The sequence below is a fragment of the Zingiber officinale genome, chromosome 4B, assembly GCF_018446385.1.
Source record: "Zingiber officinale cultivar Zhangliang chromosome 4B, Zo_v1.1, whole genome shotgun sequence".
Taxonomy (NCBI): domain Eukaryota; kingdom Viridiplantae; phylum Streptophyta; class Magnoliopsida; order Zingiberales; family Zingiberaceae; genus Zingiber; species Zingiber officinale.
In genome coordinates, this window is record NC_055993.1 from 127,589,321 (window position 1) to 127,730,624 (window position 141,304).

General features: G+C 37.1%; 13 protein-coding genes across 17 annotated transcripts in view; 7 read left to right on the forward strand and 6 right to left on the reverse strand.

The window, feature by feature from the left end:
- Nucleotides 1-658, forward strand: part of LOC121976591 — a 9,552-nt gene extending 8,894 nt beyond the window's left edge. Inside the window, exons 6-8 of the mRNA XM_042528818.1 lie at nucleotides 5-130; nucleotides 205-264; nucleotides 375-658. Coding sequence (XP_042384752.1) covers nucleotides 5-130; nucleotides 205-264; nucleotides 375-497 — 309 coding nt within the window. The 3' untranslated portion in view covers nucleotides 498-658. The remainder of the gene's footprint in view (nucleotides 1-4; nucleotides 131-204; nucleotides 265-374) is intronic.
- A 41,031-nt stretch (nucleotides 659-41,689) lies between these two features.
- On the forward strand, nucleotides 41,690-50,334 carry LOC121976593. 2 transcript variants are annotated; one of them, XM_042528820.1, is made up of 7 exons: nucleotides 41,690-42,186; nucleotides 42,272-42,340; nucleotides 44,791-44,914; nucleotides 45,128-45,181; nucleotides 45,602-45,705; nucleotides 48,189-48,227; nucleotides 50,048-50,334. In XM_042528820.1, exons 3-7 carry the CDS (start codon nucleotides 44,839-44,841, stop codon nucleotides 50,186-50,188), a joined length of 414 nt encoding a protein of 137 aa, XP_042384754.1. In that variant the 5' UTR covers nucleotides 41,690-42,186; nucleotides 42,272-42,340; nucleotides 44,791-44,838; the 3' UTR covers nucleotides 50,189-50,334. The 2 variants fall into 2 exon arrangements, with proteins under 2 accessions (XP_042384754.1, XP_042384755.1); XM_042528821.1 differs by having other exon boundaries at nucleotides 42,277-42,340.
- Nucleotides 50,335-50,908: 574 nt separating this feature from the next.
- On the forward strand, nucleotides 50,909-55,191 carry LOC121976592 (GPN-loop GTPase 3-like). The gene is made up of 10 exons (XM_042528819.1): nucleotides 50,909-51,068; nucleotides 51,197-51,260; nucleotides 51,339-51,447; nucleotides 51,543-51,624; nucleotides 52,172-52,257; nucleotides 52,960-53,063; nucleotides 53,144-53,274; nucleotides 53,356-53,449; nucleotides 54,092-54,147; nucleotides 54,877-55,191. The coding sequence occupies exons 2-10, from the start codon at nucleotides 51,216-51,218 to the stop codon at nucleotides 54,971-54,973; spliced, it is 804 nt and encodes a 267-aa protein (XP_042384753.1). The 5' UTR covers nucleotides 50,909-51,068; nucleotides 51,197-51,215; the 3' UTR covers nucleotides 54,974-55,191.
- A 690-nt stretch (nucleotides 55,192-55,881) lies between these two features.
- On the forward strand, nucleotides 55,882-60,589 carry LOC121976596 (putative serine/threonine-protein kinase). Of its 3 annotated transcripts, XM_042528825.1 has the most exons (8): nucleotides 55,882-56,201; nucleotides 56,274-56,373; nucleotides 56,963-57,104; nucleotides 57,871-57,986; nucleotides 58,473-58,683; nucleotides 58,759-58,996; nucleotides 59,648-59,795; nucleotides 60,004-60,589. In XM_042528825.1, exons 3-8 carry the CDS (start codon nucleotides 57,032-57,034, stop codon nucleotides 60,352-60,354), a joined length of 1,137 nt encoding a protein of 378 aa, XP_042384759.1. In that variant the 5' UTR covers nucleotides 55,882-56,201; nucleotides 56,274-56,373; nucleotides 56,963-57,031; the 3' UTR covers nucleotides 60,355-60,589. The 3 variants fall into 3 exon arrangements, with proteins under 3 accessions (XP_042384759.1, XP_042384758.1, XP_042384760.1); XM_042528824.1 differs by having other exon boundaries at nucleotides 55,882-56,373; XM_042528826.1 differs by having other exon boundaries at nucleotides 55,883-56,373; nucleotides 56,963-57,025.
- Nucleotides 60,590-60,609: 20 nt separating this feature from the next.
- LOC121976598 (clathrin light chain 2-like) lies at nucleotides 60,610-63,150 on the reverse strand. Its single transcript, XM_042528827.1, has 3 exons — nucleotides 62,516-63,150; nucleotides 61,184-61,337; nucleotides 60,610-61,094 (listed from the first exon to the last, which is right to left on the reverse strand). Exons 1-3 carry the CDS (start codon nucleotides 63,133-63,135, stop codon nucleotides 60,741-60,743), a joined length of 1,128 nt encoding a protein of 375 aa, XP_042384761.1. The 5' UTR covers nucleotides 63,136-63,150; the 3' UTR covers nucleotides 60,610-60,740.
- A 1,940-nt stretch (nucleotides 63,151-65,090) lies between these two features.
- On the reverse strand, nucleotides 65,091-68,095 carry LOC121976595 (probable polyol transporter 4). Its single transcript, XM_042528823.1, has 2 exons — nucleotides 67,671-68,095; nucleotides 65,091-66,793 (listed from the first exon to the last, which is right to left on the reverse strand). The coding sequence occupies exons 1-2, from the start codon at nucleotides 67,876-67,878 to the stop codon at nucleotides 65,391-65,393; spliced, it is 1,611 nt and encodes a 536-aa protein (XP_042384757.1). The 5' UTR covers nucleotides 67,879-68,095; the 3' UTR covers nucleotides 65,091-65,390.
- Nucleotides 68,096-68,558: 463 nt separating this feature from the next.
- On the forward strand, nucleotides 68,559-77,046 carry LOC121976594 (splicing factor 3B subunit 2-like). Its single transcript, XM_042528822.1, has 18 exons — nucleotides 68,559-68,896; nucleotides 69,179-69,295; nucleotides 69,394-69,516; nucleotides 69,592-69,654; nucleotides 70,891-70,998; nucleotides 71,543-71,620; nucleotides 71,837-71,929; nucleotides 72,088-72,174; nucleotides 74,682-74,783; nucleotides 74,879-74,998; nucleotides 75,531-75,593; nucleotides 75,672-75,808; nucleotides 75,883-75,964; nucleotides 76,070-76,128; nucleotides 76,235-76,274; nucleotides 76,371-76,462; nucleotides 76,544-76,613; nucleotides 76,713-77,046. Exons 1-18 carry the CDS (start codon nucleotides 68,642-68,644, stop codon nucleotides 76,779-76,781), a joined length of 1,758 nt encoding a protein of 585 aa, XP_042384756.1. The 5' UTR covers nucleotides 68,559-68,641; the 3' UTR covers nucleotides 76,782-77,046.
- Nucleotides 77,047-79,042: 1,996 nt separating this feature from the next.
- Nucleotides 79,043-80,303, reverse strand: LOC121976599 (dof zinc finger protein DOF5.8-like). Its single transcript, XM_042528828.1, has 2 exons — nucleotides 79,856-80,303; nucleotides 79,043-79,756 (listed from the first exon to the last, which is right to left on the reverse strand). Exons 1-2 carry the CDS (start codon nucleotides 79,871-79,873, stop codon nucleotides 79,175-79,177), a joined length of 600 nt encoding a protein of 199 aa, XP_042384762.1. The 5' UTR covers nucleotides 79,874-80,303; the 3' UTR covers nucleotides 79,043-79,174.
- A 1,206-nt stretch (nucleotides 80,304-81,509) lies between these two features.
- LOC121976600 (WD repeat-containing protein 44-like) lies at nucleotides 81,510-89,982 on the reverse strand. The gene is made up of 7 exons (XM_042528830.1): nucleotides 88,278-89,982; nucleotides 84,934-85,024; nucleotides 84,661-84,818; nucleotides 84,503-84,554; nucleotides 84,312-84,394; nucleotides 84,061-84,154; nucleotides 81,510-82,345 (listed from the first exon to the last, which is right to left on the reverse strand). Exons 1-7 carry the CDS (start codon nucleotides 89,790-89,792, stop codon nucleotides 81,786-81,788), a joined length of 2,553 nt encoding a protein of 850 aa, XP_042384764.1. The 5' UTR covers nucleotides 89,793-89,982; the 3' UTR covers nucleotides 81,510-81,785.
- Nucleotides 89,983-94,560: 4,578 nt separating this feature from the next.
- On the reverse strand, nucleotides 94,561-97,094 carry LOC121976602 (60S acidic ribosomal protein P0-like). Its single transcript, XM_042528833.1, has 5 exons — nucleotides 96,617-97,094; nucleotides 96,376-96,444; nucleotides 95,468-95,566; nucleotides 94,998-95,390; nucleotides 94,561-94,908 (listed from the first exon to the last, which is right to left on the reverse strand). Exons 1-5 carry the CDS (start codon nucleotides 96,872-96,874, stop codon nucleotides 94,765-94,767), a joined length of 963 nt encoding a protein of 320 aa, XP_042384767.1. The 5' UTR covers nucleotides 96,875-97,094; the 3' UTR covers nucleotides 94,561-94,764.
- Nucleotides 97,095-97,546: 452 nt separating this feature from the next.
- On the forward strand, nucleotides 97,547-99,110 carry LOC121976603 (putative pectate lyase 17). Its single transcript, XM_042528834.1, has 3 exons — nucleotides 97,547-97,933; nucleotides 98,014-98,369; nucleotides 98,435-99,110. The coding sequence occupies exons 1-3, from the start codon at nucleotides 97,658-97,660 to the stop codon at nucleotides 98,793-98,795; spliced, it is 993 nt and encodes a 330-aa protein (XP_042384768.1). The 5' UTR covers nucleotides 97,547-97,657; the 3' UTR covers nucleotides 98,796-99,110.
- A 61-nt stretch (nucleotides 99,111-99,171) lies between these two features.
- Nucleotides 99,172-118,932, reverse strand: LOC121976601 (DNA-binding protein RHL1-like). 2 transcript variants are annotated; one of them, XM_042528832.1, is made up of 12 exons: nucleotides 118,554-118,931; nucleotides 118,343-118,453; nucleotides 117,300-117,386; nucleotides 116,970-117,202; nucleotides 109,987-110,056; nucleotides 109,641-109,832; nucleotides 101,839-101,878; nucleotides 101,667-101,722; nucleotides 101,509-101,557; nucleotides 101,226-101,248; nucleotides 100,149-100,187; nucleotides 99,172-99,523 (listed from the first exon to the last, which is right to left on the reverse strand). In XM_042528832.1, the coding sequence occupies exons 1-12, from the start codon at nucleotides 118,872-118,874 to the stop codon at nucleotides 99,494-99,496; spliced, it is 1,251 nt and encodes a 416-aa protein (XP_042384766.1). In that variant the 5' UTR covers nucleotides 118,875-118,931; the 3' UTR covers nucleotides 99,172-99,493. The 2 variants fall into 2 exon arrangements, with proteins under 2 accessions (XP_042384766.1, XP_042384765.1); XM_042528831.1 differs by lacking the exon at nucleotides 99,172-99,523 and having other exon boundaries at nucleotides 99,530-100,187; nucleotides 118,554-118,932.
- An 884-nt stretch (nucleotides 118,933-119,816) lies between these two features.
- On the forward strand, nucleotides 119,817-120,861 carry LOC121977940 (MYB-like transcription factor EOBI). The gene is made up of 3 exons (XM_042530339.1): nucleotides 119,817-120,026; nucleotides 120,096-120,225; nucleotides 120,311-120,861. Exons 1-3 carry the CDS (start codon nucleotides 119,891-119,893, stop codon nucleotides 120,825-120,827), a joined length of 783 nt encoding a protein of 260 aa, XP_042386273.1. The 5' UTR covers nucleotides 119,817-119,890; the 3' UTR covers nucleotides 120,828-120,861.
- Nucleotides 120,862-141,304: the final 20,443 nt, after the last annotated feature.

Here is a 141,304-nt window from a genome sequence, read left to right on the forward strand (position 1 = left end):
ACAGTTTAAAAATTTCAAAGAACTGAAAGGGTGCATGGATGTCCTGAGAAATAATTCTTCTGATGTGCCAGTAAAATCAATGAAAAACCAAACAATCAAGGAACAAATTATAGAGGACGTGAACCAATTGGTATAGTTTATAAACTATTTGATTGAATTATTTTGCAAAATCATTTTGATGCACAATGAATATACTTTTATTAGTTTCTAAAATTGGAAGAACTTGAAGAGCGGTTCCAAGCTCTCCAGCTTAGCAAAGTTTCTGTAAGTCTCGCTTTCCTAGCTCTTTAAAAAAAATTCTTCTATTTGGTTAAGTGCATATTGGTAGGATTTTCAAGCCTAACTTATTTCTTGAATTGTTCATGATATGTCAGGACAAAAAATCAGATGCAAATGCTGCAAGCGGCAGCCAACCAGCATCAACCGACTTGAAAGAAAAAGGAAAGTCAAAGGAAGTAAGGAAAAAGGGCAAAAAGAACCTCCCTAGGAAAAGTTGATATGTGAATATTCTGGACACTATGATTTCTTGTGGCAAATTATACTATTGTGTTTTCAACTTCTGTCATTGATATGGTTTGGTGGGATGATTACTGTTACTGAACAAACAGAAATGGAGGAAATAAAAGATGATAGAGGACAAAGTATACTAAAGGACCTATGTTACTGGATCTTTGTTTCATGATGAAAAACAAAATTCATGGTTTCTGTTTTCTTCTATTTCTTTGTACTGTTACTGGACCTATTGTGTTTTCAGCTTCTGTCATTGATATGTGACTTTTTTGGGTTTGCTCAATATGTCACTTGCATTTTCACTGTACTGCTTAACCTTTGTTCTTTGTCAGTTATGATAGTCTAAGATCATTTTGCTTCAAGTAGTCATACTTGGACCTGCATTTATGGAAAAATAGTTAAAATAATGGCTTTAACAACATGTCTATTGTCGTGCATTGCTAGCATTCTATTTAGAGTTGAAGTTTGTTGCTATCATTTAAATGACCCCCATGTTTCCATGCTGTCTAGACCAGAAAAAGTGATCAGTTGAGAAGGGAGAAAATATGGTGAGTTTAGACCGGTGAAAGTGGAATTCTGCTTGTTTGTCTATAATCAAGAGAGAAACTGAAAATAAAACATTAAAAACAAAGAACATGGACAGAGAACGCCCTGAGTGTTATTACTGAACAAACAGAAATGGATGAAGTAAAAGATGATAGAGGACAAAGTATACTAGAGGGCATATGTTACTAGATCTTTGTTTCATGATAAAAACAAAACTCTCTGTTTTCTTTGTACTGTTATTGGACCTATTGTGTTTTCAACTTCTGTCATTGATATGGTTTGGTGGGATCATAGCCCTAGGTAGGAGCTGCATATGAAATTATGTCGTGTTGACAATTTCAAACATGCAATCTGATAAGGATGCAGATCGTATATTCAAAGAGAGATGATTTTATACTTTTGATTGACCTACCTACGTATTGAGTCAATAGAATCCACTTTGGGATCATGACAACAGATCAAACTTTAATATAGTGATAGAAGCTTTGGTTATCAAGTGGAATGTAATTTTCTTTAGTGTGACCATGATCTCACACTTTTTAATAGTGTTTGACTCGTGACTATGGTGTTGAATTATAGATATCAATCAAGAGATCATAAATAAGGTGATGTCAAGAGTTGTTGGACACTGAGTTGAGTTCGAGGTATGAGGTGTTTAGCAATATTTGAGGCTGAGAGTAGGTTGAGCATCCTAGGGCTAATTTGTTAGAGACGTTAGGTCCTGTGTTGATTAAATCTTTGTGAGAATGTGATGGATAGACTTTGGTTGAAATCCTAACTTGGTAGAAACCCTTGTTTGAAATCCTAACTTGTGAGAATGTGAGAATGTGATGGATAAGTCTTGTCTCTATGTTTTGATACAAATATTATAGCATAACTTGCTTAAAGTTTGCTAGTAACTATTTTTTATATATTATTATCAGAAACACGTGTACCAACATAAGTATCTGTTGCATGGTTTGATAGCATATATACTTATCACATGATATTAGTTAGGGCATGCCGCATGCCTAGGAACTTCATATTCAGATATTGGGACACAAACAAGTATATGTTACTTGGGTTTTGTCATACCTGGTCGTGGATCACATGAAGTTTTGTGGCGATTCCTGATTGTTGGTTCTTGACTGGGGGCACAGGGTTTTACAATTCCATCCTAACAGTCGTAGTGATTCCTTAGGCTGAGGGAGATATTTGGGTCTGACGTCTAAACCGCCGCGCCCTTGGGATGAGAGAGACATTCCTGCCTAATAGCTGTATCGACCCCCTTAGGCGTTTCGCCTTTTGCCACTAGCTTGTATCGACCCCCTCAGGTGGTGATAGATATTTCAGCCTAATGGTCAAAAAGACCTCTTTCAGTAAAGAGAGATATTCAGTAAAGAAGATATTCCAGCCGAGTACCTGGAAGTAGCGGTCTTTTTTGCCGGAACCACCTTTTTTTATCGTCTCCAGTGAATAGACCGTTGCCTTTCACGGCATTGAGGCCGCTAAGGTAGGTACACTCAAACCATCTCTTTTTCTTGTTGCTTTACCTAGAAATCTAGCTAATTGTTCAATAATCTTCCAATTTGTTGTGCAAGAGACCAACAGCTATAGTTATTTCACTGAGAAAGAAATTGAAGAGTTGTGCAAATCTTGCATCCTTGTTAATTACTCAAGCACAATAAGCCGAGCTTTTATCATGTTTTCCGCACACAAATCGTAAAGCAATGGTAGTGCCCTGATTCAGCCAAACAACAACAGCAGCAAATTTTATGTTGCATTTAGCATTAGAACCATATATATGACGCAGCCTATAATCTATATAAAGCCACATACATGTTATAACACCAAGAGATATACTATTCATCCATTTCATACTTGTAATTATGCAAGAATAGTTTTTCATGACTTGGAACCGTGTTTGTATAATTCATCTGTATTATCTTTTTTTCTTTCTGGGAATTGGCTTCCTTGGGCATGTGCTAATTGGAAATGATCTGTAACATTAATTGCCACACTTTTTTAACACTGATGTGGTGGAATTTGTAGCCCCTAAATTTTTCATAGGGTTAAAAATCATACCGATCAGCCAGTCGAACTCATGATGAGGTAGAGGTTGATTTAACCTATAGAGAGTTATGGCATCTTCAATAAGTTAAAGTTCTCTGTAAACTTTTTTTTATAGTTTCTAATGTCACATTAATATCATATCAAAAATAAAAAAACATGCTATTCTCTCTATAATTAAAAACTCTTCTACAATTTTTCTTATGGGTCTAAGTTATAAATCACATATCTTTATTTATTATTTTTTCATTTAATATCTCTATATAATTTTTACTTAATATTTTAATTAATTCTCATCTTTAATTTAATTTTTTTGTAATTTTTTATTAATAAATTAATAAACTTATAATTTTTAATTTAATTTGATTTATAATTTTTATTTAATATTTAATTAACTTATGAATTTTAATTTAATTATAGTCATTTGTATTTTTTTAACTTATCAAATATATTTATTTTTAAAAGAAAGGTGTATAATTTAATTATTAAATAAAATATTTAATGGTTTTAAAAAGTCAAACATGCAATATTATTTTTTTAATGATTAATAGCTCCATCTTCAAAGAAAAAAAATAGGTTTACTCTTAAACTAAAAACCTCAAATCATATCTCTATACTCATTAGAATTTTTTGGTTGAACTTTTTTAACTTTACAAACCTTTTAAAAAGCTTGCATGGGAGATGTTCTTAGACTCATCAGGTCTAGTTGAACTCGCTCAGCATATTCATCTCAAAGGTTCAAAGTTTAATAAGTATGGATTCCGATACCTCCCAAGTCTCAGCCACCAATTCCATTTCAGTCGTGAAGTATGGATTCCAATACCTCCCAAGTCTCAACCACCAAATCTATTTTAGTCTCGATCTTAGTCGTCAACATTCCCTTCGGCTCAGTCTCAAATCTCAGCCTCAGGCTCTAGATCTCGGCACCATCATCCAAATCTCGACCTAAGTTGCTGACACCTACCGTACCTCAATTTCAGATCTCGACACCATCATCCAGATCTCGGCCTTAGGCAGTCGACACCTCCCTTGCCAGTGTCAAATCCCAGCACCATTATTTAGGTTTCATCTTAGGCTGCTAGCACCTCCCCTACCTCAATCTCAAATCCTGACACTATCATCCAGATCTTGGTCCAAAAAACCACCCCTACCTCAGGGTCACATCCCGGCACCATCATCCATATCTTGGCCCCCGATCGCAAACACCTCTTCTGCTAGTCAAAGATCCTAGTACCATTATCTAGGTTTCGACCTAGACTGTTGGCATGTCCCCTGCCAGTCTTAGATCTAGATATCGTCATCCAAGTCTCGGCCTAGGCTCCTGACACCTCCCCTACCTCAATCTCAGATCTCTACATCACCTATGTCTCGCCCTCTATCGCTGATATCCTCTTCGTCTCGGCCTAGGTCGCCAACACCATCTACTCACAAGGTCATTCGACATCAACAATATTTCATCATTCGCCTTGGTATCAAACCTCCCCTCTGCGAGTCTCAAATATTCCATGACACGTGACACCAGATAAATAGAGAGGCGATTATGAGGTTGTCAAATCTTATCCTCTAGATGTTCTCCTACAAATATGTGACACTTAATGAATGGAGAGACAAATAATGACTGTCAGATATGGTCCGCTCAGGAGCATATATAATGATGATGGAAAGGCGTGTGACCTTTGGAGCATCTTACGTGGAGATTCTCTTTTGGCAATTATATAAATCCTAGATAAGGTAAGTGCAAAGAATTCGAACTCTCAACGACTCCATCAGGTTCTCTCCTTCTTCTCCATCTTTCTTTTTTCAGCATATTACCATAAACAAACCCTAACTTAAGCGTTGAAGTGGTATGTCGGGATCTTCCGATGCCAGCCTAATCCTCTTTTGGAGTGTCTTTTAGGACTCTTCATCTCCTTCACCGATTCATTGACTAGTAGCTTGACTATCCACGGTATTTGACTGGAACAAATACCATGTTTTCTATGCAATACTTGACTTAAAAAATATGTATCATGCTCACCTCTAACGTTATTATTTAAAAAATATTTCACTTGTTCTGGCCAAATAATGTGGATAGTCAAGCCCCTAGTCAACTAACTTGCTGACATATGCATGCTCTGAAGATCATCGGTGATAGAGGAGAAGAGACTTGAGAGGCACTCAAAGAGAGGGTTATACTGGCTGAGGGATGGATCCTGGCCTCCTGGGGTCATTTTGATGCTCAAGTTAGGGTTTGCTTATGGTGGTATATAAAAAAGGAGATGGAGAAGAAGAGTAGAACCTCCAGAGTTGAAGAGAATTTTGATCTTTATCATTATCTTGTGAGTGTCTATATAGTTTTCTAGAGAGCATCTCCACACTGACCGGAAGATCATCATTGTGGGAGCTGATGCAGGAACTAGATCCGATAGCCATTAGTTGCCTCCCCATTCATCTAACGTCACGTATTAGTAGGGGGAATATAGGAAACTAGGAAACCAAATCTGACCACCTTAAAATTGTTCCTTCATTCTCAATATGTCATGTGATCCTGTTTGAAAGCTGTGGAGATAGCGTGTTGGCTCCAGTAGATGATTTGTTCACTGGTAGCAGACTTTTGGATCTAAGATAAAGCTCCTCCATGATCCTGCGCACACTCCGACAATCCAACAAAGTGTTAATGACTTAAGACCGAGGTGGGGATCCCTGACTAGGCCCTCCGACGCTCAAGTCAGTACCATTTCAGGAAGGTGGATGAAGAACATCAAGAAAAGTGTGTTGATGCAATATCCCCAGATCAAGGTTGACCAAGTTGACTAATCTTGAGTTGGCTCAAGTTTGAGTCTTGATGTTTGGGTTTCGATGTTTGACAATATGTAGAGATTGCAGGTGCAATCGTCCGATTGGGGAGATTGTTGGTGCAATTCTCCTCTAATCAAGGTTTGACTAATTTGATATAAAAAAGAGTCAAGTAGGTCGAGATTGACCAGATACTTGACTGAGAAGTCCTAACTGGAGGTTAGGCTGTTGAAAATCCTAGTGAGTGAAGCTAGGTGAAAGTCCTAGTGAGTGAAGTCAGGTGAAAATCCTAATGAGTGAAGCTAGGTAAAAATCCTAGTGAGTGAAGCCAGACAAGTGAAAGTCTTGGTGAGTGAAGCCGGACAGTGGAAAAATCTTAGTGAATGAAGGCAAGTGAAAATCATAGTGAGTGAAGCTAGGTGAAAATCCTGGTGAGTAAAGCCAGACAGATGGAAAGTCCTAGTGAGTGAAGCTAGATAGATGGAAAGACCTAGTGAGTGAAACTAGGCACGTGAAAATCCAGGTGGGTCAAGGTTGACCATACACCTGGTGTTGGGAAGTCCAAGTAGGTCAAAGGAGTGACTGGATACTTGGCACAAGGAAATCCAGATGGGTAAAGGGTGACTGGATATCTGTTGGAAGAAAGTCCAAGTGGATCATGGAGGACCGGACACTTGGCACAAGATGGTAAGTCCAAGTGGGTCAAGATTGACCAGACACTTGGCACGAGGAGAAAAGTCCAAGTGGGTCAAAAGATTGACCGGACACTTGATGAAGAAGTCCCAGCAGGTCAAGGTTGACCGAATGCTAGGCATGAGGAGTTTCAACAGGTCACGATTGACCGGATATTGGATTTAGGGACCCTTGAGTTTGAGTTAAGCAAGTCAAAGGTGGTCAATCGATCAGCCGATCAATTGGACCGAAGCCCAATCGATCAACCAATCGATTGGGAAAGTGCTACGATAAACAATAACCCAATCGATCGATTGATCAATTAGGAGCCTGAATCGCGAGTACAGAATGCAGCTCAATCGATCGACCGATCGATTGGGAGTTGAAAATCGCGCTCGACGCGAGAAAGGCTGAATCTATCGGGCGATCGATTCAAGCCTTTTCCAACAGAGCACGGAGATACTCTGAATCGATCAGCCGATCGATTCAAGCCTCCCCAATCGATTGACCAATCGATTGGGATATGACCGTTGTACAGCTAGTGAGCGATGGACGGCTGCGATTACGTAGATGTGACATGACAATCAATTAGGAGTAAGCCCAATCAATTGGGGGCCCTAGAAGCGTCGAGTATAAAGTCGTGGCAAGCTTTCTTCTCCATAGAGTTCCTACTCGAGCCTTCTCCTAGCGCACGATCTTCTCCAACACTCTCCGCCAGTTCTTGAAAGCTCTTGGGGACAAGTACTGGTGCATTTCCAAGGTTCAAGAGGCGATCTACATCAACAAGGTCAAGCAAGAAGAGGGTTTTACTTTATATTCTTGTATTTCTTCTTGCGTGTGTTGTATCTTGTTGTGTGAATTTGTACAAGGCTTCTCCGTCTATGGTAGTTATTGAGAATGAGTATTTTTCATAGTGGAGAGTAGACCCGACCTCGGGCCGGGTCTAGCCCGGACCTGGCCCGGGTCTAGCCCGGACCTGGCCCGGGCCAGGGCCCGGCAAGTTGCCGGGCCGGTTCCGGTTCATTGGTTGTAAAACCGGCGAACCGGCGGTTCAGCCGCAAAAATTTTTTTTTCTTTAAAAACGGTTTGAACCGCCGGTTAACTGCCAACATCTCGAGCTCAGAAGGGAAAGCAAATAATGAATCCGCGGGAGGAGGATCCCAACATTCAATCCACTGATGATGAGATCGAGCATCTTTCGAATCCGACACCCGAAACACAAGGAAGTACCGATGCAATTACTTCTAAGGTTCGGGAACTTCCTCCTCTAAAGTCTTCTATTTTCACTAAACATTTTGAGAAGGTCACTCTTCCGTCGGGAGAAATGCGTGCAAAATGTAAGCACTGCAATGCTTCCTACAAATTCCAAGCCGGTGACGGCTATGGGACTTTGAAACGACATGTAGAAATGAAGCACCCGACGGAATATGGACTCGACCGTTCTCAAACACAATTATCAAGATTTTCTTCAACTAGCGGTAGTACCGATTCCGATTTATTTTTATATTCGGATAATAAATTAAGAGAATCATTAGCTAAATTTGTTTCCGTACATCTTTCTTTTAGTTTTGGATCTAAATGCACATTTGAAGATTTTTGTAAAGAATCTCTTAATCCATGTGCTAAACGTGTTCCTAGGACTACACTTACTCGTACAATTAAAAAATTAGTAAAACAAGGAAAAAAGAATTTAATTGATGAATTTAGTAAATTAGATAATAAAGTTTCTTTATGTTCTGATATTTGGAGTGATCATTGGCAAACACATTCGTATATGGGTGTGACTTGCCATTGGATCGATAACTCTTGGAACCTCCAAAAAAGATTATTAGCTTATAGAGTTTTTGATGAATCACATAATGCTCATAATATCGCACAATTATTATGTTTAATTTTAGAAGAATATGGTTTAACTCATAAAATATTTTCAATATCATTAGATAATGCTAGTTCTAATACCGCTTGTATAGATGATCTAAAATTTGTTTGTCAACCTATTATTGGAGGTTTATTTTTTTATATTCGTTGTGTATGACATGTTTTAAATTTATGTGTTCAAGATGGTTTAAAAATTTTAGAAAGTTATATTAAACCAATTAGAATTGTAATTTCTTATTTATGGTCTCATCCATCTATAATGAAACAATGGGGTAGGTTTTGTAAAATTAATGGAATGAGACCTAAAAAATTTCCACGTGATGTACCAACAAGTTGGAATTCAACATACCAATTATTACAAGATTCATTTCAATATAAAGAATTATTATGTTCATTTTTTGCATAAAACACTAATACTAATATATATTTATTTTCACAACAATAGAATATTTGTAGTAGTATTTGTGAAATTTTAAAAGTATTTAATGATGCAACCGAACAACTTTCCGGTGTTTATTATCCCACTGCTCAATTAGTTTTAGAAATTTTTTCTAATATAGTATTAGTTTTAAATGAACATATTAATAATGAATCTTTATCTCCTTGCATCTTAGCTATGAAAACTAAATGGGAAAAATATTTTTATTTAATTCCTGAAATTTATTTAATTGCATTTGCTTTAGATCCTAGATTTAAATTAGAAGTTTTACAAGAAATGTTAACTTTATATTATGACGTTTTAATTCCAATTAAAGATTCTTCTTTCCCTGATCCAGTTAATATTATATATAATGTTAGAATTTATTTATATGATATTTATAATCAATATTATGCAATATATGGAACACAAATTAATATTTCTGAAATTCAACAAACTACTAGTAGTAATTTAAAACTTACAAAAGCACAACTCTTATTAAAAGAACGGGCAAAACATCCACGAGGATCTCAAGTTCGACACAGGAACTTGAGAATTATTTTACGACTTCTTTTGATTTTAATGAAGCAGATAGCGAAAACTTCGATATCTTAAAGTGGTGGTCACAGAAGGCTCAAAGCTTTCCCGTTCTCTCCGTGATCGCAAAAGAAATTTTAGCTTGTCCAGTGTCAATTGTTGCTGTGGAGCAAACGTTCAGTGCCGGCGGCAACATATTAGATGAACGACGATAAACTTTGTCTCCCGACTCATTGGAAGCCCAAGCATTACTGGACGATTGGACCAGAGCGGAGAAAAGAATCCAAGGAATGCAACTTTCAGATGACGAAGTTGAAGATTTTGATACTGAAGGAACAAATACGACAGGAACAGGAAATGGAAGTGAATGAAAATGTAAAAGGATAAAAATGTAAAAGAACTATGTGGGCTTTGATTCCCCTAAAGGGATACATAGGCAACTTAAATAAGTGCAAGCACTTTTTCCAATAAATTTTAATTTCTAATTTTTAATGTTTAATGTTTAATTTTTAATTTTTAATTTTTTTTTAACATATTAATCTTGAACCGTGGCGAACCGTGACGAACCGTGAACCGGCGGTTCTGAACCGTGAACCATAACCGTCTTGGATGGTTAAGGTTAAAGGTCGACCTGCCTGGAACCGTCGAACCGTCGGTTCCGAACCGTGGTCAGGTCTAGTGGAGAGCATGTCGTGTGTGGATCTTTGGATTAGTCACATCTTCTTGAGGTGGATACCAAGTAAATCTTTGTGTTAGCCTTGTAAGTGTTGTTTCAAGTTCTATCCGCTGCATATCATCATCACCAAGCAATCCCATGAAGCGTGATGAGTTATTTACCCTCCCCCCTTCTAGCTACAAATCGACCCTAACAAGTGGTATCAGAGCGAGGTCGCTCTTTACTAGAATCATCGCCGGAAAGGGCAACAAGCTAGAAGGAGAGAAGTTGAAGCAAGTTCAACAAAGTCAAAGACTTCATCAAAGGCTCAACTTCAAATGGAATTCCAAGATGAACTTAGATACGACACAAGGGTACCTCCACCATTCACAATGACAAGCTTCGATTCTTAGAAATCAAGAATCAAAATTTCTTCATGATGGAGATAGAGCAATGGTTTGCTCTCATGGAAGGTTTTGAAGCTCCAACGGATTCGAAAGGCAAAATCCTCAAGAAAATCAAATGGAGCAAGAAAAAAATTCAAAGGTGCGAGGCAAATAATAAGGTAATCAAATTATTGGTTAGTCTATTGCCAAGCACAATCATTTGCAAAATTGGATAATACAACGATGCAAATGAACTATGGAGCAAATTGACCAAGCTTCATGAAGAACCCTCGACTGCACCAAACCAAGAGAAATCCAAAGAGAGTGACTCATTGGAGCAAGACCAAAAGGAAGAGAACTCCGAAGTTGAGAGACGCTCAACTTTCGAAGTAGAAGTCTAAGAAGATTCATCCTCTAGAGAGCACGAATAAATGATACTGAGAGCTTTTTATCATTTCTTAAAGGAAGTGCATCAATAAACGATACCTTCTTATTTATGAGGCTTTTTATCATTTCTTAAAGGAAGTGCATCAATAAATGATACTTTGGGTTTGCTCTAATTAAGAACTCCCCCTTGAATTAAGTTTCTTTCTTGGCTCTTGATTGGGCTCCTCCCCCTTGGACATTAATTCCGGTAGTGGCATTTTTGATTGCAAGAGAAGCATCTAATATGCTCCTTGCCTTTACATACCAAGGCTTGTGTCTTCTTTGACTTTTCCTTTGCCTTGGATATTACTTGAGCCTTCTTCTTGGCCAATTTAGGACACCTACTTTTGTAATGTCCTCTTTTCCTACACTCAAAGTAAATAATATGATCATTATTCTTATAAATTGAAATTATTATACCTTTGCTTGTAGGAGTAACACAAGATCCTCCATTTGATCCTTTTTGACTTGTGGAGGTGGCACCATCTTCCTCCTTATCATTTCCAAAGGTTGGGTCTTCTTTTTGATCTGGTATCAATGAATTGAGCTCTCCTTCGATCCTCAAGGTGGATGCCTCTTGACTTTCTTCATCCTTGGATGTTGAGCATCTCTCAACCTCTAAATCCTTATGCATATAAAACAAAGAGTTTCCCTCTTTACATTTATCGTTGCACTCCATTAAGGATGGATCTTTATGGAGATTCACCAATTTGCTCCATAGCTCCTTGGCATCTTCATAATCTACAATTTAACTCAAAATATTGACTGACAATAAATTGACCAATAATTTGATCACTTTGTCATTGTCCTCGCATCTCTTGATTTGTTCCTTGCTCCATTTGCTCTTCTTGATGAGCTTGTATTGGGTGTCCGTTGAACTTGAAACCCTTCCATTAGAGCAAATCATTGCTCTATCTCCATCATTAAAAATTTTCAATCCTTGATTTCTAAAGCTTGAAGCTTATCGATATAAATGGTCGAGGCGCTCTAGTATCATATCTGAATCCATCTCAGAAAATCCATCTTGAAGTTGAGCTTCCTTGATGATAATCTTTGACTTGTTGACTTTAGGGTTTCAACTTCTTCTTCCTCTAGCTCATTATCCTTTTTAGCAATAAGTATGGTGAAGAATAGCCTCACTCTAATACCACTTGTTGGGACCAAGGGGAGCTAGAGGTGGTGGAGGAGAGGGGTGAATAGCTCGCTCGCTTCAATGAGAATGATCTTGTAGCGAATTAATACTTGAAGCAAACAACTCTCTAATGCTAACACAAGGATTTATTTGGTATCCACTGGTGTCGGCCTTTTTGCATGTCACAAGGCGCTCCAAATTAATAAAGATTGGAACCCATTTAAAATTAAAACAAGTATTGTAGTAACGAGTCCCGAGTCGTATTTTTCCAAGGTTAACTAGTTAATGTGTGTGTATCCTACAATTAGTTCCAATCAAATTCCTACATCAACAAGATCAATTTAACTTTTCATTTAATTAACACTTCAAACTGAATCCTTACACAATCACAAATAGATCAAAGAATGTCCATTCTCACCTCAACATGATTAAACTTCTCCTCATCAAATTAACAACAATTAAACTCAAATTCTTAAGTATCAGCTCATCAAATAAATCAATTGAATTCCCTTCCATTCAAGTTCACAGAAATAGAGCCTTCAAGTATTTAACATTGACACTCTTAGTAGCCATAACTCAACTCAAATTCTCATCAAAGTTACAAGAACCGAAAATAACAATCCATTCTCTATCACAATCAAATTCAACACTTACTTGATCACCAAATCTTGAATTCACTCCACAATCAACAAGGTTAACAGAATTTATAATGAAACTAAACTCAAGAATTGAAACTAAACTCTAACTTGTTGAAACCAAAACATGACTTAAAAACTAGAAATAAGTTGCAAACTAAGTTAGTAACTGAACAAGATTTGGATTGCCAAAAAATCTCAAGGAATTAGAATTCGAATCAGAAATAAGAACTGGGTTTTTGCAACAAAGAAAATCAAAACAGAATTGCATAAGAAAAACTCAAACAAATTAAAATAGCAAAGTAATGGATCAGATCTGAGGATCTGAACATGAACATCAACAATTCAAAGACAAAACAAATAAATCTAAACCCTAAGCATTCCTCAATCCGGATCCCGTAGCAAAAACTCCTCCAATCTGCTGTAAAACCAACAGAAATGCTCTCGGAACCCCTATAAACATTCAACAACAATCAAACAAACTTCCAGCTATTTCCATAGGGCACTCACAGCTCACGGAAACCTCCGTTCAAGCTCCATCCATCTGGAAACCTCATCGGCCGAAGAAACAGAGCCCAGGTCCTGTGAAGTTGCAAACCAGATCGAATGGCCAATTCAACACAGTTTGGCTGCGGAATGGAGATCGGAAAAGATCCAGTAGCATCTGAGAAACCTCCCTTCAGCTCTGGTGGATGCGAAGATCGCCGATTGGGAGACCTCCACAATCGGAATCGCGGCGATGAAACAGAACCCAAATCGCCATTCGGGAAACCTCCCTCAAACTCTCTGATCACCGGAAGATGAACGCCGGCAGCTGATGATCTTCGTCGTCGAAGAAACCAAGCTCTCGGATCTGGAACGTGGAATGGGAAGCTGCGGCGTTGCGGCGGAGGAGAAGCTGCTACAGTGGAAGAAATCGCGAACGCCGAGCTCCAGGGTACTGTAGCTTCTCAACAGATTTTATATCCCTTTCAAATTAAATCGGACGGTTGAGACTGTTCTGAGCTTGATCAACGGTGAAAGTCATCCAAAATATGATCTGAAGGCACTGATGTTGATCTAGGGTCTGGATCTACTCTCCTGTAGGTCGGATCGATCAGATCATCACTGGATGGTCCAGATCCGCCCAGTCTTCAATGAACGGTCCAGATTAATCTGGCTGGATCAATGGCTGGATGAACTCAGATCTGGATCAAAACTTCTAGATCTTCATAAATAGCTCAGATCTGCTCCCCATTAAGTTGGATCGGCCAGATCTTCAACGGATGGCTCAGATCTGCTCAATCTTGGATGAACGTCCTATAATGCTTCGAAGCTTGATCGACTTGATTAGCCCTTGATTTGAGCCCAAATGCAGCCTGATCTGATCGGGTCCATGACCCTTTTGATGCCTATAAAATAAGAATCAAATATTAGCATCAAATTAAGCCATAATAACATAATTTGCAATTTAGTCCAAAATTGATACAATGTATAAAAATGTAATGTAAATATGGGTTCTATATATGAAAACTACATCAAACCATGATTATATGAATGAGAATAGTATAATAAAATCATGGTTATCAAATTCCCCCACACTTACTCTTGAACGTCCCGTGAAAGTAAAGAAAACTAAAAATCATCTCCATAGAAAATTCTCTAGCAATATCTAAAAGATAGTAAAAAGAGTTTAACTAAGATCATCTTAAAGATCACAAACAATCATGAATACAATCCAAACAATAATCAGTAGGTATGGTAGTTTCAATCCAATTGAAAAATTAAGCAAGATGCAATCTCACAAGGGATTTACCTAATCTATCTCTCACACTCAAGCATGTGTATAAGTGGAGCTCACTCAATGCAACTCACAACATTTCACTACCATAAGCTTGCTTATATTCTACTTCTCCACCACTATAAAACATAGCATACATGAATCAAAAGGATTTATCAATAAGAATTGAAATGGAAGCAAGAAGAACAATGAAAGTGGATGAAATGGCAAAAGAAAAGAATTCAATGAAGAAAATGAGAGATAAGAGTATTGGAGGAATATACTTGATGAGTTGACCAATTTTGATGTATAAAATGATGAATACCATTTGTTATTACCACTTCAAAGTATCAAGCTAACCTCTCCTTCAATTTGATGGCAAACAAAGAATCTTGATACTCTATCTCCAACTTTGATACTCTCTTGAATGTGCCATTTTTTTCCTTCACTGTTTTTAACTGTCTTTCCACTTCAATTTCAGCATTTGGAAACAAATCTCACAACACGTATCCAACACCCTCCCCCACACTTAAAGTATTGTCCGTCTCGGACAATAAAGAACATCATGAATCCAATTGACTTGATACTCATCTTGACACTCTTCTTCTTTTCATTCTGTAGGTCTTATTTTGATTTCTGTGTATGTTTCTGATTTTTCAGATTTGAATTCATTATAAACAAAGGCAGAAAAAAACAATGCTGAAGAACAAACATAAACCTTTCAGCTATAAAATCTGAGTAGCAGCAGATTATGAATCACTTAGCACTGTATTTCTGGAATCTGAAATCCAATTCAAGCTCTCAAATTAAAAGCTTCAGTAAAGGGTTTCAATTTGCACTGGAATGATTGAAACTTGAATCTTGATTCAGATTTCTAAGTCAGATTTTAATCTCAGCTGCTATAACCTTCAATAGCCCAACCTCCAATTCTGCTCCACCTTCCAATTCCAGAATTCTGAGTTTTTCTTTGATTAGCTACATAACTCTTCATCCAGTTATCATCATACCTCAAAAATTTGACTCCAGCACATAGATGGACAGTGATAAAAGTAGTTCAAATATCTAACAGCTTCAATCCAATCTGCAAAACTTCAGAATTGGCAGATCAGATTCCAAAATTTGGTACACAACTGGTATAACTACTGATTTCAGTTTTTCTTCAACAACTTCTTCACTGCTGAACAATCCAACAGTCCCTTCCCTTGTGTTTTTCAATAGATTGCTCTATTGGTCTCTTTAGTTTTGGCAGGTAGCACTCTTTTCAGCTTCGTTTGAGGGTGGCAATAAGGCTTTAGAATTAGTTTCTGAAAACTCAGAAACTGAATAACAATATCAAGATATTTTCCAAATGTAATAACAGCATTTAAATTCTTTACAGCCTCAAACATTTCAGTTTTCCAGATCTGAAATGGCATACTATCTTCAGATTTTTTTTCTTTCTTTCTCTGTTTCTACATTACTTGCGTGTTGCATTCACCTCTGTTCAATAAGGAAACCAAGCCAAGTATTTAGAACATAAACAACTCCTTAATCCAACTTACAACAGCTTATAACAGTCATGCTGCCCCTGTTTCAGAATTTTGACTATGAAGATGTTTAGGTTTGCAAAAGAAATTTGGGCACAAACACTTCACACCATTTGCAAATTCTGCAGCAAATGTCCATTTCAGAATAGCTACAGATTCTGCTGCACACTTACAGATTTGAAATTGGCACACACAACTTTCTGGATTAAGTTCCAGAATTTCTACTCACATGTCCATTTCAAAATTTCCCATTCTGAATTTGCAGATCTGTAGATTTATCATTTGAATCCGAACAACCTTGATTTCAAAACAGATTCAGCTTTCCATTCCCTCCATTCATGTATTCAAATCTGTGGAGCTTCAATTGTGAAATTCTGTTAACAAAATTAAGCTTCAAGATTTCAGAGAATGTAGCTTCATAATCTGTTTGTAAGCAACTTGATTTAGTTTCAATTCCAGATTTCACAGCTTCTGAATTCCTAAACAGATTCAGCAAATGTGTTCCTTGACACTTTTAAAATTTTCACCAAATCTTTTCCCGTTTCTTGATACTGCTATGAACTTTTGATACACCACTATCTCCACACTAACTGTATTTGTTCCCTATCTATTTCTGCAACTTCTTTAGCTTCCATTTCTGAACATCATGAGTGTTCTGAATTGAGCTTGTTTCTGCAGTGGCACATCTGAATCAAAAGCACTTGTTTCAAATAAGTTTCAGAAATTCTGAATTTTATACCAAGCAAAACAACACAACAGCAATTCCAATTTCTGCATTTAAGAAATCGGTTCCAATACTTTCAGTGTTCTTCATAGTCCCCATACTGCACATAAGCTTCCCTTCAGTACATTTCTGATCAGATTCAGTACCTACAAAAATTTCTTGCATTGTTCAGTCATTCCCTTCTTCAAGTTGCATTTTTCTGATAATAATCCAACACTTCTCATTCCCTGCAGTTGTCCCAATTCTGCACTCCACTATGAAGACTTGTTTCCCTAGCCACTTTGCTGATTTTGATGCCACTGCTTCCTTAACTCAAGCTTCAATAGATATTTCTATAGAACTATACAATCAAATCATCAAATAATAGCTTGAATTCAAATCTTGTCTCAGCTTATAACATCACTTCGAAAGCTTACTGCAATTCATAACTTCAGCAATTTGAAGCTACCAGAATTCTTCCAGCAGGTTTGTAAAGAATGCTATCAGGCTTTATACAATAATTGCCGCTGGAATTTCAAGAGTTTCAATTCATTCCCAAAGTTTTCAAGGGCTGATAAAGAAAAAGTTGCACACTCTTGTTTTCAATTGTTTCTAAATCCTGTTTCCAGCATTTGTTCAGAATCCAGGTAGAGTTTCTGAAACTTTCTTTCTTTATCCTGCATATGCTACGAAAAGTAATCATACCATTTGTTTCCAGCACATTTTTAAAATTCAATTAAATCTCCCTCATTTGAATAATGCATTCCAATTCTTGATACACATCAGATACAAAAATGCACTACTTTTTGCAGCTTGCACTTCAATTTCCAGCCATGCTTCCATAATAACAGATTCCAAAACAAGACCAAAACAAGAATAAATCTGCTGTGCAGATTTGCATCTGACAAAATCCAGAAATGAATTTCAAATTTAGCATACAATCTTAAGAATACTTAATTCATAACTGCATTCTTCCAAAGCTCCATCATTGGCTTGAATTTTCCCGGCCATTAATAAGTGCATCCAAAAATTCAAAAAAAAAAAAATACTACACACCTCCCCCACACTTAATCCTTTGTCATCTTGCAAAATCTAACTCATCAAGTATTTCAACCAAAGCTCTCAATTAAAGAATGACAAGCAAAGATGATTAAGGATTAAAGTACTAGATGAGAATGTATAAAGAAAGTTGTGAGGAAAGAATTGGGAAATAAGGGTAGCATAAGAATGACAAAATCCTTCATCACCACGCATACATATGCTATTGTAGCTTTGAAAAGAAGTAAAGCAAGTTCTAGAGTTCAATTGCTATGAGTGCATATCACACAAAGAAAATTTAATAATGATTAGGCTCAAAGTGGACCTCACTAGGTATTTTCATGCAAACAAACTCAATTGATCAAATTGAAATCCACCACCAAATTAACCAATATCATGCAAGAAAAGCATCCAATCATGTTAAATGACCTAAATTGATGATCAAATTTAAGAAGCTTTTACCATCTTAAAAATATTACTAAAGCAATTCATGGAGAATTTTATTAAGAATGACATGCTATGTACTAAACAAAATGCAAACTATGAAAGTAAAATGCCAAATGCAAAGTATGAAACCAAAGAAACGTATAACGAATTTATTAGAGAAAAACTAAACACAAAGCATGAATCAAAATGCAAAAGAAAGCAAAATTGGAACCAACTCCCCTTTCATTCCGGTGGTCGAAGAAGATTTAGCAACAAAATCCACACCGGGAATGGAGTACTTTTGTTTGCAATCAATTTCTTTTTATTGACCATTTTTCCATTGCAAATTCTTTCTGGAGGTCTTAGGCGGTTCAGTTCAAGCATCCACTCTGGAAGCTTGTACTCTCCTACAACATCAATAAAGGAAAACAACTCCCACACGCATGTAGGGTAAAAAGAAAATAGGAGAATATTAGTGTGGGTATAAAATATATCAAAGAATGCATCACAACTAATAAAGTCAACAATTGGTACCTCAATGAAATTTTCTGATAAATCACAAGAAAAACTCACCTTTTCATGTTGAAAGGTACCTGAAGTGGTGATTGTTACCTCCTTTTCATCATGATATGACTCAAACTGTGGTTCTGGTGATGGTTCATCCTCATGTAGTGATTCTTGGGTACTTGGCTCCATAGCACAAGTCCCTACACTTACATCTTCAACTCTTGGTGATTCTTGAGGTAATGCTTCCAGTAAGCACTCCCCTACACTTAAATCATCTTCAAAAACATATTCAGAACCTGAATCACTAACAACATCTTCAACAACAAAATCATTAGGATCCGAAATTTGCATAATCACATAATCATCACAAAAAATATTAGGAAAATCATGTGAAGTAATGGGAGTAGGGTCAGGCCTGACAGAATCGCTACTTTCCATCTCTCCACTGGAGTTTTGTGCTTGCGGCTGATTGATGGATGATGTAATTTGATCTAATTGAATCTGTAAGTTCTGTATCTTTGAAAATTGCTGCTCTTGATGTTCAATCATTTGTTGCATCATCTCCCTGAGTTTCCATGTTGATTCATCCATCTGAGGATCGTTTTGTTGAAAAGGTTGTGGGATAAAATTTGTTGAAACCTCTTGAAATCCATATGAACTTTGGAAAGCTGGATATGACTCAATAAATGGTCCTTGTGCATTTTCATACCTGAAACATGAATTATCCACCCAATTAGAATTAAAACCATTAGAAAATGATTCATACCTATTTTGTTGATCCATGTTTGGGTAAATTTGATACTCAGGCTGAAAACACTGATAACTCTCCATTCCACCTCCAAAATTATGAAAATATGGATCCATGCTAAAGAAATCTCCTGTTCTTTCAAAACAACACTACAAATCAATGTTAGAAGATTCTAGAGCATAAAGTTTCAATCTCATGAAAACATGAACAGTAAAAACAATTAACAATCCAAGAACAACCCAACATGAAAATACAAAAGAGAAATAAACAATCAAATCAATCAACATGCTCACAAATAAAATCAATCAATACACAATCTAAAATAAACACACACTACTAGTTAGTTGCTCCCCGGCAACGGCGCCAAAATTTGGTGTCGGCCTTTTTGCATGTCACAAGGCGCTCCAAATTAATAAAGATTGGAACCCATTTAAAATTAAAACAAGTATTGTAGTAACGAGTCCCGAGTCGTATTTTTCCAAGGTTAACTAGTTAATGTGTGTGTATCCTACAATTAGTTCCAATCAAATTCCTACATCAACAAGATCAATTTAACTTTTCATTTAATTAACACTTCAAACTGAATCCTTACACAATCACAAATAGATCAAAGAATGTCCATTCTCACCTCAACATGATTAAACTTCTCCTCATCAAATTAACAACAATTAAACTCAAATTCTTAAGTATCAGCTCATCAAATAAATCAATTGAATTCCCTTCCATTCAAGTTCACAGAAATAGAGCCTTCAAGTATTTAACATTGACACTCTTAGTAGCCATAACTCAACTCAAATTCTCATCAAAGTTACAAGAACCGAAAATAACAATCCATTCTCTATCACAATCAAATTCAACACTTACTTGATCACCAAATCTTGAATTCACTCCACAATCAACAAGGTTAACAGAATTTATAATGAAACTAAACTCAAGAATTGAAACTAAACTCTAACTTGTTGAAACCAAAACATGACTTAAAAACTAGAAATAAGTTGCAAACTAAGTTAGTAACTGAACAAGATTTGGATTGCCAAAAAATCTCAAGGAATTAGAATTCGAATCAGAAATAAGAACTGGGTTTTTGCAACAAAGAAAATCAAAACAGAATTGCATAAGAAAAACTCAAACAAATTAAAATAGCAAAGTAATGGATCAAATCTGAGGATCTGAACATGAACATCAACAATTCAAAGACAAAACAAATAAATCTAAACCCTAAGCATTCCTCAATCCGGATCCCGTAGCAAAAACTCCTCCAATCTGCTGTAAAACCAACAGAAATGCTCTCGGAACCCCTATAAACATTCAACAACAATCAAACAAACTTCCAGCTATTTCCATAGGGCACTCACAGCTCACGGAAACCTCCGTTCAAGCTCCATCCATCTGGAAACCTCATCGGCCGAAGAAACAGAGCCCAGGTCCTGTGAAGTTGCAAACCAGATCGAATGGCCAATTCAACACAGTTTGGCTGCGGAATGGAGATCGGAAAAGATCCAGTAGCATCTGAGAAACCTCCCTTCAGCTCTGGTGGATGCGAAGATCGCCGATTGGGAGACCTCCACAATCGGAATCGCGGCGATGAAACAGAACCCAAATCGCCATTCGGGAAACCTCCCTCAAGCTCTCTGATCACCGGAAGATGAACGCCGGCAGCTGATGATCTTCGTCGTCGAAGAAACCAAGCTCTCGGATCTGGAACGTGGAATGGGAAGCTGCGGCGTTGCGGCGGAGGAGAAGCTGCTACAGTGGAAGAAATCGCGAACGCCGAGCTCCAGGGTACTGTAGCTTCTCAACAGATTTTATATCCCTTTCAAATTAAATCGGACGGTTGAGACTGTTCTGAGCTTGATCAACGGTGAAAGTCATCCAAAATATGATCTGAAGGCACTGATGTTGATCTAGGGTCTGGATCTACTCTCCTGTAGGTCGGATCGATCAGATCATCACTGGATGGTCCAGATCCGCCCAGTCTTCAATGAACGGTCCAGATTAATCTGGCTGGATCAATGGCTGGATGAACTCAGATCTGGATCAAAACTTCTAGATCTTCATAAATAGCTCAGATCTGCTCCCCATTAAGTTGGATCGGCCAGATCTTCAACGGATGGCTCAGATCTGCTCAATCTTGGATGAACGTCCTATAATGCTTCGAAGCTTGATCGACTTGATTAGCCCTTGATTTGAGCCCAAATGCAGCCTGATCTGATCGGGTCCATGACCCTTTTGATGCCTATAAAATAAGAATCAAATATTAGCATCAAATTAAGCCATAATAACATAATTTGCAATTTAGTCCAAAATTGATACAATGTATAAAAATGTAATGTAAATATGGGTTCTATATATGAAAACTACATCAAACCATGATTATATGAATGAGAATAGTATAATAAAATCATGGTTATCAAATACCTCCTTGAGGTAACTAATTCAAGGATCCATATAGTGCATACATTTACACTATGAAAACACTCATTCTAAAAAATAATCAGAGGCAGAGAAGCCTCGTACAAGCTCACAACACGAAATACACCAAGAAGAGCAAGAACAAATACAATGAAATCTTACACAAGATTACAACAATAAAATCTTACACGAGATTACAACAATGAAATCTTAGCTTGTTCTCTTCTTGTTGCTTGAATCTGACTCTTGCTTGAAGGAAATGCAACAACACTAAGCTCTAAGAACTGTATTGAGTGTTGTGTTAAGAGTCTTGCTTCAATTTGTCATGAAAACCCATTTCTAGGGTTATCTTAGTCGCCTTAATCGCTTAAGCTTCTTCATAAGCGATCACCATGTCAGTAACCTGCTCAGAACAGCTATGTTTTGGAACTTAAGTGATTATCCCAATCGCTTAAGAGGGGTGAAATCCATTAGCCTGATCGATTTTGCTCCCTTCTGCTCGATCGTGAGAGGATCTGTAAGTGATTAAACCTCCATGCTTAATCACTTACGACCCTTTCTTTTCCTTATAGAAAGGGCCTTAGGAACAGAAAGAGCCTTAAGCGATTACTCTAATTGCTTAAGTCATGCTGAATCAATTTGTCAAATCAATTCAGCACCATTTTATGCTTTCGCGAAGGACGGCTCTTAATTGATTAAGATTATCCCTTAATCGATTACCACACGTTGAATCACTTAGCCTAAGTAATTCAACACCCTTCTGTTCATTCGGGAATTTCATCTCCTAAGAGATTAAGCATAGTGCTTAATTGCTTAAGCTATGCCAAATTAATTGTCCTAATTGATTATGCAACTCTAGCTCCTAAACTCAAGTCCTAGGGTTCCTTGCCCAACATCCGGTCAACTGTGACCTGTTAGGACTCCTCATTGCCTAGCATCCAGTCACCCTTAACCTGCTAGGACTTCTCCACCAAATGTCCGGTCAATCATTTGACCCACTTGGACTTTTCTTCTCATGCCAAGTGTTTGGTCCTCCATAATCCACTTGGACTTCCAAACATCAGGTGTCTGGTCAACCTTTAATCCACCTAGATTTTTCAACGTGCTAAGTGTCCAGTCCTCCATGACCCACTTCGACTTCCAAACACTAGGTGTCCGATCAACCTTGATCTACCTGGATTTTTTTCAATGTCTGGCTTTACTTACTAGGACTTCTCACCACCTAGCTTCACTCACCATGACTTTCACACTACCTAGCTTCACTCACTGGCCTTTCCAATTGTCTAGTTTCACTCACCAAGACTTTCTCACTGTCCGACTTCACTCACCGAGACTTTCCACCTTCTGCCAATCTTTTCGTTGGACTTACCCTTACCTGACCTCCAGTTAGAATTTCCTAGTCAAGTAATCCAGTCAACCTTGACCTACTTAACTACTCTCTCATATCAAACTAGTCAACCTTTGATCAGTAAAGAATTACATCAATAATCTCTTAAATGGACAATTATACATGCAATCTCCATATATTGTCAAACATTAAAACTCAAGCTTGAGTCAAACTGGTCAACTTTGACCCAGGGACAATTGCACCAACACATTTGTCATTCATCAAAACTTGAGTTTAATCATCGGTGCTAACTATACCAATAATCTTTTCTCTTTTTGATGCAATGACAATATGAGTTAAAGTTAGAAAAATTTATAAGAATAAAGAGTAACCCTAGCATGTATGACAAAATAATTGAAATTATTATGTTGTTCTCTTTACATTATTTTTAGGTTATGATTTTTTTTTTTTTTTTTTATCTTAAACTTTTACCCGCCCCTTTAGCATCCATCACAAATAAGATATATGAAGTATTTGTCAAGCCAATAAGTGAGCAAGCAATAAACATATCTTGCACCAAAAGTAAATAAATCAAGTAAGCAAACAAATATACAATGGTTTTTAAGTCTATTTCAGGGAGAGTTGCAAAAGTTTTTTCAGAGTTTAAAGAAATTTTTCAAAAAAAAAAAATTAGGCAAATATTTTCAAGAAATTTTTCAAAAGATTTTCCATAAAATTTGTCAAAAAGTTTTTCTAAGTATTTAAAAGAAATTTTGCAATATGTTTAGATATTTTCTAAAGTGTTTTATTGAAGTTTATCAAATTAATTTCAAAGCAACTTTCAAAGTAAGTTTCAAATTAATTTTTAAAGTATTTCAAACCATTTTAAAAGTATTTCAAACAATTTTTAAGCTATTTTCAAAACATTTTTAAAGCTATTTTCCAAATAATTTTCAAAGTAATTTTTAAAGCTATTTTCAAAGTTATTTTTAAAACTATTTTCAAAAATATTTTTAAAGTAATTTTCAAAACATTTTAAAGTTATTTTCAAAGTAATTTTTAGTAAGGAAATTTAGAAAACTATTAACGAGTTTGAATTTTAAAAAATATTTTCTAACCAAATGGTTTTCAAGTAAGGAAATTTTGAAAAAAAAAAAACAGTTTTAATAAGAATTTTCAAATAAGAGTATTTTTTAAAAATATTTTTTAAGCAAATTCTTTCCTAAATATTTTCCTCTTTTAGTTGGCACTCTCCCTTAATTTGATAAAGGGTTTGAGTTTACTTAAGGTGTGTTAATTAACTAGCTCAACATTTTTCAAAGCGCTTCCTCCCCTTAACCTAATCTTAGAAAAAATTATTTATAATTATTTTACTAAATTATCAAAAATGATAGGTTTATAAGTATAACGGGATTAATTATTGAGTTAATGATTGATTACTTAATTAGAGTCACTTATTCTTTGTATTTACTAGAATTATTAAATAAATTATTGTTTAATTCTGAATTCTTAATTAAATTTGATTAATTCATTGATATTAATTTAGTTAAAAGTGATTTATTCAAATTATTAATTAATTAACTTAAAAATTAATTTTATATTATTAATTTAAGTTAATGAAAGTTTGAGTTATTAATTAAAGTTAAGTAAATTTATGGTTTATTAGAGTTAATCTTTAATCAAGTTAAATTAGGATTTAATTAAAGTAAGATTTTGATTAATGTTAAAATTAAAGTTGATTAAATCAAATTAAGATAAAGTGTTAATATTAAGTTTAATTAGGTTTATTTAATTAAATTAAGGTTAAATTGAGATTAATGTTTAATTATTAATTATTTAATTAAGTTTAAAATAATTAAATTTTAATTAAGATTTGAGTTTAAATTTGATTAAGTTTTAATTGAGTGTAATTAAGATTTAAGTTTAATTAAGTGTTTAAGTTTTAATTTTCTGTTAATTAATTTTTTTTATTTGTTTTTATTTTTTAAATATTTTTTAAAATATTTATTTTAATATAATTTTTAAATATTTTTTTAAAAAATAAATGATTTTAAAATTTTTTAAAAAATTAAATTAATTTTAATTAGGTTTTTAGATTTTAAATTATTTTTAAATAAGTTTTTAAAAATAATTTTAATTTAAGTTTTACTTAAGCTTAATTAGTTTTAATTAAGTTTAATTAAATATTAATTTGAGTTTAATTAAATTTTAATTTAAAGTTTTAATATTTTATTCATCTCATTCGGTCTAAGTTTTCAACCAAGGTAATTTTATAGTTTTGTGAGATGAATTAGTTCAATTTTTATTTTGAAGATAGTTTATAGACTTAGGTTTAATCGTCAGTTAGTTAAATGTACATTTCAAAAATTAACTTTCAGACTGTGGTAAAGCACAATAGCCTTCTTGGTTATCGGAATAACGACCACTTTCTAAGACAAAGTTTTTTAATGAAATTATAAAGTTAATCAACTTACTGAGAACCCCTGGTCTAACTAGTCTAGGATGTGGCAAGGTAGCTTCGGTTAGTTCCACTTAGTTAAGTAGACCAAGAAAGGTATGCCTTAACCTACTTGACTCCGTAAACCAAGCTTTCCTAACGTCTCACTCTATCCTGGTACTAGGTTGGATAAGAGTCAATTTATCTTTCTGGTCTAGTCATAATTACCCAAATAGGTAGACTATGTTTTGGAAGTGCCAACTAATTTAGTGTCTCCCCCTGAATCATTGAACTTATGTTTTGTGTTAGGTTTATGTCGATTTATTTTGTAATTATAATATACTTGATTATAGCTTGGTTTGTGGGATTTAAATTTTTTATTTGAGTAGACATGTACCCAAATCTAGATTAATTGGTTGTTTTGGTTTATTAGATTTATTTAAGGAATTATGTGGTTTTATTTTTATATAATGAATTTCATTTTTGGGTACGTAATATTTGTTTAGTTCTAATTGCTTGGTTAGCCAAGCTTTTGAAACTCATGCTTTAGTTAATTTTAATTTTTATTTTGAGTTATTAATGAAATAAAGGTTTTATTTGTTGAGATGAATTTGTATCTAAGCCCAGATTTGTTGTGTTGGAGTGTATACTGAAAGCCTAAGCTTTGTAAACATTCATTATGAATAAAGAATCACATTTGGTCTAATTGTCTACATTTGTTTGTAGTTGTTCATTTAATTTATATTGTAGATAACATAGTATGTGGTGTCACATACAGAAGATGATGTTATCAGTACCTTATAAATTATAAACAGACGCTCACGACTAAAATGGAAAGGAACAAACCATTAGAAGGTCGTAGTGTAATTAGGTATTAGTTTATCTTGACTATATAATTACACTAGTACACTCAGAGTATATTGAGTAGGACCATTAGAGGTCGTTTCTTTTATACTGACTTTGTAAAGGAACAAAGACCTCAGTTATTATGGAAATGTGTGCTCTTAATCCTAATATAATAGCAAGCACATATGTTTGATATTTATTTCTTTAATTTATCAATGGGTGAGATTTAGTTCGATGAATCAACCCGATAAGTTGGGAAATAGTATCACTTATAGTGTGTGTTGTTGATTATAGAAGGAAACTGTGTCCTAGAGATACTAGGTTGATAATGTCCTCAAGAGGAGCTCATAAAGATTGTCATGTTAAACCCTGCAGGTGGACTTAGTCCGACATGATAATAAGGTTGAGTGGTACTACTCTTGGATTTAGTTATTAATTAAATGAGTTGTCAGTAACTCACTTAATTAGTGGACATTCGATGTCTTAAACACAGGGAGACTAACACACTCATAATAAGAAGGAGCCAAAAAATGTAATTTGGGATTGGTGCGGTAATTCAATGATAGTTCTCTAGTGGAATGAATTATCTTTGATAAAATTAAGTTGTGTGTTCGGGGCGAACACGGGATGCTTAATTTTATCGGGAGACCAAAATCAATTCCTCCTCTCGGTCCCTATCGTAGCCTCTTATTTGTAGAGTTCTATACCCACCTATACCCACCTTCTATACCCACCCAATAGGGGCCGGCCAAGCTAGCTTGGGAACAAGCTAGGGCCGGCCTAGGTATAAAATTGGGTGGCCGGCCCTAGCTTGAACCCAAGCTAGTAGGGCCGGCCAAATTAAATTAAAAAAGAAATTTAATTTTAATTTTTATTATTATGTGGAAGATATAATTTAAATAGAATTAAAATTAAAATATCTCTCTTGTAAAAGATCTACAAAAGATTAAAGAAAGAGATTAGATCTCTTTCCTTATTTGTAGATTGGAGAGATGTTTTATTTTCTCTCTAAAAAATTATTCACATGTTGATAAAATTAAAATTATAGAAATTTCCTTTTATCAACCATGAAGAGATTTTAAAGAGAAATTTTATTTTTTAAAATTTCAGGAAACAAATTAGGAAGTTTTAATTGTTGATTAAAACTTGTCCAATTTGTTCTCCAATGATGTGGCCGGCCATGTGATTGTAATTGGGGAAAATTTATTTTTCTCAATTAAATCATATCAAGGAAATTGAGGAAATTTTATTGTAATTAAATTTCCTAATTTGCCTAGGCCAAGGAATATAAAAGAAGGGGTGAGGGTGCCTTCAAGAGACATAAGATCTATTATTTCTCTCCCTCTTTTGTTCCTTGGTGTGGCCGGCCAACCTCTCCCTCTCTTCCTCTTGTGGTGGCCGAATCTCCCTCTTCCATTGGAGCTCTTGTGGTGGCCGGATACTACTTGGAGAAGAAGAAGAAGAAGGAGAGAAAGCTAGCATCTCTTGGAGCTTGGTTAGTATTTTGGTTTTCCTCCTTGGTGAAGTTTTTCCTTTGTGGCCGAACCTTGCTTGGAGGAGAAGAAGGTGGTTGGTGTTTTCTCATCTTGGTAGATCGTTGCCCACACAACGTCCGAGGTTAGAAGAGGAATACGGTAGAAGATCAAGAGGTCTTTCTAGAAGGTATAACTAGTAGTTTTTCTTTTTCCGCATCATGCTAGTTATTTATGGAAATAATACCAAATACAAGAGGCTTACGTTCTAGTATTTCGAATATGTTTTTCGATGTTGTGTTCTTTTGTTTCTTTCTTTTCCTTGTGATTTGATTGTTCTCTTTGGTTAACCTAAAGTTATTTTAGGAAATTAAATATTAGCTTTCTATTAAAGGTTTTGTCTAGTCAGTGGTGGTTGCTCCCATATCCAAGAAGGCCATGTGCCTCGCCACGTCAGTACTGGGAACCTTTTATGGAAATTAATATTTAATGGAATTAATAACTTAAGGAGACTTGGGTCGAACGTGTTAAGTTCCGCAGGAGATCCAAGTCAAAACCTAAAAGAACAAATAGATTAAGTTTTGGATCAAACGTGTTAAGTTCCGCAGGCGATCCAAAATTTAATTTAAAAGAACACATGGTAGCTAGGAAAAGGTTCAGATCTTTGTACAAAATTTTTGTACAGTGGAACCTATAGGTTTTCCGAGTAGCAACCAACATGTTGTACACAGCTCGTTGAGATCCAAGTATCATATCTAGATACTTGGATCTGATGGTGATTTTTTTCTAATAATTCTTTTAAATTTATTACTTAAATTTTTTGGTTAGAGTTTTCTTCCTCAAGTCTTTCGACTTGAGTTGAGTTAGAGTTTTCAATTTGGGAGTTTAGTTGTGTTAGAACCTCAAGGTTGTTTTAATGTGATCAACAAGTTAAGCTAGGTTCTGTGGTATTTTAACCTTGTGTCTAAGTGTGCAAGAGCTTAGGATCACAGGGAGTTGAGCAAAAGACGCAGCTAGCGAGAAGGACGACACGAGAGAGAGTCGACGGGCTCGGTGCGTTTGAGGGACGAGGTGCTGCTGTAGAGTACGCGGGTGGACGAGAAGGAGACGCACGACGTTTCCGAGGGACGAGAAGTCGGAGTGGAAGGTTGCTCGAAAAGGCCAAAAGTTGGGTTCGGGTGAGCCCTATTCCGGATGGCCTAGATTACCCAAGTGAGTGGAGCCGGAGTGGAAGACCCACACCGAGGCGAACGGAAGCGGAGGAGAAGGCCTGGGTAGAAAAAGTCAATGTGGCTAACTTTCCCCACCCTGGGCACTCGGACCAGTCCGGGGCGCCCGGAAGCTCCGGGGCGCCCGGACTGGGGGCGCTCGGAAGCTTCGGGGTGCCTGGAACACTTTCAAGCGCCCGGAACCCACAAATTATCACTTTTGACGTGGGCGTTGACCGTTGCATCGGGAATAAAGTTTCATCCCCTCTCAGATGTCTGGAACCCTTCCAGGAGCCCCAACCAAGGTTATAAATACAGTCTTGGTCCAGAAGCTTTTCATGTAACGACCACCCTTCTTACTACTACTACTACTCTCTAAGAGTGACCGTTACTTATCTACTAACTCTACTTAACCGGTTTATTAAAAATCTCTAGGAAAACCCTACCGAAAAATTTCGACAGAGTCTCCCCTGTACCGGTGACCATTTCCCATAATACAAACAAATAATAAACCATCAGCCACATGCGGCTGGTATAAATACTTCACAACCACACAGTAATAATATCACAATAACTAAAAGGAAACTATTCTAGCAATAGTAAACAAATAGAACTCCAACGATAAGACATACCAAACTACAAGTGCGGAATAGACTCAATTACAATCTCAACTTCATCATAGCATTAAAAGAGAACTAAAATAACTAAACAGAAAAGTCTTGGCAATTTGCCAGCTCATTTTGGATCTCTCCATAGTCCAGCCATCACACACCTTCATCACCACCACCTTGTCGCCTTCCTTGCTAAATCTTTTCCTTCCCTTTATCTGCAGTAGGAGGAAGTGCAGTCTATAAGCATAAAGCTTAGTGAGCGCTATCTACTCACAAAAACTCGATATGCATGTATATAAATAAAAACATGCTAAAACTGAATGCTAACATATAAAACTACTCATGCTCATATATAGCAAAGGAAATCATGCTAACTGAAATACTAAACATGTATAGCTAATCATGCTCATAAGAATGAAACTATAAAAGAAGCATACTAAACATGTAAAGCTACTAAACATGTAAAGCTACTAAACATGTAAAACTACTAAACATGTAAAACTACTAAACATGTAAAACTTCTAAACATGTAAAATTACTAAACATGTAAAACTTCTAAACATGTAAAACTAAACATGCTCATAAGACTAAAACTATAACAGCATGCTGAAAGCAAATAAAACTAAACATGCTGAATAATCTAGTAGCAAGAAACAAATAAAACTACTACTGAATGCTTCAAACATCAAGAACTAAACTTTCTAATTCTAAACATATTTGAAGCTTGTTTCATTTATTTCAAAACTTATACTTTAATACTTCAAAATAATAATAAACTTCTTTTGGGCCCGGCATTGTACCACTTTGCGCGCATTCTTAATAAGAATCGAGGTAGCTAATCCCGAAACTACTAAGATACTTCTAGGCCTTGTGCCTAGGGGCAACTTGGAGCCCATCCCTTGGACCTTGTGTCCGGTACATGCCCTTTAAAAGTAAAATACTTTTTATCTTTAAATACTTCTTATAATAAAATGCCTTGGCATTTATTTAAGCACCTTGTGTGCCAAAATCCCTAAAGTCTTGACTTTAGGATCTTCTTAAGGCCTTGGCCTTTTCTTTCTTTTCTTTAGCTTTCTTATACTTGTTAATACTTCTAAAAGAATACTTCTTTTAAAAGAAACTGAAATGTTTAAGCAAATTCTATCTTTGAAATGCTTAAACCAAAAACCTGCCTACTATGCTAATAAAATTCTGCATATTAAGCTTAATAAAAAATCTGTTCTAAAACTGAAGTTCTGCATGCAATACTTATCAAAATCTGCAAGCAATGCTTGTGAAAATCTGCTTATTAAAAATCTGCATACTATACTTATAAAAATCTGCATGCTATACTTATAAAAATCTGCTTATTAAAGTCTGCATACTATACTTAACAAATCTGCATTTAAGCTATAAGAAATCTACATCCCATACTAAACTGAAGTGCCTAAAAATAACATGGTACAAACACTTAAAACCTCATGATCAAGAAAACCAAGAAGCTAACACTACATACTTAAATAAAGGCTGTTCTTGCCCTTTTTGAGTAGCAAGGTAAATGCTAACTGCATGCTTAAATAACAAAGGTTATTCATGTTCAGAAACATGGAAATCCAAGGCTAAGATACTAAACTTAAAACTAATCATGTGCATGGAATTAGCAAAGATAAACCAAGCTACAATGAGAAATTCTGCATACAAAGAGATACAACTACACTAAAATTCTGCACATGATATTCTAATAGCAAGAAAACTAAATTTCCAATGCTACTAAACAAGACTGATCATGTTTATTAAATAGCAAGAAAGCTAACACCATGTTCCTGGATCTAAGGCTGTTCGTGCCCACTACTTAGCACAAAAGAAGGGTCTAACAGGAATGCTGATTATAGGGTTGTTCTTGCCCAATGCAAAGCACAAAAAGGCCTATACAAACTTATTCACAGCTTAAGTTATTATAGAGTAAAGGAAACCTTTTAGCATGCCTTAAACCAAACTGGAAACAAAGCACACTAGAATCCGGACTGCAACAAGCTCTAAGAGGGGCTGTTCTATGCTCTAGTAAAGCTGTTCGTGATCACAAAAATGCAAATGAAACTGATCATGCTTAATTATTAGCAAATGGAAAACCGAAATGCTCAATATAACAACCGACGAATCTAGGGCTGTTCCTGCTCGGCGAGAAAGCAAAGAAGAACAACGAAATCGCGGAACTACTCCTACTGCAGGTGAGAAGCAACTCACCGTGATTTGCTTGAACTTACAACCGACGGGAGAAGAAAAGCCCTAGGGTTCGGTCAACTCAAATCTTCCGGCTCCTCTTCGTGCGCCTTCGTGTGCTTCTCGTCGAGGGGAGCTCGGCGATGTGAAGACCGGCCAGAAAAAGCCCTTCGCCGGCGCCGGAGATCAAGCCCTAGGTCCTCCTTTGTTTCCGCCCGTGAGTCGGCGCCGTCACGCACCAGAGAAGAGAAGAAGATTTTTGAGAGAAAATTCCGATTTTCCCCAAAATAAAACTTAAATCTCCTTTCTTATACTAGGGTTTTTATCATCTAACTACTGCTTAAGTATTATTCACTCTTTCCTTAATTAACACCGGCCGCTAGCCCAGTTGGTCAGGCGGGTTTTGCTCGGGTCAAAGGTCTCGGCTTCGAACCCTCAACCGCGCACTTTTAATTCCAATTTATTTCCTAATCCTTAACTATGCTATAAATTTAGTTCTCACCATATAAGGTTAACAAAACCGTGTAGCTCAGCTGGTTGGGCTGGTTTTGCTTGGGTCAGTCTGACCCGAGGTCGTGGGTTCGAATCTCACCTTCAACGTTTTTGTCAAACTTTCTTTCTTTTGTAAACATACTAAATGACCTCCAAAAATTACGTAAAAATACTCTAAAAATTCCTAAAAATCTCTAGAATATTTTAAAAGTATTTCCAAATATTTTTATGGACTTTTAGAACTTGAAATAGGGAAAATTGGGTCGTTACATTTCAATTCATTCAAGCAATTAACATTCCAACACTTATGCGCTTTCATTTGTAGTTTAGCTTCTATTTTTTGTACGTCATTGTTGTAAGAGGCTTCTCCGCCTGAAGGAGATACTAGTGCGACTCATTCCTTAGATTAACAACCTCCTCGATTGTAACCAAGTAAAAATCCCTGTGCCTCTACCGTTTTAGCCGTTTCTTTATTTTATGCAAGTGTTACTTTGAAAGTCCGAGAAGGGTAGTTTTGTTTTTATTTTTGCAGGGTTATTCAACCCCCCTTCTAGTCGGCCAACGCGCTCCAACAAGTGGTATCAGAGCCAGGACACTTCAGGAGAACTAACCGCCGAACGAAGCACCGAATTAATGGCTAGACCGAGCATATATCCACCGAAGTTCGAGGGAGAATTCGCTAGCTGGAAAAAGCGAATGCAGGTATTTTTTAAAACTGATTTTGATTTATTATTAATAATGGAGTTCGATTTTATAGTACCAAAAGGCAAAGAAAAATACTAGTGGACGAAAAAGGAGCAAGCTGACTATATGGTAAATGACAAAGCAGAATTCCATCTACTGAGCGTCCTTCTGCCACAAGAAGTCAACCGGATCGACAACTACGACTCAGCAAAGGAACTGTGGGAAAAGTTTCTTAAGCTGCAAAAAGGGACGTTCGAAGCCAAGCTCGCAAGACAAGATTTACTTCGCAACCAGCTCACCAACCTACGACTTGAATAAGACGAAACAGTTGTGCATCTGCACTCTAGAATTAAGGAAATCATCACCGAACTTTCAAATCTGGGAGAAAAAGTAAATAACCAAGATTTGCTATGGTACGCACTCAATTCATTTCCTAGAAATATGAAATGGGCATCACTAGTAGATGCCTTTTATATCTCTAAGAACTTAGAAACTATCTCATTAGAAGAATTATTTTCCACATTTGAAGTGCATGAATCAAGATGTGCAGGTACGAAAAAATCAAAGCACAACGTCACCCTCAAGGTATCTAGAGACAAACAAGAATCAGAATCTTCTCTCGACAATGAGGAAATAGTAATGATGGTAAGGCGATTTAAGAAATTATGTAAATCTAGAAAAACTAACCATCCGCAGGGTAGAAAGAAAAGGATGATCCGATGCTACCACTGCAACGACGAAGGGTACGTCAAGGACAATTGCCCCAAACTAAGGAACAAGGACAGAGACAAAGGAAAGAATCCTGTCCAAACAAATAAGCACAAGATCTTAAAGGTGACATGGGACGATACATCGTCCGAATCAGAAGTCGAGGCCTTCTTCGGACTTGCACTAATGGCAAGTCATCAAGACGAGGACTATGACTCAAGCTCGTCCGAAATGAGCATCGAGAGCATCGATGAAGGGGGAGCTACGTCGGAAGAAAGCAACAGTTCAGGGGGAGACACGGATAACGAGATTGACAAGGTAAGTCAGGTACGATCTCTTCCTCCCGATAATTATTTAACTTTGTTAAATTATTAACTAAGGATTGCTATAAATTAGAAAAAGAAATTAAAAATTTAAAGGTAATTCTAGCTAAATCTTGTCCATTAGAAGAGTTAGACAAAGTAAAATTAGTAAATGAAAATTTGAAAAGACAAGTAGATGACTTGAAAAATCATACATGTTCATCAAATACAAGTTTTAGAAAATTTAATAATTTAAATTGGTATTTTAGATATCACAAGGGACAAATTAGGAATATATCAAAAATGTATGTCCATAAAAAATTCTTAATTAATCCAGTTGGCTGGAACCTATATTGGGTTCCAAAGTCATGTCTAACTTAAAAATTTAAAATTAGACTTAACGCTTTCAGCAAGAAAATTAAACGTTAAATTTCTTTATAAAGCTTTGTCTAAGAAAGTGGTTGTTGCTCCAATAACTAAGAAGGCTTAGTGCCTTGCCACTACCTAGAAGCCAAAATATTGAAATAAAATATTTAATCAACTTTCTGATAAAGCATTAAAATTAAAATTAGATAATACTTAAAAAAAAGTTTTTTCAAACATTGTGGAAATATTTCAAAAATATTTTTTTGAAACAAAACTTAGAACATTTTTCTCAAAAATATTTTTTAAAAAAAATTGCCTAAGTTAGATTTTTTTTTAACTTAGAAATTTTTGTTTAAATTTTCTTACTTATTCTCAAAAATAATTTTGTTGCAAAATTCTCTAACTTAGATTTTTTTTTTTTTTAGAATTTTTAACTTAGAAACTTTTTCTTTAAAAATTATTGTAAATTTTTCAAAGTTTTCAAAATTATTACCCTTAGAATTTTCTTAGAACCTCATTTTTTTATGCGATCAAAGGGGGAAAAAGAAAAGTATAAGTCTGGGGAGGTAGACTACAATTTTTCTATCTTTTTTGTACTTTATTGCAATATTAGTTATTTTACTTTTATGTCTATTTACACTAACTTAACTTGGGTTGCTCACATCAAAAAGGGAGAGATTGTTGGAACCCCAAGGTTGTTTTGATGTGATCAACAAGTTAAGTTAGGTCTTGTGGTGTTTTAACTTTGTGTCTAAGTGTGCAAGGGCTTAGGAGCACAGGGAGTCGAGCAAAAGACGCGGCTAGCGAGAAGGACGACACGGGAGAGAGTCGACGGGCTCGGTGCGTCCGAGGGACGAGGTGCTGCGGAAGAGTACGCGGACGAACGAGAAGGAGGCTCGCGGCATTTCCGAGGGACGAGAAGCCGGAGTGGAAGGTTGCTCGAGAAGGCCAGAAGTTGGATTCGAGTGAGCCCTATTCTGGATGGCCGAAATCACCCAAGCGAACGGAGCCGGAGCGGAAGACCTAGGTCGAGACGAACGGAAGCGGAGGAGAATACTCGGGCAGAAAAACTCAACATGGTTGACTTTCCCCACCCTGGGCACCCAGTCCAATCCGGGGCACCCAGTCCAATCCGGGTCACCCGGAATGGAGGCGCCCGAAAGCTCTGGGGCGCCCGGACTCGGGGCGCCCGGGCTCCGAGCGCCCGGAACCTAAAAATTATCACTTTGGATGTGGACGTTGACCGTTGCGTCGGGGATAAAGTTTTATCCCCTCCTAGGCGCCTGGAACCCTTCCAGGCGCCCCAACCAAGACTATAAATACTGCCTTTGTTCAGAAGCTTTTCAATTCATTCAAGCAATTAACATTCCAACACTTGTGCACTTTAATTTGTAGTTTAACTTCTATTTTTTGTATGTCATTGCTATAAGAGGCTTCTCCGCCTGAAGGAGATACTAGTGCGACTCATTCCTTGGATTAACAACTTCCCCAATTGTAACCAAGTAAAAATCCCCGTGCCTCTACCTTTTTAGCTCTTTCTTTATTTTATGCAAGTGTTACTTTGAAAGTTCGAGAAGGGTAGTTTAGTTTTTATTTTTGCAGGGATATTTAACCCCCCTTCTAGCCGGCCAACGAGCTCCAACAAGTTGTTCCTTAAGGTGTTGATTTTTTCTTAAGGAGTATTTCAAATTGTTTTTCATATTTAGTTAATTTCCTATTCATACATGTAATTATTCAAAAAATAAAAATTGGCATTTAAGTTAAAAGTTACCTCGTTGGAACCTTCAGAAATAAGTACGGACTCGTGGCTTAACTCGTACTCAGACTCACTTTCTTGATTGAAATCACTTTACGTCTTGGGTTCAGTTGCCATGAGTGCAAGGTAGCTCGATTACTTCGGTTCTTCAACGTCCGATTCTTCAAAGAAGGATTTATCCCAAGTTACTTTTAATGTCTTCTTTCTTCTGGTTGTCTTGGGTTTGTCCTCCTTCAGATTCGAGCGCTGTTCTTGAAATGTCTTTTATTTTGGCATTCATAACATGTTTGCCTTCGGGTTGGTGGATGAAGGGTTGACCATTTTTTGGAGGTCCTTTTTTGTGAAGCTCCTCTTTCTTTTAGTAGACATCGTTCTTACCAAGTTCACTAGTTTCTCTTCTACATTGGATTTTGAGTCTAATTCATCCTCGAGCTTGAGTTTGGTTCTAGTATTTGGCTTTGTTTCCTTGGTAGTACCTGAAAGAAAAGCTATACCTCTCTCAGTTTATTTTAAATTAGTTTATTCGTGTAGTTCTAGTTCACATAATAACTCATCTAACTTTAACTTTTAAAGATTCTTCAAAACTTTATAAGCATCTACTATAGATGCCTACAATACATTTTGAGAAAAGGAGTTGAGAGGGTACCTTATCACATCGCGATTCTTGAGTTGATGCCTAATCAGACCATTGAAGATGTTCTTTATTCTAGCTGGAACTGACTTACAGTCTCACCATCTTGCATTTTAATATTAAACAAGCTATTTAAAAGTAAGTCTCTCTTCGTTACCTTTGAGTCGGTTGTGCCATTGTGTAGTTTGACCAGCTTGTCCCACAACTCCTTCGCGGTGTCGAACAGTCCGACCCGATTTAGCTCCACATTAAATGGTGTTTAAGGCCCTATTGTCAGTTTATGTCTTCTTCTTCATTTCTGGGTTCTAATTTTCTAGGAAGATGATTATGCTGTTATTGTCCTTTAGAGTTGTCCTTGTCGAATGCAGAACTACTGCTCGATGTCAATTTTTAGATAAACCTCCATCCTCCTCTTCTAGGAGAAATCATCTCCGTTGAATAGCAATGGACGCACAGTACTGTAACCCTTGCTTTGTGCCATTAAGGAAACTACACACACAAAGATAGATCATTAGAAAAATATCCCAATATTAGATCTTAGATTAGTAATACGAAAGGAGAAAGAAAAATTAGAGTTCGAGTAATGCTGTACTAATTTTGAGCAATCCAAAGGACTCACAACGAAAAACTTATCTGAAAAAGGTAATTTTACCAATTCAAATAGATTCAAAAAAAAACTTAAAACCAAACAACAAGGCAAAAGAATACAAACCCGCTGGTCAATTGGTGATTACACAAATTCAGAGCTAACCTGGCTTTGATACCACTTATCAGATCGATGAGCATGTGAGGGGGGAATCACGTGTATTTAAAGATTTTCTTTTTTAGTTTTATAAAAGCAAGTGCACAGTGAAAATAAAAGAAAGTATAAACGAAAAGCACACACATAAAACACGATCGATTATTTGGTTCAAAACCTTCGACAACTCCTTCTCCAAGACCTAGGTCTCTTGGACCTATTGATAGGTAATTCACTAACTTTTCTTCCGGAACCGCCGAAAGAATCCTAATACAAGTTGACAAAAGGCGACTACGCTCACCCTTAGCTCCCCACCAATACAAAGGAGGTAAATCACGGGTGGCTACTAGCTTTGGAATAGTGATTGGTGCATGAGGGTGACATTTAACTCAATTATACTGAGATTCGAACCTCATACCTTATGTTGACAGCACCTCATGCGCTAGCTACTAGATCATCCTTAAGAGACAAGAGTAATTCTAATACAAATGATCGAAGGAAGTGTAACAAACTTACACTTCCTCTATTCAATAATAAGTACTAGATAATTACAACTTAAATTAAAATATACCGACTCGTAGTAAATGGAAGTTGAAGTTTGGACTCAGTGTCATAGCGTTGTACCATAGCAGCAACGCGGTTGGAAGCTTGATTAATTCAAGGAATGAGCGAAAGTAAGTGTGTGTGAGTTCTATCCTTTGTGCTGGTTAAACAAGGCTTTTAAAGAGTGTTAAGGGTGCCTCCAACCTCATCCAAGGCACCTCCAACTTCAAATATGATCACACACTAGTCGGCCTCCATCTGCTCCGATGCCTACAGTTTCTATTCACATAAAGGCGGCTCCAAGCACTTTGAAGCGCCTCCAATGCACCTCCGAGGTGCCTCTAGTGCACTCTAGAGCGCCTCCCTACAGTATAAACTTTATCTCTGTGAGAGCGCCTCCGTCATGTCCAGGGCTTCATTCAAGCTCTGAGGAGCCTCCCCGCGGCTCTGAGGTGATTCGGACACTGATCATCCGAGACTTAACTTTTGCACTTCACTCCTACAAAATACATTAGTCCAAACAAAAGATAACCTGCAAAATATAGTTAGCACAATATCACAATAAAGATAAGATGATTATTAATTAGATCATATATTTTCAAGACTAGGATCTAGTCATGGTTTCAATTTAGGTTTCTAAAATAGACCTAAACTGGACCAACACCTACAATTCCAACTGGGGCTCGTCTTTACTGGATCACTCTCCTCCAATGTCTTACCTCACTTACCATTTGCAATCATTTGACTGGCCTCTTGATTCACAAGGTCTTCCTGCAGGAATTACACATCCAAACTTCAGCCAATCATTTGTAATCGAACATTCCAACTAAACTTCAGTCAACTGTCTGGTCCTTACTAACCTAGCTAGACTTCCTGCCAGAATCACACATCTGGACTTCAGCCTGGTGTCTGGTCCTCTAGACCCATCAATTTCTGCACACTCGGTAAAGAAGTTAGATAAACATAACACCTAATTTTAATACATTTATCATTTATCAAAACTTGAGTTTAACTATCGGTGCTAATTGCACCAACAATTTGTCCTTTAATTAGACTTGCATGGAAGGGATGAGTGTACTGAGCTGGTTTGACCAAATCTAACTCCCATCTAAGTAGAGTCAACCTTCCCTTAGGTCAATTTTGACCCATCTTGACTTGGTTGGGAGATCAACATGAATCTTTTCCCACGAGCCATGTAGAATCTAAAGAAAACCTTTGCATAATAAGTCTATCCTTTAAATCTATTTGAAGGAAGAGTAGTCTGATTGACTGGACTATGTTAAGATGCCCCTCACTCACCACTTTGATCTTTTCAGAATGTTTTGATGTGTTTGTGTTTTACTGGGCAGCTAGCCGAGCCTTAATTGTCAAGGAGAGAAAACTTAGCATTTAATAGACGTGATACACGAGATTGTATATCACTCTAATGATTGGATCACCTTGTTGATGCATGAATGAGTGGCGTGTAGTATTTACCTCGGGCTGCAGGAGGCCCTTAATTACCGCCTTGAATGTGATAGCGTGTGATGATGTCGCTACTGATGCAACCAAGGATCCGATGACTGGGGAGCATTGAAGCCTATTTAATCTTTAGCTTTGACAGTAGTATTTGAATTACCTCGGAACTCGATACGTCACGTTATAATTTATCACTGTTGTGCTTTAATGGTGAATATTGAGTCATGATCGTGATTATCTGACCGATCGATCCAACATTGGGGAATAGATCTCGTCGTCTAATAGTTTAGTGAATCGATGAGACAACTCTATTGTGCCGCCACCAACCTATATTAGGTTAATCGAAAGCAATTCTTTGTCCATTCATCTTTTTATACCTTCAATCATCTTTGTCTTCACCTTCTTCTTAATGTTCGGCAAGATCGTAAGTCTGCTCCCCTTTCTTCTATTTTTAATCACTTCTGCATTCCTTTGTTCTTTGCTTTTTGAACCCATGGCCGCTTATGACCCCTCTGATAAGTGGTACGAGTCCCAGCAAACCGTGCTTACCAAAGGTGTAGCCACACAACTCCATGAAACCTTCAATATTCCCTCCGATCATGAGATTATGATCCCACTACTAGAGCACCGACCACACGTGCCACCAACATGATACATCACCTTCTTTTTTAGCTAGTTGCCAGTGGTCATAGATTTCCCTTTCATCCCTTTCTTTAGGAGTTGTCCCACTACTTCCAAATCTCTTTGTCTCAACTAGTCCCCAACTTATACTGTTTGATTTGCAACGCAATCATCCTTTTTCAGTTATATCAAATTCCACTTGATCCTACCACCTTCCACTACTCTTTTTTACCTCCGGCAAACAGAGCTCGAGGTCTTTTATTTTGCGGCTAGGTTCCAGTGTACCTTCCTGGGTGAGTGCTCTTTTTCACACAAGGGATAAAAGGGTCTCTTCCTTTTTATCAAGTCACCCCAACCATATACATGGGCAACGTCTTGGTTGGGTGATTTGCCTGCTTCACCACCACTGGGCGATTACAAGTTAGAATCAGTGTATTCTGAGATGATCAAGATTCTATCCTGGTTGAAGTTTAGCACCAGCCTGTTAGTGGTGAATGAGGCCTTACTATACCGGGTTGGACTAAGCCCAATTGCAACGGGGCTAGACGACCCTCTAGTAAGGTGTTTTTTTAACTAACTTTTCCTTTTTCATTAACTTTTTTGTCATTGCAGAACGAGTCATGTATAACTCGTCCATAAGCAAAAAGTTGAAGTGGGATCTAGTTTCTATAGAAGATGTATTCGCCTCAGAAGGTGTTGCTGAGGGATCTTCAAAATTGTCTACCTCTCATCCTTTTATGGCAAGTGACTTCTATAACCGTCAAAGTTTCAGTTGTTGTAGTCAAATCCTTGAAAACTTCTATCAAGATTCCTGGATTTCAGAATGATAAATCTATAGTACACTATAGCAACTACAATTTCATAGTTTTAACCATTTGAATATTATTGAATAAGACAAGTATATGTTATAATAGTTATGCAATAATAATCACTATAATGTGAATATTAGGTGAATATCATAAATTTACATCGAAGTAATTATGATCTCATAACTACTATAATGTGAATATAATAAATTCTTATTATAGTAATTATAAAATTGTAACGGCTAAATGTGAATATTGTTCAATAAGATAAGTTTGTAATGAAATAGTTATGAAACTATAATCATTATAATATGGATATCAGATAAATATGTAAATTTATATTTCACCAGTTATAATTTTATACTTATAATGAATATTATAATAATTATAAAATCGTAAGTACGGTAAGATCATTGATATAGTTATTCATGATTATCGGGTATATTAGGATGATATCTAATGAATAATGTCTAATCATGTAATCTTTTAATATTTTTTTTCTCCAATGTTTTTGCAGCCTACGGCAGCTGCGGATATAGCTCGTAGACGCTCCAATCATTTTCGAGAGTAAGAAGTGTTCGCTGTGAGTCTGTGACTGTGAGCCTTCTTTTATGTGTTTTCTCTTTTAATTATTAAGAAAAAAAATTGTAACCTCTGTTCTGTCTATGGATCCAACCCGAAAAACCGAAAACCCGATAACCCGATAAGAACAGTGATCAGTTGCTAAACCCGTTTAAGATTGTAACCGTACCCTTAAACAGGGGAAAAGAAGAGAGGAGAAAAACGAATAGTTCTTCCGTTCGTCTTCCACCGGACGATCGTAACCTCCCTCGTCGCTCGACTGCGTCGCCGCGAAAGCCGGCCGCCCTTCCCTTGCCGCGATCCGAGGCGCCTTCGTCTGTTCCGAGAGATCTGGGAAGTAAGCGCTTGCTTCCTCTAGCATTTAACCGCGACGAGGCCTACTTCGCGAGATAAGGTCGCTGCGATTTCGTCCCCTCCGCGTCACTCAGAAGGCCGAGATCCCTCCCCCCTGGGTTTTGGGATCTGTAGAAGAGTCCCTTTACGCGATTTCCAGCTCGCCGTGTTATTCATCTCGGTGGCTTCCCTTGACCGCGCTAGCCGTGGGCCACGCCTCCTCTCGCGATGACCGGCAGAGCAAGCTGAGTATATATTGTAGCCTTTGAAAAGCGGCTGCAGCGTGTCGAATCCCCTTTATCCTCTTCGTTTGTGATCAATATCTTGGTAAGCCCGCAAGGAAATGGGATCAAATGTGATTTTTGTCTTCACCATTTTAGTTTTCTAAACTCTTGTGTTTTGTTTGAATCAGGGCAGCCGCGGTAGGAGGAGGATATTGACTTTAAGATAGGTTTCGGTGCCAACAATCCTCCAGCTCGAGGTAGGATCCTCCCTGTTGCTTAAAGTATTTTACAATGAGTTAGGGTTGCCAACCAAAAGTTTAGCCAATGAGGAGGATTCATCAAGAGGTTGACCATTTTCCATTGGGTTGTATTGTGTTTTCAGTTTCTGTCATCGATATGGTTTGGTGAGATCATAGCCCTAGTTAGGAGCTGCATATGAAACTATGTTGTGTTGCCAATTTCAAGCATGCAATCTAATGAGGATGCAGATTGTATATTGCATTACTTTTAAGTCCTATGGTGAAAATATTCCTAATATGGATATATTCAAAATTATCTTTCTTCACCTCGTACCCATCGTAGAGACTAAAACTTTTACCAGGGAAGTTTTGCATTGTTATTCGAAAGAGATCAAGGGTTACTTGTACGCCTTTTTTTAGGCATGGGGATGAAGTGGTCCTAAAACCTAGATCTTGGACTTGAGTTAGGCTTGAAGTGAGTTGTGTGGTGGATTGAGTTGTTGTGTTAATATTTATGCCATCATGAATGCTGGTGCAGCCTTTGTTATTTAATGTTGGTTGAGTGATAGGTGCTAAGTACGTGAGTTGGTTTTAATGATCTTTATGATTGGGATCATCATTAGGACTCAACTCTAACAATACAATGTAGGGTGTTCTTGGTGTGGAATTGTGATGTGTGTCATCGATATGCAACCACACTCAAATATGTTGTGTGTTGCACTTGTCACAAAGATTTGGAAGTTAAAGAGGTGAGTCTTAAATTAAGTCTCAAAGTGAGATGATTTTACACTTTGTGATTGACCTACCCTACGTAGTGAGTCAATACAATCCACTTTGGGATCATGACATCAGGCCAAACTTTAATCTAGTGATAGAATCTTTGGTTATCAAGTGGAATGTAATATTCTTTAGCGTGATCATGATCTCACACTTTTTAATAGTATTTATGGTGTTAGATGATAGACATCAATCACTTGAATAAATAAGGTGATGTCAAGAGTTGTTAGACACTGGGTTGAGTTCGAGGTATGAGGTGTTTAGCAATATTTTGTGTTGAGGGTAATTTGAGCATCCTATGGCTAATTTGGTAGAGATGTTAGGTCCTGTGTTGATTAAATCTTTGTGAGAATGTGATGGATAGACTTCGGTTGAAATCCTAACTTGGTAGAAACTCTTTTTTGACCTTTTTAGCTCCTGTGTTGTTTGTTACTTGTCTTGGATTCCTTATGCATTCTTGTGCAGTGCACCACTTTGTCAAGTTTAAAGATTCCAAAATTAGAAATTTGGACAGTTGATGCATTCTTCCTTTCAGGTTTATTATGATTGCATGGATAAAGTCTGGTCCTTATGTTTTGATACAAATATAATACCGTAACTCAGTTAAAGTGTGCTAGTAACTATTTTTTTATATTATTATCAGAAATACGTGCACTAACATAAGTATCTGTTGCATGGTTTGATAGCATACCTATCACATGATATTAGTTAGGGCATGCCTAGGAACTTCATATTCAGATATTGGGACACAAACAAGTATATGTTACTTGGGTTCTGTCATACATGGTGGATCACATGATGTTTTGTGGTGATTCATGATTGTTGGGTATTGTTGGTTCTTGACTAGGGAGCACAAAGTTTTAAAATTCCATCCTAAGAGTAGCGATTCCTTAAGCCGAGGGAGATATTTGGGCCTGACGGCTAAAGCACCCCTTGGGATGAGAGAGACATTCTGGCCTAACAGCTGTATCGGCCCCCATAGGCGGTGAGAGATATTTCAGCCTAATAGTCAAACCCCTTTTAGTAAAGAGAGATATTCCAGCCTAACAGCCTAAGTGACCTTCTTGGCCTCAAAAATGGGTGGCAAATCCTTTCGATTGGATAAGAGTCTCCCCACCTTCAAGTAAACATAGAGATTCATGACAAAGTTAGGAACTCATGTAGAGACAGATAAATTTGAAAGATAGTGAAAAATACATTCAACTTATTTATTTTATTTTTCTATCATTATTTGTTTTCTTATGGGAGACTCGGTTCTTACCTTGTACTCATCCTGAAGTTAGTATGAAGTGAGTTGTTAGACATACTATTGCTACTCTTGCTATGAGGCATCACTGCTACCAACATTGAAATCTTGCATGATATGCCTGTTTTTTTTTTCCAAGCAATTTTTTTATGCATTTTTTAATTTATGAGAAATAATTTAGTGGATTTTTTATAGTTTTTATTTGATTGTTCTCAGGACTGATGTTGTGACATTGCTTTTATTATGTTTGTGTGATAATAATGTCTTTTTGTTGATAATCCTGTGGGAGGACATGTGGTGTGCATTGTCTTGTTTCTCTGCAATATAATTCAATAGTCGGCACATACACATATATGCCGATTAAATTATCCACAACCAAGAAAAACTTGCTCGGTGCATGATATCAGTTTTGTTTCTCTCATCTTCGCATCTTCCCATTTCAAAGGTGGGGATCAAGAATTTGCTAGCTTGGGGAGAAGTCAGCAGTGGCAACATGTTCCCTAAGGATTGGACTCCACCTTGTGGCAACTTCTGCACCAAGAAATACTCTAATTTTGTTCAGATTCCATGTTAGTATCTATCATCTTTCTGCGTTCATGTTCTCCAGATTTTAGATGATATCTGCCAAATATAAGCTTGATGTTTTACTGTTTCTTGGAATTAGGTGTGAATAATTTCTCATTCACTATTTGAATGCAAATAGTCAAGATCTTCTTGCTGATGTCTTGTTCTCCATTTGGAAGAATCCAGTGGACATCTGAAATGATTATTGCTTAACGCAGGGAGAATCTTTTGCAAGAAGGGGTGTGATTCTGATGGAGAGACCTGGGAAGAATGTAAGCATGCCCATTTCTTCACTTCTTTTTCTTGATCTTATTGATATATGTTACTGGAGATTAGGTCAGTGAGAAATCACTTTATCTACTTGATGAATTAACTGGTAATAGCAGTTTCACTTTTAAACTTGTCCTAGTGATAATAATCTTTGTCAAGCTATTTCCCATTGCCCTGCCCTGTCTCTGTGCTTGTGAATTAGATCTTGTTTAGTGTTGAATTGCATGATGGAAATGTATGCTTCGCATCTAGGAATGTGAAACACACTGTAAGTTGCAACTTGCTCTTCTTGGGATTGAAATCCAAAGGGCAATCATTTCAAGCAACTTAATTTTGGGAAGCACTATTCAGTTGTTAATTCAAAAATCTACCATTTCCATATTTCTTAACCTGAAAGATCATTTGTTTCTGTGGATTTTCAGGTAAGGATGAGTGCAATGAGATATGCTATAAGGACCCTGTTTTGAAGGACCATGAATGGAGCTATTATATTGACAGATCTCCAGGGCATGATAATTACTCTATGGTATGTATCCAAGATTCCCTTCTCTAGATATGCCCATAGTTAATTCATGATAATTTATGGAACGTGGAGATAACATAACTTGCTGTGACTTTTTTGGGTATGCTCAATATGTCACTTGCATTTTCACTGTACTGCTTAAGCTTTGTTCTTTGTCAGTCATGATAATCTAAGATCATTTTGCTTTAAGTAGTCATACTTGGACCTACATTTATGGAAAAATAGTTAAAATAATGACTTTAACAACGGTTCTACTGTTGTGCATTGTTAGCATTCTATTTAGAGTTGAAGCTTGTTGCTATCATTTAATTGACCCCCATGTTTTCATGCTGTCTAAACCAGAAAAAGTGATCAGTTGAGAAGGGAGAAAATATGGTGAGTTTAGACCAGTGAAATGGAATTCTGCTTGTTTGTCTATAATCAAAAGAGAAACTGAAAATAAAACATTAAAAACAAAGAACATGGACAGAGAACGCAGTGAGTGTTATTACTGAACAAACAGAAATGAATGGAATAAAAGATGATAGAGGACAAAGTGTACTACAGGACCTATGTTACTGGATCCTTGTTTCATGATAAAAACAAAACTCATGGTTTCAGCAAGGCATTGAAGACAAAAAAAAAAGTTTAAGATCTGTGTATTGTCTAACAATAATTTTGCTTATTTTAGGATTTAGGGTTTCAGATCTTAAACGTAGTAAGATCATTGTTTAAAAGTTGGTCTGAATTTTATACTTGGACTTTCACTTTCACACATTGCTCATCTGAAAGTTAATTAGAGCTCTTTGAACAAGAGATGATCAATAAAAAGTATGTAATTATGTTATTTTGACCAGTATTGGGTAAAAAAATTGGGAAGCTCAACCAAAGACCCTAGTCTTTGTCCAGTCAAAGTTAGACCGAAGTGAAACTAACGATATAATGATGTCAGTAAACTAAAATTAAAATATTAGTATAATTACTTTACCTTAATCTATAACCAGCATTCTAACATCGGGGACAAACTTGAATGTTGGAGGATTGCAGCATAATTTGCAAGTTTTGGTTGTCTTTGGTGACAGATAACTGCAAGTCAGTTTTAGGCAAATGAAAAAATGTAAATTCAAATGCAAATAATGCTGGTACCACCGTACCAGTCACTAACTCGCAATGTCAAATTGTATAATAGCTTCTTGTAACCAAATCATTTGAATGACTGCAAGTGTAAGTTCACCTTTTTGTTTATCACTCTTTTATTTTTCTATAAAAAAATATTTTTTTCTATTTATGAAGAAATGGAGTATCATTCAGAAATGTTGAAATTGAATGATATTTCTCCATGTCTATATACTTCTAAAATGTTATTAGGCAAGCTGCTATCTGGTTTTTTGAATTGTAAGTCTACTTGTGGCTTCTACAGCATTGATCACTGGTGTCCGCAGACATTCATTTGCCAGCAAATTGCCTATTAAATGTGAAATGTAGGACTAACTGAATTGAGACTATTATCTAGCGAATACCACTCATCTCAAATCAGAACCCTTTTTTCTTGGGCGTCATTCAAGTATCAAGAAATTCTAAAATTTGATTATCCAATTCCTGCATAGTAAGAGTTGTTACATTGTCAAAATCTCCCCATACTTTTACAAACTCTAGATTATTTACACCCATATAGTTTACAAAACCCTAGCCAGGGTAAAAATTTACAATAACTATACTCTTGTTTGGCGGAGTATGTCCTCACTAGGGTGTAAATCTAGGAGGTGCATTCTGGCTATACTGAAACTTTGGAGTCATTGTGCAGAAAAAGTGAACTTTGGAAGGCACATTTTGACTTTGTTGAAGTACACTAGCATTTTGTAGAAAAGGGTAAAATCTGAATGATATAGTCAAATTCATACAATAGTTTAACATCTGTGCCTTCCCAGGTATTTACAAGCTTATATTTGAACCATTTGTTTCCAACTTTCTGTTTCCTGTGCATTGCATAATTGTAATGATGAATGAGCAAAAGGAGAAGAAAATTAATTAGTTATCATATTGAAACTGCATGGAAAAAGGTATTATAACATTCAACATTAAGGCACCGAGCTAAAATAATAATAGAATGAACCTAGTTAAAGATATCCAACCTGAGAACAATCTGATAGTGCCATTTAAAATTAAATAGCTAGGGAAAATTCATTGACCTACCATTTTTATTTTCCAAAACAGGAAATAGGTGGATATGTTGGGTCAAATTGCTTCAGAATACCACGTGGATAGTGATATAATAATTTCAAAAAACTTACATAATGTTTCATTCTGTGAAAAGCTGGTATTTATTGTGTATTTGTATATCTTATATTTCCAGATTGTGTAAATGGACAGTGGATCTTGTATGTAGTTGCATAGATTCTTTTGTATCCAAATATTGGCTTTCATTATATCTGCTTTATTTTTTTCTTCCCATATCACATATTCTTGCATCTTCAGTGAAATTGTGATGCGTTTTCGTATTCATGCAGGAATGCTTCCGTGCCTGCATTTCTGGCTGTGGTTTCAAGGTATGTTTTTGAAAATCTTAATTACCTGGAATATCTTCCAGAAACACTTTGTGTTCTAAAAGTACTAAGAAGTTGAAACTTTTTTACTTAAGTTAAACTGATGGACGAAGGGATCCCTTAACCCCTTTAGGTTCAAAGAACTGACTATCAAAATATAATAGTTCATGTCTCCTTTAGTTTAGGAATAGTTAAGTATTCAACTTTGAGGGGTAGATGGTCCATGCCTAGTCCAGACACTACACTAGCCATTTTGGCTCACTTTTTTCTGTCATGCTTGGCTTGGTCTGGAGAAGGCGTATGCCTTGCCCTGCACTCAACATATGGGCCTTGATAATTTAAATTAAAAAGGGGGAAAATCTAAAAATTTGAAAAATTTAAAATACAAAGATTATAATGTTCTTTTATAAAATTATAAAAATTAAAATTGATGGTTTTATTAAATACTATTTAAAATATCCAATATTTATAATATTATTAATAAAAAATCAGGCCCTGATGCTTGGGTTGACTTGGTCCTGCACTGCAACCTTAGTGCTTCGTCTAGACCTGCTTGGTGTGTTAGGCCTCACTCCACGATCAATGTCAACTTGGCTCGTGCTGTACATGGCTCAATTTACACCTCTAGTTCAAGTAAATCTTCTGAAACAATTAAATGTATTACATAATATGCAGTTATGTGTGTATATAAATTTAAGAAAATCTTTGACTTTAATTTGGGAACCCTAATCCGATAGGTCCTAGTACGATTTGAAAAAAAGGTTACCTTATTGAGGTAACTAAATTTATGGATGGAGATACCTAGTGCTTTCAACTTCAGTGCTTGTTAGTGTTATTGCCACTTGGTCACAGAATGATGTTTGAATATGAATCAGATACATGGACGGTGGTGATGTGGTATTAAGTAAACAAACATACATTCATACATGGAGACAAAATTTATTTATTTTTTCTTGAGCATATTTAATGTTGTACGTTATTCTGTGATCCAACTTCCCCATTGCAATCACATTGATATTTCTAATTACAATCAATCATTCAGAGGCAAGTTAGCGAACAATCAGACTACTACAACCATGAATCCTAGCTGTTTTTTATCCATCTCTGGCTTTACACTTCCCTTTCCCTATTGTGTAATTTTCAGAAAAATAAATATGCAAGCCTCCTCACAATAATTCATGAAATAATGAAATCCTCTTTTGAACCCTGGAGGAAGGTAAATTTTATCATATTGCAACAAAACAATTTGGACTCTAGTTATTAACTTTCCTTATGAAATTTTCTTATGCTGCATTTCGAATTGGCCCATTGGATACTCAGACTCAAACACAATTCTTTTTGTTCATAAATAAGATTATGCCAAAATTTGGATACATGTTCCCCAAGGATTTCACCCAAAAGATGTACATAATGATGAAGCTTCATATGGAATTTTATGCCTTTCTCTCTCCCTTGTGGACTTTCAATCCAAGTAAGCAAACTTAAAAGGTATTAATTTTTTCTTTGTAATGGATATTTAATGATAACCTTTCTTAAAGGAGATTGTTTTAACTCTTAATCACTTGGAGTGCAGAGTTCAGCTAGTTTCTACATGTGTCATCATGAAATTGGATGATTGACATTTTGAGTATCACCATTTATAAATAGCACATGTAGGGAAGCTAACAGATTCAAGAGTATCTAATGAGATATTTCTGCGACTAAGTTGTTTTTGTTTGAACCTTTAAGTTTTAACTCCTGCCTCTGTGGCATTATTTTATGTTATTCAATTTTGCTTTGTATATTTGCCATTCCTTTGTAGCTGATTCGATATTGTTTGACAGTTTAATGTTCTACAAGAGATGGTCAACCAAATTCAACCGAACAGGCCACCAAAGCCGCAAACTGAAGTTAAACCTAAACCTATCCCGCAACATTCTGAACCTACTACAGCCTCGGACGAGCTGCCTTGTTCGTCTGCGTGAGCAAACACTGACCGCCTATTGTTTCAGAAGAAGTCATATACTTTAGGCATCCTCCCCTAACACACACTCCAGCCTTTTGTTTTTTTTTTTTAATGGTGCAATGCATTGTGCAACTCAATTTTCGCCTTCAAGCTTTACAGATAGAAGATGCTCTTTCACTTCACTGTTAACCTATCGCAAATCTCAGAACACAGACACAAACTGATTGGTCTGGTTGTGGTCATTCTTGGAAACTGCCCTTGTTATACTTGGTGACTATTCGATTCCAGTTACAAGTGAAACATCGTGATCAATAGAAAGGAAACAGAGTGGTCACTATTTGAACTACTTTGGCTGTGACTTGTGAGTGCCTTGTTGTTGTTGCTAGATGCCATCTCTTGCAAAATCAATTTGCTATTCGTCTATATTGGTCATCTCAACGGGCGCTGTGACTGGGAAAGAAGGGAATCAATAATACCAACGTGGTGCGGTGTCGGCTGCCTTGCAGTCCCAAGAAAGCAAAAAGAATTACAGGAAAAAGAATTATAAAAATATTTTTTATTATCCACTGTTTTGTTGACGGAAAAAAAAAAGGAGAAAATTTCAAAACTTAAATTTTATTAACTAAAAAATAGTATATTTTCCCTATAAAAAATGTTAAAAAAGAAGTTTCTAAATTTTTTAATATTTTTTAAATTTTATTATATCCGATAGCTAGAGGTACTTTATACACCTCTCGGCTGCCTCCCTAGGTTTTGAGATCACGTCGTCGAGATCTCTTCCGCCGAACACACGACCGCCTCATACGGCAGACGGGCGGCCGTTTCAAGTCTTAAATCGAAAGAGCCGGAGAAGCGCAAGAACCAAAGCGAACACCGGCGGAATCAAGAGAAGACAAGAGGCTACCTCTCTTATCCTTGCCTCTTTTCCTCTGCAACAGCAACGATAACAACAACAAAAACTTAGGGTTTTAGGGTTTATCGATTCATGCGCGATCAATTGATTGACCGATCTATTTATCGTTTGTAGGCAATCGGAGCCGCTCGGTATGGGTTTTGCGCAGCTCGTCATCGGACCTGCTGGAAGCGGCAAGGTAATGCACTGTTTCTTTCCCGAACCATTAATTCCTTTTTTCTTTGCTTCTCGCTGATCATTTCTACTAGCACTCCAGTCGACCTACTGTTCTAGTTTATACCAACATTGCGTGGCTGCGAGAAGGACTGTTCATATAGTGAACTTGGACCCAGCGGCTGAACAGTTCAACTATCCTGTCGCTATGGGCACGTTCTCCTTTTTTCCATCTCTATTTCTTGGTTAAATTGTGCATCTGACTGATTATTGATTGACTCGTTCATCTGCTGTCATGCCCCTGCAGATATTAGAGAGCTCATATCTTTGGATGATGTTACGGAGGAACTTGGCTTGGGCCCTAATGGAGGGCTCCTCTACTGCATGGAGTATCCTTCACTTCGTTCCATTGCCTTTTAAACCTCCCCTATGTTTTTTTTTTTGGGAATTACACAAATTTTTGGTAGCCTAGTTTAAATTTCTAATGTTTGCAGTATATATATGGATATTCATGCCTTTTTTTTGGGTATGATTTCTCATCATAAAAGATTTATATATGATAGACTGTTAGTTCTGAGGCATGATCTCACACCTTTATCATAGTGCGGTAAAATTTATGATGGGCGACTTAATCTCAATTCCCTTCTTAGAAATAATGCAGAAGCTTATACTGCAGAAGTTAGTCAAAACCTTGTTAACATTTGTTGTGATGTGATCCCATGAAAAATGGTCTCAACAATTTTTATTTTTTATTTTTTGAAGAAAAGAGAACTTTTTTTTTTTAAGAGTAAGCATAGAGCATCCTGTATTCTGTTATTATTTCTGGTCTTCTTGGTTAAGAAGATATAGTCCTTTTGGATTAGTTAAATCATTTTTTTATCAAAAAAATCAATTACTGTATTGTAATTTTTATTTGCATTTCCTTAATAATTTCAGACACTTTGAAGATAACTTAGATGATTGGTTGGCAGATGAGCTTGAGAACTATTTGGATGATGACTATCTTATTTTTGACTGTCCAGGTAATAATTGTGGATGATAATAAAATTGATAGGCTTTATTTTCCATAAAGGTGATGACCAAAGTCTCTTTTTTTTTTTTAAATCTCATTGGGTTAATTAGGCATAATTTCCGTTAAATATGTTGAGAAGATGTACTGCCTGTGAAAATGAAACCTTATGGCAATTTCATTAAGTTTATTTAGTTAATGTAATAAAAAAGAAATTTAATTTCTTTTAACCTTACATCCAATAGAGCTCAATGATGATGTTGATGAATTCCATTCATAAGTTGGGAGTGTACGAATTTTTTGCCCCAGCTTATTTCAGACTAACATAAGAAATTACTGTAGTCAAGGCTGTGTACTATTTTCTTGCAGTTTGAAATCCTAAAAAAAAGGGTGTCTATTTGTTTATTATAGTCGGTGGCCCTTCATTTACCCTGTTGGATCTGGAGATGTGCACCAATTTATTTTAGATTTTCTGTACAATGGTTTCCCAAAGTATCAACCCCAAGTATTTTCCCATATATTTGATTTGAGTTTAACTTCTGCCAGCTTGTATATCATTTTTTGATCATTAGACATTGATAACTCTGGTTATTTATTCATAATTCATATTGATCCCATTCAAAATGTCCATGACTTTCATGATTATTGGCCATTTGCATAGGGTGTGCATACTACTTTTGGTTGTTACATAATATCATTGCTTTATGATCCGTAGGTCAGATTGAACTCTTTTCCCATGTCCCTGCTTTAAAGAACTTTGTGGAACATCTAAAGCGTAAAAATTTCAATGTTTGTGCTGTATACTTGCTTGATTCACAGGTTTGTTCTTATTTTTCTCTGTTCTTCAAGAAAATTTCTTCTATTGAAAATTCACACGGAACAATTTTTTTCTATTCCAGTTCATGACTGATGTGACAAAGTATATAAGTGGTTGTCTTGCGTCTCTTTCTGCTATGGTTCAACTTGAACTACCTCATGTCAACATTCTTTCAAAGATGGACTTGGTGCCAAACAAAAAGGATGTTAATGAGTGGGTTATTTTTCTTGGCTCTTTCTTTATTTTATTATTATTTTTCTAGTTGTGTCCTCATCTCAAAATTTTGGATTATAGTTATTTAAATCCTGAAGCATCAGTTCTACTGTCTGAATTGAATCAGCATATGGCTCCTCAATTTGCAAAGCTAAACAAGGCTTTGGCAGAACTGGTATGAGTAAAGAAAATTTTAATCACCAGTTATTTTCTTTTTTGCATTCTACTTGAATCATTTTCTTATTAGCTCTACCATCTCTTTCCATGTTATGTCCATACTGGTAGGCAATCTGTTGTAAATCTATTGATGCTTAATTTGTTGGAGAATGTAAATCAAATTGTTCTTGATATGCACAATTTAGGTTTTTTAAAATTAGGGAATGGAAATTAAATATCTTTGATTAAGTAACTTAGTTTGGAATGCTCATACAATTGGGATGCATATTAATCCTATAGAGCGGTATATTTTAGAGTGATCATTTTAAATATAATATTATTTTGATTCCTGCTCAGCTTATGATTACTAGCTTTCTACACTGATTCAATGTTTTTTGCTCATATTTTAGATAGTGAAAGCGGTAGAGGATTTTTGTTTATACTTCATAGGATAGTAAAAAATGTTAAACTTACAGTATCTTGGTATATTACAGTTTGAATACTGGTGATTCTAGAAGTGTTAATGAATACAGTTAATAATACCAACTTGTAGCTTTGAGAAAGAAAATTATTAAGGTTCCTGGTACAAGCTGAATCTGTGAAGTTTGTATTGTTATTTATTTATTCAAATATCTGTTTTAATTTTGTGCACTTTGTGCAGATTGATGATTTCAGCATGGTTAACTTCATACCCCTTGACCTGAGGAAGGATAGCAGGTAAAGTTCTTGTTTTTATGCTTATCTGTAAGTTATACTTAATAAGCTGGCAGGCAGACAGTGAAAATTGAATCCCTAAAACAATTTTTGAAATGGGGACTGCCAGTCAGACCCTGAGGACACATTGAGACAGTGTCATTTTAATTGACTAATGAAACTACTCTATGCTACCATATATCAGGTTTTATGATTCTTATGTAGACATATATTTTGACTGTCATCATGTTACATGCAATAACAAGTTTCCATCGCATAGTTGATTTCTTCTTCTTTTTGCTTGTGTATTGAAATTTTCTTAGGAAGTGGGTTCTCATGACTGTGTTTAATACCTACATTTCTCAATTCCCAATTAGATACATCATTTTTTTACTTCTAGAACATCGGATAATTGTGCCCAATTTTGCATCCTCTCGAGTGTGACACTAGATGCACGACTAGTTTTTTTGAGAGGGCATAATACAACAACAACTAAACCTTATCCCATTAGGTAGGGTCGACTGAAAGTTTCTGTGACTCAGAAGGATGGTTCGAGTAGATGTGCTTAATACTTTAATTCGCTAATAGTTTTTTTTAATCTCTTCTAATATATTACTTCAAAATGGTCTAATTTATCTATCTAGTTTAGCGTCGAAATCATATTGTAGGTGTTGGCCTGTACGACCTATTATTCGGCTTTACGAAGAAGCATCCTCAAAGATGCGTCTAACTTGTTTTACTCTCTGAATGCAGTATTGCATACGTGTTATCGTATATTGACAATTGCATCCAGTTCGGTGAAGACGCAGAAGTGAAGATTAGAGATTTTGATCCCGAGGAAGATGTATAAATTCCATTTCTTCGCCTAAGAAAGTTAAAGAGTGTTGCTGGATGAGGATCTGAACTGGGAGTCTAGGAAGAGGCTTAAAGAATGGGACCAATTGAATCCTAATTATCTGTGGGCTAAGTTTGCTTGCGTGTATTTGTTTTGCTAAGCTAGTCTTGATCATTCGACCATATGAACTAAGATCTATCACTTATACTAATTCTTTTTCTGTCTTTTGTCCATATTAGCTGCAATGAAAACATTTATAGTATTGACTAATGGCTTGTTCTTATTGATAGCGTATCATCCTCGGCCATTCAATTCTGAGCAACTCTTCTGTAAATGTAATTTAAGCGTATCGTATTCAAATGTGCAAAGGTGGAGGCCTAGAAAATGAGGAAGAGAGAGAAATTTGTTCGTTTATATTTACTTCAACTTTGTTGACTTAGAGATGCAGATTGTCAATCTTGAGATAGTTGAATTGACTCTTCTACCTCTCTCTATTAATTTTTTTTTGGTTTTTATTCGGAATAGTCAGAAATTTATCAAAGAACGTTTCAAATAACCTTGGAAGCATAATAATAATAAAAAAATAAGTGTCTAAACTTGGCAGTTGGCACTCAACGGCTCCAGTTTCACAGTCAAGATCCTCTCGATCATAATTTGTCCTGGTTTCATGGGTTAACTGAATAAAATAAATTATTTTTTTATTTAGTTTGGTTAAAAATAATGAGTAGTTTTATATTATTTTTTTATTGTGATTTTAATTTTTTTTTAAAAGTGATTTTAGTTAAATTTAAGTAATATTGAATAAATTGTTAAAAAGTTTTTTTATTTGAAATTAATTTATATATATTAGGATACAAATATCTTTGAGATGAAAAAAATATTACGCACTGTGTTCTACTTTTTCTTAAAATGGGTTGCTCTTTTCACATTATCGACGGCGACTTTTTTCATATGTGCCAAAAGAACAGATGGGAACGACAAGACTCTCCGTCACCATCTCCTACCGCCGGATGGCGATCTGCGCCGCACCGATGGCCGAGAAAAAACCGGCAGCTCCCGTTTTTACCGTGCAGTAGTCCTTGGGCCTTCCCTCCCCAGAATTGTACCCTGATTCGGATTCAGGTCGTTGCCTCGGTGGCGATCTGGAGTTTGATGGTTGGTGGTCGTTTTGGGGTGTCGCTTTAGTCGCTGTCGTTACCTTGGGGCAAATGATCGCATCGAAGGGTATTAAGTGGAGACGCGGGTACTCGAGGTCAGGGTTTCTGGTAAAACTCCACATTTCATGCCTTGAATAATCCCTCTTTGACGGATTCAGTGAGTTAGGGATCAGCGGAGACGACTGGTTTAAAATAGGCAAAAGCAGCGATTGTCAGCTTCTGTCGTCACAGCGCCGAGGGAATTGGATCTTGAAAGAGGTTCGATCTCAAACACTTCCATTTGAGGTGTTTTTTTTGCCAGTTTCTATGATTTTGTGGTCTTTTCGATGTTTTAGGAGAATAATATACATCTTCCGAGTGTGATTCGTGATTTCTTAAATGTTTCTTTCGTAAGAATGAGATTTTAAAAAAAAAAACCGCCGAGCTGTTTGCACTTTTTACCGAACAATTGCGAGCTGACTTTTGAGATGGTGTAGTGAAATGCGCCTTTGTTCACCATTTTTGGGGTTGTGATCTAGATTAAGATGTACAGGTTCATTTAAAAAAAAAAACTTTGCATGTTATTCGCTTACAGTAGAACGTAGTGAAAGTCTAGTTGTTGCAGCAGCTAAGGTACCATTTCTATTGTTATGTAGCATCATCATCCATTCCAATCTCTTGTGTTCATGTTCTCTTAAAGTCATTCTTATTGACTTGGTAATCGCATTTGGATGAAACGGCAGTGACTATGGATATGCACTTTACGGCCAAACAAACTGTTTTTATGATGTTTGAATTCGCTGAACTTCTTTATATGAAGCTTTGATTTGTTGAGATAACTAACCATTGTATTTTTCTTTTATGAAAGATCATAAAAATGTCAGGTTGAGGCAACATGCAGAATTATTATCTGTGGAGGTGACCGAAATAAGTGAGCATGAGTTGTTCTTGTTTTGGTGCTTTGTTTTCCTGCAAAAAACATATTAAGCCTACTGAACAGCGCACCAATGGTAATCAACTGCGGCAATCAGCAATCTAAACTGTTTACAGTTATCACTTTCAACAATTATTTTATGTTATTTTCTTTCATTTATTTTAAGGCCTGTGATATTCTAGGTAACAAAAATTTGTAATTTGCCATAGCTCTGTGAAGATGAATATTCAGTGCTTTCAATTCTAGAGAATCATCTCACCAAAAAGCAATTTGTAGAATCGACTGTTATGTGCATTGTAACATATTTTTGAAGCTCAATGGAGAGATAAAATTCATTCGACTGAACCCAATAGTTGGGATAAACACCGATTGATGACTGTATGTAATTTTCTCTATGTCTTCTTCATGCAACTTTAGTTACACTGAGAGGTACTGGACAATTACCAGGTAAATATATGTTAATGGGAATATATTAATTGGTAGGTTGTGAGTGCTCAAATATTTTTAACCTAATAGAATTTTGGCGCAATTTTTTAAACAGACAGGAAACAAACCATTGATTTCTTAGATAATCTCACTCAGCACAGCCTTTCTATGATCCTTGAGCCTATTATCTCAGGATCTTATTTCTGACTAACCACACAACTTAGAAATAACATATTTAGTCTTCTAAACATATTCAAACTGGGCACTTCTTGTCACTTGTATAAATGATGTGATTATAGGTAATTTGTAGATTTATCATAGATCACTGAAACATCTTATTCAATTATTTCATTTTTGCTCCACATTAGTGTTTGTATTGTAAGCTGCTGCATTAATTCCCCTATTTCTCTGTTCAGGATTTTTATCAGTTAAGAATATAAGACTTTTCTCATACGTTGAGCTAAAATCAGCTACAGTTAATTTTCATCCAAGCAACAAGATTGGCCAGGGTGGTTTTGGAACAGTATACAAGGTAAGTGAGGAAATCTTATTGCTGGAGCCTTTGACACTGTAGTTAGAATATCACAGTTTCTCTAAGGGAAATTTGCATTTGGGATTTTATATTCTTTTTGATTCATTGATAATGCATTAATCTGAGTTCCTTTGGCATCTCTCAAGAGTAATCTATCATGTGTGTATCTTGAAATGTAATTGCATCTTTATAAACTGCCTTTATACAGTCTGCGGCATAGTGACTGTTGAATTTTAGAGTAAAGAACCTGAGATGATCATTAGCATCACATCATTTTACTGGCCATTCTGTGCTCCAATTAGCATGCATAAGTTATTTTTACTCAAGCAAGCGTACTAACACAGTAATAACTATGTTGTGGAAGCTTATGTTGACCTTATGATAAATTGGAAATTTAAACTTCTTTCCAAACTCATGGATGTTGGTTAAAAGTAACTTGTTTCCTAAATGTGATTCATTTTTAATTTGTTTTTATTATTCTACCAGGGAGTTCTTATGAATGGAGTAGTTGTTGCAATAAAGGTACTCTCCACAGAATCTCGGCAAGGAGTCAGCGAATTCTTGACTGAGATTGATGTCATTACAAATGTCAAGCATCCAAACCTTGTTGAGCTTATTGGTTGCTGTGCCGAGAGCAGTAACCGCATTTTAGTATATGAATTTTTGGAAAATAGTAGTCTTGATCGTGCATTACTGGGTAAATACGAAATTTTCAGAAGATTGATGACAAATTGAACATATATTTCATTCTTGATTGTTAGTTATGTTCTAGGTCGAAACTGTGATGCCAGCAAGCTGAACTGGCACATCAGGTCAGAGATTTGTTTGGGAATTGCCAGGGGAATTATCCATCTTCACGAGGATCTTGTACCACCGATTGTTCATAGAGACATCAAACCTAGCAATATTCTCCTCGACAGTAATTTTGCCCCCAAGATTGGAGATTTTGGTGTGGCCAAGCTATTTCCTGATAATATTACTCACATCAGTACACGCGTAGCAGGAACAACGTATGGTTTGGTTAACCTTTTCACTTCTTTATACAAATAATCCATTTATATATGCATGACCAGCCACCCACTGTTCAAAAATTGTCTTACATAATTTCACTGTCTAAGCATCGTTTTCATAAAGCCACAGAAATGAAATATGTACATTTTTTGTGTTTGCTAAAGATGTAATAGCAATTTATGATCTAATAGTCTGCTCTCAGGATTTCTTAGTTCAAGGATAAACTTATAGCTAGAGGTATTATTACAAAATGTTAGGTATGTTGAAATTTGCTTAAGTTGGTTCTGTGATTTACTGAGCAGCTACCTACAACTTGAGGGAAAGCAAATGGAGTTGAATCTGTTCGAAAATTAGTTTTTTTTTTTTGGCGTAAGACAATTACAAATAGTGGAATACAATTCAAGTTGAAAATTCAGCAAATTAAATGAAACTACTTCCTTGTAATAAATAACATTCTATAGCAACCATTTTCTGTAATGCTTTCAATATTGTCAGATTAGCTAACTTCGAGCCAAAATGAATTCCTGAACCGGCAGGAAGACACTACCTCTCAACGCCTAAATTAGCCAGCATCACTATTTCATTGGAGATCGATTCATAGACTTAATTGTTTCTCTTCCGGTTCTAAGATATGCTAATGTTTGATGCAGTGGTTACCTGGCGCCTGAGTATGCTTTGCAGGGACATTTAACCAAGAAAGCTGACATATATAGCTTCGGAGTAGTCCTTCTCGAAATAATTACTGGCAGAAGCAACTCAAGGTCATTTTCAGAATGCGGGAAACCACTTTTGGAATGGGTAAGGACTAATTTCTACTAGCAATGTGCTATTTAGTCTTCGGTATCATTGTCTCACCTTTAAATGAACAAATCTTTGATTTTTCTGGTACAAATTACAACCTTCTAGCTCAGTGGGTTGTTGTTATATGTATCGTTAATCATCATAACTCGCGCACATGCTTTAGTTGCAAACATTCAAATTGAATATTGTTGCCATTCACTCACAGGTATGGAGTTTGTTTGAAGAAAATAGCCTTATTGAGGTGGTAGATCCGGCTCTGGAGGAGTACCCCCAAGAACAAGTCTTGAGGTATACCAAGGTAGCACTTTTCTGCACACAAGCAGCAGCTGCGCGGCGGCCATCCATGCTCCAAGTGGTAGACATGCTAAGTATGCCGGTGCAACTTAACGATGAGGAGATTACCATCCCTTGTTACATGGAAGAAGACTCGAGAAAATTTATTAGGAGCTTCAGAGCGAAAAATTCCAACAGTTCGCAGAAGTATTCCACGAGTACTGATACAACCATCCCATTCACCTCGAGTCAAGTTACTTTCACTGAAATATCTCCGAGATGAGCATCAACGCAAAAGCAGGGTAGCATGCGACATTCTTTTCATGAGTCTCATGGAGAATTCCAACCCTAGCACACAATTCGGGTGAGCATGTCTTGAACCCTGAGACTGTTTCATTATTTTTTTTTCCTTTCAAGTTTGTAATCAATATATTTTCCTCAATATGTTTGTATATATTACGATGTAATCATGCAAAGAAAGTAGAAATTTCAAGAGTGTCTATGGATTTTCTTGACTATGTTAAACAACGCAGGCAAATAAAAAAGCAGTTCTGACAACTGTGTCAAAACGAACCTTAAGAACTAGCATCCATGAAGAATGGTTTAGATATGGTTGCAAGGATTCTCACATAGTTTATTCTGAAACAAGTGTCATTAAAACTGTCTCTTCTAAGTTGCGGTGCTGTCAGGTGGAGATGATTCACTAGTTGCTATTTCCGGCTTGCTTCCGGTGGTGACTGCGGCGGCAGCAGCCACAGCATTAGCTGGGGCAGGTGGAACCAGTTTCAGATGTGGCGGTGTATCGTGCTTGAGCTTTATCATAATCTGCCGCATCCTTGAAAGATCAGTGGGTTTGCCAGGCTTTGGTCCCTGGATGACCACGATTGAGGGTTTCTTGTCTTGGTCTTTCCTGGCCTTCCTTTTCTCAATGTTTGGTATTTCATGAGGTATCAGCTCCGTGATTGCTTTCCAGTAATGTTTGTCTACATTAGCATAGAACTTCTCCTGATGTGCTAGGAATAGCTGTGTAAAAGAAGCGATAAGTTGGTCCGTGTAGATTAGTTGATCCTACAAAAAAAAAAAAAAAGAGTAAATAATCTGGTAACTGATACCTTCTCCCTTTCTCTAGTTTGGACCTTGTTTGTCTCGGAATTCAATTTCCTTTTCTCATGGAATGCTATCTTGTACTCTTCAGCTTCAGCAATAATCTGGTTCCGCATCTCCTTCTCCTTCAATTCTTTCTCCTCAAGTAGGATTGCATTTTGTCTACATAGCAGATGAGGCAAAAGTTGTAGTGTTCTTCCAGAAAACCAAGATATAACATGAAAACAACATCACACCAGCAGAGTAATCAAACTCTTTTGTACTTTTTGTTTGCAATCCATTTCAATTCAAATTGAACAGTTTGTAAAAAGAATGCTCCAAATGAATTTTGTGAGGTAAGATGCAACTTGACAAAATGTGTTGTGTTGATAGAAATCTAAATCTTAAAGAGTTAATCATGAAAAAAATATATATGAAACAAAAATATGTAGGATAATGATAGCAATCTAATCTTTAAAGTATGTGCCAAAAAGTGGCTGGATCATTCTCACTGAAGATTCAGCTTGAATATTTAACTTGATCTGGCATGATATTGCAGATCTATTCCATAGTTGACAAAGTTTATATGAACAGTTCTTCAAATATATGCACAATTGGACCGAGCTAATCAGGCGGCCCATTGTCTTGAATAATAAAATGCATGAATTAGTATAAACAAAAAGTATGCAATTAGTTTTATCCAGGGTCTTCCTTGACCTTATTGAATCAACGAGTTTCAAAGTCTTGATATTGACCTATTCACATTCTCATAAGAATGCAATGAGAATGCAATCCAACAACATGGTGGCTACCACAGTTGAAAGATATAAAGCTTGCACTTGAGACGATGGATCGCTTTATAGAAGCAACTAGTTTCACCAATGGGTCATAATAAGCCTCCCCTTATCTTGCAAGTTTTAGACTATTTGATCTGCTAACACATAGGCAATATAAAGTTATGAACCTTGAAATGGCACTCGGGATTTCATACATCAAAACCTGAAGAACATAAAATAACTGTCGCTTTGCATAAAAGATCCTTTCACTCGACACAACTTCTAAAAGATACCATGGAGTCGTAATGAGGGAAAAAAAAATCCCAGTCTCCAACATAGAAAGAAAAAAATAGACGGAGATCAAGTTCCTTCTGAGAAAAGACAAACTTGATTGGTTGACGCAGAGAGGAAAATCTATGCTCGCAACTTTTAATTTTAAAGTATATATAAGAATACCAGGCTTCAAACTTCAAGACAAGAATATATGCTAAAAGGTGGAAACTTAAGACGCCAGAATCAACATATGAAAAAAATGCAGAAGAAATAAGGGCATCAAGCAAGCAGATCGTGAAAGGAAGTACTCACCGACGCCATTCCCGCAGGAGAAAACCCTCCTCCGGCTCCATCTCGGTGGGCGGAGGCAGTACCGGCCCATCCGAAGAGAACACCCCGTCGTGATCCACCTCACCGAAGCGCTTCCCGTTGGATTCCAGCACGGGATCCGAGAAGTCAGAAGGGAGAGCTTCCCCTCGGAAGCCGTAACCCACGGGAGAAGTGGGGAAGCTGCCGCCGTCTTCGCCCAAGACGTGGCGGACGGGGACGTCGTGGAGTCCAAAAGCGCCATCGGACGGCGCATCATCGAGGTCATCGAGACCGACGTCCTCGGAGGGGGAGAACGCGGGCGAGAAGGCGTCGAAGCGCTGCGACGGAAGTCGGGGGTCGTAGCCCAGGTAACCGTCGTCGTCGTCGTCGTCGAAGGGACGAGTGGAAGTCCTCACCGTCGAAACCTCCTCATCGTCGCCGCCGTCTCCGACGGTGAAGGCATCGTCGAAGGAAGAAGACATCGCCTTTCCCCTCGCCCCCGAAACCCTCGCCCCCTTTTTGGCAACCGGCGAACAAACAAAAGGCAAGCGAGTGATATTTATGCATATATAAAGCAGCGGCGAAGCGATAAGAGTGAGCCATTGCCAGGCGGTCGGAATCATGTCATTTATTATTTTATTATATCGGCCTGCTCCGAAGACGGTAAAAAACGACACGGTATAATACGAAGGGCAAGGCTGCTACAATATTAAATCGGGCCCATTTTCAAATTCGCCCTTCGAAGTTGGGATATTTCGTAATCTACTACCCAAGTTCAAACTAAATTTAGGGAGCGTTTGGTTTAGGGGAATAGGAGTGGGGAATGTAAATGAGAATCATTGATTGTCATTGTTAATGTTTGAATTATAGGAATAGGAATACAAATAAGGGAATGAATCCTTGAAATTGGGTAATAACTCATTCCCATGTACCTCCCCTTCAATGAGTCATTACCCTATCTTCATTAATCAAAATATTCCCTTATTCCAAAAATACCCTTGACCTAAAACTAATTTTTTTTTCCTTAATATCAAATATCAAAATATATATATATATTTTTTTCTTTCATATCACTTCTCTTTCCTTGTTCTCTCTCATCATATTTTATCTCTCATCATTTTATCACATATTTTCTCTCCCCTTAATCTCTCATATCACACTCTTTTTCTTCTTTTTTTCTCATTACACTTTCTCTCTCATTAATCTCTTCCATCACACTCGCTTCCTTTTTTTCTCATCATACTTTCTCTCTCCTCAATCTCTCCCATCACACTCTCTTTTCTCTTTTTTTCTCATCACACTTTCTCTCTCCTTAATCTCTCTTGTCACACTCCCTCCTTTTTTTTCCTTAACACACTTTCTCTCTCATCATACTTTCTCTCTCCTCAATATAATCTCTCCCATCACACTCATTGTTCTCTTTTTTCTCATCATACTTTCTCTCTCATCATACTTTTTCTCTCACCATATTTTCTCTCTCCTCAATCTCTCTCATCCCACTCTCTCTCCTCATTTTTTCTCATTACATTTTCTTTCTCTTCATCCTCTCACATCATATTTTCTCTCTCATTTTCTCTCATCATGCTCTCTCCTATTACATTCTCTTTTTTCATTTTCTCTCATCACACTTTCTCTCTCTTTATTCTTTCTCATCACACTTTCTCTCTCATCATACTTTCTCTCTCAGCATTCTCTTTCATCATATTTTTCTCTCATATTTATCTTTCTCTCATATCTAATTTTTTCTCTTATCTTCCTTTAAGAGTAAAAAAGAAAATTTTGATTTATTCCGATAGAAAATATGCAACTAACCAAACATTGCTTTTAAGAGTGATATCCATGCTCATATCCATTTCCATTCCATAATACAATGATTCCGATTCCGATTTCTATTCCTAGAAAAGAACCAAACCCCCCTTAGTCTTACTTTATATTTCAAAACTCATATAATAACTCGATTAGGAGTTTCTTCTTAGACAATTCTGTGATTCTTTGGCCTAAAAGATCATAATAGTGACTAGAGTAGAATGTGATTTGAGTGTCTTATCTTAGAGAACAGTAGGATAGGCGCAATGTTCATTGGCGATGTGTATGTTGTCGGAGATGCCAAGGTTGATGATACTTCGACAAAGGGTGGGTAACGAGATGTTCACCAATGAAAACTATACTCGTGGAACACCACATGTTGTAAGGAAACAACTGTAGTGATTGTTAGAATCATAGGCATTGAACAAGCAACAAAGATACTAGATCTTCTTAGAGGAAATGAAAATGTGCTTACTTCGTTGTTCAACTAAAGATAGCTTATGTGGAACCTTATTAAGAGTCCACCGCAGGAGGCAATCGTTCAAGTCGAAGTGACCGTGACTGAATCCTAATGTGGAAGCATGTGCACTCCATGGTTAGACATGAAATAGAGGATGCCACTAGAATTTGGATGATGATGATGAAAAGCTTGGTATGTTCTCACCAATCTAACTGAAAAGAATGAGTTTCTTGTCGAACCATTCCAAAATCAGCATTTTATGAGTGTTAGCAGAATATGTACCGTGTTAGCTCAATTGACACTTGAAAGCCAGAAAGAAAACAGTGGCAGGTGGCTGTTAAGCTCTTGCTTTCAACCTTCTTGAGAGTATTTGGCTACAATTCATTCTTTTCTGTAATCAAATGTAGTATAATTAGAATGACATCCAGATGAATATGAGAATCAATCCAAATTTCGAGTAAACACTGTTGAAGCACTGCTACATTCCCATTTGGATGAAATCCTTCAAGCTGGATATTTTGCAGCAAGCGCACAGTTGAAGGAATGATGGGAAAAAAATGATAGGATCATGTTGAATGACTGCAATAATAAAACTTTCTTGAAACAATGATGCTAAGAAACAGTGATGCTATGGCGCTGGTCAATGTGCTCCTTTTGCACCAAATGCTCGACGTCACCGAGTTCCACTTCAACTCTTTGCCACTCCCTACCACTCTGGAACAACATCTCAATCTGTTCTAGAGATTTGCCTTTGGTTTCAGGAACATACACATATACAAATATCACAGATACTGCTGAAATTGCTGAAAAAATGAAGAAGGCTCCTGCCACGGAAAGGATCCGGCACAAAGACAGGAAAGACATAGCAATCATACCACTGCTTACTCTATTTCCTACACTTCCTAATGCAGCTGCCTGTGCACGCAAACGGAGAGGGTAGATTTCAGAGCTCAATACCCAACAAACAGGGCCAATTCCTACAGAAAAGAATGCCACATTTCCGCAGACAGATAGTATTGCCACCAAAAGACCTGCTTTTAGTGAGACCAGGCCATGCCCAAGCAGTGTGAGAGCTAGTGCCAAAGTGAACAGGCAAACAGTCATACCGACAGTGCTAACATATAGCAAAGGCTTTCTGCCAACTCTGTCGATCAGCATGATTGCAACTAAGATGAACACAGTTTTAGTAAAGCCAACAGCAACAGTTGCAGCTAGAAGCTTGTTATCAGATTTGATTCCGGCATCTCTGAATATGGTTGGGCTGTAATACACAGTCGCATCAATACCAGTGATTTGCTGAAAGCACTGAATGCCAATACCTGTAATCAGCATCCTACCAAGTGCCGGGGATGGACTTAGAAACTCCATCCACACAGCCTTTTCCTTTGTTCCCTTTGCACCACCAGCAGCTTCCTCTATTTCAGCCAATCTCTTCTCAACTTGTTCCTTATTCTCTGTTATCTTCATTAGCACTGATCTTGCTTCATCTACTCGATTCTGCAAAACCAGCCATCTAGGAGATTCAGGGATAACAAGCAATGCGAATCCAATGAAAACAGATGGAAGAATCCCAATGCCAAGCATTATCCTCCAATTTATGTGTTCTGAAAGATCGGAGAATGCATAGTTTGATATGTATCCAAGAAGAATTCCAAGATTGATAAAAATCTCAGGAAAGGAAGTGAAAGATCCTCGAGAAACAGTAGGTGATATCTCCGCAATGTAAACAGGTGCAATCATGACACCAAAACCTATTCCGACTCCAGCCAAAAGCCTGCCTATGATCAGCACTCGGAAAGATGGTGCAAAGGCCATTACTGCAGCACCAATTTGAAAAATTATCGCAGCTAAACCAATAGTCCACTTACGGCCAATAGCATCTGAGGTTCTTCCAGCTGCTAAACTACCTATAAGGGAAATGATGCTCAAGCACCCAACAAGGATTTCTTGCTGGACTTCTGTAATGTGCAAATCCTTTTGAATGAAAAGGATGCATCCACTCATTACGCCCACATCTAAAAAAATAGGCAATAGGAGAAAAGTTAAGTCGACATGCTTTATATTCAACATATTTAAGAACACAAAGCATCTCTAATGCCTACAATGTTCCTTAAAGCAATTAAAGAAATTACTATCAAAGTAGCTCTTGAGACATTGCAAATTGCACAATACATTCTCCACCTAAGGAGCTTACTATTTGAACAATAAAATCAATTGCTGCCCAACAGGGAACAATATCTTCAGCGAACAAGATAAACAGTGTTTCTGATAAATTTCCCAAGGTAAACCGACAAAGTATGGTATTAAGGAGATGAAAGATAAAGGAACAATCAAAATTAAATAATGTATCTACTAAAATTATATAATAAAATATTATTGATCATATTATTGGATAAGCATTTATTCATGCATGGCCTTTGTCAGAATCAAGCTCCAAGGAACTCGACAAATAATTCTTAACATCAGACAAAGCACAATATGACATTACTTCATCATAGTAAAGTTGCGTGAATCGTGATAGCATATTACCATAATGATACAGGCATGAAGAGTATATCTCCAGAATTTTATTGAGGGAAACTTTTAATATCAAAAAGTAAAAAAGCATCACCAATTCAATGATTTGTAGTGCTATCTAATTAATGCTCAAAGAGCACCAGTGACTGTGCAATTACATGAAACCTCTCTTAGATTCCGGTTGGTCAATGGCAGAATCTGGCAATTACGGATATGAATGCAATCATAAATTTAGACCTAACAAATGCCGTTGCATATGACAGATCCGAGAGACCTCCATCTACATCTCCAGTCTCCACATGGCATTCAAAATACATCTAGGGAAACATAAAAAAAAAAACTAAACTTTAGGCAAAAAGGAGAGGTTTTTCTCACCATATCCCAGAAGGACGGAGTTCAGAGATGCAAAGATAGCACAGGCGAAGACATATCTCCTGCTTTGGCTCCCCCGTTCTGGGTTGTGCTCCACGAGCTCGTCTCCGATTCTCCCATACTTCCCTTTGCCTCCAAGACCGGGAAGCCTCGAGATCCCGTTCCCGTTGCCAGCTCCGTTGCCGGTCGCCCCGTCAACGCCGTACGCCATCGCTCACTCTCTTCTCCTCTTCCTCTAAGGAGTATGAGGAAAGAGAGAGAAATACCGCCCAGGATCTGGTAAAGCCTTTTTGTTTCGATCAGCCGCAAGAAACTTTGCAGGTTTCGCACGATTTGGACGAAGACCGGCGCCGACGCCGATGACTTGATCGGGGTCGGTTTTATTGGCTTGGCTACTGCCATTTTGTGAATATTTTTTTCGATGACCATCGTGAACAGATTTCGTACCCGTTATATACCTTTATGTTCATTTGTCAGACAACTTTCGGGTCCCCAAGTTGTCGAGTTCAAACGTGGAAACCGTCGGCGGAAGCGACGACTGTTGATTTTTCTAAGTCTTTTTTTTGTACACCCAACATCGGAGCGTCATCTCCCGAGCGCCGTTGAAAAGCCTTTCCCCTACGAGGTTGACGGTCCTGATCATCGAGTGAATTCATGGGTTGTAAAGTTAGGTAGTTAGAGATCGCCTCTGCCAATAAGGGAGATACATGCTCGACGCGTTGAGTTGACTGGAATCCAGCGGTTCGATTCGTGGCGACAAATTGAATCGTTGAGTTGATTAATTATTTTAAAATATCCTAAGATTCTGGCCCAAATCGGCTCGGCTCAACATTTGGTCGAATCGACCGGAGGTCGAACCGTTCGTGATCAGATTTGGGCCGTAATAAAATAGGCCTTATAGAGCCGAAGAAACGGTTTCCGCCTGCCTCTGCCCTCTCCGTCCTTCGTCGCGTTCGCTTCCACTTTGCGCAACGATGGCCGCAGTCGAACTGTCGAACAAAGCCGTGATCCCTAATGGCAGCTTCGCCAGAGGTGCGCTTGCTGCCGACGCCTCCGCCACCTCCTCAGAGAAGAAGAAGGCTCGCGAGAGCGAGCGCATGCGCCGGAGGCGGAAGCAGAAGAAGAGCAAGCAGAAGTCTTCGGCTCGCCTGGAAGGCGGAGGAGAGGCGAGTGAGACTGAGGGATCGAAGTTCGAGAAGCAATCTAAAGCGAGCTTCGCTCAGCGGGAGGTAGTCCGATTAGGCTGTCGACAGTTAATTAGGGTTTCTGTTGAGTTTTACACGTTTGATCTGTATCTCTTTCTTTAATATTCCTTATTCTTCTAGCTTAAGAACAATTTCTTCCGGTCCATTCCGTCCCATGATGCAAGATAGTTTTTTTTAGTTTCCTTCGTATATGATTTCGTATCTTTTTTTTGCACTTTCCTAATATCTGAGGCAAAACTTTTATAAAGATTTAGTTGCTCTGATACTTTTCAGTATGATATTTTAAAGGTTGTTGGTTTCTTTTAGGATGTGACAATCGAGGTAGAGTACGTTCCTGAAAAGGCTGATATAGATGAAAGCTTTATAGAAGAATTCAAGAATGTTATCGAGAAGTTCAACTTCAGGGATGATTTTGGTGGTGAGGTATGTTTGAGAATGTGATTTGCATAGTTATGTAATAATGCATGCTTATTCTAGTCTTTTTTAGATATTAATCTTGGTTGATATTTTTATCCACTCAGGACGATGCAAAGAAGGATGAGACTGCTGGCAATGCAACCGCAAAGAAAGGGGATTCAGATTCAGAAGAAGATGAGCAGGAGGTTCAGCAGAAAGAGAAAGGACTGTCGAACAAGAAGAAAAAGGTCAGTGATGAGTACTTAAATGCTTTCTTCTATGAAAGAACTGGCATATGCTTATTCTTCTGCATATGTCTGTAGCTTCAAAAGCGTATGAAGATTGCTGAACTAAAGCAAATTTGCTCAAGGCCAGATGTAGTTGAGGTATGCTTAGATTATAATCTTTCTTTTTATGATATAATACAGATTGATATTTCGTTGAGCCATCTGGCTTATTGGAAGTTTCTTGTATTGTCTATTCTTAGCTTCATTCATCATAGGTATTCTTGTGTATCATATTGCAAGTTCACCTTTTCCAACACTAGTAGATTTTTTTGACGTAGCTATAGCTTCCAAATTAATTTACAAGGTGATATCGTTTCTCAGGTTTGTAATTTGTTATTACTTATTACTCATAAAATGAAATAAATCTTGACACTTAGGAGGTTAATTGAATGATACTAATATTGGTGTATTTATCTGTGAACCATGGAGCCAAAAGATAAAGGCGCTTGTACTCTTCTTAAGTTGCATTAGGCAATTTATTACTGGTACTATTTAAGTTTCTACCATGCACTACACAGAATGATAGAAGGAGAGAATGAGAATCTTTCAATTACGTTAAAGATGAGTAATGCCATTGTTGAGTCAAATTGTTACCAAATTCTTTAACGAGGGGCCATGAATTTGCTTTTTCTTAAAAATGGATTGCCCATTGTCCAACTACACATGGCAAACATTAAACTTAAATTTTCTATCCATCGTTAGCCTTGCATTGCAGAAGGTAGATAGTTACTTGAGTTTCCAATCTGACATATCAAAATATAGGCAGAATGACCTTGTTAAGAAGTCCCTGGGATTTATATTTTTCAGAGTAAAGTTTGTTATTAAATCTCAAATTTTGTGCCATCCAGCTACATTAAAGGCAATACCATTCATGGTAGATAAGTTTTTTTTTTCACATATATGTTTTTTTTTCACTCCTTTTCTTTGGAACAAAAATTGTTCAAAGTGTTTGTCCTCTGGTTAATCATCTTGGGGTTTGTGTATTAGCTTTGTCACCAGATAAATCAATTTTTTCTTGAATCAAACATAGTGCAGTTGTGAGGTTCACCAATGTGGTTCCCTTTCTTTTTTGTACAAATGAAGGTGTTCTTTGTTAGTTAGGCTATAAAAAATAAGTTATTGAAGGACATAAAACTATTGTATGCATATTTAGTTTTGGTAAAGGATTAATGCTTTTTTGGACTGTTACATGATATGGTAGGTGTACACCTTTCCATTTCATATTTCCATTTGTAAGTTTGTAAGATTTTACTAGTGTGGTTATATTTTGCACAACAATATCACCTTTGCTTGGATTCTTTTTTACTTAAGAAGGTTTCGATTTTCATCTTCCAGGTTTGGGATGCAACATCAGGAGATCCAAAGCTGCTTGTTTTTCTTAAGTCCTATCGGAATACTGTTCCTGTTCCACGGCATTGGTGTCAAAAAAGAAAATTCCTTCAGGTGAGTCAGTATTAATCATAAGCTAGATTTTGAATGATGGCTGTTTATCAAGGAGGGAATTTATGCAAATTTTTAATTACTTCATGAGGGGTGAGGGCAAAAGATGTCGATAAGGAACCCCTCTTATGCTTATGCATAATTCTTGCAGGGACCAGCTGTAACAATGACTGAGCCTCAACATCAGGGTAATTGCCAGAGGGCCTTCGAAGGCTCTCTCTTTTAAGACAATGATAGGATGGTGGGGTGTAGGTAGATGCTTAGTGGCATCACTACTTCAATGTAGGATAAGCTCTAGACTAGACATAACTTGATGATGTTATGTTGACTTGCTATCACATATGAAACATGCATGTTGTCATTTAAAATCAAAATGTTTATTCTTCAGACTGGAACTGAATAATTTTATTTTTTGGTATTGCAGATGTTTTGAGATGAAACCCCCTACAGATTTCAATTGCATTTTGGGCTATTTAGACTATATTCCTTATATTGTAGTTATGACTTGCGTGTGTTTGGATTTTATGGGTATTGTGATAATTGACAGGGCAAACGAGGTATTGAGAAACAACTATTTCAACTCCCTGACTTCATTGCTGCAACTGGAATAGAGAAAATAAGACAGGTACTTAGAGACTTTGTTTAGTCAAATTTTGGGTGAAAACTGCTTTGCTTCAATCTCACTTTAGTTATTAGTTATAAAATTTAGAAAACATTGTGGGTTTACATTAATGATTTAACCTTTCTTATTATGTTATTAATGATATATATGACTAGCAATTAACTTGGCCATCTGACCAGACTTATTCTTTATTTTGTCCCTTTTTATCCCCTTTTCTAGGCATATATTGAGAAAGAGGATAGCAAGAAACTGAAGCAAAAGCAGCGGGAACGCATGCAACCAAAGATGGGGAAGATGGACATAGATTACCAGGTTAGATAAAGAATCCGTTTCTCTGATAATATCTTGTGATAAAATTCTAACTTACACATTCTCTTCCTTGCTCTCCTGTTGTTTACCAGTTTGCATCCAGGGCAATTGCTCAAGAGTGAAATAATATTTTCAACTCTAACCACTACATTGGTTTGCAGGTATTGCATGATGCATTTTTCAAGTATCAGACTAAACCTAAGTTGACGACCCATGGAGATCTATATTATGAAGGAAAAGAATTTGAGGTACAATAATTTTTTTCGATTGTATGTATTAAATTTTGAGACTGTGGTCCTATTGAAATGCTTCCAACAATCCTTTCTTCTTTGTATGTTTTATCATAACATATCTAGAAACATTTCCTTGGACGTACATGGCCAACACACAAATTTGTAATTTTTGTTGATAAACTCATGGGTTCAGTCACCATAGTATCAGGAGTAGACATGCAAAATCAATAATCTAAACACTAATTCAAAACTAGAAAATTCTAATAAAAACAATATTTTGACTTGGCATGGTTGTTAAAGTTAGAACCACTGTTTAATCTCACGGACCGACACCAACACGCCTTTTGTTTAAAATATTCAAACGTAGCAACATTTCGTTTCGCTCACGGACTGGCATTAGCACAGGCACGCCTCGATGCCCTGTGGATGCGTCGTGCTTGCCCGATGACTCATCTGGATGTGTCGGGCTGGAATAGGGTGGGGGCCGAGGGAACAAAGGGAAGGTTTTAATATAATTAAATAACCTATGTTAATATTTTTAATCAACTCATAGCTATGATTGGAATAATTTAGATAGGCTTAATTAAAGCCTAATAAAATTATCTCATTAATTTAATATATATATACAACTTATGTTTATATTTTTAATCAACTCATAGTTATGATTGGAATAATTTAGATAGACTTAATTAAAGCCTAATAAAATTATTTCATTAATATATATATATATATATATATATATATATTAGATTTTTTTTCAAATATTTAGTTAATATATTTATATTTAAAAAATACCGAAACTATGTCGGCACGGCACGATACTGTTTCAAAACCGTATTGTTCCGGTCCGGGGTTGAAACCTCGGCGCTACTTGAGATTTTAAACCATGGTTAGAACCATCTGGTTCATGTTTTGTGTTGTATGATAGCCTATGACTTGATGTAAAATGGAAGTTATCATATGTACGACTGAGAACTTGAAAGAACTGTGACAATTTAACATGATAGGCAGCTTATTTTTATCCAAATTTGGAAAAAGAATGGAAATTTATCAGAAACTAAATTCAATCCGTAAAATGTGAACCCATCTCATTTAAACTTTAAACAAACAATAGATTGAAAATTAAACCAATGGATGAATCTTTGGTACTGTGATAGAAGCTAAGAGGTTTGAAGAAGAAAATATTTTGGTGCAGAGAGACAAAAGAGTCAAAAACAACAAAGGTGGAGTCAACACCCATTGGTGACAATGTCGCATTGAGACGTATCGAAGACCATAATGGTGTAACACTGCTGAATTCTCCATGTCAAAGTCATCTCTATTTGTCTTTCTAGGTGCATTGTCATACCTCTCTCTCTCTCTCTTTCTCTAAATGTGTGGATGCCATTCTCATATTAGTGTGGATGAAGTCAGTGATGATGTTCCCTTGTAGCCATCCAATAATGAAATGTCTTATTGTCCTACGAACCTATATTCAACAACCTTGGACCTAGGTAGACCAATAAAATGGAATTAGGTACACCAATAAAATGTAACCAAATCAGTGAGAACATATGATAGCAACCCCTAATCTTATATCAACTTTGGATGACACTCAAATTTCCCTTATCTCGAAGTATTTGACAACTATGTCTATTACACTAGTATGTTGATCCAGTTGCCTGATCCCTCCCAACTGCTTCCATAAATAGTGTTGATCATTTTCTTCTCATCTCTCATTCATTTTTATGCAACTACAATATGCAATCCTTGTAGTCAGTTCACTAATGAAAATTTCTATCTCCATATCCATGTCGACAATTCATAAAGATGGTTAGGGAAAGGCGACGACAACCAACATATTATTCATATTCATGTTCATTTCATCATCAACCAAGTTGGTTGATTGGCTGCATATGTTGTATGAGCACATGAATGAGTTCTTATACACAACATATTGGCAGATGTCTCCTACCTTGCATCCATTCACCTCTTGAATAGTCCCACAATGGGTTCAGAGGTGATGAATTTTCCCCCAAATTGTCTCTGAACCATGACAAAAAGCATTCAACTACCCTTAACTAACCAATAAGCCAATTGCTTCAGTTCGGTTTGGAATCCTTGTTTATTTTCATCTTGAAGATTTTCAATTTTGTACTTTTGGTTTGATTTGAAATTTAAATACCTATGTTTGCAAGACAATGCTGCAATGTGGCCTAGTGCTTGTGAGAGAGCTTATTCTGTTTTCACATCTTCAGAAGAATACATGCTTAAATTGTCCGGTCGCTTATTGGATTGATGGTATCTTAATTTGGTTAGAAGTGAAAATGGATATGCCAGCAAATAAGGGCACTGCAACTGTTTTGTTATAGCATAAAACTTCCCCGTGTCTTTGCATTATATTTTAAGTTACCAGAAGATGGGTTTAATGAAGAGTAATAACATCTGATACTTTGCAACTTTGTGAAGATCTTCTGTCTGGTTCTAAATCGTGTCAAAATTAAAATGTTAGCAAAAAGTTATTTGGCTGTGCTACTATGCAGATCAAACTTAGGGAAATGAAGCCAGGTATGTTGTCAAAGGAACTTAAAGAAGCTCTTGGCATGCCTGATGGTGCACCACCTCCATGGCTTATCAATATGCAGGTCGGTTATATAGTACTATTTTAAACTTTCCATTTCTTTTTATATATATATATATATATATTTCGAGGAGGCTAATTGCTTCTAGTTTTCTACAGAGGTATGGACCACCTCCATCCTACCCCCATCTGAAGATTCCTGGTTTAAATGCTCCAATTCCTCCTGGTGCCAGCTTTGGTTATCATCCTGGAGGTTGGGGTAAACCTCCTGTTGATGAAGTAAGATCATATAGTTAAAACCTTTAGGGTGCGTTTGGTTCAAGTTATCATATATAACCTTGGTTATGTGATTATCAGGTAATCACATAACTAAGGTTATTGAGAATAAAACATAACCAAATGTTATTTGGTTCATTTTTTAATTTTTTTTATTTTTTTACGTTTTTTCCTTTTTCTTTTTTAAGTTTTTAATATTTTTTTATGTTTTTCTTTTTTTCTTTACGTTTTTTTGTTTTTTCACTTTTTTCTCTTATCAGAGGATATTTTTGGTAAAAAAAAAATTATTAACCTTGGAATCAAGAAAAATCTCAGTTTTTCGAGGTTTTCTGCAGACGTGTCGGACATGAAATATTACTCGGGAATCATCGATTACCTAAACTAAACAGGGTTTTCGTTGATTACCTTGAATGGATAACCAAGGTTATCAAGGATAACCCCCAACTAAACGCACCCTTAGAGTTATCTACTCACATGGTGTCTTTAATTTAGTTTTAAAGTTCATAAAAACATTTTTCTTTTTTCTTTGGATCAGTATGGACGCCCACTTTATGGTGATGTTTTTGGGGTACAACAGCATGAACAACTCAACTATGAGGTAGCTCACTATAGTTTTGCTTCTGAATAATGTGGGACCTGGATGCCTACAATTAGTGTTTTTTCCTGTTCATTTTAGGATGAGCCAATTGATCGGAGTAAACATTGGGGAGATCTAGAGGAAGAGGAGGAAGAAGAAGAGGAAGAGGAACAGGAGGAAGAGATGGAGGAAGAGGAATTGGAGGCTGGCATTCAATCTGTGGATAGCCTTTCAAGGTGCTTAATGTTGTCTTGTGCTTCGATTTGGTTTGTCTATTCATTGTGATTAACTTAATTGTTATGGTGTTCAGCACTCCCACTGGTGTGGAAACACCTGACGTCATTGATTTAAGGAAACAACAGCGCAAGGAACCTGAGAAACCACTTTACCAAGTAATCAAGATTCCCTTAGTTTTATTGACATTTAAGATTCGTTTAGCACATACATTGTTGATCTTGATCCATGATTATTTTCTCACTATTACTTTGGCACTAAAGGTCCTTGAAGAGAAGGAAGAAAGGATTGCTCCTGGAACATTGCTTGGAACCACACACACGTATGTTCTTCACATTTGTCTTGCAGACCTCTATTTTCTGCCAATTTAAGTCATTTATTACATTAAAATTAATGGTTTTGTATCGATTCTGTTTTCCCTGAAATAGGTACGTGCTTGGTACACAAGACAAAACAGCTCCCAAACGGGTTTGTTTGTTGTTTTTCTTAATTTCTTGTGTCAGTCAGTTCTCCATTTAATCATAGACATTTGCGGCAATATGAAAAGTTTGTTTCAACGTGTAGGTTGATCTTCTACGTGGTCAAAAATCGGACAAGGTGGATGTCACTATACAACCCGAGGAGCTGGAAGTTATGGATGATGTTTTAGCCGCCAAGTAAGAGGACCTGTGTGATAAATGCTTATGAATATATGTTTCATTCAAACATTTTGTGATCATTTTTGCAATCCATGCCAGGTATGAAGAAGCGCGAGAGGAAGAGAAGCTACGGAACCAGAAGGAAGATTTCAGTGACATGGTTGCAGAGGTTTGCTTCAACCCACATATTTTACTGTCAACGGTCTAGTTCTAAACTTCTAATTCTGTTTCTTCCCTAATTTCACTTGGATGTCTTCCCCAACCACAGCAAGCTGCAAACAAGAGAAAGCGCAAGGAAAAGGAAGGGAAATCCAAGAAGAAAGATTTCAAATTCTAGCTAATTTGCTCTCGTTACAATCAAATTCAAATCTGCTTCATTTGTCAAAGGTTCTTCTGGCAATGCGCTCAGATTTTAGATCATCAACTAAACCCTCATCAGATGAGGATTCCTTGCATTTCTGAGCCTTTTGTTTCACATGGCACCCTCATCAGATGAGGATTCCGTGTATTTTCTGAGCCTGTTTGTTACACAAGGCACAAAGGATTCAAACATTCCTTGCAAACTTTGTTGAAGTAATTTTAGATGCGTTTAACAGAGCTAACAAAATTTTGTAGATTTTTCATGAAACCAGTAAGCCGATTTATATCGAGTGAATCTGTAACGATAGGCTGTAATACTAGAAAAAAAAAAATACCAGGTAACATCGATAACTAATCCTGTCACTCATTAATTAGTCTTCCCCTTATTTACATGGATAGAATATTTGTCAATCTAGTGTTTGGGTGAGAGATAGAGGCACGTAGAGCCGTTTGGGTCCGTCGGATTAGTCTGCCCCATTAAATAATGTAAATGATTCGGTTGAATTGTATCCATTGGGAAAAAAAATTTTGATTAATCAATTGTAATATCGAACATGGGTGACCGACCTGATTTCACAGATTTTATGTGGTTGGATTAAATGGAAGTGGATCTTCTGGTCTGCAAAGGTTAGATTAATTCATAGTTCAGTCTTTGTATTGGTGGGGGCAATGACCCTCACCTATTAACTGGTGGGGGTCATTGCTTTTCACCAATCCCTTTGTCCTGATCTAGGAACGAACCAGGATAAGGGGACCAAAGGATCGGTCCAGATTAAATAGACTAGAGTTTAATCTTTTGTATATATATATTTCTCATGAGTTGGCACATCTAGTTGACACATCTAATTTGTAATCCGTTTTGAATTTGGTTAGATTGGATTTAGAATTTATCAATCCAATAAGATTGTGGGTCGGATGGTTTCACCTTGCCAAATGCCCGACTCTGTCACAGGTAGATTTGTTTAACAACTCTAGTAGCACAGTATGATACTAAGAAATAGGACGAATTCTCATACAACGAGGGTATGAAACTTATCAAGGTATTTCATGCATCCGTAGTGTTTGAATTACTTGTGATGATGAGATGTTCGTCAAAATCTATCTAAGCTTTTTGAATTTACTGTGATGGTCAATAAAAACAAGTATATGAAAGGTCACCTTTAAAATTCATCGAATTGGATATCTGAATTATTAAAATATAATAAGAGAAATATATCATGGCGAGTGTTAGTTCAATCGAAATTTTGTCTTGGGATATTAATTCTCTATCTTGAGTTCATCCTTATATTGCTTGATTCCTCACCTCAGCGAAGCCACGGAGAAGGCCACCATAAACTATAAGAGGCATTAGCTTCGACCTTATCCTTTTGGGATGGATAATTGATTAGTGTATAATGGTGTTGTCATCATAAATTTATAATTAAATTTTGATTAGTAGTCAGGTACTTATTCTCCTCTATATATTATTTAACTGTCAAAGTTAATAGTTATTAATGATTTATCTTTTTCGTATTATTCTGAAAACAACTTGCTAGAGATTAAGATGAACAAATCATCTTTTACAACCCATTATATTCAACTAACAAGGTTAATAATTATTCATAATTTATCTATTTGTATTGGCTTTTGATAGATTGAAGAGACTGAGATGAACATATTATCTTTTACCACTTGCAATAACTTTGACCTTTCATATCTATTTTTTTTTTTTCCTTTTCTTTCTCACCATGAATATCTGTTTAGGACTGCGTATTCGCTGTAAAATCGAATCGAATATTTTTTTTGGATATCTGTTTAGGACTGCGTATTCGCTTTAAAATCGAATCGAATAAATCAAAAATAGAATAAATTAAAATTTTCCTAAAAGATCAAACCGATAAACAATTTTCAACTGAATTAAACAAAAATTTTATTCAATTTAATTGAATTATAAAATTTAAAATCAAACGTAAACCGAATTAACAGAAAATTAAATTAAATTAAAAAATAAATTAACCGAATTTCTAAATTCGATTTGTTCGATTAATTAGATTTTTTTTTAATTTTTATTCCCCCATTCTTCTGTCCATTAATTACTCTCCGCATCTTTTACACAACGTAGTGTTTCTTAGACAACTTTCCGCTGTAAATGCGCATGATGTCCGACTTTGACTTTGATTTTTCTTCTAACTCCAAACCGTCGCGGCGGCCACTGATTTTGGTGACTCCTTTCAGTCTTAAATGTTTGATCAAGCGTGATGAAGCAATAAAGAATCGTGTAAATAAGAACAAAGGAGGTTACTAGATAGCTTCGATCATTAGACCAGTAAAATCCAACCTCTGTTAACAAAATCCAGCGTACATAAAAGAGAGGACATGCTGTTTTATGGATCAGTAAGTCAAAGTGTGATCGACTCGTTCGGAGGTCGGCGGCGGCGGCGGCGGCTTAAGTTCCAGGGTGACGAGGTCGATGATATCGTCCCAGTGGCTCAAGTCGCTCGCCGGGGACGGATGTCTCGTCCCTCTCGCCGTCGCGAAGAGGCCGTCGTCGTCGTCGCCGGGGAAGCCGTCGTGTTGCCCTGCTTGATCGTAGACCAAGGACGAGAAGGAACCGCCGCCCGCCGTGCTAGTGCCGCCGCTCCTACTGTAGTTGTCCTCCCGCGCCTCGGGCGGCGTCAAGGGCGACTCAGCGCCGCCCGCGACGACGTCGGCGTGCTTGTCCCCTCGGCTTCCGCGCTTGCCCTTCTGGCTGCCGCCGACGGGCACGTCCCGGAGCGTGCCGCCGTCGGTCCAGTGCCGGCGGCAGGCCCGGCAGTAGTGCCGCGGCTGCAGCTTGCTGTAGTTGTTATAGTAGCAGAACTTGGTGTTGGTGGACTCGCACCGCGGGCAACTCAGCGGCGCCGCCGCAGCCGTCCTCACACTCTGCTTCTTCCTTTCCGCCTTCGCGCTTCCTCCACACCCTACATTCGATTCCTTCAAACGCAACAACAAACCAAAAAACAAATCAAATCGAGCTCGACAAAATCACACACACACACACAAAAACTCAGAGCACGAGGCCCAGGGGCTCACCTCCAAACTCTCTTCCATCTCACTCGTCAACCTTCATGCAACTGATCGCCGGAAGAAGAGGATCAGGCGGAGAGGATGAACAGGAGGAGGAGGAGGAGCGAACTGATCGAGCAAGGTCCAAAGCTAATAAATCGACCGACCAAACGTGCTAACAGCTCATTGGCTCCTTCGCTGACGTTTAAATGCAGAGATCGTTGGCCACGACCGACGAAATCGAGGCAGCTACGTGTGCTGGCTTCCGCGGGGCCATTAATGCACGCGCCGAGAGCTCATCGCCTCATAATACTCCATCAAACGCAACCGGAAGTACAGCAGAGAGAGAGCGAGAGAGAGAGAGAGAGAGGGGCCTGAAGCACAAATTACGTGAGTGAGAAGCAAGAAACCATTCTCACGAAGCGACGCACGTGATCCTTCGCCCCAACTGCAGAGACGACAGCAGCTGGCGTGTGATTTATTATTATTGCATCAATGGAGATGTTCATTTTTATTCCTTATATTAATTTATTTTACAAAAACACCCCTCGTGTTGTTCTTGTCCTTTCTCTCCCCTCCTCTAAACAGTTTATTCTCCATCTCTCCACTCCTGTAAACAGTTTATTCTTTATATCTCTCTCTCCTTGCCTTTCAGTGTCCGTCCTCCGAGGTAAACCGGCCTCGTGTCGGAATTTGGAGTCATGGTCTAGGGCCGGTGTTCCTTATTTTATTCGGCATTTTTTTCCCATCGAGCAACAATGTCCCATTCAATGAATGGTGGCATGTTCTTCGCTAAGGTACAATTATTGGTTTGACTTGTTGCGACTACAAAATATATCTTATTACTAATACGAACAACGGTTGTCATCAAATTTTTTTTTAAATCTAGTTAGCATTTAAAATGACCGATCTGATATTATAAAATTTTCTATCGATTATCATCGAATCAAATAAATCAGGAAGCGATGAGCTATCAATTTATCATTTTTAGATCAATCCTCTATTAAAAAAATGCTTAAAAAACTAAGAAGATGATCTCCTGTACTATTGCCCCGGGAAAAATGAAAGAACTGATTTAGTTTGATGTTTTTTTTAGAAATTCGTCCGGACTTATAGATAGTAATCAAGAGCTCATTTAAAGTTATGAAATTCTATTAAAAGGTACATTTTTCTCATTTTACCTTTCCCATCAACAAATCAAATTTCATTTTTTCTTCAAAGAGGATGGTATTCTCATTTTACCTCTCCCATCAACAAATAAAATTTCAATTTTTTTTTACAAAGAGGATGGTGTTGCTTTTCAAAATATAGCACTGCAATGATGTTACATTTTAAAAATCAACATCACTTTCATACTACATTTCAAAAATCATCACCACCAATATAGTACGGTACAAATCTTAAAACCAACACATTTTAATGTTGATTTTCCAATACCATAGCAGTGTTATTTTTAAAATACAAGACCGAAGGAATAAAATGAAAAACAAATGCGGGATTTGATAAATTTGAAAGTTAAATGCATCATTTAAGAATTTCACAAATCAAAATTTCGTCTATCTTGAAAGTAAATGACTTTCCTCACCTTTTCAAAAGCTCCTATTCTTAAGACGAGATGGCAGATGTGTAGAGGATTATCGCTTCTTGCTAAACTAAGGCAATGGGTTACACTGGCCCCTAGTAACTTGGACAAGCATCTTTATATATCGAGAAACACTCAAGCTACCTCAATGCTACATTCAATTTGGTGCTGTGTGGTTTTTGGCTTAATTGAACTCCAATCTTAGTAGTGGGTAAACTAAAATAAAGGAGATTAATTTACCTACAGACAAAAAAATTAAAACCAAATAATTGTATCTATACACGCGAAAACTGGAACCGTAGTCTTCTAGTGGAATGCAACTTCTGTAGCTGAGAATTGAGATCCAAAGCACCAATTCCAGGATAATACAAACCTTCAAACTCGAAATGGAAAGCCAAAATTTTGATATATTCTTATTTCACCACCTTGTCCAGCAGTAACGATAGCCATCCCCCAAGCTAGCTTGCTTTGCACCAGCAAAGCCCCATTGTGAGGCTCACCACTGCTCTGAGGGCTAAGCTCGTTTCTCGGGACCTTCTCCTTGGACCAAGTTGGAGAATCAGTCCTCGAAGGAATGTCACGATGAACTGGACTCCGAGAGTAGACTGATAATGATGAATTTTTGTGCAAGTTGTTGATCTGTGTTTGTCCCTCTGCTTCGATAGCAGATACCAGACTGAAGCCATTTTGCATGTTGCTGTGGCCTGCAACCAGCCCTGTGGCATTGGGGTCTGGCCAAGCAACTGCCACAGTCACATCCTGACATTGGAAGTGCTCATAAGATTGCATGGAATTGACAATGCCCTTGGCCTTACTAGGTTGGGAACAAGCATCGTATCGCCAGATATACACATAAGAATCCTCGCTAGCGCAAATCACATACTTCCCATTTGGGGTCATTGAAGCCGATATCTGACTGCTTGTGTTGCGGAATCCTGAAGAAAAATGAAGTGTGTCAACCAAAGAACACGAGGCAATGGCGTCTGAATATGGCAACTAAAAGACTAAAATGTATTCTCAATATTAAAGCAATTCCAGTAAAGACATGCCTTAGAACTTGCATGAGACATAGAGATATCAAAAATTAAAATCACTTTTCAACAGCAAGGACAAAACAAACTAAACTGCAAAATTAAGGCCAAAGTAGGATATGCTTCTCGTTCTTCTGGTGATGGTAAAAATAATTGAAGTAACTTGATTCCTTTGATGTGAGAGATTTTAAACTGAGTGAGGCCAAAATCAACTGTTTGTTATTGTAAACAAGGTAAGATTCCTTTGGTGAGAGCAATGAAAGCAACCTCACGCCTAGAAAAGAAACACCATAAATGTGAAGAGTCAATATATAACCACTGAGGATATAAACCAAATTAGGCGGACCCATATAGTTTCAAGCTTTGCAGGATCCATCTGTATGTATTCTCTAACTGGAAAAAGAACTAATTGATAACTCACAGAACAATTTCCTTCAGTGCCATAAATATACTGCAACAATTGCAAGCTAAGATGAGTCATGAATTCGAATTTAAAAACAATGTGATATGACACAGATGCTCAGGTCATAGAATACTCCATCTTTTGAATGACTTTGACTCTCCTAAATAAAAAGATCCCCAAATCTCAATTATATATTTTTTTATCGTTCCCACGAAAATATTAACTTTCGCGTTCCAAATACTTCAAATGGATTTCATAGGCATCTAAATGTTTTTGTTTTTGGTGGTTGCATGACAATGAGCAATATCGTCATATATGGATAATGCCAATTAATTATTATATCATCGTAGAAACAAGCTTTAAAGAATTTCCATTTGGAAGGTGATCAGAAATTTTGTGAAGATCTCACACAATTGTTAAGGAAGGTTAAAGTAAATCCTACCCGAATAATGAACACATATGCCTATACGACGTGTAGATACATCAACTGAGGTTATTATAACACAATAAACACACATCTTAGGGTGTATGTAGCTAAATGGATATTCTTGTTTTGTGTGTGTGGGTGGGTGGGCGCGTGAGAGCGCGCGTGTGTTATATTAATATGTATATATTTTTGCTGCAATGTGTGTGTGAGATATATTAATATGTATATATTTTTGCAGCAAAGTTCAGTGAGAAACAAAGTAGTTGTTAATTACATATATGTAGATGTTAAAGAAGTAGAATAACATTAAAGTGCATATATTAATGGGAAAACCATTAGATGAGGTACCAGTCGAGATAGACTTTCTCCCAGTCAGTGTCACTGAATCCACATGAGCACAAGCAACACAATGACATTTATTCATGTCTACAAAGTATCACTATGGTCTATGGATTGATCACCAGAACAATACCAAACCACACCTAAAACCATGCCTCAATGATTTCATCCTTGTCTTTTTTTTTTCTATCTTATCTTTGGTTAAGACGAAGGGGAGCATTGACACAACGGTAAAGTTGTTGCTTTGTCACCAAAAGATTATGGGCTGGAAACAGCCTCTTGCAAAAAACAGGGTAAGACTGCGTACAATGGATCCTTCCCCAGGACCCCACATGGCGGGAGCTTCGTGCATCGGGCTGTCTTTTTTTTGTTTTTATCTTTGGTTAAGAAATGGATATTTCCTAGTCATTTAATAAAAGCAATAAAGTGAGTTGATAGTGCAGGATTTACCTTTAAACTTGTGCACTAGTTCAACCCCATTCACAACACGTATTCTTGAGTCCGCCGATGTAATAAGAACTTCAGAGGAACTACCTGGAACAAACTGTTCAAGAAGCTAGTCAGACACTGGAGATATAGATATAGAAATGTAGTTCAACTGAGAAATAAAGGGAAAACCTCTACAAGTACAAAGAAATATAAAGAATGAAGACAAATTCTTGCATTCACCTTTTAATTGGATCTAGTAAGTCTACAAATACCTGAAAGCCAGTAATTTTCTTGTTGCTGGACTTATTTTTATTTGATTGCAAGTAAATTTGATCCTTGACGTGAAGCTTATTCTCTACAGGAAATTTTAGAACACAAGATGAATGACAATTAGTAATGAAGAATACAGTTTCAAACTGTAAAGGAAGGCCATTAAGCTGGTTGGTCTGATAAGAACTCATACCAGATGTGTCAAAGAGGTGGCAACTACCCTTGTGCGTACCCACCATAGCAGCCTACAAGACCCAAGAGTTCAGTTATAGCATCAACATGAACTAGTTCTACAAAATTAAGATTCTTGTCATGAAAATCAATGATTGTTATCAGTTAAATCATTTCTACCTGTCCATTTGGGGTAAAACAGACTGCAGTGACAATCTCATGAAGATCATTCCAATCAACAATTTGTCGATCCGGAATACTCCATATACGGACTTTCTTGTCTAGGGATCCACTGATGAAGTATTTTTCATCAGCAGGATTGAATTGGATGCAGGTAACTGAATCAAAGGAACAAAATAAGTAGAAAAATTCCATTAGCTGATACAGCAGAATGATAATGAGATTAATGATCATTCATGAAACATAACTAAAGCCAAGAAAACATTTGCTCACCATAGTCACTGTGGGAAAATGTTTTTAGACAAGAACAGAGAGATGTGTCCCACAATCTGACTGTTTTGTCCATTGAAGATGATAGCAGATGCTGCATGGACAAAATAGATCCTTATATATTCTCTCACATTATAGGATTTCTATTCAAACCAAACAATAAGAAAACTTCTTCCAGATTACCAAATGATGGTAAAAACATTTCAGACCTCTGATAATGACAAAGCAATACGAGAAAACATGCATAGATATTTCTTTAGGTTCTATCACAATTTTCTCCCTTGGACTGTTTTTGTAATTTATCCCTCATTTTGTGACCCCCTCCCCATGGTCGTTGAATCCTTCACACTTCACTCTAGGCTAGTTATTGTTAGGATTTTGTTTGAAATATAGCCAATAAATATCATACGGTCACTTACATTTTAAAAGCGGAACTCTAATAGGAATTACTCTGACTAGGGATGATAATAATTTGGAAACTATATAGGACAGAAAGATATTTTCTGAAACAACAAAGGAAAATTACAATAACGGAAAAAAAATTGGGGAGGAATATGAAAAATCCCCAATTCTCTATATTATGATGGGTGGCACGGCTATTTTGTTCTTTTAGTCTTCCTTAGTAACCAAATGCTATTGATTGGTTTGGAACCCATCCGTCACTTTGGTGGAACACCCACATGTTTAAAAAATTTTGTGCTAGGTGGCATAGCCAAAATTTACAGTTCAGGTGAATTACCAAAACATGATATTAGTCTATACACATAATATCCATTGTTTCATTCATGTTTAGGACACATTTCAGCACATGTAGTATGTGAAGATGAATTTGATTAATGTGTATCGACTAATAGTTGTTAGCTGTGATGTTTGTTATATTTTCTTACCTTGTTTCTTAAAATTTTATTTCAATTGACTATCTAATTACCACAATTTAAAAAATAAATTAGTCTAAATTAGAGATGTGAAATTTATCAAAAGCCATCTAAACATGCTTTACCATATGCTGAAGTGCATCAAGTACAGTAAAATTTCATTTAGGGAGTAAAAATCAACCGGCAATGTAATTTTTTTAGTCTTATTTTCTAAAGTAAATTGAAAAGGGATTATAGGAGAAAAATTCATCTAAAGTCATCATGCGATACTTTAACACATACCGAATATGCTAAATGTTGCACAATATTGAACTAGTATCATTTCGTTTAGGGATCAGAACCCATTATAGAATGATACTTTACCCTTGCTCCATACCATTGCACAAATTAGACAATAATAGATATGTAGCTCATTAGCAAATGGCAAATTGCACAAATTATTGTTTTTAGCTTTCGATTTATAGCTTTTACATAGAGGAGAAGATATAAAGAATCATAGAAGAATACAACGCCAAATTTATGAACAAATCAATGCAAATAAGATTGGTATTCCTGATTGGAAGTAGGATTTCATAGATAATAGGGACAGATGTCTAAATTGTTGGATGCATAGCCAATCAACACAATTGAGAAAGAAGGGTAGAATATATTGTCGGTGCAAAGATGCTCCCATGTGATTTGGTTCAATCAGATTATTTTGATTGTTTGTTGAAGGGTTTAAATTTAAATTAGCTTTGCAAGTGGTACTCATATGTGCATCGAGTGTACAAGAACATGGTAGAGTGCATATAGTGTTCGGGGAGATTGTGACTTGATATGTGGTCAAGTTGTAGTGATACATGACTTCACACAGTCAAATTTGATGTATTATGTGGCAAAAGGCGAAATCGCTCACCCCCAGCGTCCCCGCCGCACCTAACCCAAGGCCATCACGAGGGAGGTAAATCACAACATCCTGAGCGAGCATGTGGCAGGTGGGGTGAGTTGCACAGAGACCGGGGATTTACGCCCCGACTACCCTGAGTTTTGACCTCGCGACCTCATGTGGCAAGCATCCCACCACATACCAACTCGGATGACCTGTGGGGTCCAAATTTGATGTATTATGCTTGATTGCTCGGAGGTTAGACCAGTGCAAATGTTTAAATCTACTACAGAAGCATTTTGAATATTCTGAAAAAATAATCTTTGAATTCCTCGAATAAAAAGCCATCACAATGTTACTCTCGATGATTAATTGATCATAATAAAATTAGCATCTTGAAGTAAGAAAAAGCAATCAGGATATGTACTTCATTCAAAACAGAGAGAACTGTGATAGCTAAGCAACAATCACACCCGTAACTAGGATTACATTCTTTTTGATATCTAATATACAATTTTATAACCACAACCATTAAAAAAATTAAGTTCAGTTTAGTTCCTTGCTATTTTTTTTAACCTTAATATGTTTGGGATGATTATTCTTAGGTAGCTCATTCTTATGAGTTATGACAACATACAAAATAGGGCCACATATATATTGGCATAAAATAATAAATAGGCTAATCACTTAATAAATTGATATGCTGACCACAATCACTGGATAATAATTTTGGAAGTGTTAGTTTGCTTTCAAATTTCTAACAATAAAGGTGAAAAAGATAAAAATAGTATGGCTCAAAAATATGTAACTTCAAAGCAGCCTATCATGGAAGGAAGGACTGTTGTTGTAAGCATGTAACATAATGGAAATTAATAAAAATAATATTGTTATATCAGTCAGTAAAGATAATTGCCAAAGATGGTGTGCTTGACATGAAATCAGAATGAGAGACCAGGAATTAATGTATTCAGCATAAAACTAGGTTGATAGATTACTATGTGCCAATTGTTGGATAATAAAGCATATGACGAGAAAATTTAAGTAAATTAGTATAATAACAGCACAAATTGGTAGAATGTAGTACCCCCCATGTTTAAAATAGAAAAATCTAGAGGAATGCCAACGGTTCCTGCTGAAGAAGCCTTTCTTAAATAATGAAAATGTACATTCAACTCTGTAAGCCAGTAATAGTTAATTATTTAGCATTTGTAGCACTGGCACCAAAATAGTTATATTATAAAGAATGTAAAGGTCCACAGAAGAATGAGATCCAAGTAGATATACTGAAATAATTTGGATTCATGACATTATTGTTCTGCAGAACCAATGATCGTTCTTTCTTCTTAATCAATCATGAATCATCTACATTCAAACAATATATTTGGGGAAGTCTATTCTTAGTTGCCTCACGGATCAGAATCGCATATATAATCCATTTCCTCATAACTAATGGTATTTCATCAATGAGACATATAGTCTGTCATGCAGTAATCATTTAGCAGGGAAGTTCACCAAAAGAGCTTAAGTCGATTAGCAAAAGACGAATAGTGTGTGACCTCAACAACTATTCAACTTTACATAAAACAGTATATAAAACGAAAAATCACCTGGGACTTGGACCATGAAAGATCAAGGACATCTTTTGTGTGGCCCCTAAAAGAGAAGATTGGCTTCTCCAATAAAGCTAAAACATGCTCTGGCAGCATTAAGTGGTCGGAACTCACAGATCGTCTGCTATGAGGGACCTTTGACCATCTTTTCTTCTCCCAGTGACTTGCCTCCACAGAGGACAAAGCTACGGCAGGTTCCGGCGTACCATTAGCGAATACTGATATGAGAGGATGACAATTATCATTCTCCCCAGTCTCTCCCTCCGGGAAAAACTCTGCCCTTTTCTCCAAGTCGGCCACCTCCCACACATGGATAACACAATCCTCACCTCCACTCGCTAGAAGTCGACCGTCCAAACTAAATTTGATGGTCCAGATAGCTCCGTTGTGCGCCTGAATCGCCTGAGTAATGTAAAGACCAGTGAGTTCCTTATACGACTTGCCGTACTGCCGGACTCTGATTCTCTCGGGCCCGTGGTGGGTAGAAATAGAATGCGAACCGTCAAGGCTATCATCGGTGGCCGAACTCGACCTCCTCCCTCCCTTCTCCGACGAAGTTTCTCTCTCATCATTACTCCGCCTTTCCCGTTGGTGGTGCCCTCCGGAGACCACCGTGCCAGCTATGTTCTTGATGCTCTTGAGCCAGCTACCCTTCTTCTTCGACCTGAGATCCCCTTCGCCGGCCCTTAACCCACCACCAGGTCCGCCAGAACCATAATCGTTCCTCTTGCTCTCGTCGCTCCTGGACTCCTCGACGCTTTGCCGCCGCATGAGCTCCTGTACGAGCGGGGAGCGGCCGACAAAGATTTCGAATTCCTCCATCGTAAGCTGCCGCCCCGTTCCGACCTCCTTCAGTTTGTTCCACATTCCATCTTGCCGCATCTCCTTCACCACGAACTCGCTGCCATCGTCCAGATTCCTAATCGTACAGGGCTGCTGAAGGCAACCGCCTTCCAAGCCACTGCATTTAGCCGCAGTCAGCGACCAGGAACGCCCAACGAGAGGCGGCTTATCGGTCGCCGGCCCGGACCCAAGCGAGATTGCACGTCGCTCAGTCCGTTCCGAACGAACACAATTAGGATCGACGGAGCCATCCGATCTGGATCTGACGATCACCGCGACATCGGACCGCAAGGAATCAGGGAATGAGACGGCCGACGGACCAACCTCCTGCTCCACAGTCCTAGAATCGGCGGCGTCACGGGATGGGGACTTCGGAAGGGCGAGGGCGAGGGCGAGGGCGGGGTCCCCGCCGAGGCCCATCTGTAATAGGAGTCGGTTCCGGCGCTCCTCCACGGAGGACGGCTCCGAGATCCAGACGTCGTACAAGCTGGAGAGCGGCGGCGGGAAGCTCGGGCCGCGAAGGAAGCGGCGGTGATGTCGGTGGTCGGCGTCGTCATCGGAGGCGGAAGTAGAGGAGCTCGAGGAGGACAGCACGCGGTCCAAGGACTCGTAGTATAACTCCTCCTCCTCCCTCGCAACCGCCGGCGCTTCCCAGTCGGACCCCCTCATATCGCCATCGTCGCCCGCGTCGGACGCGGCGAGACGGCGGCAGTTCAAATCGGACGCGGCCGACGGAGAAGAATGGCCCGAACAGGAATAGCAAACGGATCGAAGCCGAAACGCGATGCGATTTCGTCACCGCCCGGCACTGTGCACATAAAAAAAGGCACCGGGTGGTGTTGCCAAACAGTGGATTCTAGTGGGAGCCGGACTAGCCGTTTTAATGCCCAATTAAAGCCCTCTTTACTTACTCTGAAGCCAACGCGATCGTATTCATAATTTTGTAAAATATATATATATATATATATAGTTTTTCTTCATAACTTAATTATGAGTGAACAAAATTTCAATTGATATATTCAAAAAGTTATTTTAATTAAATCGATTTCGAATTTAATAATAAAAAACAATGTTAAATTAATTTTAATAAATTTGTTTTTCTGTTGGCAATGGCGCATGGCACATTACTAAGGCAATCGAACAATTTTACTGTCGTCAGCGCCGGTGCCTACAGCGCCATTTGAAACACGAACAAAAAAAATCTTTAAGTTGCCCCACAGATTGATACAGTTAATTCATGTAAACGTATCGTTGTCAATAGTCAGTGATGGACTCCCAATGGATATGTTGTCTCAAACCCTCGTTACGTAAGCTGCGTTGCTGCCAATAAAAATCTTCGAGTCTGTAAACAGGGCCTTAGGCAACTACTAGGCAACATTGGAGAGGACAATCCCCCCTTTCATGAGCAAAGGCCGGCAAGGTTCCACCACACTTTCCTGCACAACAATCCACCATTTCGATTTGAGAGACCCCTTTTTCTCTCTAGCTCCTAAATCCTAATCTCACCGATCCCAAAAGCTTTAGGAGAGCAATTGTTTTGTTTTGTTTTTGTTTTTGTTTTTATTTGTTCTGATGATAAAATTAATGCGCAGCCTTGTTCATATGCATCACCCCAGTGGCTGCCTGACACCCCGCCATCAGCCATCAGCCATCAGCCAACAGCGTCCGTCTGCAGCAGCGTCTTGTGAACCATAATAATGGCTCGTACCACGCTTAGCTATTCTGTTATCATTGTTGGCTCGCAACGTCTCCTAATGTTTGCTTCCTCCGCAGGACAGCAGCGATGCATCTTTCCGTGCTAGGCGTGACAGCAACAACCGCGGCCCTAGCTAGCAACAGTAGGTGGTCCGCCCTCTGAGTCTGAGGCCACTAGTCCTATTGAGGAGCCTCGATGGTCCCCGACTTTTCACAAGCTAGCTAGCTACTTAGCGTACCGTTCCCGGCCAACAGACTTCTCAGCGACGCATTAGCCGTGTCTTCGTTGAGTGAACCCGCATTATGTTAAGGTCATGCGAGATTGGTGAAGGCGAAGAAGGCTCCGGTGGGGAATCATTTCAGCTGATAACCATGGGAAAAGGGAAGTGGCAGAGAATGCATGCGAGAGAAGGAACAGGGCGATGCGTCGTCAGCTGGGGAGAAAGAATATTGAGGAGGACCAGCAGCAGCGAAAGAGGGGGGCTGAAGGAGCATGAAACGGTCGCTCTGTTGGTGAATATGTGTTATGGTCCCCGTCTGTAATGGGGTTCATTGTTTTCAGGATGCCGGCCATTGCTTGTGGTCGATCCAGATTAATTTGTTGAAGGTTTATTCGCATGACTATTGAGTATTGGTCGGTGAAATCATAAACACTGTAAATATGGGGGCGGTCACAAAATAGGGATTATTTTATTGGTTCTTCTTCGGGTTTGTTGTTGAAAACGTTTTCCTCGTTCCCTTTATTCCACTACTCATTATATTTGTTGCCGTATCGTACGAACTCCTCTTTCCAGCTCCAACTTCTCCCTCTCTCTCCCTTTGTTCCTTTCCAAGTCAAGTCATCTGCTGCTGATCTTTCGCAGGAAGAACACCTTTGCTTCGAGGGCCGACTCAGCAGTGTTGGGCTAAAAAACATGGTCTCGGCCTTGGTTACGATATCACACGAACGTGGCTGTTAATTATAAGAAAGCTGTAGAAGGAAATTAAGAGAGATAAGCCACAACAGATCCTCTGCTCCACTTTAGGGATTATTCATATTGTAATTATCGTCGGAGATGGAGATTATCCGTAATGTAATTCTAGAGATAAGGAAATTAAAAGAGAGAAGTCACAACAAATCTTCTGGTCTATTTTTTTTTTTTTATAGATCATGAGATTATCTATAACGTAATTATAGTCGAATCGTGACCATCATTCTATTGTAATTAGTTGTAATCTTTTCTTATATTCACCTTCCAATCCAGATTATATTTTGGATTAGGGTGTGAGCAGTGGCGTAGTCAGAATTTACAATCAGGGGGGGCAAATTCAAGCTAACCATGACACACTGTTGAGGTCATGCCTGATCTCGCCACCTCGCTGCAAGGTCGTAGCCCAGGCAAAACCTCACAGCGAGGTCGCGGCCAAAGAGAGATATCTCCCTGTGACGCCGCTGCCAAGCTATCGCTAAGAGAGGAGAGGGAAGGGCAGAAAATCGAGCATACCGATGGGACGATGCATACTGGTGCTAGAGATCGAAGAGGAGAGGATAGGAACGTGCTAGAGATTGGAGAGGTGGTCGATCAGATAGGAAGATTTTAAGGCGTTGGGAAGAAAAATAGAGAATAAAAATCTTAATTAGAAAATTAATTATTGATGGAAACTTAATTCAATCACTAAAATAGCAACGGAAACTTAGTTTGTTGCTAAATTAGTGACCATAATTTATTTCAATTTCTAATTAGCGACGTAAATTAAATTTCATAGCTAATTGTGAGTTTTCTTATAGTGAATTATATGATGAATTGCAATAAATGATATGATTTAATTGATCAAATTTTTGAAGGCTCGCCAATGAAATTAATCATCTTCATATAACAAATCAAACAATGCTTGACTAGCAAATAAAAATATAAATATATGAAAAATTAACATTATATGTTTTTCCAACCCTTAAATTCGTAATCAAAAGAAATAAAGCAAGAAAATTTTACCTTAATCAAAAAGTGTTTGCTGTGGAGTATCGACGAAGCGACGATGACAACGCTGGCAGCAAACGATGTCAGTGCTAGTGATAGCGGCGTTCGGCGATAACAACATGGACGACAACGACATCAATGTGCGACGGAGGATTTTGAGGGTAAAATTAGGATTAGGGAAAGGGAAAGAATAATAAAGGGATTATAAGAGGAAGACGACCACGGGAGTGAAAAAAGGAAAGGGGATTAGAAGGAAGAAGAAAATATGGGAAGGGAGAGGGAAAAAAGTACAGGCAATGGGAGAGAAAAAAATATCGAGAGAAAGAAAAAAGTTGGAGAGAAGAAAAAAAAGGTTTGGGTTCTCTTATTTGTTTTAATTGAATAATTTGTAAAAAAAAAATCTTGATATTTTTAGAATTTATAATTAAATTATTTTTAAATAATTTCACTATATTAATTTTTTCCCTAAATTTCAGGGGGGGCGGCCGCACCCCCTTGGCCCTATGTAGCTACGCCCCTGGGTGTGAGATCGAAGGTCACCTGGAAACCACCTCCTGCTTGACATCCGACAATTCAGCCATCCGTCCACCACCGACAACTTCTAAATGGCCAAAGGCTATCTAATTACAACCTAAATAAAAAAGTAAAGTCAGAAAAAGATCATAACTATAATTCCATTATAATTCAACCATAATTATATTACGGTAATTTACCAAAGGACGCACGTAGAAATCTAAATTTACCAAAAAGCATACACTACTTTGGTATTTATCAAAGAGCGCACTTTTTTAAATGCATTTCCTATTTTACCCTCCTGATAATGCAGAAGATAGGAATAACATAGTCAATTTTTAATCACATTTTAATACATTTGAAGAAGCCAAAATAAATAATGGACATCATATTTGGACTCCTTGTAATTTTAGAAATCCACAAGAACTTAAATGGGTGTAATCGGAGCTTTCTAGGTCGATCAGTGGATTTCGGTCAAAATCCACTGATGGACCTAGAGAACTTCAATTATACTCATTTCAGTTTTTATGGATTTCTAAAATTACAAGGAGAGAAGAAAAGAAAAACAGTAGAAAAAGTCAAATTATCAGGAGAATAAAATAGGAAATGCATTTAAAAAAATACGTTCTTTGATAAATATCAAAATAATATACGTCTTTTGGTAAATTTAAATATTCACGTGTACCCTTTGATAAATTGCCGATTATATTATAGACCATCCTGATCCATAAAAAACTGAATCAGAGAATCCTCTTTATACGAGCTATTCCAACTGCTAAATAAGACTCGAGCCGTCCATTTGAATGAATAAGTAGAATTTAAATAATTTAAATAGATTGACTAAAATTTTATGATCTATTTTAAAATAGGTCCAAATGGACCAATTTTTTAAAATTAACGTGAAATGCCATCTTGGATTGGATTTTTTTTTGTTTTGTAATTTCAGACGGACCAGCTCTCTCCGTCACAAGTTAAGCCACATTTGACAACCCTGACCGTGAAAGTAGATTAAAGGTTTGCATGTGCTTACTATAGATGCAGTTAAAATATCGATTATAACATTACTTAATCTTTCTTAATCTTTTGTCCATGCAAGAAATCGTTAAATTCTCAAGAAGCATATATGTTAATGCAACCCTAGTTTCCAATCTAGGAATAGTAATTCTGTTACTCATCATATAAGAATACTCAAGTCTTAATCCAGCATAAACGATGTTGTAAATTACTATTCGTCCTGTTTCACACACCAAACGACGAACAGCAAACTACTGTTGAAATCATCTAAAGCAATAAAAAATGCATTGTTTAAGAGCCCATAAAAACAGTGTATCCAAATTAAATGAAGACAAAATGACAAACAGAAGATAATTCAGAGAACCAAACAAGTTCGAGTGGCAAAACAATGTCAAACAAAGCAAAAACGACAATAGAAGACGACTGAGAAAACGTTTTTATGCTACGCACAAGAACTAACTTTAGTCAAACAAGCTAAAACCCATGTCGTCATCAGATTCCTCAGCAGGTTCCTCTTTCTTCTCCTCAGCAGGTGCTGGTGCAGCTGCAGCAGCAGACTCAACAGCTGCCACTGGAGCAGCAGCAACAGCAAATTTGCTAGGATCCTGTAGCAATTACAAGATTAAGAAGTGTCTCAGTTTATTCCGAGAAAAAAAAAACATGCAATAAATAAGACAAGAATGACAAAGTCTACCTTAAGAAATTCCTTCACTTTCTCAGCCTGTGGGAATGTGTACTCAGTTGCTATTGCCACAGCAAGAACATTCTTGTATGCGTTGATGAACATGTGGGGAGCTGCTGCAAGTGTTGGGTAGGAGACGGCCAGAGACAGTGAAGCAACCATGGAGATACCAGCTGCAAACTTCTCAATAAGGTCATCCTCAGTAAGATCCAGTACCTCAGGGCTGAATACAGATCCATCTTCATAAACAGAAAGAATAACAAGACCATATGAGAAGGGCCTAATTCCCAGCTTTGCAAGGAGAGCAGCCTCAGAAGAGCCCACTTTGTCACCCTTCTTAATCAGCTCCACTGGGGTGATGATTTCCACAGTACCCTTGTTAATTTTGGTAGGAATATTGAGTACCTGCCCAGCAGCAAACGAGAGTTAAAGATGAACCGACCAAGAATATTTGTCCCATACAAGGCACGAATCTCATTAACCTGAAAGAAAGAAGTCTGGGAAGGGTCCAGTCCAGTATTTCCAGGAGGAACAATAACATCAATTGGTGCTACAAGTCCAACACGAGCAGGCGCTCCCACCTGTACAGATAGATACACAGAATTAGAAGCATCGATAAATACTAATACATTTTATTCTTGCCTGAGACAATTGCAAAAGCATATCTAACATAGCAAATAATAGATGAATCAAAAGTGTTAACTACAAAAGAAGTATAGGGCATCCTATTTAACATCAAGCAAACGCAAAAGAGAAGCATCATAATTGACATCAACAACCTAGAAATCTTGTTGGTTTGATCAAGTTTCTATTATTCAGAAGCCAAGCTCTATATTAAACCTTTTGAGTTGGCAGGATTGAGCACATACCAAAAAAGATTAGACTATTTCCACCTAAATCAATACAATATAGCACAGCCAAAAGTATTCATTTTATGAAAAAAAAATCAGTAAGGATGGAGAGAATCAACCAATGCTTTCACAAGATAAAGCTGTGGCAAGTTCATTATATATTGAAGTTAGCGAGATAACGAGACCAGCTAAAGAGTATCGAACAATATAATAGATTAAACAATTTATTTCAACCCACCACATCATCAGTTGAGTATAAGGATGATAGCATGTAAATGAAGAATTTAGGTATTAAAGAAATTATTAGCACACACATGAATAAAAGAACTTTTCCCACCAAACTAGAAATAAGGTTTGGAGTGCAAACCATAGTGCAAGATTAAATTCGCATCAAACAATAAATATTTAGACAAAAGTGGCATCAGATTAGTAAATCTGCAAATGTAAAATCAATGAATTGCCTAGCAACAAAAAAACATTTTGAATATGAAATCAACCATATTATGTTGATAAAAAAGTGTTTAATACTTCGTTGATACCTTGTACTTGGCAACCTCTTCACTGACTTCCTTGAGATCTCCCTTTGTAAATATCAGGCCAACGTTTCCCTAAGTTACACGTAGGGCGAGATAAGAATTTAAGTTTCGTACTCAGAGAAAGAAGAAAAACATAAAAGAAGATATTTTAAAGATATCAAAGTAGTCATTTATTTTACGGAAAGAGGCTCATGTAAAGAAGATTTTGCAGTACAAACAGAAGGAGCAAGGCAAGGAAACCTACAACAAGGAGCGGAAGCAGGTTGAGGTAGCTATTGTTGCCAGTTTTCTCAGCATGAATCTTGATGCAGCGGCGGATAAGTGTGTTTTTCCCCATAAGAACAACGGAATCGCCACGGAGGCCCGAGCGGATGCTCTGCAGCTGGTTGGAGCCAACATTATCAGCAGCAGCAATGAGCACCTTGCTATACTCATCGAGAAGCGCGCAGAGCTTCTTGTCGTACAACACCTTCTTCTCGGACTTCGATAGCTTCACCACCATTTTGCCTTGCTTGTTCGACTCCGAAACGAATCGAGTGAGAATAATCTACAACAAAAACCTCCTTTCGAGGGCCAAGACGAGCAAAAAGCCACGTCAAGGCGGACGGGTAGTGGATAACCCTGTCTCTTTAACCTCTGTGCAAGAGGAGAAGAGGGTAAGACGAGAAGGACCACAGCAACCTAAAACCAGAGAAAGCGGCGGCTTTGTGAAAAAACCCTAGAAGCCCTGGGTAGCCTTTTATAGACGGGAAGGAAGCAGTATAAGAAATGTCAACGTGGGAGATCAAGATGCGGAATCCTCAGATCAATCCATTCCATTCTCTATCAGGCCCACTGGACTGAACCGAACTGGACCGGACCCCTTCCTGGGCCAGGTGTGTTAACTTGGTTGGAAGAGGTCTATATTTATAAAATAAGTATTTTTATATTTCTGATTTCAGTTAAATTAGAACCAAAAGCTACTCTCTGTATTATCAGTTTTATTAACGTGGTTTTCAGTTTCTCAAGAGATTTTAATTGCTGCAGATCGGATTCCATCGGCAGTTTTCTTAAAATTTATTATTAATCACTTGCCAAGTCTCTTTGATCTGCAAATTAATCACTTGCTCTCGAATCTGCAATGGTTTCCATCAGTCCCCGCATGAAGTTTGCCGTCTTCTCCCTCTTCCTCTGCCTCTCCTTGGTCGTCGCCGTCGACGCCGCCCGCAGAGGAAACAAGATCAACGTGATCGACAGGTGCTGGCGGCGCAACCCGAGGTGGGCCGCTAACCGACAGCGGCTCGCCATGTGCTCGGTGGGCTTCGCCGGCAAGATGACCATGAACAGAGGGCGCGGCGTGAGCAGGTACGTGGTCACGGACTCTAGCGACGACCCCGTGCGGCCTCGCCCAGGGACGCTGCGCTACGGCGCGACGGTGCTCCAGGGCAAGGTGTGGATCACGTTCGCGCGAGACATGCAGATCCGCCTCGTGCGCCCGCTCGTCGTCAAGAGCTTCACCGCCATCGACGGCCGCGGCGCCGACGTCCACATCGCCAACGGCGCCGGTTTCTTGCTTTATAAGGTACGTACGTACGCACGTTCGTTTCATGTGCAGTTGGAAATTACAAATGATCATAACTAATTTATCGATTCATTTTGCAGGTGCAGAACGTAATTATCCACGGGCTGCAGTTCCACCACCTGCAGTCGCAGGCGCCGGGGCCGATCATCGACCCGCACGGGGAGCTATCGCACTCCGGCAACGAGGACGGCGATGCCATCAGGGTGGTGACGGCCTCCAAGGTGTGGATCGACCACAACACACTGTACTCGTGCGAGGACGGCCTCATCGACGTCACCCGCGGCTCCACCGACATCACCATCTCCAACAACTGGTTCCACAACCACGACAAGGTCATGCTCCTCGGCCACAGAGACGGCTACATCCGTGACAAGGCCATGCGCGTCACCGTCGCCTTCAACCGCTTCGGCCCCAACTGCAACCAACGCATGCCCAGGTGATCCATCACCCCACCCATTAATACGCATCATCAATGCATTGATTTATATATGAATCGATCAGGGTGAGGTACGGATACGCGCACGTGGTGAACAACTTATACGACGGATGGAAAGAGTACGCCATCGGGGGAAGCGTCGGGCCGACCATCATGAGCGAAGGGAACCTGTTCGTGGCGTCGAAGCAGAAGGAGGTGACGAGGCGGATGCCGGCCAGCGAAGGCAAACCGCTGGCCAGGTCGTGGAATTTGCGTTCCGAGCACGACGCCTTCGAGAACGGGGCCTTCTTCAGTAAGTCGGGATCCCGCGTGGCGAGTCCCCGGTACGATGCGCAACAGAGGTTTACGGCGGCGAGCCCTGGTGCAGTGAGGGCGCTGACGAGGAACGCCGGCGCACTACGCTGCAGCAAGAAGGCTCGATGTTAGCACGAAGGCTCGATCAAAAAGATTCAGTACGTAGAAAAGGATAAAATGCAATTTAAGACGAGTTAAATCGGATTTATATGCATCAAATGTGTATAGAAATAGAAGCTCTTCGAATTTTGCATAATAGCCGGTACCGCTTTGCTGGCATAATCTTCCGATGAAATCTCCACCTAATGATTTCAACACAGAATTGTATTACTTTTAGGTGCATGAAACTGAAGCAGGTACACATTTTAACTCCAATGCAATCAAATGCTTAAACTATCTAAAGATGATCTACAAGCGAGGAAACAGTCACCTCAATAGTTGGAGCTAGTTTATAAGACCGCAGACATCAGGTAAGCTTGATTATGGCTTTGAAGGGTAAATTCAGAGCGAAAGAAATAACAGGCTTTGAAAGATTGCAATTGAAACAATTTAGTTACACATCAATGAATATTGAGATCCGAAAATATCAGTATGCTAGGCATGCAACTAAAATGGTCCAGCAAACGGACATTAGTCATAGACAAGTAGCCTAGATTGAGCAATTGTAGAGGGCGATACATAGCTTAACCATAACTTGAGCAACATTCATAAGCAGCTCTGCAGTTTAAGATGCTGGCTTCTAGTGATTTGGATTCGGTTTTCTTCACTCGTGGAGCTCATACGAAGAGTTGTTTCAAATGGGGGGCATTTTGCTTCTCCAACTCATGATGTTACATAGCCCAGTCGTCATCACTGTCGTCCTGGAAAAGGAGTCAACATGTGAAGGAAAATTGTATTTAAGAATTTAAAACTTGATTATGAATATATCAGACCAGACAAAAAAAATGCATGTAACATCAGATATGGAAAAAAAAAATCACAAATCAACCTTTGTTCTAAACATCAAAAAGTTCCAACCAAACCGGTTTAGTCAGAAATACATAGGCAGTAGTTTGGAGATCTCATGCAGTAAAGATGCTTTCATCAGCAAATGAAGTCTAAGATGCTCTTGTTTCGCAGATCACTGGAAGCTAACAAATTAAATCATTGATATATAATTTTCTAAAAGCATGGATTTCCTAGACGTGCAACAAAGGTCTAGTCAACAACTACTATGCTGCTAAGTCCCTTTGCAATTTCCCATCATAACAAATATCTCAAGTTCTCGTACTAGAATTGCATTTAGAGCTATAATTAGAGAAAAATAATTAATTATACTTAGAATAGATACTAACCTTGTTGAATAATCTTCCTCGAGTTAATGATGGCAAAACAAACCAACAGGCAATGAATTTTTAGGTAACTTCAATTCTTACATTAGTACGAGTATGTGGTTCTGTACAATTAAAAAAACAGAGAAGACAATGCGACAATTCTATGGTTTACCTTAGAGTCACTTGAGATGTCTTCAGGTTCCACAGGCACCTACAATATATCCCAACACAAAAACACTAAACTTGACAGCTAAACAATATGCTATTGAATGCTTCAGGCTATTTCACAAACCATTTTTTTTCTGTAAAATGTAAACTATAAAAAAAAATGAAAAAAAAGATGAACAGTTTCCTAAGCTTTCAAAAGAAATTCAGAATTTGCATTATACAAATTCCTATAAAAATATGAGAATTCAGTTTGCAGCCCCTTCTTGTGAAATCAATCATGCACTAATATCAAGCCACAACAACAGTCATATGATAAGCAAATAAGAAAGTTCTAGTAGGATAGAAGAAATCAGTTATGAATAGGATAGAAGAAATCAGTTATGAATACAGCAATAAATCTGTATAGAGTATTATTGGGTAGTTTAATGAAATAGTTCATTATTTTCAATGTTTTTAACTCATGATTTTTACCAGTTCCCAAGTTGCATACCTTATTCTTCACATGTTTTCTCTCAAGAAATTCAGTATCCAATGGCATATAGGGGGAAATACCTTTTTTAGTACAGCTTTTGCAAGTTCTATTATCAAGCAATTTGTAAAATACCAATATTTCTTAATTCTGTTGACCGTGACCTTGACCTTGACCCAGTTCTGATGATATGATCGATCTAAAACTAACTGTATCATCCTACTTCAATCTCAGCTCTAGGACTATTGTTCCTGACATTTTTTAGGATGATTCATTGCATTGAAATTATTTGGTACTGAGATTAGCTGTGGGTCAGTATATCAACGAAAGTCCAAGAATAAGTGAGCAAACACAGACCAATTTCAGCATGTTTTATAAAGGAAATTCTAGCCTGGTGGGAGCTCCCAATTTGGATAAGATGAATTATATGTTCAGTAAGTGAATCAAACTTTCCGATAAAAATGTTTAACTAATGACTAAACACAGATATATGGCAAACAATACGAGATAATGGTCAATAGCCAGCTCCATTCTCAGAGTATATTAGACAGCTATTGACGTTACATCTATAGAGAGAATTGGCACTTATTCATTCCTTCAAGAAGCATTTACCTGCAAACTTGAATTCTGTTTCCCTGCATTTTAAACAATCCAGATGTTAGGTAAGTGAAAACAAAAACTGCAGAAATTAACAATTCAAATATTGATTTCTGTTAATTTATACAAATTGATTTCCCAAAAAGAAAACGCCTTTATTTTTTATTTAAAATGAGATCTACAATTACATTTCCCAAATTATTATCATGATCCTTATCCAAATTTCAGAAATTATTAGCCAAGCAACTGGAACATGTAGACAGGAGAATAACAAGCAAATAGATAGCGTGATACTGACCCCTCTTTTTGCCACCAGATTTTGCCTCTTTTTTATCAGCCCCCTTTGCCTTTAAAGCATGCATTATTTGCACAGTTTAGAAGGTTCATAAAAGTTAACCTTTCTGTCTAAACAAGTTACTTTAATGCAACCAGGGTAAATTCTGATGAAGGGCATACCTTGTCTTTTTCAGTTGATTTCTTTGAAGCTGATGTTGGCCTACCACTGCCAGGCCCTGGAAGATAGATTTGGTTACAAGGGAAATACATTGGCAACAAATTGAGTAAACATTACTGAGTACAATTCAGTCATATTAAGCACGGGAATGAAAAAAGAAATCTAGGTTCAAACCTTTAGATCCAGGAGAAGCATTTGAATTGCGTTTGGGTTTCTGAAATGTGAAAGACATGGAATAAGATAAATTTGGAGAATGTCAGATATTTTTAGATCAAAGAAAACAATATCGTAGAAAATCTATAATCCTAAATGTAAATTCCTTTCAGTTGTTATGTCATGCCAAAAGAACAGCCAACAGAATAAGATGTACTGGCAAGTTTCATATCAAAAAATTAAACAGTTATAAATACAGAATTTAAAACTAACCAATACTATTAGATATATTACTAGCAAGCCTACATATGGACTAGGGTAGGTCTACTAATGAGCCTAACCACTCATGAACTACTAAGAATTCAACTCAATCAAAGTGCATTTGAGATCTGGACACTTTTAAGTGTCAAATTAAGCTTTGAATTTAAGTTTGAAATTATGAACGCATCAACCTCCAATAATGCAACCGTGGCTCACTTAAAGCTCGTGAAGAATATATGAATTTGTCAACAAAATTGTTTATAATCTTGCAGAAATATTAATAACAACAAAATAATTAATAAGCTTGTCACCAACTCATGTAATCACATAAGCATGGCCATTCTAAGTTTGTAAAATAACCAAGATTATAAGATCATGCAATGGGTCATTTGTAGGCTCAAAAACAAAGTAATGCATGCGTTATAATCATATATAGTAATTTTGAAACCCTAATACAATTATGGAATATAAAAATGGATACCAGCTTCAATTGAGTATTAACTTGGTTCCATAAAAGTTGAATAAATTGATTGATCTTAAACAATCTTGAGTACTAAGCTTGCTTAGGTACAAAACAAGGATAGCTTGGAATGAGCTTAATACTATTCATATCGAGCTTAGAGAGACTTGACTAACCTAAGCTCGAGCTTGAATTTTGTAGTTATGCATATGTGCTCAAACTCAAGATCAATCTAGTTTCTTGACCCATGCTTGAGCAAAGAAATGTTGGGAACTTCCCCAGCTCATTTGTATTCTTACCTCGGTTATACATGACCTTGGTATGTAATGGAACTGGCCATCGAGCCTCTCCAAAGAAATTCTATCCATGTTCACTAATTCTGTAATACAATGGTGGCACTAATAAGTTCAAGTACTTCCTTGTATGCCTTTTAATCACATTGGCTTGATTAATTTATATCAGAAGGCATTCATTCAAATGAGTAAGTGCAGAAGGGTAGAAACAAGTGGGGCTATATCGATGGGACATGTTATATTGATTACTTTAATTATTTGAAATAGAGAAATCTTTTATCTTAAATCATTTTAACTCCAGTTAATTCCATTTGACTAACAGTGGAAGTTATCAGCCAGTGGAACCTATTTTTCTCATTTAATAATTTATAGATAGTACACTAATTGCTTGTAGTAACTATTTTGATTTTATTTCTCCTAGTAATCCCTCAGACTGATTTTCCCAGTCTCTTTTTTGCTACATTAATTCTTAAGTTGTAGTTTGGTTACTACCAAACATCGAGATTGCTACAAAAATTTCTTTGGGCCAAAGGGGCACATTACAGCTGGGCAACATTTCAAAAGCTACTATTAATCTGACAACCAACTTTTGTCCTATGAATGATATACTTGCACTCTCTGGGCGTTGAAAAAGAGATCCAAGGTATCTAAACTCTTGAATTTCCTACTCATCCAACTAATAAGAATGAAATTGTGAATGTGATATTTGCAACTTTGAGAGAATTTCTATGCAATTATTATATGTCAAAAGAGATACAACAACCAACAATAATCAAGTCTTATCTCACTGTGCGGGATCGGCTAATATGTCACAAGAGATACACATGAAAATATCTTTGATACTCATTTTATCAACATGCTTTTATTTAAAAAAAACTTTCATATACATCTCTTATGTGAATATGTAATAATGGACTGCATGATATCCCTTTATGGTACATAAGGCTCATATCATGTTCAAGTCAATAATGATTAGTTTAATGTTGATTAGATTAAACCAAAATTTGTCGAACAGAGAGACAAACTAAAAGCAATCTTTAATGTATTACTTAGCTCAACAAATAGTCTTTTCTTACATGGAGTGTGACAATTGATTAACATGCACTGCTATTTGTTGTGAAAATATGTGTATGAAATTGGGGATTAGTTAGGAAGAATAAATTAATTATTAAGTAACAAATGGAAAGTTAGGTTACAATCAAGGTTTAGAATACCGTTTCGTGCCGGGCGGCACGGACGGTTTTTACCGTTCCGTGGCCCGGCCGAAACCGGCACCCGACACGCAGAAGTTTCGCGTGATGCGCGCAGGCGTGGCGCTGTGCTTTCGGCGCGTGATACGCTCGTTGATGCGCGCCAGCACACGCGCGACACTCGCGATCGAAAAAATCGCGCGACAGAAGGAATCGATTCGATTCCTTCTGTCGCTCGCAAAAATCCTATAAAAACGTACCAGTAATCGATTAGCAGCAGCGAGCAGCGGCGAGGCAAGCAACGACGAGGCGAGGCGAGGCGAGCAGCGGCGAGGCGAGTAGCGGCGAGGCGAGCAGCGGGGAGGCGCGGCGAGACGAGCAGCGACAGAGGTACGCTTTCGCCATCTCGTATGCATCACAGCGCCGCCGAAGGAGGCGCCGGACCCCTGCGATCCGCCGCTGCCGAGCGGCGTGATCGTGGTTGCTGCCGGCGCCCGTGCCCGCGTGCCCTAGGTGAAGAAAATTATATATAATTTAAATTTATAATAATTCCTAAGGTTGGTATGGTATTCCAAACAGGCTTTTCTAAATCCTAATAAAATTTTCTTAATAAAAATTTAAATATATAAAAAGTATATTTTAAAATTAAAATTTTAATTAATATTCTGAAAAATTAAATTTTCAATATTTTAAATCGTATTTAAAAATTATAAAAAAAATTATAAAAAATCTGTTTAAAATTCTAAAAAAAATTATAAAAAATATGTTTAGAATTTTTAAAAAAAATTATAAGAAATCTGATATATATTATAATATTTTTTATTATTTAAAATTTAATTTAATTTTTTTAAAAAAATAATAATAATTCAGATTTATATTTTAATACTCTAAAAAAATTTAATAAATTAAATTTATATTTTGATATTTTTATTATTTTATTTTTTTACAAATAATAATTAATTAATTAATTTGTATAATTATTATATATAAAGTAACATCTTTATGTTAATTTATATATTTATTATAGATAATATTTTTTTTATCTTAGAATTAATTTAAAATTTGGATCCATAAATATTAATTTTTGTACTTTTATAATATGTTTAGAAATATTACAAGTCTTTTATTTTAAAAATTTGGATATATTCTTAACGTTATAAAATGATGATCATTACTGGAAATGTGTATTATTCTTAATCTTGTGCAATTCTGATCATTCTTTATAATTTTTTTATAATGCATAGGCAATGGCACCCAAACAACAATCTCATGATCCAGCTTGGAGACACGCACGTCGATTAGAAAATCGATTCCATTGGCAATGTTTGCATTGCGATATGATTGGACGCGGCGGCGGGGTCACACGCCTAAAACAACATCTTGCTGGTGGATATCCGGATGTTTCTAATTGTCCAAAAGTTTCTCAAGAAGTTCGTCGTGCAATGAAAGAGGAACTTGATGGCAAAAAAGCATTAAAGTATAAACAACAACGAGAGCGTGAACTTGTTGATAGCCGAAGCTCTAAAGAACCAATCTATGATGAAATGGAAGGTCGTGGTGAAGTTCCAAATGACGAAGACTTTTTAGCAGCTCTCAATGCCTCTCGAACTCAATATGACTATGAGCAAAATATGCAACATAGAAGTGGCTCTGGTGCTAGTGGAAGTGGCACAACTACTGCATCAACATTAGGAAGGAGTGCAAGTGTTCGTATTACTTCAACACAAGGTGGTATTGGTCGTTTTTTTTCTTCTATGGGACGAAGACGTGCAGTTGATATTGCTGATATTGATCCACTAGCATTTCCAGACCAAGCTAGCAAGCAGACTAGGATTGATGATGCATATTCAAAAGAGAAGAAGAAATCAATCGGTAAAAGTATTGCTAAATTTTTCTATTTTAATCATATTCCCCCTAATGCAGCAAACAACACATACTACCGTAGCATAGTGTCCAACATCCAAAAATCTGGTCCCGGTATTCAACCTCCGACTGCATATGAAATTGCCGGTCCATATTTAGATGAACAAGTGGAGAAGATCAAAACTTGGATCCTATCATGCAAGAAACAATGGAGCTTATATGGGGTTACGTTGATGTGTGATGGCTGGACAGGACCTACACGGATGAGCATCATCAACTTTCTACTATACTGCAATAGAAAGGTGATATTTCATAAATCTATCGATGCAACTACAGACAATCATGATGCACCCTACATATTTCGTTTGATGGATAATGTAGTTTACGAGATAGGTGCAGAACATATAGTACAGGTGATTACAGATAATGGTGCCAACTTTAAAAGGGCTGGAGAGATATTGGAGCAAAGGTATCAAACATTATTTTGGACACCATGCGCAGCACACTGTATCGATTTGATGATGGCGGATATCCGTAAGCTCGATATAGTGAAGAAGGTAGTGAAAAAAGGTCAATCTTTAACAAAATTCATCTATAATCATCATTGGGTTCATGGATTAATGAGGAAATTTATTGATGGGGAGATTCTGCGACCAGGAGCGACTAGATTTGCCACTCACTTTCTACTGTTAAAATCGTTGAATCAGAAAAAAGTCGGATTAAAGGCCATGTTCTCTTCTGAGGATTGGGAAGTCTCTCGATATTCTAACACGACTGAAGGTAAGGAGGTGCAAAAAACTATTATGTCTGTCAGATTTTGGGACTATATCGCAGATATTCTTATAGCAGTAGAACCATTGTACGTTGTTCTACGTAAAGTTGATATGGACAAGAAGCCACAAATGGGCAACGTTTACCGCCTAATTCATGAAGCAAAAGAGGAAATTAAGAGGCGTCTACAATCACCGACCAAGTATGAACATTACATTGATATAATCACTACAAGATGGGATGATCAAATGGGAAAACCTATTCATTTGGCCGGTACGTATTTTTTAATGATAACGAATTTTTAATATTGTTATTAATAATTATATATGTTTAATTATTATAGGCTATTATCTCAATCCGGCATATCAATATCGTTATAATCTTGGCACAAATGATGATTTATTAGTGGCCCTCAGACATGTAATATCAAGACTGCATACAAACAAAGAATCAATTGCTGAGACTATTAATGAAAGTCGATTATTTCGAGAGGCATATGGTTCTTTTAGCGATCCTATTGCAGTTTCATGCAGATATAAAATGGATGCAGGTAAATATAGTAAAAATTATTACTAATTATTGTCAACAAATATAAATAATTATTTTAATTTTGTTTTTATTTATCTTACAGCTGAGTGGTGGTTACAATATGGAGGATCAGCTCCAAATTTGAAAAAGATTGCAGTACGAATTCTCTCACAGACAACGTCTTCAAGCGGTTGTGAAAGAAATTGGTCAACTTTCTCTCTCATTCATACAAAAGTACGAAATCGTCTTTCTTATCGTCGCTTGGAGAAGATGGTCTACGTTCATTATAATATGCGTCTTCAACTAAGAGCAATAACAGAAGAGAATGAAGAACAGGAGTCTGGTGATGTAGACCCATTTGATATTGGATTTGTCCAAACTGAGAATGATCCAATGATGGATTGGTGGAGCGCTGTTGAGGCTGAGAATCCATTACTTGATGAAGCAGGAGACCCACCACGACCATCTCAATTTCTTACTCAACAGATTGAAAAAATACAAGCTAGAGGAGATATCTGCGAGGAAGAAGATGATGAAGCTTTTGATCAAGAATTTCGATTTTCTGGATCTCGGTCTAGGCGTTCTCAAACATCACAAACCCAACCAAAGTCCATAGATAAAGGCAAAGACAAAGCTCTTGCAATTTTTACTAAAAAGAAAGAAAAAGGTAAACCTCCTGCTTTTACTGGAAGGGGTCCATTGAGCATTAGAGAAAATCCACTCGATGCAATTGATGAGCAAGAACATAATGACAGTGATGAAACTTCATCACCTTCAGACACTGTAGTCCGACAAGAAGTTCGAAATGAGGATAGTGATGTTGATAGCAGTGCAAGTACTCATAGAAGTGATGACAGTGGTGACGCATCTAGTGGTAAAAATTATGTTCCCCCTACTCTAGCACCGGAGCCATGGACATGTGAGATAGATTACACACATGCAACTCAAGATGATGATCATGGAGCTAGAAGTAACCCTATTCAATATCAGCGTCGATATAAGGGTGACAAACAAAAGAAAACTCATAATTATCGAGATATGCGAGAGAGTTTAACTGAGATTGATTCTGGTCGAAGTTCATCATACTCGCAACCTTCTTATTATAACTCTGATGCATCATATGGTGATTCGTCATACCAGAGCTCGGGGACGTATGCTTATCCTTATCCTTATCCTTATCCTGTGCCTGTACCTGTACTCGTTCCGATTTCAATGGTGCCAGTTCAAATCCAACATCCAGTGATGAATCGAGACACGCTGATGAACATGTGGAGAAATCAATATCAATATTGCATGTCATGGGATGCTTATTTAATCTGGTCATTGGAGAACTATGGAGTTGACCTAAGCAGAATGCCGCAAGAACCAATGCTTCCATCTGATTCACGCCACTCCTTTTGGTATTAATAAGGTAACATATTATGATGTATCAATTTTAATTCAAGTTATTCATAGATCAACTTTTTTTTAAAGAAAACTATATTTAATTATTTTTTCTAATCATATTAAATTGTTCAATAATTAAAAATTTATATAAAATTAATATACAACTTATTTGTAAATTATACACAATAAACATATTTATCTAATAATTACTATATATAAATACCGAAATAGTATCGGCACGGCACGATACGATACCGAAACCGTATCGTTCCGGTCCGGGACCGAAACCTCGGCACGGGTCGAGATTTTAAACCTTGGTTACAATGATTGCTTAGGTTGATTAAGTTTATAAATGTTATAGTAGATGCAAACTCATTTTTTTAGCACAAAGACATGATTCCATATTTTTTGATAAAACGATAAGAGTGAAAAAGACCATTCACCCCATTCCTTCATAAGCAAGAAGAAAGATTACAACCCAGTACACCCCATACAATGTATATTATATAGAAGATGTAAACTTATTTTTTTGACACAGACTTTATTCAATATTTTTGGGCAAATTGTTAAATATATCATGAACTTTAAACAATTTAACAAATCTATCATGTTAATAAAACTATCACAAACTTTTCAAAGTCATATATTATTGTGTAATTGCATTACAACCCAACTCATCACTCACAATATCAAGGCTGCCTAGACATTAGTCAATATAACTAGTGTTTTTCTTGGTAAAAAAAGTCCCGGAAATACAATTGCAAATGAATTAAAAAATGGTTCACTTATATTTGTCTGCATACACTTTTTGAAATTTTTGTCATATAGGAATAATGCTATCACATCTATCCCAATACTGTAAGTCATAAGTTTGCTGTCTGTTTATTTTGAAATTATCAAATGCTGTTGTGAAAATGTGTCCATTGCTCCCTTGATAGAGAAAAACAAGAGAGGAAATAATAAAGCATACTCATAAACATGCAGGAGAAATAAATTATTAGCATGTTTGATCAAAGAACATCAAAGAGAATCTGTATTCAATATAAAGCAGATGAAGATAGCACCACTAACCTCATCAGCAACTTTCTCAAATAAATTAGATAAAGTAGCCTGAACTAGTGTGCCTTTTTTGTTGATGGCATTTCCTTTGGGCCCTTTAGATGATGCAGCTTTCTTTACTTTCTCAGTTGAACATACTTTTCTGTCAACAAGCTCACTTGTTGAAGCTACATCACCAAAATCTATTGGACATGATTTCTCCATCTGTCAAAGTAGTTCCACATATAAATAACAAAATGCTGCATAAAAATTGCTAATCAGCAGTTATTCCTGATTATACTTTATGCAATCAAATATAAATTACAATGTCAATCGAATGAAGGTGCATAAGTATAGTTGATCTTATTTATCGAATCACCTTCTCATCAATAATTTCAGGTACATCCACATCATTATAAGCAGAATCGTCTTCTGAAGATTCTGCATAACTAAGGAAAACAACTTATAAATACCAATTCATGATTTACAACAACCACAAGCATAAGTGCTTTTGTGTTACATAGCTCTTTACAGTATTCAGATGCCAGTATGCAAGAAATATAAGGCATCAGCTAACAAGAGTAAACCAAGAATCAACAAAAATACATTTGCCACTAACACAGTAAATCAAGTAGCCACTGGCAAGTGGCAATTACATGTTAAAGACATTTTTCTTCATTTGTTTTGTAAGAAAAGTATGTCAAAGTCATTGCTCCATTTGTAATTTTCTTTTTTTTTGTTTGAGCTATCGAAGTTACCTCAGTAACAATGAGTTTATGCAAACCAAACTCAAAGATTTCAAAATCCTAGGTTACCAATTGAAAACTATTATCTATATATATATTAGATATCATACCTGTATATATTAGTTACCATAATATCTGTACATATTAGTTAATATATATCTATCAATTAGGTTAATTATCAATTAGCCTAATTATAGTTTCCTAAAATATATCCCTAATTTGTATATAAATATATCTCACTATTCAATAAAAAATATGTATTCTTTTTTATTTCAAATAACATGGTATCAGAGCAGGTTTAAATTAGGTTTCCACGCTGCTTTCCTCTCTCTTTGTTTTTCTTTTCTCCCTTTTCTTCGACGCTTTATTTTTCTCCAACATCCCCGTCACTAGGGTTTCACTCTTTTTGCCGCCTACTTCAACTCCTTCATCACCATCTCTTTTGCCGCCTCCTAGAACTCCTTTTCGCTGATCGCCTCCTGCAGCTCCTTCGTCGCCGCCTTTTTCACTAGTCACTGCCTTTGTTCGTGTGAAGGGACTGTGCGTCATCTTCAATTCATCCTCGGATTCGTCTCTTGAAGGGACTAATCTAGGGCTTTATCTCCTATCGATTTGGGGGGAACTTAAACCCGGAAGGTCCCTCTCATTTGCTTTCAACGGCGATCTAGGGATCTTTGTCATCGACATTCACTTGGGTTCTGCTGCATCCATCGTCACTCATTTCCTCGCCAAGAAGCCACCGTACAGCCCAATGTTGCCTTCATCCTTCTTTGAGCCTCCACCAAAACTACCAGATCAAGCAGATCCAGAGCTGCTGTTGCCAAAACCACCAGAATTGCCAAAACTCAAACAACCAGGGTCTTCAAAATTGCCGAAGCACCCTGAACCTGTCGCCACCAACCGTTAGAAATCCCTCACGGCCTACTGCTCTCTTACTTGTAGGAATAGAGGAGAAGAAAGCTCTCTCCTTCGCTCCTTTGTTCGCGCACGAAGTTGGTTGTCGTGCTTGGCTTGTTTCTTCTTTCGGATTCTTCTTTTGTTTCACTTCCTTGTGGATAAATTTTTATGGCTGAAAATAAGCCTTCTATTGTAACGGATGTGGTGCATGTAATGTCTAAGATTACAGACTATAAGTTAAATGGTTCGAACTACTTGGATTGGAGTAAGACCGTTTGTCTTTATCTACAAAGTATTGACAAAGATGGTCATTTGATCCATGACTCTGCTCAAGATGATTCGAAGCGGACATGGCTTAGAGAGGATGCTCGCTTGTTCTTTTAAATTCAGAATTGTATGATATTGAGGTAATTGGTATGATCAATCTCTGTGAATTTGTTAAAGAATTAATGAATTACTTGGGATTTCTGTACTATGGAAAAGAGAATCTCTCCCGTATATATGAGGTTTGCAAAGCATTTTACCATGTGGAAAAATCAATTATGTTATGGCATTCAAGAAGACATATAAGAAGCTTAATATGCTGCTGCCTTTTAGCCCTAATGTGAAGGTTCAACAACGCCAACAAGAATAGATGACTATCATGAACTTCCTTGCTGGTCTATCTCCTGAATTTGAGTATGCTAAGTAAAAGGTTCACTCTGGTTCTGAGGTCTCCTCTTTACAAAATCTATTTAGTCGTGTTCTCTGTACAAAAAGTATTGCACCCATTCCACTTAGTAGTGTTTTGGTGAGTCGCAATACTAGTTATGTGTCTCGAAGATCAACTAATCGTAGTGGAAATAAAGGTGGTAGCTCACACGACTTTGAAGCTCGACCACCGAATTCGAGCGGTATTATGTGCAACGACTATTGTAAGCCGGATCATACGAAATTTGAGCGTAGAAAGCTTAGGTATAAAAATTAGCAAAAACACTTGACTCATATTGCATCTACTAATGATGCCTCTGATAAATCAGTTCTTTATCTCTGCATATAAATTTGCTAAGTTCTCAAAATATCAGGAATCACTCTTCATCTGCCTCTATCATTGCTATTATTAATTCAGATAAACAAAACACATATCTTCTTTCCTCATCCTCCAAATGGGTCATTGATTCTGGTGTCTCAGATCATATGACTAGTAATTCTAGTCTCTTTTCTACTTTCCAGTCCAAAGCTAACACTCCTACTATTATTTTAGCTGATGGATCTCCATCTTGTGTTCGTGGGTTTGGCACTACCAATCCTACCCCCTTGCTTTCTTAGATCTTACATTTACCTAGTTTATCCTTTAATTTGCTCTGTCAATGAACTCGTAATCTTAACTCTTGCATCTCATTTTGTTCTTGATCATTGCTTATTTCAGGATTTTCTGACGAAGAAGATTATTGGTAAGGACACGATTCTGGAGGCCTCTATATTCTTGACACATGGCTCCCAAACTCTGTTGCTTGCTCGAGTGTCACTTCTTTCGACACTCATTGTAGGTTGGGTCATTTATCTCTCCCTTTGCTCAAAAAGCTTTGTCCACAATATGGTAAGGTGTCTTGGTTAGAATGTGAGTCGTGTCAGTTTGCAAAACATCACCTTCTTAGTACGAGTCCTAGAGTAAAAAACCGTGTTACTATTCCTTTTGAATTAGGTCATTCTGATATTTGGGTCCTTGTCATATTTTGTCTAAAAACCCGATTTTAGGTATTTTGTAGATGATTATTCTCATGTAACTTGGTTATATTTAATAAAAAATCGCTCAGTTATGTTCTCCATTTTGTGACTTTTGCACTGAGTTTAAAACTCAGTTCAATGTGTCCATCCGTACTTTGCAAAGTGATAATGTCAAAGAATATACGTTTGGTTTATTCCAATCTTATATAAGTCAGAATGACATGCTTCATGAAACCTCTTTTGTTGATACTCCATCCCTAAATAATATGGCTAAAAATAGACATCTTCTTGAGACTGCACGAGCCCTTTTATTTCTAATGAATGTTACCAAACCTTTTTGGGTCAATGCAGTTTCTACAATATGCTTTCTTATTAACCACATGTCATCCACAGTTCTCACGGTGAGATCCCTACATAGTCCTTTTTCCCAATAAGTCGTTTCTAGTTAACCCTAAGATATTTGGTAGCACTTTATTTTGTTTGGAATGTTCATCTACATGTCACCAAATTAGATCTCAAGTCTTTGAATTATATCTTCCTTGATTATTTTTGTCTTCAGAAAGGTTTAGGTGTTATTCTCCTAGTATTAACAAATATCTTGTCTCAATTGATGTTACCTTCATGGAAGGCACACCTTGTTTCTATCATCACTTATTCCAACTCGTCAAAGGGAAGAGGAGGATTTATTGGTATATTCTGTAATATCCTCTACACCTGTCCCAGAACCGGCTCCTGCCAAGCCACCTATTATTCAAGTCTATTCCAAGCGTCAACCTCATGATTCATGTTTTGCAACTACTACTTCGTCATTAAATCCATATCCAATCCCGAGTGATGATCTTCCTATTGCATTATGCAAAGTTACACCTCAGTATACTTTATTACTTTTATCTTATTTCTTATAACGATTTGTCGTCTTCCTCTTGTGCTTTTATAGCTTCACTTGATTCTATCGCTATTCCTAAAATTGTCCGTGAAACCATAACTCATCATGGTTGGAAAGATGCAATGATAGAGGAGACGAATGCTTCAGATGATAATGACAATTGGGACTTGGTCGATCTACGTTCAGGAAAAAGACTATTGGATGCAAATAAATATTCACATTAAAGTCAATCCAGATAAGTTAGTTGTCAGATTAAACGCTTGTCTTGTTGCTAAAGGACCAAAGGTTATGCTCAGACCTATGAGGTAGATTATTTTGACACTTTTTCTCCTGTTGCAAAGATGATATCAGTTTGATGATCATTACTCATCATTGGCCTTTACATCAACTTGATATTAAGAATGTTTTTCTTTATGGTGATCTTCAAGAGGAGGTGTATATGGAGCAACCTCCTGGTTTTGTTGCTCAGGGGAGTCAAGGCAAGTTTGTCATCTTTGAAAATCTTTGTATGGTTTGAAATAGAGTCCTTGTGCTTGGTTTGGAAAATTTAGTCAAGTTGTTGAAAAGTTTGGCATTAACTGGTTTCTACAAGCAATTAGGAGCTGGTATCATTTTATTAGTTGTCTGTGTAGATGATATTATTATTACAAGAAGTGATACTACAGGAATCTCATCTCTTAAACCTTTTATTCATACTCAGTTTCATACAAAAGACTCAGAGATGCTAAAGCATTTCTTGGATGTCGAAGTTACAAAGAGTAAACAGTATATATTTCTATCTTAGAGAAAATATGTCCTCGACTTATTAACTAAGGGGGCAAGGCTTTGTAGTGCTCCAATAACTGAGAACATGCACCTCAGAAGAGAAATCGAAGATTAGTTGGGAAGTTGAATTACCTTACTCATCCAAATATTGCATATTCAATTAGTGTTGTCAGTTTATGTCATCTCCAACCATTCATCATTGGACAACGTTAGAGTAAATTTTGTGTTATTTGAAGGTCGCACACGGGGTCATATTGAATGTTTTTCAGATACAGATTGGATAGGTTCCAAAATTGATAGAAAATCTACTTTAAATTATTGTATCTTTATCGGAGAAAATTTAGGTGGCGTTTGGTTCTCTCCTAGGAATCGGAATGGGAATGAGTATCATAGTATTATGGAATGAGAATGGGTATGAACTTGGGTATCATTCTTAAAAATAATATTTGGTTAGTTGAATATTTTCAATCGGAATGAATCTAAATTTCTTTTTTTACCCTTAGAGGAAAATAAGAGAAAAAATTAGATAGAATAGAAAGTTGAATGTGAGAGAAACATATGATGAGAGAGAGTGTGATGAGAGAAGTGTGATGGGAAAAAATTAAGAGAGATAAATTATAATGAGAGAAAATGAGGAGAGAGAGCGTGATAGGAGAGATTGAGAAGAGAAAAAGTATTATAAAAGAGAAAGTGTGCTGAGAGAGAGAGTGATGGAAAAAAAATGAAGAGAGAGAAAGTATGATGAGAGAAAATGAGATATTGAGGAGAGAAAATATGATGAGAAAATGTGATGAGAGAGAGTGTATGGGAAAAAATGAAGAGAGGTAAAGTGTGATGACAAAAATGAGGAGAGAGTGTGTGATGGAAGAGAATGAAGAGAGAGAAAGTGTGATGAGAGAAAATATGGAGAGAGAGTATGGTAAGAGAGATTGAGAAGAGAGAAAGTATGATGAAAATGAAAAGAGAATGAAGAGAGAAAAAATGATGTGAGAGAGAGTATGTGATGAGAGAGAATACAGAGAGAAAATGATAGAGAATGTGTAATGAGGAGAGAGAAAGTATGTTGAGAGAGAAAATGTGATGATAGAATGAGTAGAGAGAAAGTATGATGAGAGAGAACAAGAAGAGAGAGTGAAATGAAAGAAAAATTGAACAAATATACTAAGGGTATTTTCGTCCAAAACTTAATTCTCATTCTCATTCCATCAAAACCCAAGGGAGGGGGTGGGTTTCATCCATACCGAAGTTTTTGGGTTTTATTCCAAAATCTTGATTCCATTCCCATCAACCAAACATAAGGTTTAGAAATGAATCTATTCCCTCATTCCCAAACCTCTAAACCAAACGCCACCTTAGTTTCATGAAAGAATAAGAAGCAAACTGTTTTGTCGCGATTTAGTGCACGGTCAAAATATAGGACTATGACACAATTTGTATGCGAGATAATGTGGATATATCAACTTTTAACTTAAGTAGGACTTAAAATTTCAGTACCAGCTAAACTATGATCTGATAACCAAGTTGCTCTCTATATTGCATCGAATCCTGTATTGCATCGAATCTTGTGTTTCATGAGCAAACTAAATACATTGAAATTGATTGTCATTTTGTTCGTGAGAAAATTCAACAAAGCTTGATTTCTACAGGATTTGTGAAGACTGGAGAATAACTCAAAGGTATCTTCACAAAAGATTTAAATGGGGTTCGGGTTGATTATCTTTTTAACAAATTGGGTATGATTGATATCTATACTCCAATATGGAGTCCCGGGAAAGGGTCTATTGTACACAACCTTATCTTGCTTTGCAAGAGGCTATTTTTGAAACTCAAACCCGTGACCTCTAGATCAATGACAGTAATTTTACCATTGCGCCAAGGCTCCCTTTTAGTAAGTATGGAGAATAGTAATAATAATAATTCAGATAATTGACAAAGCATGAAGCAAGTCATGAAAATAAATAATAACATAATCCTGCTAATGAAATGCAACTAACAATGTGTCTCTAGTTGAAAATTCACTCAGGACCATTTGGCAACACATGAAAGCGCCAGAAGCATAGTAATGCCACCTTCATTTGGTAGGAAACAAAAGAATGAAACTGTACCTCAGTTTAAGGTTGCTCCTGTATAGCACCTAACCAAGGTCAAAACTAGGAGCAGTTCTCCCTGGAGTAAAGTTTGCGAGCTTTTGAATGCAGTCAAATAACAATTACATAACAAATTCATGAAAAGAAAATATGATAGCTAATAGTTCATTAAAAAAAAACTGCCAAACATTTATCATGTTAAACTTCATCAACAGTTGAATCTGTTTCAATGATACTGACAGTATTGCACAAGCAATGTAGACAAAGAACATACCTTCTCTTTTTCCCAGCATTTCGAGTTGATTGTCGAACTGGCGTTGCTTCACTCGCATTCTTTGTTCCTTGTTCCATCATATTGTCAGAATCATCTGGCAATGTATCCTCAGATTCAGTTTTAGGAGAAAGTGGTTCTCTTTTGTTGTTTGCAGGCGTATTTCCACCTAGTTGTTCCTCAGCAGGGGAACCGGCACCTCCCTTAAAGTCATAATCTATAGGGACTTTATCTGACTGTCACAAGATGCACGACAAAATTTTCAGAACTATAAAAATACAAAAGTACAGAAGAAAAAACAAGTACAAAACACAAATACTCTATGAGATCAACCTCACTAATACATTTAGGCAACTCCAGTTGGAGTTCTTGTGGATTTTCCTCCTTTCGGCCAATCCACCATGCATCAGAAAACACAATCTGCTAAAACACAAATTAGTTAAGAACCTTCAAAACTAGAGAAAAAAGACACCTTCATTTTTAGAAGAGAAACAATCTTGAAGAACAAAGTATGAAATGTTAATGACGCCAAAGTTTACACAAAGTGTAAGGATGAATTATGGATAAGAACAAAGATAAGTTCCTGTAGTAAAATTTCTTCTCATCAAGCTTTCGTTGCAAGGTGATAAGCAATAGATGCTAAGTTAGATTCCTCATAAATACATGAGAGAAATATTCTACTGAAAACGCTAAATTAATAGATGCTGCATGAAGGTGAGTTAATTGGTTATTCAACACACTATATTATTAAAAGGCATCTAGACAAGTGCCTCAGGCCAGATAATTAAGTCGAGGTTGGAACAGCTCAAATATCTTTTGGGAACATTTTGCCTCAAGTGTTGTCAGGCACCACCACTGAAGTTAAGGTGCAAGAACCCTCTTAGATGTTAACACTTTATCTGTGACTTTTAGTATTTTCATTTACCCTCTTACACAAAACAAGGAGCCTAAAATGAATAAAAGATCCAATTGAACAAAGCTACTCATTTTGAGAACACAAAGACTTTGAGTATCATTCTACTTTGGTGATCACATCTCTAAATGCTCACCATCGGCCTGTGAATTTATCCTCTATCAGATATGAATTATATATCACACTTTCTAGTTGGCAGTGAAACACATGCCAAGTTTAACGTTTCATAAAGCATTGAATGATGTTTCAGAAATAAGGACTTAAAACATAAATATACCTAATGAATGAGCTTGACATCCTTTCTTTCCCTGTATAAGCAAATGGTTCAAATATTTTTTTTGCCAACTAATCCTCATATACTCAAACTTCAGGACTAAAATTGCACTGAGCTAAAGAAAAAAAAAACAAATTATTAAATTGACTATGAGCAACTTGAGAGAGAGAAGAGGGATTTTAAGCAAACCATGCTTTCAAAGACATCTTCGCACATAACACCCTTGGACGACTTGGTCAGCTGCAGAGTTAGGTACTTGTTCTTGGGATAAACATGGGTGCCAAAAAGCTTCATCCTTCCCTGACAACTCGTCCCCGAAAGAAAGAAAGAAGATTAAATGAACCAAAATACGGAATCCAAGGGACTATACGAACACGCTCGAGATACAACAGACTGAGACCTGGGGGAACTCGAGGTAGAGGATCGGGTTCTTAGAACCAAGGTCGGTGAGCTCGCCGATCCGACCAGAGGATAGAGGGGCCAGCAGTCCAGGGAAGGAGAAGAGATACCGGCTCTTTCTCTGGCCACGCTTGACGATGTCACGGCCCTGGAGCCTGACGACAGCCTTGGAGGGTTCGAGGGGAGCGGAAGGCTGCAAGGAGGTACGTCGAAGGAGCTTCCGAGAAAAGGCAAGCGATCTCAGACGCCGCTTCTCTTCTGTCTCCGGGTCCGCCGGGCGGCCCTCGTCGTCGTCGGCTATTCCCTTCTTTCTCTTCGCCATGGCGGAGTACAGTGGGCCGCCAGAGCGAGTGAGCTTTTAAAAGGCCCCCGTCTAGGGCTGCTCAGTGGCGCCCACCTTATTCCGGATGCCTTTTTTTTACCCAAAACATAGCAGAGAGCAGGAAGCAAGGCGGTTCCTTGATTACTTGGAGGGAAAGTACGACAGAAAGTAGAATAACATGATGTTTATTAGATGTAAAATAATCTGAAAGTTAAATTCATACAGATTGATTAACATTTCTTTTTCCTCGTATCTCTAAACATTTTTGTATTAAAACATGCATTTCTATTGCCAAACAGCTTGGTCTTCCAGCAATTTATCTCTGCAAAGAACTGCAACAATTTACAGACTGGGAGAAGACTTTCCCGTGGCAATTTATTAGAAATCCATCCTTTAGTCTGGAAGGTCAGCTATCATGGTCAATTTAATGTTTCCTAACGATAAGCAAATAATTAAATACAGTTGTATGATGCTTATCGCAATCATTGATACTTGACGAAAAGGCTGCTATATATCTCACTGATTAAATTAACAGAGGGAACAGCTCATCGTTGACATGCTCCCGATCTCGGCCAACAGGCGAGGGAAACGCGCATTCCACGAGAATTCTTTCGTGTATTTGGCGACAGCAAGCATATACACAATCATATGCATTCCAAACAAAAGAGGAGATGAATGATTAACGACAAAAGAAAGATATAAATTTCAGTTGACCAAACGATAACAATTAACAACTTGAGTTCTCTGCTGCGGCAGCTTCTATTTTATTGTTGTGACAGAAAGGGAACTGATCAAGTTCTCGTCGAGATATCGAACATAACAACCTGGAAATAGGTAATAAACAGTGTGTGCGTCATTATCTCTACTTGCATGTTCATTCCGTCCATGTGCTTGCCAAGTGCTCATCGCTAATCACCGCAGTCCTTCAATTATATATAGAAGCTCTTTGTCATTGTCTGTGCCACGAAACCGCACCAAGTCAAGGGATCAAGGGCAGAGCTTGCAAGGAAGCATTCATGGGCTGCAGAGCTTGCGAGAAGCCGAAGGTGAACTATAAGAAAGGGCTGTGGTCGCCTGACGAGGACCAAAGACTCAGGGATTATGTGCTTAGCCATGGCCTCAGCTGCTGGAGCGCAATCCCTGCCAAAGCTGGTGATGACTTAGCTTCTTCATGCTGTCCCTCTATTTGTTATTCATTTGCTCGTTGCCTGTGTTTGGTAGGTTTGCAACGCGATGGGAAGAGTTGCAGGTTGAGGTGGATCAATTATCTAAGGCCAGGCCTGAAACGTGGCAATTTTGCTACGGAAGAGGAGGAAACGATCATGAAACTTCAAGCCCAGTTGGGAAACAAGTAAGCATTCTTTTTGACGCAGTGTGCCAATTGAAAATCACAATTTCAGAACAGAAGTTAACATATTTGTTGTTTAATCGTTCAGGTGGTCACAGATAGCAACGCACCTCCCTGGAAGAACCGATAACGAAGTGAAAAACTACTGGAATTCGCATCTGAAAAAGAAAGTTTTACTGAAGTCTCAGAAACCTGAAACCCCTACTTGTGCGAGCTCCTCCTCTTCAGACTGCACCAACCAAAGACCAGTACTTAAGTATGAAGGCTCACATGGGCAGACTCTTTCAATCGCAGAGCATGCTGACTTGAGTCGATCTGTCAATGCACGTGAAGCTGCACAGTATGACTTGCCCAGAGTCTTCTTTGGAGACTGGTGCTTTTTAAATTTCGATCCTGACAGGGGTGATGAAGGTCTGTTTAGCTTGCAGGACTCCAGTTCCCAGGCAGGGATTTACAAGTCGGGATCAAAACCAGCAGTAACAGAAGTTGATGATGGATTTGGAGTACAGCATAAGGGAATGAATCAGATTCAAGATATGATGTTTGATGCATTGTTCCCTGGTATAGTTTATGAAAGGATGGGTACTGGGACAGGGTTTTTGTGATTTATCTTGGGCACTCTTTTGTAATATTTTTGTTGTAATTTATTGCTCATACAAGTTTCATTACAAAGGATTGGGTGTTCTCGTGTTAACTATACCCACTATAAATTGCTAGCTGTATATTCGCAAATCTAAGAAATTAAAAATGAAACCATTGCTTGCTAATGCTGTAAAAGGCGAAATCGTTCGCCCCAGTGCCCCTGTCACACTCAACCCAAGGTCATCATGAGAAAAGTAAATCATGATAACCGAGAGGGCAAGTGGGTGAGGTGAGGTACATAGGGTCCGAAGATTTACACTCTGACATCCATGTGGTTCGACCCCGCGTTCTCAACTGCAAACGTAACCACCACTTACCATCTCGGATAACCTCGTGGGGTTAACCACTGCTTGCTAATGCGAATATATATTAGGTGGTCCAAAGACAGAGCATATGCAAAGTTTGAAACTCGAGTTTATCACACAATAAGATCTGAGACACTGATGCGGTGACGAAGAGGGCCCCAATAAAGATAGGCCAAAGTAAGGAAAATCGATTGATGTGCAAGTCGAAGTCAAGGAAAGAATTAAAGTCGGTCGAGCGGGTGAGTTACGGTTGAGCGGACGACATGTCCGAGCGCACGACATGTCCGAGCGGACGAGCAAAGCCAAACAAATAACTCGAGGTTAAGAGACAAACAGACAGTACATTCCCGGGCTGCCGGCCCTGCCGAGCAGAAGGTGTGGGTCCGGATGAGAGACAGCCCTCTGACAACAAGAAAGCTAAGTGAAGGGAGAATGCTTGGTGCAGCACAACCGAGTGGGCATGTCCCAGTCGAGCGACCAACGGTCGGCCTACAGCGAGACCCAACCGTATATCTCCTTGTACTCTTTTGGAGATTTATGTCAGTAACAACAGAGTATGTTTCACATATAAATCATACGATAGAAGCTTCCAGACTGTGACATCAGAGATACGCATGCTCGCTTAAGAAAAGGTGTTAGAGACAATTTTTGACTTGTCTTTTCATATAACACTTGGAAAAATGTGTGCATGCCTTGAAATACATGTGCAAGCACTACAATAGCATTATAAAAGGGGGTTCCATCTACAGGAAGACGTATACACAACTTTATCATTAATATTCTACACATTCTTTTGCTATAGCATTCTTGTTATTCTCTACGTCGTTGGAAACTGACTTGAGCGTCGAAAGGGCAATGCTGGGAACCCCTTCCCGACCCAGCACTAACGCTTATATATTGCAGGGTCACGTGGAGTCTTCGCCGTGTCAAACTTCTAGCCACATCCTCAACTTTCAGTCTTCTCCGCTTTCGGATAGGAACAAATTTGGTGTCGTCTAACGGAAGTTCACCTACATCCAAAATGAAAAGATAGAAGAAGTTGGATGACTCACCATCGTGACACTAACACAAGAAGACCTAGAGCTATTAATAGAAGCTTGGGCTGCAAAGATGGTGGAACAGCAGCAAGCAATAGCTGATTACCGAGCAAACAATCCTGCAGTCTCAAGGACAGATCAAGAAGCTGATCCAAGAGGCTGAGCGGAAAACTCCGCCATTCGCAAGCCAAACATCAAGTCGACCTGTCACCTTCGGAGAAGCACCAGACACGCTAATCCCTTAATACTGTGCATTATTCCATACGTCATCAGAAGAGCAGAGCCGAGCAGAAAAACCACAAAATTCCTCTTATGAGGATGCGCCCGTCCGGAACAAACTAAAAGGAAAATCACCCCAGCTCGATGACTCCCTCGAGTGGATCAACAGGTAGTTTTCCCAAGAGCTCTTGGACAATCAACTGCCATGTTATTATAGACTATTAACGATTGGGAAATACACAGGGGCAACTGACCCCGAAGATCATCTGATCAAGTTCGACAATATGGTCATACTCCACCAATACACCGATAGAGTCAAATGTCGAGTGTTCCTCACCACACTCTCCGGATCAGCGCAGAGGTGGTTCAAGTGATTATCGATCGGATCCATCCGCAACTACTTCTAAATGGTGTGTTGATACAATCGACCTAGGATTAATTGGTACGATCATTATTTTTGATGTGTGTGTCAAAGAGTTTAAGTTAGGTTTTATATTGGTTTTAATATATACTTAAGATGTGCATAACTTAGTGAATTACACAAGCTTGGAAACTCTCATCTTATGGCTAAGGTCCTTGAAGATTGGTGAAGGATGGTGCATCCGAGGGACCACGGACAAGGAGCAATAGAGTGAAGTCAAGGAAGTGAACCTCAAGGCAACGTGAAAGATGACATGAAGAAGAGCTGCATGCTTGAGTGCATCTGAGGGACGAAAGTTGAGAAGGAATGCTTCAAGGGCAACTCCGGAGAGGATGAGTGGGAATGTGTAAATTGGCACCAGTCGACTGCTACTTCTGACAGTCAACTGGTATAGTCGACTATAAGAGAACAGAAACATTCAGTTCGTCTAGCTCGCAGCTACTAGTCGACTGATACAGTCGACTGGTATAATGTCGTTAGGCTGATGACGCACAGAATCCACACAGATTTGAATGGAACAGTAGTCGTTGCATACTACCAGTCGACTGATAAAACATGCAATTGACTGGTATCGGGGTTTTCAGCAACATATATATAAGTTTAGAAGCTTGGAGAGAATAATATAACTAATACAAAAATTACTCTTAAGCTCTCCAAGCGACCCTGAAGCCTTGATACTCTCATTCTCTTCTTCCTGAGCTCATCCTTAATCTTGTGAGAGGAAGAGATCATTTTTGTAAAGGTTTCTCCACCTTCGTTTTTTTATCGAAAAGGAGAAGATCATAGTGAAGCTTGATTGGGTGTGTGTGTGCCTTGGATTAGTCACCTCAAGGAGGTGGAGACCAAGTAAATTGAGGAGTTAGACTTGCCTTCTTATTGTTTTTCAATTTCATTCCTTTTTGTGCTTCCGCTAACAAATTATAGGTCACAAATTGAAGAAAGGCTATTCACCCCCCCCCTATAGCCGAACGCAAAGGCCCTATGAATTGGTATCAAAGCGAGGTTCGCATCGGAAGAACTCACCGTCAACCGAAGCATCAAGATGGCATTTCAAGAGGGATATAACACTGCTAGACCACCTTTCTTTGATGGCAACGACTTCGCATATTGGAAAGGTAGGATGGAGTATTACTTAATGAATGATATTGAAAATTGGTTTAGTGTTGTAGATAGATTTGAGAAGCCAAAAGATGGGTCCGGAGCACCTCTTCCAACCAAGGACTGGACAAAAGAGATGAAAAGAAGGCCCAAGCAAATGTAAAGGCCACAACAACCCTAGAATGTGGACTCTCAAAGGAGCAACTAAGCAAAGTAGGATCATTCAACTCCGCCAAAGAGCTTTGGGAAAAACTCATTGAGTTAAATGAAGGATCAAGTGAATCAAGGAGGGCCAACAGAGATCTCTTGTTGGGGCAACTTCAAACCTTCACCATGAAGACCAATGAGACCGTGAGTCAAATGCACGGTAGATTCAAGGAGATAGTAAATGAGCTTCATGTAATATGTGAGAAAATTGACAATCGGGACCTAGTAAGGTATGTTCTTCAATCATTTCCTAGAACCACCTTATGGGCATCAATGGTTGATGCATATAAGGTTTCTAGAGATCTTTCTTTAATTAAGCTTGATGAATTATTTTATGAATTTGAACTTCATGAACAAGCTAATGTGTCTTCAAAAGAGAAGGGTATAGCTCTTATTGTATAAAAGAAGGAGAAAAAAAAGAAGAAAGAAAAGAAGGTAGAATCCTCATAATCCGAATCCGAGCAAGAATCATCGGATATTGGTGATGAAATGTCGGCAAGTGAAGTGACTCATTATGTCAAGAAGATGATGGGAAGAACAAGGAGATTCACAAGAAATGATGTGAAGAAGATGTTTCAACCCTCAAAAGGTAAAAGTAGTCAAAGTTTAAGTTTTAACACTAATGCCACTTGTTATGGATGTAACAAGAAAGTACACATCAAGCTAAATTGCCCGGAATTGAAGAAGAAAGAAGAAAAGGAGAAGAAGAGGAAGGAGAAAAAGAAGAAGGAAGTCATGGTGGCCAAGCTACATGGGATACACCAAGCATTGACTCATCGGATGAAGATGAGTTATGCCATGTTACTCAACATATGACATTTATGGCATTTGAATATGACAAAGAAAAATCAAGTCAAGAGAAAGTGTCGAGTGAAGAGGATTCATCAAATGAAGAGGAGTCAAGTGATGAATCATCATCAAGTGATGATGAGGTAAAAGAATCTCCCAAAGTATAATTTCTTTATAAAACTATTGTTCACCTCAAAAATACTTTTGTTAAATCACAATCTAAGGTGAAGACCTTGAAGGGAAAACTTAAGTCTATTAGAAATGATGCATGCACATTTAGTGAGTCAAGCATGCTCAAGGAAGAAAATGAAAAATTAAAGAATGATGTGATTGAACTAAGAGCATGTCTAGAGAAGTTCACAAATGGATCCAAATATTTAAATATGATCATTAGAGACCAAAGAGTCGTTTACAACAAAGCCGAAATAAGATATAGACTTAAGGAAAAGGAAGTTGCATACATGTCTCTAATCAATGGTACTAGAAATGATGCACTTAGAAACAAAGTTAAGAAGAATATTAAAGGAAAAGTAAAATAAGCTTGGGTGCTTAAGAAATATTTGAATGACATTTCTGAATCAAGTGCATGGGTACCAAGAGTTGTGTGTTCTATGTTGCTTAGGTAGAAGAGAAGAAGGATGCAAGTATGTAGATTGTGGATAGCAGTTGCTCAAGACATATGACAGGTGATGTGAGCAAGTTCTCCATAATAAATTATATAAAGAAAAGAACGGTATAATTGAACAAAATGACTCTAACGGTTGAGGAATCATCCAATATTGAATTTGATGAGTCTACTAGCACTTATCGTAATAAATCATCCATTGATAAGGATATAATTGAACAAAATCAAAATATTACTCAAGAAATACAAGACTTACACTTAGGGGGCATTGATCAAGGGGGAGAAAGAAGGAGTTCGGATGATGAAAGAAGCAATGCCAACAATAAACATCATGAAGGTGATAATCCTATAATTCCTAGGATCTTAAGGCATCATCAAGATCATCCTATTGACCATGTAGTTGGAGATGTTGCACAAGGGGTAAGGACTAGATCCTACTTTAAAGATCATACTAGTCAAATTGTTCTAATATCACAACTTGAACAAAAAACAATTGATGAAGCCTTATTCGATACGGATTGGGTTCTAGCAATGCAAGAAGAGTTGATGTAAAATACCGGAAATAGGCGAATATGAATAAGGGAATTTTCCGGAATTTTTGGAAATTTTTCGGGAATTTTTCAGAGCTCGTGCGGACGAGTTGACGGGGATAAAAACGGGATCCGGAAAAGCCTGTTTAGGCGACCCGTTTAAGCGAGGAAATGTTTATATTTACATTTCCTTTTCTTTTATTTCTTTTTATTTTCTTTTTATTCCCGTTTTCTTCCTCGCCGAGACCCCCGCGTGCCGAGCGGTTCCCTTTCTTCTCCTTCTCGTTTCTTCTTCTTCTCTGCCGCCACTCCGACGCGGAGAGGAGCGATCCTCCGGCAGCCACATCTCCTTCCTTCTTCTTCCCCCGTCGCCGACTCCTAGCCCTAACCGGTGCCGACAATTTCTTCTCCATTGCCGCACCGGCGTCCTCTCTGATCTCCTCACGGCGCCACCTTTCCTTTGTGCCCTAGCCAGCCCCGGCCGACCAGCGACTTCTCCTCCCTTTCTCTGATCCGACGAGCCACCGTCGACCGCAGTCTTCTTCCTCTTCCTCCCTATCCAAGCGGCGGCGACGCACGGAGCACCGCCCTTTTTCCCTGTGCCCTAGCGCCGGCTCGCCGCCAAGTCTAGCATCTCCACCGACGTCGAGCAGTGCCGGCAACTCACCCCGTGCCCTAGCCGAGCCCTTGCTGTGGAGTTCACAGCCGCCAGCCACTGAGCACCTTCGATTACTGCCATTGTGCCCTAGCTAGCCACCGGCGTCGCACGGAGCAGCGTCGCCTCTCGCTGTGCCGCCTCTCCGCTGTTCTTGATCATTCCTTCTTTGTGGTGAAGTTAGGTCACAGTTGGGGTAAGTTGGATTCTTGGTAAGGAATTTTGTGCTATGTAATTGGGTATCTTGATTTGGTGATGTTCACATCTTATTAATCTGACAGTGGGGAAAAGATTTTCCGTAGGGTTTGCTTTACTGTGGATTTATTCTAATTCCAGCAGCAACTATCTCTTGGCGTTGGATCAGTGATTACAGCTGTGGAATTTAAGGTAAGGTTTAGGATTTTGATCTTCGTTATAGGTGATTGCTAGTTGTGTTAGCAATACTTGTTAACTTAAGTTTAGAAATAAATCTAAAGGTGTAATTAGGGTTAATGAAGCTAACCCTAGTTGGTCGATGAATTAGAATTTAGTTTGGCTAATAGTTGTATGATAAATTAGCTAAACTAGACATTACGTTTGATGCCACAGGACTTTGACGCGAGACGAGTATCTCGGAGTCAGATTGGACCTTTCTATTTTCGGAGGCGGGTACTTTTGACTTATGTCATTTGATATGCTTAGTAATTAAATTAACATGTTGCATTAATTGTGTTTCTTATCTGTTTCGGTTAATCACTACTCAAATCTTACATGCTTGATTGATTGATTGGTTTTGCATCTCGGGTATATTTTACCTGTCTATACATGCTTATAGGGGTAGTGATATGCCATGCTTGACCATGTTCAGGACCTAGGTTTTATACCTTCTGTATACCTTTGGATTGTTTTGGATTCGTTGACCTTTGATGCATTTTTATATATATGTGGATTAGGTCAGGATATTCTTGTGGTTAGTGCCATGCACCATTTGCATGATTGCATGCTGTGCGATAGTCCGCTCCATTATTGTTGAGCACATCGCCAGTTACATGGATCTGCACACACCACCACTCATGGGTTAGTGGTCGATTCAGCCGAGTGTGTTGCAGGGACTCGTTAGGCACCGTTGGTCCGCTCATGGGTAGTGTGACACAACGTGTTATCCGTCAGGATTCCTCCCTCTTTGAGTACCGGGAGTTGAGAGCATGCGCTCCCCATCTATGATTTGGGGTAGGAGGATAGGTGTACTCGACAAGATCCCGTCCACTCGGTCACTCATCGGGAGTAGTGACGACAGAGTGCACTGTCACACCCCTACCCACTCGGCCTCACTATGTGTGTGAGATGATCGACCGTCGGGGTGACCGGGACGCATCATTGGCATCATATGCATGATGCATTTATTGCTGTGTTTGTGTATCTGCATATTGTTTGGATACCTATGTTTGACATGCATCCAGGATTTCCTTATACTGTTTGACCTTATACTCAAGACCTGGTTAGTACAGTATTCTCCTGTTTATTTCAGATGCATTCTTATCTTTCTTATCGGAGACTGTACGCATGATTAGTGCTAGGTGTTGTTTCTTTACTTTGCATATCAACTGTACTGTTAGACTCACCCGCCTCCATTGTTGATATTTTCAGGTTGATGCTGTCAGGAGGGAGTTCCAGTCGCTAGTCCTCACTGCACGTAGTGCTGGTCCTGCAGACCTCCAGGATATGTTTGGTTTTCTTTGGTTCTTTCTGTTCTAGACTGTTTGAACTCGTTATGTTCTGGATTTATTTGCTTATGGACATGATATAGATTTTATTATATTGATGGATTTGGATTTGGTTTTTTATTCTACTACATGCCTGCCTGGATGGCAGAAGAGGTGAGTTCGTCGGTTTTGAGCTTTACGAGTGTAGTTGAGTAGGGTGGTTTTTGAGTCAGAGTATTATTACTGCGTGGTTGTGTCAGCCAGAGGCTGAATATATATATAAACTGCGTGGTGATTGGTTTTTATTATTGATATGATTCCAGCCGCATGTGGCTGAGTATTTAGTGCTTGTAGAAAATTTTTGATTGTCCGTCGTACAGGGGAGATGCTGCCGAAATTTTCTCGGACAGGGTCTCCTCTGGGGGCGTGACAATTTAGTGGTATCAGAGCACAGGTATACGATCTTTTGTTTTCGTATTTTTGATGTTTGGGATAACCTGATACCAATTTATTTACTTGGTATCAGAGCGCCACGTTTGGCGATATTTGTTGGATTTTTGTATTATGGATTTTCGGGAATTATCTGATACCAATTTATTTGGTATCAGAGCGGGTTATGATACCTGCTTTTGGTGTTCTGGAGATTTATCGGATACCTGTTGTTGGTATTCTGGGTATTTGGTTAGCCAGGTTTGCGAGACAAATTGGGCATTTTCGGATTTTCGATATGGTAATGTTTCGGATTTCCGTTTCGGATTTATTTGGATTTCCGGCGATATTCTCGTTCGGAATTTTGAGGTCAAAAGTTGGGGACGGGACAGCGATGGAATATCTCCAGACGGCAAATAGGTATGATGTTTATTTTATGATAGTTAGGACATCTATTAGCACTTTAACTTTATTACCTGTCTGGTTGTTGTAGCCATATTACATGTGATGGGTTAGCCACTGATCTTGCTCGACCCTAATAGAGATCAAGGATTATAGTCTCTGGTGATTTTATATATTTTACCACCAGTAGTTTTAGCTTTTGTTACTACTAGTTGGTTAGGAGATGGAGGCACTTACCAGCCTCTACTATTGTTAGCTGGCTAATGGATGATATCTACATATTCCTGTTGACTTAGCCAGTAGAGTTTTTATACTCGTATCTTTTGGATAATAGGGTATCCGATACGATGAAAATTTGGCATTGGAGAGTTATCATGTTTGATCATTGTTGAGAATGATTTGAGGTTGAGGGATATTGGAAGATAAGATATTGTGATGTGTTGATTTCTAATGATTTTGAGAGTAAATGTTATGTGGTTGTTTGATGATCTATTAGTGGATAACTATTTTGATGATCTATTATTTGGGTTGTTGTTGATGGTGACATAGTGAGTGTCATGTATGATATTCACAGGTTTGATGTTTATAGTTGGTGATCAGATTATTAATCGGGTGCTAGAAAGTTTACGGTTGAGTGTGGCCATGAGATTTTAATATATCTGGTTAGTTGTGGTTAATTAACAGGATGATAAAATTGATATTTGCTTCCTCAGATATTGGACTATGTGGATAAATAATGATTTGATGTTTTGAATGCTAACTTGCTCTCATGTGGAGTAGAGATTGATTCATCTGATATTATGTGGGTTGATATTTTTGAGGATAAAAATGAGAGTGTCTTGATGATCTTGAATTCTGACTTTATCTTTTGGGTCGTACACATTTATGCATATGGTATTATGTGGTTGGATATACCTTAGTTGCTTGTGGAGGATTAAGGTATTTTTGATTAGTTAGTAGATGAATGATTTAGTTTTTGTTGGTTGATCAGTAAAGGATTGTCATACTCCATTTTTAGAGGTTCGAACTGTAACGACCCAATTTTCCCTATTTCAAGTTCTAAAAGTCCATAAAAATATTTGGAAATACTTTTAAAATATTCTAGAGATTTTTAGGAATTTTAGAGTATTTTTACGTAATTTTTAGAGGTCGTTTAGTAGGGTTACAAAAAGAAAGAAGTTTTAAAAAAAAATTGTTGAAGGTGAGATTCGAACCCATGATCTCGGGTCGGACTGACCCAAGCAAAACCGGCCCAACCAGCTGAGCTACACGATTTTTGTTAACCTTATATGGAGCGAAATATATATATGCAGTAGCTGGAACGTTTGAAATAAATTGAAGAAAAAGGGGCGCGACTGAGAATCGAAGCACATACCTCTGGCTTCGAGCAAAGCCCAACGGACCAACTGGGCTAGCGATCGTTGCTAATTAAATAGGCAGCGGCAAATATATAAGCTATAGTTGGAACCAAAAATAACTCAAGTTATAAAGAGAGGACTTAAGTTATTTCCCGTAACCTAATTCCTTCTCACCTCTTCTCCTCTCACGCACGCGCGGCGCGGCGAGGCGATTTTCTGCTCTCGGCGGAAGAAAGGGCGACGGAGCTAGGTTTCCTCCTTCCGGCGCCGGCGAAGCTGTTTTCCGGCCAACCTCATCCGTGGTGGTCGTCCCGACAGAGAGGAGCACGCGTGAGCATAAGAGGAAGCCGAGGACTTCATCTTTCCGAAGCCCTAGTGTTCGTCCCGATTGGTTGTAAGTCCAAGTAAATCACGGTGAGTTGCTTCTCACCTGCAGTAGGAGTAGTTCCGATTCGTTTGGTGTTTTCTTGTTTGTTCGAGTTTTACTGGGAAGCATGATCAGGGATTTTGTTTTCTGCCGAGAGGGTTAAGGAAGATGAAGAGGTTTTTGTTTGGATTAGATTTTTGGATTTAGCTTATTCCTGATTTCGAGTTAACCTGTGAAGTTTGATGGTTAAGGTTTGCTGCCGTGTACCTTAAAAAGCTTGACAAAATCCTTCTGTGAACCTTAATCTGTGAAGAGTCCTTCTGTTAGACTTAACAAAAGCTTAATACAAAATTAATGATCTCTAATCTATAAAGAACCATCTGTATTTGCCATGTGGTGTAGTTTTCTGTGGTTTCGGGTTGCTTGTAGTAGTTGCTGCTATGATCATTAAATCCGAATTTGCTAGGTTGATTATGGGATCATTTTATTGTTGAGTAAATCAGATTTGGGTTTGTGTCATGCAATGGGTGTAGATCACTCTTATTTGGGAGTGCTGTTGGTTTTCTTTTAATGGCTTGGTTTCCTTGCTTAAGTTTTGAACAACATTAGGATAGTTTGGAATTAAAAGAGTAGTTTAAGGAATTATTTTGCATTGAATTATGTTTTGGTTCCTTATATGTTCTAATGTTCATGCATCAATTTTTGATAGCAGCAGCATTCTTTTTAGTAGATAACAATATTAAAGCCTTAATCAGAGTTTAAAGAGGTTGATGAGATGGTGATACTGTGCTCAGAATGCTTATGTTTCCTTTACAAGTTTTATCAGTTTTGGGTTGGTTTTAATAAGCAATGAACATAAGATAGCTTGATTAAATTTTGAGCATGTAGTTAGTTTTCTTTATTGATGTTAGATTTAAGTTTGAACAGCCTTATAGTTAGCATTTCAGATAGAGATTTCCTGATTTAGATTTCTTTGTTATGCTGCCATGAGCCTCAATTTTAGTTTTCTGTTAAGCATTAAGTGCAGATTTTTATAAGTATAACATGCAGATTTTTATAAGTATAGTATGCAGATTTTTAATAAGCAGATTTTCATAAGTACTGCTTGCAGATTTTGATAAGTATTGCATGCAGAACCCCAATCTTAGAACAGATTTTTATTAAGCTTAATATGCAGAATTTTATTAAGCATTAGTGTGCAGATTTTATTAATCATTAGTGTGCAGATTTTTATTAAGTATTAGTGCAGATTTCTATTGAGCATTAATATTGATTAGCATAGTATGCAGATTTTTTGTTTAAGCATTTCAAAGTTAGAATTTGCTTAAACATTTCAGTTTCTTTTAAAAGAAGTATTCTTTTAGAAGTATTAACAAGTATAAGAAAGCTAAAGAAAAGAAAGAAAAGGCCAAGGCCTTAAGTAGATCCTAAAGTCGAGACTTTAGGGATTTTGGCACACAAGGTGCTTAAATAAATGCCAAGGCATTTTATTATAAGAAGTATTTAAAGATAAAAAGTATTTTACTTTTAAAGGGCATGTACCGGACACAAGGTCCAAGGGATGGGCTCCAAGTTGCCCCTAGGCACAAGGCCTAGAAGTATCTTAGTAGGGATTCGCTCGAATTATTAAGAATGCCAAAGTGGTACAATGCCGGGCCCAAGAGAAGTTGATTATTATTTTGAAGTATAAAAGTAAAAGTTTTTGGAAACAAATGAAACAAACATCAAATATGTTTAGAATTAGAAAGTTTAGCTTCTTGTTATTTGAAGCATGCAGTATCAGTTTTCATTTGCTTCCTTATGAGTTTATTTTAGCATGACTATATGTCTTATCATTTAGTTGATTTCTTGCTATTAGATTATTTAGCATGATTAGCTTTATTTGCTTTTCAGCATGCAGTTATAGTTTTATTCTTGTACAACATGAGTAGCTTTACATGTTAGCTTTTCAGTTAGTATGATTCCTTTATTGGATTATGAGCATGATTAGCTATACATGTTTAGTATTTTCAGTTAGTATGATTCTTTTATTGGATTATGAGCATGATTAGCTATACATGTTTAGTATTTCAGTTAGTATGATTCCTTTATTGGATTATGAGCATGATTAGCTATACATGTTTAGTATTCCAGATAGTATGATTCCTTTACTATTTATGAGCATGAGTAGCTTTACATGTTAGCATTCAGTTTTAGCATGTTTTTATTTATATACATGCATATCGAGTTTTTGTGAGTAGATAGCGCTCACTAAGCTTTATGCTTATAGACTGCACTTCCTCCTACTGCAGATAAAGGAAAGGAAAAGATTTAGCAAGGAAGGCGACAAGGTGGTGGTGATGAAGGTGTGTGATGGCTGGACTATGGAGAGATCCAGAGTTTGCTAGCAAATGTTCAGGACTTACCTGTTTAGAGTTTCAGTTTATGTTCTAGTTCTCTTTAAATGTTATTATGAGTTGAGATTGTAATTAAGTTTATTCCGCACTTGTAGTTGGGTCCTATTGTTGGGGTGATATAGTTGTTTGCTATTGTTAGAGTAGTTCCTTCTTCTTATTGTGTTATTATACTGCGTGGTTGTGAAAAAGTATGTTCCAGCCGCCTGTGGCTGTGTATACATTGTTTGTATTGATGATTTGGTCACCGGTACAGGGGAGATTCTGTCGAAATTTTTCGGTAGAGATTCCTCGTGGTTTTTAATTATACCGGTTAAGTGGAGTTAGTAGTTAAGTAACGGTCACTCTTAGAGAGTAGTAGTAGTAGTAAGAAGGGTGGTCGTTACACGAACCTTTAGGTTATTTGTGCTTAGTTATGTATTTAGAGCACATTTGAGTACATGTTTTGTACTGACGTGGAAAGGACTGATTTAGCCATATATCATTATCGGCTTGGATTGGTTTAGAGGATCGATGTATCCTAGTCCGTGAAGACTTTGACCGTGGACTGTATATACCTGGTGGGATAACTTAGAGGGTGCATTGGGATATGTGACCCCACTGATGTAAGGAAGTGTAGAGCAAATTGCTTAACACTTATCGGATATAATCGTTACTAGTGTATACTGGGAGAGTACATTTGGATTTATGATGATAAAATTTTTTCCCATTAGATATAGTCTTGGTAGTCTATGATATTGACTTGCAATGTTATACCATGGTGTGTATATCTTTCTTGTTCCGATACCAGTTCCTTTGAACCTAGAGCAGGGATGTTACTGGATGATTAGGCTACTTTATTTTGGGTTGCTTTTGATTGATGTATTCATGCTTGATACATATGCATGAATTTTGTTTAGATATACCCGTAACCCATGAGTGTTGGTAGCATAAGGTTGGTCTCTTTGATTGAGCTGGTATGCTGATTTTGCATGTCTATGTTGGATGTATATTATGATTGTTATGTGTTGTAGGAGTCCTGTGGTAGACTGTCCATTTGCAAGTAGTATATGTATCCATGTTCTGATATGGTTTGAAAGTTCCTTGTGGATTATAGATATGTAGTTCGGTGTATGTATCTGGATGTATTATTGAAGATATCTTGTTGATTAAATCCGAGATGTAGTATAAGTACATCGGTGGTGTTTTGATGGAGACATTTTGTCGATTTAATCTGAGTTGTGATATGTACATATGTGTTTGGTGTGGTATCTGAGGTATCTTTTTGATTATGTTTGATTTGTGAGTGCACCTGAGTTTAGTATGTTTTATTGGAAGTATATGTTGGTTATACTCTTGGCATAGGTGAAGATATGTCATGTGAGTGTTGTTTGAGGTGTATTGTTGATTTTACCTACATTGATTTTGCGCACGTGTTCGGTATGTATTGTTGGAGGTGTCATACTGATTATACCTGAGTTGTGAGTATGTTTGGTGTATAATAATTGGAGGATTTTGTTGATCATACATATGTTGTGTGAGCATGTGTGCTAGGTGTATACATTGATAGCAGTATGATGATTCTACTTATACTGAATGCAGAATGTGGAGTGACTGCATTATGTCATTTGTTGATTTAACCCATCAACTAATTTTTCCTATCAGTGGATGACCCACTAGGATGCTGATAGAGTTGATGATGAATTTGATTAGTTACTAGGTTGTTATATCCTAGGCTAACCACAGCGAATTGTGGTAGAGAGATCTTGTACAGTCTCTAGCTGGATAGTTAGGTGCCTTAGGGTACTTAGGTATTGTTTTATGGTGGAGCGTTGCTCCCACATATCACGGATTGCTGATAGCGGAGCATTGCTCCTATATTTATTGCAGATACGTATTTCAGATTATTTGTAGTGGAGTGTTACTCCTACATATTGAGGATTTCTTGTGGTAGAGCGTTGCTCCCACATATGTGGTGTTTCTCTGTGATGGAGCGTTGCTCTCACCCTGGAGGATTTATTCTTTGGTGAATTATGTTATTGATGATCAGATTTTTCGATTTATTATTGGAGATCTTATGGATAGGAATGTCTGTGATACGGACATTATGTGTATTGGTTTTTGCCATATAGGCTTACAGTGCCTTAGATGTTTTCAGGGACTCGATGATCCTGGTAAGTCGAGGATGTTTGGATAGGTGTCCATTATCTTTATGGACGATGTTGTGATCTATTACGGATCCGAGGTGAGTCACATATGTTGGTGCGGTTAGCACTAACGATTTAACCCAGGTTTTGATGAATGACAAATAGGTTAAGTTAGTTTTGTTGTTGTCTGACACTTTGATCAAGTGTGCAGGAAAAGTCCAGACAGGTCGACGGGCTGACCGGATGTCTGGCACGAAGTCCAGCTAGGTCGACGGGCTGACCGGATAGCTGGCAAGAAGTCCAAGCGGGTCGACGGGCTGACCGGACGCTTGGCGAGAAGTCCAGCTAGGTCGACGGGCTGACCGGATAGCTGGCGAGAAGTCCAGGCGGGTCGACGGGCTGACCGGACGCCTGGCAGGTAGCTGGCGAGAAGTCCAGACGGGTCGAAGGGCTGACCGGACGTCTGGCAGGTAAGTAAGGTAAGTCACTGGAGGGGAGTGACTGCGAGGACGCGTTCCCGGAAAGGGAACATTAGGCGTCGATCCGGCTTAGATCCATTTCGGATATCTAAGTCGAGATCGTGACTAGATTCCGGTCTCGGAAGGACGGAATCTAAGTCATACTTTGCTTATCTATAAAACTGTGCTAACAATCTTTGCTGCAGGGTACATTTGCCTCGGACTAACCTTTTCTTGCAGGAGAAGGACTTTCTGGAGAAGAGGGGTCCGGGCGCCCGGAGGTCCGGGCGCCCGGAAGGGATCCGGGCGCCCGGGAGGCAAGTTTTATCCCGATTGCGCGTCGCCATGTGGAGCTCACTGGTTGGACCTGCCACGTCCCACCAGGGCGCCTGGAAGGGATCCGGGGCGCCCTGAGCTTCATATAAAAGAAGGGGCAAGGGTGGAGCTTCAACATCAACTAAGAATCCAAGATCTGCTGCTCTGTGCTCTTGCGACGCCACGAAAAGCTCTCCGACTCAGTGCTGGTTTTATTTTAACTCTATTGTCGGTGTTTTCTTTATCTGTCAATTCTTGTACTTAACTCTGTAATATTCGAATTGATAGTGATTGCCCAACGAAAGTGGTCAAGGACCACGGGCCTTCAAGTAGGAGTCGTCACAGGCTCCGAACGAAGTAAAAATATTTGTGTCTACTTTATCTTTTTCCGCTGCGTTTATACTCGTCTTTTTCGAATCGATATTCACCCCCCCTCTATCGAATCTAACGGTCCTACAAGTGGTATCAGAGCGAGGTTCCGCTCTGATTTGGTGCAACCACCAATCAGACAAAGAGGGGGTATTTTTAAAGAAAAATTATATATCGTTCGTTTTTAAAATAAAACCTTACGCCTTTCGTTTTTTCCCTCCAAAACTGTTTTTGAAAAATACATCGTCATCTTTTCACTATTATTTAGTATCGACAAAATATTACATTTTCAAAAATTTGAGATAATATTTTTTATTAATATTTTAATAATATTTTATTATTTTTTTTAAAAAAAAAAATTAGTGAAATATTATTTCTTCCAGCACTGCTAATCCAAGACCAAGTCTTGGGATTTTGTCTTTGTTTCATTGTGTGCAAGAACAATGTCTTTTCAAGAAGGATGGAACCCCAATGAACCACCACCGTACGATGAAGATTTCAACTACTGGAGGCGAAGAATGAAATGCTTCTTAGGAAGCGTAGATATCGATTATATGCTAATATTGAAAAAACCTTCTCAGAACCCGGAACTGAATAAAAACGTAAGTAAAATTATTTGTAATATTTTACCTAACAATATCATATGCAGACTAGAAAAATACAAGAATGCATATGAGCTGTGGACCCAGTTGATCAAGCTTCACGAGATGCCAATGGAGCTAGAAGATCAAGTTAAAGTCGAATCCGGACTCGAGTCAGATCCAACGGAGAAGCCTGCTGAATTAGGGGTTGCGCTCAAGGTTAGTAATATTTACCAAAACACCCTTGCTAGTAGTAGTTTAAAATATGTGCATGTTAATTTGGATATATCTGAAAGTATATGTGAAAATAGTGTACATGACAATACTTGCGAAAATACCCCTAGGACATTTTCTGATAAAACAAATATAATTAATTCAGAAAATACAGAAACTACCCCTAGGATATTTTCTGATAAAATAAATATAATTAATTTAGAAAATACAGAAAATCTGAAAATAATTAATAAATCTAAAAATTCGAATTTAAACCTAAACAAATTTGAAAATTCAAACAAAAAGGATGACAAGGTCAATATCAATCTAGACACAATTAATAAATTGTTTAATAATCTAGATAATATCAATCTAGAAAATTCTATCCAAACCCAAGATAATTTAATTAACAAAAAATTAAATTTTAATGATAAGGCTTATTTAATAAATTCCACTAATTATATCAACTTAAAAGGTAAAGAAAATATAAGGATAAAATCAAACACTTTGATAAAATCAAAACGGAAGTTAACAAACTTAAAATTAAATGTTAAAGACAACATATTAAACAAAAATAATCTAGAAAATTCAAAATTAACAATTAATAACAAGTTAAAAGATAAACCCTTAAAGAAATATAATTCAAACAATTCAATTAACTCAAAATTAAATAAAAACCTAAACTTTAAAAATAAGCTACTAAAGAAAGATAAGTCAATTAACCCAATAAAATTAAAATTGAAAGAAAATTTAAATATTAAATATACTCTTTTAAAGAAAGATAATTTGACCAATTCAATTAATTCAAAATTAAAAACTTAAATTTAAATTACAAATTAAACATTAAAACTTAACTAAAACTAACTCTAATTATACAAGAAATCTTAAAAATAAAAATCAACAATTTAGGGGGAGGCTCCAGAATAGCTGGCACCTCCAAAAGTAATTTACCCGACAGGGTAACCGAAACAAACTTACCCGGTAGGGTACCCAAAAACCAACCTACCTGGCAGGGTAGTTAGGAATAGAATAAACAGGGACAAAAGTTTAACTTGACAAGTAGTACTGGTGAAGTTTTGGATGATAGTACGTTGGGGAAGCTTGGGCATCGCATGTCTAGAAAGATATGGCTTCGATCTGGTGCATTTGGCCAAGTGGAACTGACCGAAGCTACCCCTTACGGATCCTAACTAGGTAGACCAAGGTTTAGTACTAAGCTCCGTGGATAGGACTATTCGGAAAACCTCGAAGGGTTGGTTACTTCTAATGATGTCCAGGTGACTCACCAAGCTTAGAAGTTTATCTGAAGAATGCCTATTTGTTGAGACCAAAGCTAAACCTGAATCTAACACAAGTTAAACCAAACTCTGTAATTAAATCAAATTCATCTCACAAAATTATAGGATTCCCTGATTGATAATCTAGATCGGATGAGATGAATAAGGATTAAATTAAATAATTTTCAAATTAAAATTAATTTTCAAATTTACAATTAAATTAAAATGAATTAAAATTAATTTTCAAATTAAATTAAAATTAATTAAAATTAAATTTCGAATTTCAAATTAAATTAAAATTAATTTTCAAATTTCAAATTAAATTAAAATTAATTAAAATTAAATTTTGAATTTCAAATTCAAATTATAATAACTTTAAAAACCGTTTTAAAAATTATTTAAAAACTATTTTAAAATTCTTTTAAAAATTATTTAAAAACCATTTTAAAAATTATTTAAAAACTATTTTAAAAATTCTTTAAAAACTATTTTAAAAATTCTTTAAAAACTCTTTTAAAATTTTTTTAAAAACTATTTTAAAAATTATTTGGAAAATTATTTAAAAACTATTTTAAAAATTATTTAAAAACTATTTTAAAAATTCTTTAAAAAACTATTTTTAAATTCTTTAAAAACTCTTTTAAAAATTCTTTAAAAAACTAATTTTTAAATTCTTTAAAAAAAATTTTAAAAATTCTTTAAAAACTATTTTAAAAATTCTTTAAAAACTATTTTTTAAATTCTTTAAAAACTCTTTTAAAAATTCTTTAAAAACTATTTTAAAAATTATTTAAAAACTATTTTAAAAATTCTTTAAAAACTATATTTAAATTCTTTAAAAACTCTTTTAAAAATTCTTTAAAAACTAGTTTTTAAATTCTTTAAAAACTATTTTAAAAATTATTTAAAAACTATTTTTTAAATTCTTTAAAAACTCTTTTAAAAATTCTTTAAAAACTATTTTTTAAATTCTTTAAAAACTATTTTAAAAATTCTTTAAAAACTATTTTAAAATTCTTTAAAAACTATTTTAAAATTTATTTAAAAACTATTTTAAAAATTCTTTAAAAACTATTTTAAAAATTCTTTAAAAACTCTTTTAAAATTTTTTTAAAAACTATTTTAAAAATTATTTGGAAAATTATTTAAAAACTATTTTAAAAATTATTTAAAAACTATTATAAATTCTTTAAAAACTATTTTTAATTCTTTAAAAACTCTTTTAAAAATTCTTTAAAAACTATCTTAAAAATTCTTTAAAAACTATTTTAAAAAAAAATTCTTTAAAAACTATTTTAAAAATTCTTTAAAAACTCTTTTAAAATTTTTTAAAAACTATTTTAAAAATTATTTGAAAAATTATTTAAAAACTATTTTAAAAATTATTTTAAAAACTCATTTAAAAATTATTTTAAAAACTTTAAAAATTCTTTTAAAATTTTTTTAAAACATTTTAAAAATTATTTTAAAAACTCTTTTAAAAATCATTTTAAAAAACTTTAAAAAATTCTTTTAAAAATTATTTTAAAACATTTTAAAAATTATTTTAAAAACTCTTTTAAAAATCATTTTAAAAAGTTTAAAAAATTCTTTTAAAAATTATTTTAAAACATTTTAAAAATTATTTTAAAACATTTTAAAAATTATTTTAAAAACTCTTGTAAAAATCATTTTAAAAACTTTAAAAAATTCTTTTAAAAATTATTTTAAAACATTTTAAAAATTATTTTAAAAACTCTTTTAAAAATCATTTTAAAAACTTTAAATTTTTTTAAAATTTAAAAACTCTTCTAAAAATCATTTTAAAAACTTTTAAAAAATTCTTTTAAAACCTTTTAAAAATTATTATATTTTTAAAATTATTTTAACTTAAAAATTATTTCAAAAATTACTTTAAGAAACCTTTAAAAATCATTTAAAAAATATTTTAAAACTATTTTAAAAAATTATATATCATTTTGAAAAATTCTTCTTATTTTTTTCACTATGATAAAATTCTTTTAACTTAAAAAAATAGTAAATTATTTCTATAGACTATTTTCACTTTAAAAATTATTATTTTGACTTTAAACTCATTTTTAATCTTAAACATCATTTTAACCTTAAAATTATTTTTTAATTTAACTTAACTGAAAATTAGATCTTAAATTAAAACTCATTAAAACTTAATTTAAACATTACTTTTCAACTTAATTTAACTTAACTTAAAATTAAAACTTAAAAATTAAACTTAAACTTAAAACTTAAACCGAAATTAATCACTGATATTAATTTTAATCTAAAATCAAAATTGAATTGAACGTATATTAATTGTCATTAAATAATTATAAAAATCATTTTAAAATCCTGTTAGAAATCCCTTAAAAATAATAATAATTATAATTCTTTTAAATTCATTTAAAACTTAGACACCTAACTTAAAAACTTAAATTCCGTTAACTTTAACTTTAAACTTAATTATGTAATTAATAAGTAGAACTTAACTATTTAAGTTTTACTTTATTTGAGAACTAAGCTTGTTTTGATTAGAACCTAGGTTTAACCTTAGTAAAAATATTAAAATTACTCTAAGTCATTTTTTTTC

What these genes read in the sequence shown, in the direction of transcription:
- LOC121976593 (XM_042528820.1), top strand. Translation starts at nt 44,839, where the DNA reads ATGTTCCCTAAGGATTGGACTCCACCTTGTGGCAACTTCTGCACCAAG. An exon ending in TGGAGAGACCTGGGAAGAAT is followed by an intron (nt 45,182 to 45,601) that starts GTAAGCATGCCC and finishes GTGGATTTTCAG; the next exon opens with GTAAGGATGAGTGCAATGAG. An exon ending in GGCATGATAATTACTCTATG is followed by an intron (nt 45,706 to 48,188) that starts GTATGTATCCAA and finishes GTATTCATGCAG; the next exon opens with GAATGCTTCCGTGCCTGCAT.
- LOC121976592 (XM_042528819.1), top strand. Translation starts at nt 51,216, where the DNA reads ATGGGTTTTGCGCAGCTCGTCATCGGACCTGCTGGAAGCGGCAAG. An exon ending in GACCTGCTGGAAGCGGCAAG is followed by an intron (nt 51,261 to 51,338) that starts GTAATGCACTGT and finishes CTAGCACTCCAG; the next exon opens with TCGACCTACTGTTCTAGTTT. An exon ending in CAACTATCCTGTCGCTATGG is followed by an intron (nt 51,448 to 51,542) that starts GCACGTTCTCCT and finishes ATGCCCCTGCAG; the next exon opens with ATATTAGAGAGCTCATATCT.
- LOC121976596 (XM_042528824.1), top strand. Translation starts at nt 57,032, where the DNA reads ATGAGTTGTTCTTGTTTTGGTGCTTTGTTTTCCTGCAAAAAACATATT. An exon ending in ACACGCGTAGCAGGAACAAC is followed by an intron (nt 58,997 to 59,647) that starts GTATGGTTTGGT and finishes TGTTTGATGCAG; the next exon opens with TGGTTACCTGGCGCCTGAGT. An exon ending in GGAAACCACTTTTGGAATGG is followed by an intron (nt 59,796 to 60,003) that starts GTAAGGACTAAT and finishes ATTCACTCACAG; the next exon opens with GTATGGAGTTTGTTTGAAGA.
- LOC121976598 (XM_042528827.1), bottom strand. Translation starts at nt 63,135, where the DNA reads ATGATTCCGACCGCCTGGCAATGGCTCACTCTTATCGCTTCGCCGCTG. An exon ending in CTCCTGCGGGAATGGCGTCG is followed by an intron (nt 61,338 to 62,515) that starts GTGAGTACTTCC and finishes TCTGCTATGTAG; the next exon opens with ACAAAATGCAATCCTACTTG. An exon ending in AAACTAGAGAAAGGGAGAAG is followed by an intron (nt 61,095 to 61,183) that starts GTATCAGTTACC and finishes TCTTTTACACAG; the next exon opens with CTATTCCTAGCACATCAGGA.
- LOC121976595 (XM_042528823.1), bottom strand. Translation starts at nt 67,878, where the DNA reads ATGGCGTACGGCGTTGACGGGGCGACCGGCAACGGAGCTGGCAACGGG. An exon ending in CTCCGTCCTTCTGGGATATG is followed by an intron (nt 66,794 to 67,670) that starts GTGAGAAAAACC and finishes CTATTTTTTTAG; the next exon opens with ATGTGGGCGTAATGAGTGGA.
- LOC121976594 (XM_042528822.1), top strand. Translation starts at nt 68,642, where the DNA reads ATGGCCGCAGTCGAACTGTCGAACAAAGCCGTGATCCCTAATGGCAGC. An exon ending in TGTCGAACAAGAAGAAAAAG is followed by an intron (nt 69,517 to 69,591) that starts GTCAGTGATGAG and finishes ATATGTCTGTAG; the next exon opens with CTTCAAAAGCGTATGAAGAT. An exon ending in GTAAACCTCCTGTTGATGAA is followed by an intron (nt 74,999 to 75,530) that starts GTAAGATCATAT and finishes TCTTTGGATCAG; the next exon opens with TATGGACGCCCACTTTATGG.
- LOC121976600 (XM_042528830.1), bottom strand. Translation starts at nt 89,792, where the DNA reads ATGAGGGGGTCCGACTGGGAAGCGCCGGCGGTTGCGAGGGAGGAGGAG. An exon ending in ATTTTCCCACAGTGACTATG is followed by an intron (nt 84,819 to 84,933) that starts GTGAGCAAATGT and finishes CCTTTGATTCAG; the next exon opens with TTACCTGCATCCAATTCAAT. An exon ending in CCACCTCTTTGACACATCTG is followed by an intron (nt 84,395 to 84,502) that starts GTATGAGTTCTT and finishes AATTTCCTGTAG; the next exon opens with AGAATAAGCTTCACGTCAAG.
- LOC121976602 (XM_042528833.1), bottom strand. Translation starts at nt 96,874, where the DNA reads ATGGTGGTGAAGCTATCGAAGTCCGAGAAGAAGGTGTTGTACGACAAG. An exon ending in ACCTGCTTCCGCTCCTTGTT is followed by an intron (nt 96,445 to 96,616) that starts GTAGGTTTCCTT and finishes CGTGTAACTTAG; the next exon opens with GGAAACGTTGGCCTGATATT. An exon ending in CCCAGACTTCTTTCTTTCAG is followed by an intron (nt 95,391 to 95,467) that starts GTTAATGAGATT and finishes GCTGCTGGGCAG; the next exon opens with GTACTCAATATTCCTACCAA.
- LOC121976603 (XM_042528834.1), top strand. Translation starts at nt 97,658, where the DNA reads ATGTGCTCGGTGGGCTTCGCCGGCAAGATGACCATGAACAGAGGGCGC. An exon ending in CCGGTTTCTTGCTTTATAAG is followed by an intron (nt 97,934 to 98,013) that starts GTACGTACGTAC and finishes TTCATTTTGCAG; the next exon opens with GTGCAGAACGTAATTATCCA. An exon ending in TGCAACCAACGCATGCCCAG is followed by an intron (nt 98,370 to 98,434) that starts GTGATCCATCAC and finishes TGAATCGATCAG; the next exon opens with GGTGAGGTACGGATACGCGC.
- LOC121976601 (XM_042528831.1), bottom strand. Translation starts at nt 118,874, where the DNA reads ATGGCGAAGAGAAAGAAGGGAATAGCCGACGACGACGAGGGCCGCCCG. An exon ending in TGCCTAAATGTATTAGTGAG is followed by an intron (nt 117,203 to 117,299) that starts GTTGATCTCATA and finishes ATCTTGTGACAG; the next exon opens with TCAGATAAAGTCCCTATAGA. An exon ending in AACAGAATTCAAGTTTGCAG is followed by an intron (nt 100,188 to 101,225) that starts GTAAATGCTTCT and finishes GATATATTGTAG; the next exon opens with GTGCCTGTGGAACCTGAAGA.
- LOC121977940 (XM_042530339.1), top strand. Translation starts at nt 119,891, where the DNA reads ATGGGCTGCAGAGCTTGCGAGAAGCCGAAGGTGAACTATAAGAAAGGG. An exon ending in CGCAATCCCTGCCAAAGCTG is followed by an intron (nt 120,027 to 120,095) that starts GTGATGACTTAG and finishes TGTGTTTGGTAG; the next exon opens with GTTTGCAACGCGATGGGAAG. An exon ending in CAAGCCCAGTTGGGAAACAA is followed by an intron (nt 120,226 to 120,310) that starts GTAAGCATTCTT and finishes TTAATCGTTCAG; the next exon opens with GTGGTCACAGATAGCAACGC.